Consider the following 144,179-nt stretch of genomic DNA (forward strand, 5'->3'; position numbering starts at 1 on the left):
GAGGTACATAGAGGAATATAAGTAATACATGGAGATATCAGAGCAACGCAACGAAGATGTGGATCTGAAGAGAAACCCAAATCATGATTAAGGAAAGGCTAAAGTTGGATCCCACATCCACATTTCACTAAGATGGATGGACGCTAATGCATGGTACCAATTGGCTACATTTCTCAATAGGTCATATATGGCTTCTTCCCATGTTTGAAGGATGAAACATGCCAAAGGGGATGGAATATAATGTATCTATGTAGGATGATATGAGGTACCTAAGGAGGTACCCAATGCAATAATGAATGTAATGGGCCATAATAATGAAATAATCCCACTTTGTGATTAAAAGAAAACAATATAATAATAAGGGGAATTTGGCATAAGACTCTTAAGAAGACTCATGATAAGGTATAAGTACACATGTATCATTGTATTAGAGGTGTGTTGAATTGCATTTGTAGCTATCATGGCTTGTGGAGTAATTCCTTCCACAAGGAGTATTTGATGGCATTACCCTACATTAAGGGTTCTTCTCTCTATATTCTTTGTGTATTTTATGGTGAATGTCTTTGGTATATTTGGTGTTCTGGGCTTATCTTTGAAATTTTCACGTTGGATCATCTTCTATTTTTTTATGTTTTACTACAAACATGTGACGGAAGCGCTTCCCAAATTCTCATTTGCAATAGCTAACCATTCACTAGAATCAATATCCTCTTTATCCCCATTAAATAATTTCATTCCCCTTATTTCTAGACCAAAAAATGAGGTCTTGTATGAAACCCTAACTTCCCACACGACTATATTTGCAAGAGATTACAAATTATCCCAAAATTTTCCCATATACATTTTCCATATTTCTTCTTTCAATTTCATTTTGAATCACCTAAATTAAGATCTTCCATCCAAATTTATGACCATTTTAACTTGACTTATTGTTTTAAGCCCTTTTATGAGATCGAATTTGCAAGTGGACTTTGTACATATTATATCTTTGATATTTTTTCTCTGAATTCATTGAAATTTCAACCTACAAATGTCTTCACTTGAATTCCATTGGTCTCACTCAATTTGGAGTTTCTAAGAGGAATTTATGCATAATTTATTAAGCCTTGTTGTTTTTATTTTTTCTCAAAAGAGAGTGAGATTGTATAGATAATGTCTCTATGATTTTTTCCATAAAAAATTCAAAGTTTGGACTTGTAATACCTTCAAACGTTTCTTTCAAATGTCATTGGGCATACTCAATTCCGACCTTGCAATCTTCATCCTATCAATTTTAGCAAGGTTTCAAGATTAGGTAGAAATGTTGATTGGATTTTACCTATTGGATTCTTTTGCTTTTGTTGTTGACATTTTGACCATAGATAGTTGAGGATGTCTTCTTTCCAATACTTCAAGTATTGCTAAATTTGGGCATCCCTAGAAAAAAGTTATATCTCTTATAGTGAGATATAGTGCTTGAAGGTGTTCAACCGAAGATCATCCACTTTAATATCACTTATAATTAACATAATACACAATAATGCATGATAAAATTGCATACACACAATGTAAGCCATATATTGACTTGGAATACAACTGCTAAAATGGATATTATTAGGAATTACACAATAAGTCCAACATATTAGAAGTAGAACTCTGAAATAATCCAAATACATTTAGTTGTATAATAATGACTTTATTAACTTCCGATATATGCTAACTTCACTCATTTTCCATGTAATCCCACTACCACATAGACCATTTTATTTACATATACATTTGACTACTTATCCCCTTATATACTTCCATTATGATCATTATATACATCATATTAGATATTGTTGAGGTCAATTGGAATTTGATAGTATCTTGACTTGAGGTCAATTTTGGCGAAATACTTGGTTTGTTGATGTTGGTTGATTGCGTTGTCAATTAGGGGAAGAGTGAATCTATTCTTCAAAGTAATTATGTTTAGGGTCCTCTAGTTAATACATAGGCACCATTAACCATCATCGTTTTTAGAGCAAGGTTATTGCATTGCCACATGGGTGATGAATTAGGCCAAATACAACCTTGTTTATTCAATTTCTGAATTTGGCATTGGAATTTGTTGTTATCCTAAATCAATTTTTAGTAGTGGATTGTTGGATAGAGTGGACCTTGAAATTAAATCAATGCTCTATCTCATCAAAATATGTGTTGGATGGCTCTATGATCTTGAAAGACTTTACTCGACTTCTGTAGAAGGTTGTCGAGGTGCTTCCATTAAGTATTCATGTCTAGTCTTTATTGCCCTTTAGGCAACTCCCATAGATACACCCTCAGTTGTTGATTTGTTTATGCTTGGACAAGATTTTCATATCAATCTAGACCTGTTATTCTCCACTCATCAGTTACATCCCTAGTGCTTATTGATCTTTCATAATGGTGTATCATTTCCCCATGCCCCTAATCTCAGATGTGCTAGTAGTTGGTATGGTTTCATTGCTTAAGGTTTCACCTTATTGTTACATAGATGTTGGCATTAGAAGGATTGTTTATCACTATTAACTTAGTAAGAATGTTACCATGTTACTACTTCTAACCATTCGGACATAATTACTTTTGGATACATGTGCTATTAAGCTACATTGCTAGGTACTACTAGGAAATCAAGTTTGGTAGCACGAACTTATCCTTTCCATACTTAAAACTTTCCATTACACACCTTTCATTTTCCATCCATCCAGAATTCCCCTAACATATGGTTAACTCACCAATGACCATCCAAGAGGGTTACAAAAAATAAGAGAGAGAAAAACAAGAAGAAGATAAAAAATAAATAAAAACAAGCTTGAAAAAAAGTTAAATCAAGCCAAATAAAGGGTTGAAGAGGTAAAGAGCAAACTTAACTCAAGAAAAGAAACTACTTGATCATGCCCCCCACTCGGCCCCTCAAAAGTCCTACGAGCAAAACACTTATCCAAAGAAAAGGGACTTAGAAAAAATCAAATGAAAATAAAATAAAATAAAACAAAACAAAAGGGGAAGGGTGTGTAGACCGAAGTAGCAAAAGTTGCCTCTCACAAGGCTTTGCAAATAAATGAGGTTCTTAGCCACAACTTAATGGACTAGTTGAACCAGAATTATACCCTCAACACATTTTATGACTTTGGAAGTTGATCCATATGTTAATTCCTTGTCCCCTTCACAAAAAATGGTGTCATCCACCTAGTTGAACTTAGAAGACTTGGGAAATACTATGTATTTTAGCTCAAAGACATATGTAACAAAGATAAGGTTGTCCACATGGTTAGTTTTTTGAGTAAATTGGTAACATTGACTAAGTTTCTTGTGATTAATTTATCTATGTTGGTGTCTAATCGCTGGTTGAAGTTGGACGTCTTATTAAAGGTGTGGGGCTAGGCATTGTCCATCTTATCAACTAATGTGAGAAACTACATGATGCTCCATAGTCTACATCGATGTATTTTGGAGCATTATTCCTAATGTGTAAAATTTTGCTAGCACACACATGGAAATTTTAACTATCCATTTGCAAATATTAAAAAAAAAAAGGTGAATAAAATTGTGGTGTAAAAGAATTAGTTGGTCAAATGAACACAATTAATTATATTCTTTTTAGAAGTTTCAAAAACACTTTAGCAACTTTATTATTTAAATTGATCTTCTCGAAAAGGGGGCAATATTTTATTATTATTTTATTTTGACCACATCGAAAGTTTAATTAACACTTGTATTCTCCATGGTATTTGATTTGCCCATGGAATTGTAATTAATGGGTTAGAGACCTCCTTACTCTAAAAGAAAGACACTCTATCTCACTCAGCGTCAGATTTTGGAGAATAAATAAAACTTTGCTAATTTTTTTAAAGCAATTGTTTCTTTGTCCTTTTATTTATTTTTTAGTTTATTTGTTAAGATACGACACGGCAACGAGTTTTTTTAAGTGGATTAGTCATTTTGAGCATTTATAGTTTATATATGTTTATTTTTACTGCATCAATTCAAATATTTAAAGGGAACAATTGTTAAAATTTCCCCTTATTTTTTGTTTTCACAATTAAATTCCTTTTAAAGATTTAACCCCATGAAAGGTAGTTGTTTTGTTGTATTTTGCAGGGATTGTGATTTTCTCCTATACTTTGAGCGAGAGAAATTTGCAACATTATTGTTTTGGGAAAAGTGCAAGGGAAGAAACCATTATCGTCGCAAACATTTTCATATCTCTTAGATCGAGTACCAAAATTTTCTCATATCATTTGTTTTATTTTAGATTTAACTTAGTTAGGATAAATCTGATTAGATTTAATTTTGTTTGATTTAGAGTTAGGATCTTTAACAAAAAAGAAAACTTTATTAGATTTATTTAGATTTATATATCATATGGTTTTAAGTTTTAATTTTTGGTTTTAGGTTAGATTATAACATTTTATTTTATTTTTCTGTAATAATTAAAAGTTATAATTATAATTAATCGATTTTACTTCTTTTTTTGGAATAGTTTTTTATTTTTATTATAAAAAAAAAAAAAAAAACAAAACTAAACTAAACTAAACTTTTTTGAATTAGGTTTTATAAAAAAAAAAAAAAAAAAAAAGAAATAGGGGACCTGTCAAGCCACCCTTTCCCCTGTGGCCAAGTAACCTCGTTGATCACCCTGCAACTTTACATAATTTCTCCTTATCCCCCCCCCCCCCCCCCACATGACCATCAAGCCTGCCAGGTCCATAGGTGATCTAAAACCTGTAGCCCACTCAGAGAACCAAGCTACAATTCAACACAGGGCTTTGTGATTCTCAACCCAATTTCCCCACATTCCAACTCTCTTCCTAAGTTGTTGAGCCAACCCAGTTTTTGTTTCTCTCTCACTCTATGATTACGACGCATCCCTTGGACGATTTGGCTTGATACACTCTCAAATATCCCTACATGGGAACACAATGGCTTTGTGGTGTGTATGTCAACCTATTATCTAGCTTCATAGCAAATCACATCAGACGACCCCTCTCGAGCTCCCCTTTGTGCATGACTACAGACATCGGGTCGCTTGTGACCAGCTGACTCTTTTTGACACAAATTGATTAACCCTAGCTCAGCCACCGTTAAACTTACTAGGATAATTTCAATTCCTCACTAGCAAGCTTGAATTCACTCTCATATTTCTTGAATTTGCGTATTGAAACAAATTTGATTCATTTTGCATTAAATTTTGGGATGATTTAAAAACTAGTGTATTAATACAAATTTACTTGACAACAAATTCAGTTGCATAGGTAATGTTTCATTCACTGAGAATGTGAACAAATATCACTCTAACGATTTGATGCATGAATTCATTTATGAGATATCTTTTTTTTAACACACCAGTTGAGTGATAAAACTTATCACGATAATCTGGGATTAAATCATAACTGGTCGAATCAAAGATAATAATGATTTCATGGTTATTGTAATGTTCAAGTTCAAGTTTATTTAGAGCATTGATCTGGTTATGAGTTATATGTGGAAATTTATATGAATGATCTTGCATTGAACAACATTTAAACAATCCTACAATACACACACAAAAAAAAAACAAAACAAAACAAAACAAAAAACAAAAACAAAAACCAAAACAAAAAAAACAAAACAAAACAAAAAACAAAAACAAAAAAATGTTTGATTGTTTTTAAGCAAAAAAAAACATATTTCACCTGCTAATTACATTTGATATAGTGCAAAATATTGGTGCATAAATCTTGATTCATGATGTTCAGTTGTAGAAATTTTATTGCATTTGAAAGATTTACTATGAGATATTCATTTTAACTCCACACAAATGCTACCATATCTTTTTCTCCACATGAGATTCATTCAAAGTTTCCATCATTGGCATCAACAATACATTTTTGAATAAAATTGAGAATTATACTCGTGACACAAGGTTATGAAATGCTTATTTGATTGTTATTGGTTTATTCTAATTGGTGGAATATCTCCTTTGGGTTGATCATCATAGCATGAAACTCTTTCATTGAATTATTCACATATCGTATGGTCAAACATTTAGTGTTCTATGATTGGTCATTTCTAATTCAAGGTGAAGTTTAAATAGAGATTTTAATACCTAGCAAAAAGTTCATAATTGAAATTAAACATAGGGAAACCCCCCTTAGGAAAGAAAACCTATACATCGTAAGCGTGGGAGTGAGGGGCAAAGTTGTAGGAGTGATAGTGGGTGGCTTTGCCTATTTGTGTCTATAGTTATTCCCCTTGGTGAGACTAGACTTTGCTCTAGGGAGAACTTATTGGATAACATTTTTGACATTGTTGTTGGGGATAAAGGCCATTCCCTAGGTATTCAACATTGGCTTCAATAAGGTTTAGTGAGTAAGATTTAAACGTTCTAATAAGTGAACTCACCTAGCCACTCCACTGTAGGTAAGAATCCATTTCCTAAATATGGCTCCTTGGGAATTTCATGAAATATATAAAGCCATTGCTTTCAAAGGTATTCTTAGGTATCCAAATTATTATTCCCCAAAATAGTTATATCAGCTTCTGAGATAGAATGGTGATCCTTCATTAGCTATTACTTATGTTGCAAAATTTATCACATATACTTAAAATATCAATGTAACACATGAGGATGTGTTGATGAGACTTTTCATCTCTTCTTTACAAGATGAATATGTTGGAAATACTGAGAGGGGGTGAATCAGTATTTCTTACTATTTATTTTTTAATATATATTTTTTAATTGTTCTAGTGATTGCCAACAACATATATAGATATGTGTATGTATACATAGAACACAGAAATCAACAGTTGAAATTAATGCTTTTATTAAAACTCAAAACAGTGCAATGAAATAAATACAATATAAGTATAAATCTGATTGTGAATAGTTGCCAAGCTCCAACTTGGACTTCAGTGAGGCTCCAACCTCCAGAGCACCAACTCTGTTTTGCAGTGGTTCTGCACTTAGGAGCACCTACCCCCAATGACTTCAGTCCAATTCAATTCTGAGGCTCCAACCCAACCTTGGTATAAACAGGTATGCTGCTGCACACTATTCAGCTGAGATTGTCTCACTCCTACTCTCCTGCCTCTGTTGCTTCTACTGCCTCTACAGCCTCTGCTGCTTCTACTACCTCACACTCTGGTTCTTCACCACACCAAAAGCAACAACAGTTCTCTATTTTTGCTATTTTATACATTCTCATGCCTTTGTCCATTCGTTTTCGCTTACTTAATGGTTCTTTGGTTTCCTCCTCGCTCGCTTGAGCTTCGGCTTCCTCAACACTCGCTCGACCTTCCGGCTTCCCTCCTCCATTCTCTTTATCTTCCTCATGATTACCTTCGATTGATGGTGTCACGAAAATATAATGTCGTCGCGGAGGTGTTTCAGCAACGCGGAAATATAATGTCGTCACGGAGGTGTTTCAGCAACGCCGAAACTGGTGTTTCAGCAACGCTGAAACTGGTGTATCGGCAAATTTTTCACAAGTGTCGGTGCTTCAGCAACTTTTCTCCAAGTGTTTCAACAATGTTCAACAGTTGCAACAGCCTTCACCAGTGTTCACCAGCAACTTCATACAACGCTTAACTACCTCTGCTCCTCTTGGCTCCTCTTGGCTCCTCTTGGCTCTGTGTGCTCCTCTTCTTTGGCTCTGTCTCCTTCCTTGAATATTGCCATATTGACATCAATGACAATCTGTGTCCAACAATCTCCCCCTTTGTTATTGATGGCAATATTCTTCTGCTCTCTCTCCCCCTTTGACATCAATGGCAAAGGAATGCATACAGACTCCCCCTGTCAACCTGCTCCCCCTGTCCTGCTACATCTTTATGAATGAACTTGAGTGATGATAAAGAAATAACCCCCATCTTTTGATGCAGATGTTTGAATGCTTCTCGAGGAAGAGGTTTTGTGAAAACATCAGCTATCTGCTCCTTAGTACTGATATATTCCAGGACAATGTTTTGTTCAGCTACTTGCTCACGGAGGAAATGATACTTGATTGGAATGTGTTTGGTTCTTGAGTGCATCACTGGATTTTTGTTGAGACTGATTGCACTTGTGTTGTCACAATAGACGGTAATTGGTTGATCTGTACATATGTCGAGATCTTTTAGAGATTCCTTCATCCATAGTATCTAAGTACAACAGTCTGTTGCAGCAATATACTCGGCTTCGGCTATGGATAATGATATGGATGATTGTTTTTTGCTGAGCCAGGATACCAAACAGTCTCCTAGGAAGAATGCATTTCCACTAGTACTTTTCTGATCATCTATACTTCCAGCCCAATCAACATCGGTGTATGCAGTTACAGTCAGTGTTGAGTTCTTTGGGTACCAAAGACCGAAATCAGAAGTTCCCTTCAGATATCTTAGAATTCTTTCTACAGATAATAAATGGGATTGTTTGGGAGCAGATTGAAATATTCCCACCATTCCTACTGCTTGCATTATGTCTAGTCGTGTAGCTGTTAAGTATAGAAGGGCTCCGATCATTGACCTGTAATGAGTTGCATCCACTAGAGGGGAGTCATCATCTTTGCTCAGTTTGCAGTTTGTGGTCATAGGTGTGCTCATGGGTGCACAGTCCTCCATTCCATATTTTTTGAGCATGTCTTTTAGATATTTGGTTTGAGATATACACAATCCTACTCTGATTTGAGATATTTGAAGTCCAAGGAAGTGGGACAACTCTCCTATCATTGACATCTCAAACTCTTTTGACATGTTTTGTGAAAATTCATGACTCATTTCATCATTATTACTAGCAAAAATCAGATCATCAGCATAAACAAGAGCAGCTAGTAACTTACCTTGATCTGTCTTTATGTATAGATTACTTCCAGCCACTCCCTTTTTGAAGCCTTGTTGTTGTAGGTAGTGATCCAATCTTGCATACCAAGCTCTAGGAGCTTGTTTCAATCCATACAAAGCCTTTTTCAACTTACAAACTAGGTCTTTTCTTGCTGTCAGATCAAAACCTTCTGGTTGCTCCATGTAGACTTCCTCTTTGAGTTCCCCATTTAGGAATGCTGATTTCACATCCATTTGATAGATTTTGAATCCTTTTGAGCAAGAAAATGCTAAGAGCATCCTGATAGCTTCCATACGGGCCACTAGTGCAAATGTCTCTTCAAAGTCAATTCCTTCAATTTGTGAATAGCCTTTGCAGACAAGTCTTGCCTTGTTTCTGATAACCTGTCCTTCCTCATTCATTTTATTTTTGAACACCCATTTGGTTCCTATTATGTTTTTGTCCTTTGGACGAGGTACCAGCTCCCATGTCTTGTTCTTCTCAATTTGGGACATTTCTTCTTCCATTGCTTTTACCCAATGAGGATCCTTACTTGCTTCTGCAAATGTTTCTGGTTCTATCATAGATAGGAGGGCAATGACTTTTCTCTTGGGTGAGGTTGTTATCCTTCTTCGGGTCTGCACACCTTCATCTCTGTCGCCAATGATCTGTTCTTCTAGATGGTATCTTTCGACATACTTCATCTTTGAAGGGGTATGAGGTCGTTCTCTTTTCTCTTCTTCTTCTTCATCATCTATCTCTTCTTCTTTAGGTTCTTCTTCTTCAAGGAGAAAGCCATCTTCATGTTCTTCAATTTCCTTTACTGGAAGTTCTTCATCAACCTTTACATCAATGCTTTCCACTATTTTCTTCAGTCCATAATTGTAGCACTTGAAAGCCTTGCTCTGTGTAGAGTATCCAAGAAATATCCCTTCATCAACCCGAGAATCAAACTTTCCTGGTGAACCATCATTTATTTTTATGAAGCACTTGCTTCCAAAGATCTTGAAGTACTTCACCGAAGCAGGTCTTCCTTTCCATAGCTCATAAGGAGTTTTATCACAATTTGGTCTTAATTGAGTTCGATTCAGTGTATAGATAGTTGTCCCTACTGCTTCTCTCCAGAATCTAGGTTGTAAGTCTGCTGCTAATAGCATGGTTCTTGCCATTTCTTGGACTGTTTGGTTTCGTCTTTCAACTACCCCATTTTGCTGAGTTGTTCTGGCAGCCGAGAATTCCCTTTTAATTCCATGAATATTACAGAACTCACTAAACTCGTTTGATGTGAATTCTCCTCCTCTGTCTGTTCTGAGGCACTTAATTTTTGAATCTTTTTCATTTTCTACAAGGGCTTTTAGATTCTTAAAACACTCAAAAGTTTCAGATTTATACTTTATGAAATGTATCCACATCATTCTAGTATAATCATCAAAAAATAACACAAAGTACTTTTCTCCTTGGAGTGCTTGATTTCTAGTTGGCCCACACACATCAGCATGGATGATCTCCAAGGGCTTCGATGTATAGTGTTCCTTTGTCTTGTGGTTGGTTCTGGTCTGCTTTCCATGTTGACATGGACCACATATTGCTTGATTTGGTTTGAACAGCCTTGGTATGTCTTGTACAACTTTGTTCTTGCTGATATTGATCAGATTTTCGAAGCTTGTATGTCCAAGTCGCTTGTGCCACAGCCAACTCTCATCTGTCTGACTCAAGTAGCATTTATTTTCCTCAATCTTGTTCAGAATGTAAATGTTGTCTAGTGTTCTCACCCGTTTTGCCACAAGTTTCCCTGAGGCGGAGTTCCTTATTTCACAGTCTTTGGTGTTGAAAACAACCTTATGTCCTTGATCACAGATTTAGCTGACACTCAGGTGGTTGTGTTTGAGTCCGTCAACCAGCAGAGCATCTTGATCTTTTCCTTTTCCATTTATCAAAGTAACTGTTCCTTTTCCTGCAATTCTGCCAGATCCGCTTCCAAAAGACACATTCCCTTCCTTTTTTCTTAGTGATACAAACTTCCCTCTGTCTCCTGTCATGTGTCTGGAGCACCCACTATCTACAAACCACTGGTTTCCATTATTTTGAGCATATAGAGCCAGGTGCATTTGTCCATGCTGTAATTCTTGCTACTCGTCTTTATTCCTTTGAGTGGGCAGTCTTGTTCATAGTGTCCATTGTTGTAGCAGAAAGAGCAAATCAGATCAAATTTGGTCAAGGGATCAAATGAATTGAAGGTTTTGATTTGTCCCTGCCTTTTGGGGGCATATGAGTTGATTATTCAGTCCTTTAGCTCTGTCTTTTCATTTCTGCGAGCCATACAATGTCTGGCTTGACGACCGAAGTTTTTACAGTGAAATCAATGTCCAAGAAAGATGGTTTTGTACTTGTTGAAGCAACCATGGTTTGAGTCGATTTCCTTACTTCTCCCTCATTCTTTGGATTTGTGATGGGCCCTTGGTGGAGTACAGGTTTGTATTTACTGTAGTGTCCATGATTCGACTCCACATTCTTCTTTGGAGTAATTCTCTCTTCATTCTTGGAATCTGGGATGCACTTTTGATAACATACTTTTTCATCTTTTGGATTGCAGGAAAGTGCATCGGCATAGCTTTTCACACTATTCTTAATGCTTGAGGATTCTCCTTTGAAACCTATTCTAGACTTGTCATGCTGAGGTTTTTAATTTTTCAAAATAGTCTCAAGTATTTGAGAGCTTTTACAGCCCTTTTTAATTTGCTCCAACTCCTTTCTCAGAGACACTATTTCGGCCTCGCGTTCTTCACAAGTCTCTTCTATTTCTTTAAGTTTTGCTTCCAAGAGATCTTCTCTCCTTCTTATTTCCTCGTTTTCCACTTTGAGAGAAATGATTTTGTTCCGTAGTTTCTCATTTTCTTCAATGGCGCTTATTAACAATTCATCTACATTTCCTTCCAGCCCTGAGTCATCATCATCTGCGACTGCCATGAATAATGCTTCTTGGCTTTCATCATGATCACTTTCCTCATCTGATTTCTTTTTTATGACCATAAACTCATCCTCATCAAACTCATCTTGCTTGGAGAAGAAGTTTTTCTTATTGAATCCTTTCTTTTTATGTGCCATTCTTTTAGAATTTCCTTCATCATCACTGTCATGTTTGTGAGGACATTTTGCTACATAATGACCTATTTTACCACATTTAAAATAGATAAGAGGATACTCGCCTTTAAGCTTAGATCCTCTCTTCAACTTTCGTACAAATTGAGCCAATTGGGATTCCACATCAGACTCATCACTACAGTCATTCCTTTCTTTCCCCTTCTTTGACTTTGAGGCCTTGAATGCTGCATCTTTGGAGCTTGGGCCACCTTTTCTCATTTCATAGGCAGTGAGAATTCCATGGAGTTCATCCATTTTGAGGGTATCTAGATCCTTTTCTTCTTCTATAGCGCTTATTTTGGAGTCAAATCTGTTTGGAAGAGACCTTAATACCTTTTGAACGATGGTACTTTCTTCAACTTTTTTGTCCAATCCTTTCAGGGAATTTACCATTTCAGTTACTCGGAGGAGGTATGCTGCAATGTCTTCTTCATCTTCCATCCTCAAACTTTCAAATTATCTTCGGTGAGTTTGAAGCTTTGCCTTTTTACTTTTGAGTCTCCATCGTACAAGCCAACTAGCTTCTCCCACATTTCTTTGGCAGATGTACAGTGCATGATTTTTGTAAACTCAGAATCAATGATTCCACTAGTGATGGAGTTCATGGCCTTTGCATTTGCGATGTAGGCTTTCCTCTCGTCTTGGTCCATTGGAAGAGTGGTAGTCGTTTTGTATTCATTTTGAACAAAATGCCAGACTTCGGGTCCAAGGGACATTAAGTAGTAGGTCATTCTTTTCTTTCGGAAACCAAAGTTAGTGCCATCGAACAGAGGAGGTCTTCCTGATGCTTCGTGATTTCTCATCATGGCTGCGGATCCTTCTTCAAGCTGTTAGGCTAGTATGAAGAAGCCTGCTCTGATACCAATTGTTGGAAATACTGAGAGGGGGGTGAATCAGTATTTCTTACTATTTATTTTTTTTATATATTTTTTAATTGTTCTAGTGATTGCCAACAACATATATAGATATGTGTATGTATACATAGAACACATAAATCAACACTTAAAATTAATTCTTTTATTAAAACTCAAAACAGTGCAATGAAATAAATACAATATAAGTATAAATCTGATTGTGAATAGTTGCCAAGCTCCAACTTGGACTTCAGTGAGGCTCCAACCTCCAGAGCACCAACTCTGTTTTGCAGTGGTTCTGCACTTAGGAGCACCTACCCCCAATGACTTCATTCTAGTTCAGTTCTGAGGCTCCAACCTCTTGGGCTCCAACCCAACCTTGGTATAAACAGGTATGTTGCTGCACACTATTCAGCTGAGATTGTCTCACTCCTGCTCTCCTGCCTCTACTGCTTCTACTGCCTCTATAGCCTCTGCTGCTTCTACTGCCTCTACAGCCTCTGCTGCTTCTACTACCTCACACTCTGGTTCTTCACCACACCAACAACAACAACATTTCTCTGTTTTTACTATTTTATACATTCTCGTGCCTTTGTCCATTCGTTTCCACTTACTCAATGGCTCTTTGGCTTCCTCCCCGCTCGCTTGAGCTTCGGCTTCCTCAACACTCGCTCGACCCTCCTCCATTCGCTTTATCTTCCTCATGATTACCTTCGATTGATGGTGTCACGAAAATATAATGTCGTTGCGGAGGTGTTTCAGCAACGCAGAAATATAATGTCGTCGCGGAGGTGTTTCAGCAACGCCGAAACTGGTGTTTCAGCAACGCTGAAATTGGTGTATCGGAAAATTTTTCACAAGTGTCGGTGTTTCAGCAACAGAGAAATTGGTGTTTCAGCAACTTTTCTCCAAGTGTTTCAACAGTGTTTAACAGCTGCAACAGCCTTCACCAATGTTCACCAGCAACTTCATACAACCTTAACTACCTCTGCTCCTCTTGGCTCCTCTTGGCTCTGTGTGCTCCTCTTCTTTGGCTCTGTCTCCTTCCTTGAATATTTCCATATTGACATCAATGACAATCTGTGTCCAAAAAAATAGGACAAGTGGGTTAGATCATGTTTGAGTCCAAAAAGAATCACCTCCATAGAGTTGTTCTTCAAATTATTCCTTAAACATTGGCCTCCTCCATCTCAAAATTCTAAATAAGTTTTATCAAGTATTGGATAACTTTTCCTAAGGAAGGTTGTGACATCTCTACAGAAGGTCAACCATGTGTAAGAAGTGTAGATGAATAGATTCTTTGTGGGCCCCTCAAGAACAAGCATTGCATGATCAACATAATGAAGGTCAATTTAATGAAGAAGATAATAAGGAACGAGAGTTGGCTCACAACCTTGATGAGAGTGAAGTAGAAAACCAACCATTTAGTGATGAGCGTATGGAAGAAGAATCAGTCAATAAAGAACTTGAAATTAAGAATGAGGAATTACTTGAAGGTCATTTTTTTATGAGCATGAGAAACAACCACCTCATATGGAAGCAAATGAGAAACCCTTTTGTGATCCCATTGATGAAAAACTTGAGAAGAACACTTATTTGATAATCTAATGAAGGACCAAGAATATGAAGAAGAATACCAACCATCAAGTGTGAACTTACAAGAACAATCATACAACCTTGATAATGACCACATGGGTTAAGTAAAATGTCAAATATCCATCAAGGGACAACTTTAAGATCAAGATTTGGATGAGAACTTAAAGTGTGAAAAGGACCAAAAGTTTTCCTATCTTCATGAAGACTATTCCCTTTATCAAAACCTTGGCTCACTTGACTTATCATTTGATACTTTTGAAACGGTGAAATTTAAAAAAGTGGTGGACTCCCCCTCATCCTATAGATCATATGTTGACTTTGTAAGTTTGATTTTGACCATTTTCACATAGGAAGAACTAAATGTGATACAAGTTGTGTCTACTTTGAAGGTGATCCCATATATGATACCGATTTTGAGGATGAAGATGTTATTCATACACTTGGATGTGTTGAGGAAGTTGACTTAGATACATTTTTTCCAAGTTTTGAAGAATATAAAGTAAGCCATTCTACTTTTCGTGAAATGGTTAAGTATGAAAATTATATCTTGGACTTTGAGCATTTCTTGCCTTCTGAAAATTTATGCTTGACTCTTGAATGTCCTCATCATGTTACCCCATCTTTGTCTCATGATTATGACCATAAGTTTCCATCACATTTGACATGTTTTCTTCTTTTGTTGTTGGTTCATTGTGACTTGAAATTGCAACAATTTTCATTTAAATCCCAGTTGGATCAGCCTTCACAACATTTGTTCACTAATAATTTTACACATAAAAACAATGGGTTGACTCATTCTTGTGATAATATTAGCCCTATTGGCATTTGGATGGAAGAAGTTTGTGGAGGAATAAATTAGTCTTAGTATAATTTGAGCCTTATACTTCATGAACATACTTTTTCCTTGATTCCAAATTCAAAATGACCACAATTCCCCTTCAAGTCCACCTAACCTTTAATATATCATTATTTTCATTAATAACCAAACACAAGGGAGGATCTTGCATCGTGGATGAATTTCTTTAGTGGTTGCATTGGCTTTTTGGTTTCACCTAACAATCATATCTTTCGATTAGTTTTTAAGAGTAGGAAATAACGAGCTCTCTGAGCAGGTAGCATAATCTTGCATATTTATTTACTGCTTTACTCAGATTAATATTACTTTCATTTCCAAGTTTAGATATCTTTACTTTTGTGCATTTACTTCATGTTATGTCCTTTCAACATGTTTTTTCTAGTAGTTGATAAGGGTGGTAGATTCCCTTTTTGGCTCTCATATTTCCCAAGTTAGATATTGTGTAGATTACAGGTCTAGTGACTCCATATCCCAATGGCTAAGGACTTTTGGTCTATGAAACTAGGAGAATTTGAAGTTCTCATACACTCTTGTGTGAGAGTGCAATTCCCCCAACTGGAGCTAGATGTTGCTCTTTAGGCAACTCCCATAGAGACACACTTATTTGTTGTGATTTGTTGTATAGACCTGCTATTCTCCACTCATCATTCATGGTGCTCATCTATCTTTCACAATGGTATATCATTTCCCATGCTCTTGATCTAGATGTGCTAGTGGTTGGTATGGTTTCATTTCTCAACTTTTTCATCTAAAAATGACACCAAGGTTTCATCTTGTTGTATAGATGTCGACATTAGAAGGATACTTTATAACATTTAACTTAGTAAGAATGTTACCATGTTATTAATTCTAACCATCGGGACATAATACTTTTGGATAAATGTGCCATTAATCTAGAACACTAGGTACTACCATGAAATCAAGTTTGGTAGCATGAAATTATTATTTATGTACCTAACTATTTTCATTAAACACCTTTCATTTTCCATCCATCCATAATTCCTCTATAATGTGGTTAACTCACCAAATACCATCCAAGAGTGTAATATTACGGCTTGTAATATTGAGGGTTTTCAATGATTTTTTCAGAGTGTTAACTTGGATTTAATTGAGGTATGTTTGTCAAATTGCTCAAAGGCAAAATGTTGTAGATGACATATAGTTTTTGATACCAAATACAAGTACAGTGTGAAGCATATGTGAATGGAACGAACTTAGGCCCACCACTAATATTTCATTTCATAACCCATAAATTTGTGACAACATTTACAACGTATTATTATCAGTTGAATTAAACACTACAAACCATCACTTAATGAAATTAATGCATAACAAGGTACAAGAGGAACCTGATAAAGATTGGTCTCCATAGAAGGAATAGTGTTGTCTCCTTGATAACTTCATCCTGCATGTGAAATAGAGATACACCGTCCACAATGTAGCCTCTAGTTCGAACTCCAAACTACTATTATGCGTCTAGACCAATAAATCAACAACTGATATGAGCCACTAAAATTGAGACTTTCGCATTCTTACTGCCAATGTAATTCCAAGGTCAATCTAACATGTACAATCAAGAAGATTGGGGTATGTGCAAGCTTAGGAAAGTCACCCATGAACAGATTTGAAATGGCAGTGGCTTCAAACTAAGGAATACGCCATCCAACAATGGTATTCTCGCCCTCACTCTTCATAAATTAATTCCCATCAACTTACACATGCTCAGTGATAATTTGGCAGTGGTTATGACTCCAAAGCAAGAACTCATCTGGGGAATATTAGTTTGATAGGCCCTCTCTTTATCAAGGGATTTGACCCAGAAATAAGAAAAACTCGGCCAGGTTTACTAGCAAAGAGAGTTGGGTCTCCACCTCAGATTGAGCCTACTACTGAACAACTGACGAATTCGATCCCTGGAACCAACTACTGAAAGGAATACAGTCCAACCTCTTTATCACCTATTCCTTTAGGAAATCAAACCCCCAAGACTAAGAAATTCAATGCATATGTTGGGTCTTCTCTAACCTGGAAAGTAAGATAGAAAATGTGAGTTTTTGTAGCATTGGATGGTGTTTTAGTCTCGATATTTTATGGAGAGGCTAAAACATAGTAGTTCTCCAAAATACAGAAATTCCACCTTGAGATAGCTTAATTAAATTAATTGAACATCATTTAAATTTTTTCTAAGTCCAGATTAGGAGAAACAGTTAATTAATAGTAATTAATTGAGAAAGGTGAGAATTCTCTAGAAACTCACACGGATCAACTTGGAGATGATCTCAGTCATCAATTAATTTTTAATCTTGGTCGTTGGAGTCCCATATGGAGATTATAAGCAGGGGTTGATGGGTAGAGGGAGAATACACCAATGCAGATACTTAGTATTCAAGATAGTTCAATTTCCCAATGGTAGGTCATTCAACAGTGAGATTGAGCCAATGATAGAGTAGCATGTGTCAGAGGGGCAAAGTAGTAGATTGCTGGAAGAGTTTCCAGTTTCGGAAGATTCAAGAGAGGAGGCCATATTATTTCTCGAGGAGGTTGCGCAGGGGTTGCACAGTGCCTCAAGCGGGTAAATCGATTTAGACAATCAGGAGGTTGATTCAGTTGCTGAGTGTTGGGAATTTCTTCCAGAGGGGCCAACAAATTTATCTCAGAGGCTAAGTCAGAATCAAACGCACAGAGGCAGTTTTAGGCAGTGTGAAATTCAACCTACAGAGAGGTTGATGCAGAGGTTGAATTGGAGTCGTTTGTGGGTTCAGAATGAGTAGGGATTTCTTGTGGAGGAGGTTGATTTCCCTCGGGTGATTTTTCCAGTATTTCTCTTAGACAGAAACGCCAATTTGGCATCTATTTTATTGTACTCATAAATTATGTCGTTGCATTAAAATAAAACCCTTAACTGCTTACATCAATTTTCCCACATTGGGATTTTCCAGGGACATTTGTCTAAAAATAACAATGTCATAATTTTTATGTGTGTGCTTGTATTTCTTAGTTCCTATTTTTTCTTCCACAGTATTTTATTTGGTAAAGAAATTGTAGTGTGATTATTTCGTTATTTTGTCGTAAACAAAATAAACTACATAATTAATTTATTAGTTAGAAGAAAATTTTCCAGTTGCTGCATTTTAAGGAATTTTCACATGGTATCAGAGCATATTTTAAAGATAGAAAGCTTAGGGGAAGAAGAGAGAAAATTTCATTGTTCAGAGGGAGCAACATGCTAAAATTTTTAGAGGTTGCATAGTGCCTAGCCAAGCAGTGTGAATTGTTGGGCAAGGGTTCAATTTTCCAGTTGCAGTGACAAGAATGTTTGATTTGTCTAGAGTAGTGATTCCAACAGGCAAAGGAAGAAACAGCTCAGTGTTTTCGCAGAGCATATTTCTTCTCTGGGCACAAAGGGTTTGTAGTAGTTTGCTAGAGAAAATTCAATGCCAGGTGGAGTAACACACACAAAGGAAGATTTCTCTCAGAGGGTTTCTAGTTCAAAAATCCTATATTTCCAGTTGCAGTAGACAATTGTTGCGAGTAGATTGTCTCACTCCGAGAGGGACTGCAAATAATAGAGCTAGCATTCGAGCAGAAGAAAGAGGTAGATTTCCATCCCAGTTCGAGTTTTTGCAATGATGGCCTCTGCAAGACTCCGAGATTAGGATAGATTAGAGGGTGCCTCGAACAATTGTATCTGGAAGGATAGGATGTCCTTCTTTCTGGATGAGTATGGGTTGAAGACATACGCAGAGAGAGTTATCACAGTACCTAGAGATGTGGACAAGCTAGTGAATTACAAGAAGGAGATGGCCAAGGCAAAGTGGTTGATTCTCGATGGAGTTCGTGATCATATTGTTTCACATGTGACAACCAATAATACGACCAAGGAAATGTGGGACACTATTGCCTCACTATATCAGAATCGTTTTTAGCAACGGAAGATGTTTTCGAAGGAGAAGTTGAGGAATGTTCATATGCAGAAGGGTGAAGGCATAAATCCCTTTCTTACCAGAATTCAAGATATCCAGGATGCGCTTGTAGTCGTAGGAGAAGCACCTCAACCTACAGAGCTTGTGTGTTTGGCCCTGAACAATGTCTTTGAGGAATGGGAAAACTTCTTCCAAGGTATTTTGGGACGAGATACACTACTAGGGTGGGACATGATGTGGTCAAACCTGCAACAAGAGGAGATGAGGCAATCTCTAGTAAAAATTTCCATCAATGGTAGTAACAGCAAGGGATCAAAAGGTGTGAAGTAGGACGACAATGTGGCCCTTGCATCAAAAGGGAAAGCAAAAGGTCACAGTCAAGGACAAGTCTCACAGGGAGAGGAGAAGAAGAAAAATGATATATCTGAGATCAAGCGCCTCAGGTGTGGCAAGTTTGGTCACTACAATAGTCAGTGTCCTATAGGGAAGAAGGACAAGTGTTGATTTTTGAGTAGCTTGGGAGGTACCCCAAGCCCTAGGATTCGGGGTTTGGAGGGAGAAGCACCACAAGGGTCACTTGTGGGATTACAACCCAAGGTTGGGGTTTTGCACCCATCAATGTTTGGGCCAAAACCATGGTGCATTTTCTGCATGTGATGGATGGAGATGACGGAGGATGGCAAGGAGAATCCAACATAACAATAATCATCGAAATCCGAGTTGTAGAAGATGAGGTATGAATTTTTGAAGTTGTCAATGAATTTTTTGGACAATAAAGTCATGTAGGCTTGAGGAGAATTTGTCCAAAAGACATGACTATTGGAAAATTCATGGAGACCTTGTATATGATATAAATACAAGGTGAGATGGTTTCATTTTAGACATCCAAGTGCAACATCTCATAAGAAATTTGGCCAGTGGTAGTCGTTTTCCAAGAAAGGAGAAGGACAAGTAGCTAAGTACAAGATTCAAGGGCTATTTTGTGGGCTAAAGGAGGCTGAGGTACTACAAAGGCATCACCGAGTTGTTTTGGGATATTTTGGTGCCGATTAGGGTAGGTTGCCTCATGATCTTGTAGGTCGCAAAACTCTGTGGTAATTACAGAAGTACGCAAGGTTGTTTGGGTTAGTTGTAGAGGACTATAAGGCATATTCCTACAAGAGACCTATGGTACATGTAGCATAGGACAACAACATTACACAGGAGGGGAGTCACATTCTTATTGAGGATTGTTGCAGTGATTAGAGGTGGTTGTTAGGGTATAAGTTGATGCCATAACCAAAATTGCAAGACTGCAACAATGCACCAACTCTCAAGGATAGGTAAGAGGATGCTTTGGAGTTGAGTTTGTTTCTAGAAGGATCACTTGTGTAGCAGCTTGTGGAAGCCATTTGGAGGGCTTATCTTAGTGGATGATAGCCTATCCTAAAAGCATATTTCACAGTGAAGTATTGGGTGCCATTGGATTGGTGGAGGGCAACGTGTTGGCTACCCAAATTAGCCCCTGACAAGTAATCATAAAGTGACATTCACAGTTGAAGGTTGAAGCCTAATGTGTAGCACTTTGATGGATAAAAGTGACTGCTAGATTGGGAAATTGGAGCTCAGGTATTGTCCAACCTAGAAGAGGAGATTGGATCATCCCGTGTTCATTGTAGTACAAGCGACTTGCAACAGTGATAGGTGGAAACCCTCATAGAGAATCTACGTGTTGTCCTTTGAAGGACTAAGGGGTAGCTAGAGAGAAGAACGAGAGCGAAGGACCAACAGGATGAGATATGACATAGAGACTGCAATGAGATTGTCATTGTATCTTGTATCCCTTGTAAGAGATCCCTAGATTGTTGTATTACTTAGTTTGTTTAATATAACGAAGATTGGGTTGTTGTACATATTTGTACAATATTTTGTAAAAAAGTTGTCTATAATTGTGCATGTGTGATTTATTGGTTTATAGTTTCTGTTGTGTAAAGTAGCTTTTGTTGAGATTCTTGGTTTGGTAGCATCAAAGATTCTAAGATTCTATCCTAGATCCAAGATTGTGGAGATTAAACAAGAAGGAGAAGCAGGATCGGGCGGTAACATCCGCAGAAATAGACAAGGTATCCTCCAGTAGGAGGAATAATTTTCCATGCATGTAGCTATACCTCCAGGAGAGAGGTGGGGTGATATGGAACTCTAGTTCCAGAGTTGCGCAGAGATTTGGGCAGGGTCCATTGAGGTGAGCATCAGATGACGTTTTCTCATGGATCATTACCTTGTTATAGGGGCCCACAATATTTAGTAGCAGGAGGATCAATTTCAGTTGGTACAGTCAGTTCCAAAGCGACATTTGCATACTAGTTGCAGTTAGATGTTGAGGATCACAAAGCAGTGTTCATAGTAGAGAAGGAGGCTCAGTAGCAGAATCAACAACAACGAAGATTTCTCAGTGGATAGTGCATAAGCTAGTAGCAGTTAGAGACTCAAGAAACATTTGCAGCATAAAGACAGTTGATTCATCATTTTGGATGCTTCTCGGTTGCAATAGTTGCATTAGCAGCAACAATAGTTGAGAGGGATTGTTAGTAGAGTTGTCGAGCAGATGAAAAGTTGGCAGTAGTAGAGGTTGTACAATGCAGTGTCAACAGAAACACAGATGTAGCATGGTTCAGCTATAGTCAATGGCAGATGAACAGAGTTATCACAGTTGTTGATGGATAGTGGCATGTAGCTATAGTTGTCAGACATTAACTGTGTGGTTGGAGGATGTTGCAGAGACAGGGTGTTGCAGTAGTTTGTACAACATTAGTGAGAGAACATCTTCCTCGCTAAGAGGGAGCGACAGCTTTTGTAGCACCTTCTAGTCTCTAGACTTTGTGGAGAGGCCAAAACACGAGAGTCCTTCAAAACCCATAAATTGTTTCTGGAAATTCCACCTAGAGATAACTCAGTTAAATTAATTTACCATCATTTGAATTTTCTCTAACTTAGGAGGAATGGTTAATTAATAGTATTTAATTGAGAAATGTGAAATTTCTCAAGAAACTCACATTGATCGACTTGGAGATCATCTTAGCCATTGGTTAAGTTTTAATCTTGGTCATTGGATTCCCAACTAGAGATTATAAGAAGAGGTCGATGGGTAGATGGAGAATACACGGTGCATATACTCAGTGATCAAGGTAGTTCGATTTCCCAATGGTAGGTGATTCAACAGTGAGATCGAGCCAGTGATAGAGTGGTAGATGTCAGAGGGGCAGAGTAGCATATTTCCGAAGGAGTTTCAATTCCATAAGTTTCAAGAAAGGAGGTTGTATTATTTCTCCAGGAGGTTGCGTAGGGGTTGCGCAGTGCCTCAAGAGGGAAAATCGATACAGCCAATCAGGAGGTCGATTCAGTTGTTGAGTGTTGGGAATTTCTTCCAAAGGGGTCAATGAATTTATCTTAGAGGCTGAGATAGCCAGGATCAAGCACATAGAGGAAGTTCTAGGCAGTGCGAAATTCAACTTACGCAAAGGTTGACATAGAGGTTGAATTAGAGTCGTTTGTGGGCATAGACTAAGTCGGTGTGCTTGTGGACGATAATTTTCCTCAGGTGATTTTGCCAATATTTCAAGTTGAAAGAAATGCCAGTTTGGTGTCTATTTTATTGTACTCATAACTTCTATTGCTACATAATAATAAAACCCTCAAATGTCACAAACTAGTTTTCCCACATTGGGTTTTTCTGGGGACATTTGTCCATAAATAACACTATCATAATATTTGTGTGTGTGCTAGTATTTCTTAGCTCCTATTTTTGCTTCCACGGTATTTTATTTGGTAAATAAATTGAAGTGTGAATATTTATTTATTTTTTCGTAAACAAAATAAACTGCATAATTAATTTATCAACTAGAATAAATATTTCCAGTTGCTGCATTTCAAGGATTTTTTGCAAAAAATACCTAATAAAAATTTAAAATCAACTAATAGAACCAGGGCACCTTAATATTCTTCGAAAATATTGTTCTCCATTGAATATCAACAGTGAAATCTGAGTGATTTCACTCTCAAATCCAAACTATGGTGTTTAGTTTCAACATCGAAATCTGTTACGGCGACTAGGGTTCCAAAACCTTAATCTTCTCCTTCAAACTCTCTCCAAGAGCTCTTTCTCCAAAATCTCAAAATGTGAGTCTCCTCGTTTTCCTTATTTTATGACGTTAGGGTCACCTTTTCACCTTCCTTTTATTAAATCAACTTTAATAATGTTGGTTTATGATATTTCACTTTATAAAGTTAAGGTGACTTTTCACTTGCCTAGGGAATATCACCCTTTCTCCTTTTTATATTTTATAATGTTTTTCCTTAGGAAATTTAAGTCCCCTTTATTAATTATTTCCTTGCTTTAGCATATGGGAACCACTTTAGCCTAGCGGACTTCGTCAAGCTTCATAAGTGGTCGGGGACATTACAAAGAGGGTTACAAAAAAAAGGAAAAAACATGCAAGCCTAAAAAAAGGTCAAATCAAGCCAAATAAAGGGCTAACGAGGTAAAGAGCAAAATCAAATCAAGAAAAAAACCACTTGCTCAACACACCCTCCCCCCACCCCGCCTTAAAAGTCCTAAGAGCAGAACGCTTATCTAGAGAAAAGGGACTTACAAAAAAAAAAAAAAAATCAGAATGGGAAGTTTGTGTAGCCTAAAGTAGCAAAAGCTCCTCTCACAAGAATTTGCAAAAAAATGAGGTTCCTAGCCATAATTTAATTGTCTAGTTGAACCATAATTATACCCTCAACACATGTTATGACTTTGGAAGTTGATCCATATGTTATCCATTGTCATCCTTAAAAAAAAGTGTCATCCACCTACCTGAACTTAGAAGACTTGGGAAATACTTGTGTTTTAGCCTAAAGACATATGTAACAGAGCTAAGGTTTGTCCCCTCAATTAGGTTCTTGAGTAAATTGGTAACATTGGCTAAGTTTCTTGTGATTAATTTATTTAAGTTGGTGTCTAACCATTGGCCTGACAACACATTGGTCGAATATAGATGTGTTGTTGAAGGTGTGGGGCTAGGAATTGTCCATCTTGTCAACTAATGTGAGCAACTACATGATGTTCCATGGTCTATATCGACATTTTTTGGAGCATTATTCCTAGTGTGTAATTTTTTTCTAGCACACACATGGAAATTTTAATTACCCATGTGCAAATAAATAAATAAAAAGACAAAACAAAAAAAAAAAGAGGGGGAAGAAAATATTGATGTAAAAGAATTAGTTGGTCAAATGAACAAAAGTATTTTTTTATTTTTTCTAGAAGTTTCAAAAGCACTTTAACCATTTTTTTATTTAAATTGAACTTGTAGAAAAGAGGGAATATTTTATTATTATTTCATTTTGACCATATCAAAAAGTTCAATTACTACTTGTATTCTCCCATGATATTTGATCTGTCCATCGAATTGTAATTCATGGGTTAGAGGCTTCCTTACTCTATAAAACAAAGACGCCCTCTCTCCATCAACATAAAATTTTGGAGAAGAAATAAAACTTTGCCAGTTTTTTTAAAGGAAATTTTCCCTTGTCCTTTTATTTATTTTTACACCAAAGGTGTCTCTCTGCGGGTTTGGGCTGGGCAAACACTGTTCATCCCAACCAACAAGATCCATCCATTTTCGTCTTACTCCATCAAACCATTTTTGACCACATGGCACTCTGAACAGATGCCTGGTTTTACAAGGATTTGATTGTCTCCGTTCCACTCACAATACGAGGAAGAACATGGACTGGGAGTTTCTCTTATCAAGTTACATGTTCAATTTGAAAATAAATTTTTGGGTTCAATCGAATCAGTTATCCATCATCAACAGAAACATAATCATCACACCAAGAAATCTAAACCATGGTATGATAGACGATTATGTAATCAATCTTATTTAATCCCTCCTGCTTCTATTCTTCTATATAAACAAACAATCTCCCTAGAATCGAAACCCATATTCGACTTGTGAACTGAAAATTTGCAGAGAAATTTTGAGGAATTTAGAGCAAGAAATAATGGGAAAGAATGAGAACCAAAGCTCCAATCTTGTGGGATACAACAACTTTGTTTGCCACAATCCCATGAGCGATCACATTCAAGAGAAGAAATTCCACCACGATGATTTTTGGTGTGGCGATGCCACCAATACCAACAAGCACTTTTCATGGGGCTTGGGTATGCAAGTGTTTGCCAAGTTTAATCAAAGCACTGAAAATCAGACATATTACAACTTCGTCATATGGTCCAATGATGTCACATCCGTCTTCATGCCACCATATTCTTGAAAATTAACTATTCCACCACCAGAATGCCCCTTGAATTTCAATTCTTATAGGGTGCAGAGATTCTTAGACAAGCATGAATTAGGGGTTCGAGCCATGGATATTCTCGTCGAAGATGCTAGAGACACTTTCCATAAGAGTGTAGATAACGATGTTGTGGCTGTGATGGAGTCACACGATCTATTGGACGAGGAAACAGGCGGGAAAAATTGAATGTCAAAGGTTAAGCTTTACGAAGACAATTTTATTCATTTTATTTGCAATCACTGTTTTGAGGGATCCTTTTTCCCCATTACGAACCCACTTAGTCAGTTCCGTTGTCCTACAAGCTCATTTGGGCCGACCATGTTGTGGGGAATGTGGAGAAATTGGAGGAATCCATCGACTATGTGGCCAAATTTATTGGGTTTCATTGTTTTGTTGAGTTCACGATAGAAGACGTCATGACTATAGAGAGTGGCATTAATTTTATGGTGTTGGCGAGCAATATTGAGATGGTTCTATTTCCCATGAATGAGTGCGTGTTTGAGATGAAAAGGAAGTCATAGATACAAACTTATCTGGATCACAATGAGGGCCTTATATTGCAGCATTTGGCTCTCATTTGTTTTGATATATTCTCTATGCAAAAGGAGATGCACATGCACATTGAGATTTGAGGGTTCGAGTTCATGCCCAAGCCTCCTCCCACATATTACAAGGATCTAAGAAGTAGAGCTGCAAATGTGTTCAGCAAGATGCAGATGGAGGAGTGTGAGGAGATTTTTGTGGATAGGTATGATCAAAGAGTGCTCCTACAGATTTTAATTATTTATTTTTAATTAAACAGTCCCTGCTCAACCCAACTTTCTAGATTTTTTTAATTATTTACTTTTAATTGAAAATACATTCAAAAATAAATGAATAATAATGAAGTGAAAATTTTAAAACAATAACTTCTAAATATTCAATTCCTTGAAGTAATAATGTGTTTATAATAAAATTATTGATGACATTAACATGGTATTGATTTTGGTGGATTTCCACAAATTATTCAATTGATTGGATTTAAATCAATTTTAAATTTAATTTGTTTCCCAAAATTTTGAAATACTTGTAGTAAAAATATGAACTTGTTGACTAACTATCTATGTCAATTTTTTTTGAACTGATTTTGGTTTGAGGATTACAACCATACCTCATTTAGAAAAAGCCAAATCCATTAATCAATTCTATTGCATAGTGTTGAGAAGTGTAGCTTGGGAGGTACTCCCACAACCCCAGGGGTATTGGGTTTGTGAGGAGTTGACCCGCGAGAAATGTGTTTCATGAGCATTGTACCCAAGAGGTGGGCTAAAGACCTAAAATAAATGTTAGTTTATTCTAATTGTTATGTGAGGGCACTTTGATGGAATTAAGAAGCCCTGAGCTAATGATTGGAGATTCTATAAATTTAGGAGACCTAAGAGGAGGTCTCACACATCCAGTATAATTTATCTTAGGTGAAGACAAACCTAAGAAAGGACACATAGCCTTAGGAGGAAGCCACAACCTTGGAGTAAGTATATGATCTAATTTTTGTGCTAAGGAAGGTTGAGTTTGCTTTGATTCTAGGGCTAAGACCATTAGTATTGTTGGAAAGTAAGCTCGTGAGGCTTGTGGTGTAGCAACAATGACAGTCGAACCTCCTCAAAGCATTTCGCAGGAGTTAAGGGCTAAGAAGGTGAGATATACACAGAAGCATTAAGGTCTAAAGTCTAGGCTAATTAGGGTCCAAATCAGAGGTATTGCAGAAGGGCGTTTAAAGGTTGAGTAACCTTAGGAATAGTGCCTTAGGGCATGTTACTACTCAAACTATAATGGGTCCTAAAGGGGGTCATAGAGGGACAATTGCTAGGTCAAGGGAAACAATTGAGCAATATCCCATTGCCACCTCAACTAAAGCTCCCTACCCTTTACGAACTTTCACTAATGGGAGGAGACCCAGTATGATAAGGATCACGAAGATGAATAGATCAAAGATAGGATGAAAGGTGGTCCTAGAAGACTATTCACAGAGAGGCTAGAGATTGTGGCTTGCTTGCTTTGGAAGGCAGGATAGAAGGCTCTCAAGGAAGCGCTTAAGGATAATTTCAAGGGTTAGTTTTTGAGTATGTGTCTTATAAAGGAGATCCCTAAGCCCTAAAATTCTTGTGGAAACTTGGGTTCCAAGTGATCTTTGAAGAATTAACCTTAATAGTGTATGGGACCATACGAGACCAAGTGGACCCGAGGTTAGTTCAATGGGATGGGATTTAGAAACCAATGATATACTTGACCTAATTAGGGAGGAGACGGGGATCAAAGAATGAATTTTCAATGCAAGGCAATGCAAGGGTTGCAATGAGGATACTAGCCTAAGGAAACCAAGGGCAATATTCAATCTCAAGGCTAGGGCTTGAGATATCTCAAAATCCCACTGTCATGATTTCCTCAAAATTGGAGGGCACCTACGAGACACACTAGCATAGTAGATACCAAGAGATCAACGTTTTTGAGTGGGTCGTTTGTGTAGAAGAAAATGTAACTAGGCTAGTTCTTCATAAAATGTAATTTTGATATTTGTATTTATTCAAGAAAAGAGAAATTATTTTTATATTATTTATTAATGAGTTTCTTTCTCATTGAAAATAAGTCAATCACATTTTAAAATGCTTCCATAGAGTCAAATTCAAAACGTAATTATGATGAGACCCTTTGAGGGCATGTTACATCATGTATGTCAATGTACAAAGGTCATGGAAACACCTCCAAGTCAAGTCAAATCCTCTCCTAGCTTCAACGAAGTCTCCAAGCAGCCAAATAATGAATAAAAGATTAATTATGATGAAACAGTCAAGTCGACCTAATGAATAGTCGAGTAGGCTTTAAAAGGAGGGAAAGACCTCTATTTATAGAGGTTGTCCACTCCTCATTTGAACATCAATCATATCTCTCTTTCAGCGCATAAAGGAGCCAGAAACTAGCCAAGAATAGAAGAGGTAGAAGTCGATAAAAGGGAGCCTTCTAAGGCAGCGAAGAAGGAAGGACAAGACAGTGAAGATAAGGGGACTGGTTTAGGGTTTCTATCCACACGTGCGAAGATTCATGTACTCTTTGAGGATTTGACAACAGTTGAAGGCAGCACATTTAGAAGCCTCATTCAGATGTGTAACTAGGTCTACAAGGTCTCTTAAGGAAAGTGAAGAAGGTTCTCTCTAAAGCAAAGTAAAGAAGCCCTAATTTTCTAGGGTTTCTCCTAAGAAGAAGAGAGTCTAACTTAGACAAGAAGCAGAAGAAGGATGAAGTGCTGAGGAGAGAAGTGTCGGAAGAAAGAGGTCCATGTGCCAGAAGTTATAGTGCAGAAAGAGGAAGGATTTGACTTATGCTTGGAGGATATCCTAGTCAAGGGTCTAGGGTTTGGTAGTTGTTCGAATAAGAAACTTAAATAAGAGAAAACTTACCAATGGTTTTCCTCTCAAGAGTGGAGAGGTTTTGTCCCTGGCAGAGAGCCAAACTTTGTATTCTTGTTATTTTGTTTTGGTAGTAGTTTGATGAAACACACACACTAATAAGAAGAAGAATATAAATGGTCAAAGTGCCTCACAAATTGTTATCAAGTGTGAAGAATATTAATAAACACCATTGCCCTCCATTCTTCAACATGGCATCAGAGCTAAGGTGACACATCAAGGAGAATGGAAACTCAAGAACATCTACAAGGTTGAAGTATCCAATCCACTCAAGGACGAGAAGGAACTACAAGAAGAACAGATCGAGGGATCTACACTACAAGGCAAGCCATCAATCACATCTACTTGAAGAAAGCTATTGAAAAAATTCAAGATCTAAGGAAGGCAAGTCATCAAGTCTTCAAGAAGAGAGCAAGTCCACCACATCTCATACTCTATCAAGTAAGCATATGTCTTATCATATAAGAATGTCTTTTTGCAAGGAGAACAATAAATTAGTTGGAACCACCAACTTCCTTGCATGGAAGAAGAGAACTGATCTACTTCTCAAAGAAAATGAATTATTAGAACATGTCAAAGGAATATCACTGTCCCTACTAAGGAAGAAACTCAAGCATTAGCCAAGTACAATAAGAATGAGACAAGAGCTCAAAGGGTTTTGATAGAATCAATCAAAGATTCTCTCATTTCCTATGTCTCCAAGTTTGAGACATCAAAAGAAATTTATGATAAGCTAGTAGAGCTATTCTCAGTATCCACAACCGAAGAAGTAATATCTCTAAGGAATGAATTATACAAGATGAAGATAACAAAGGAAGGAATAGCTCCCTATTTCATGAAAATCTCTTAAATGAGAGATCAACTTCAAGAGCTTGGGGAAGTCATGTCTGACATAGAAATGACAATTGTAGTACTCAATGCTCTACCAAAGGATGGGGAAATTTCACATCAATCATATATGCCAACAAGGAAGCAACCACTCTCAGTGAAATGTGGTCTCTATGTAGAACAGAGGAAACCAGACTTAAGGCAAAGGAAGATGTGGGATCAAAGGAGCAAGCATTTGCTACCATGGCCAAGAGAAAGGGTAAATTTGGCAAGTTTGGTCCACGGAGAACAAACAACAAAGACATGTCCAAAATCCAATGTTTTGGATGTCAAGAATATGGACACTACAAAAGGAGTTGTCCTAAGCTTAAGAAGGACAACAAAAACAAAAGAAAGAGGGAAGCAGCTCACATAACTCCAGAGGTGAAAGAAGAAGGAAAGAAGCAAAAGAAGGAAGATCCTCTGGATTTCTACTATGACTAAGTCAAACTATTTACTTCTAGTCTTCTTTCAAAGTTTGAGTAGTATAGGAGCATGTAGAAATAGATTAAATATTGCATGGCTAGAAACATCCTCTGGAATCTAGAAGCATGATGTGCATAGAGTTCTAGATACTCATGAAGATGTAGCATTTATGATAAGAACAAAAATGCATGAGTAGAAATATCTTCTAGAATATAGGAGCATGGTAGATATAACTCAAGATATTCATATAGAATGAGCATACCTAGTATAGGACCTCATCCATGATAAAAGAAGATTGATCATGATTAAGAATCTTAGAAGACCTCCATCATCAAAATAAAAGAAATATTTGCAAGGCAAGATACTTTAAGATCCTATGATGGAATCTTCAAAAGAAGGTTCATGGACAAAAGCAGATGTCTCATTGGGAATCTCATTAATGGGATTCAAGGAAAATGATGATATGTAGGCAAGCTAAGATGAAGCAAGAAGGGTCACACCAAGGACAACCAAATGAAGCTAAGATGATCAAAGGAGAATCAAGATGAGGTATGTATGCATCAAAGTTTAGTCATGTTATCATTTGTATATTATTGAGTCATGGAATAGTTTTGTAACATGATCAAGCATGAAATAATCTCTTTCACCAAGAACATGCTCGAAGGTTTGTACCACAATGCAATGAAAGTCAACAAAAGAATGTGCTGACATAAGGAGTATAAGATTGTTGACTACGAAGCAAGAAGAAATGTTGACTAGTCCAGGGAACAAGCAAGGAATCAATGCTCTCACAAGAAGCATAAGATTGTTGACCTATCTACCTAAGAAGGAGAAAATGAAGAAAGAGATCAAGGATGTGAGGAACACCATGATCACCAAGAATCACTATCTGATAAAATAATTTGAAGATAACTCCTGAAAGAAGGCAGGACAACTCTGACAAAGGAAGGAAGTACCTTTGACACCTATGAAGGCCTTGGAGATATAAAAGATGAAGATAATTGATTCTACTTTACCAAGATGTCGTGATGAAGAAGCCATCCAACAAAAGAAAAGAAAAGAAAAAAACAATGTTGAAGCAATATCAGGATGAAGTCATAATGGCTACTAGGTCAAAGCATGTAAACAAGAAAGTACTACAAAGCATCCATGAGAATAATATTCTGAAGCATGGACAAGATGACAAAGGAGTAGACAAGATGACAACAAAACCTTATGTATGAAATGAAAGCCACTTTCCACGAAGGAAGCAATGACGTGACAGTCCAAGAAGGGAAGTGATAGATGGATGGGGCCCTACCTAGAAGAAGTTCAGACAAAGACTTCATGAAATCAAAGAAAGGAAGGAGATCAAGCAGTTGAAGGACCCATGAAGAAGAAGTTGTTGATGAAAGAAAGAGTACCGAGTTAAGAGGGAGCTTTGAAAAGTCCCTAATCAAGAGGGAGTTTTGAATCGCCCCTAATTACAAAGGAGTGACAATTTTGTTTTCCATTTCATGGGTCATGCACTAGACCAGGACTAACAACCATAAGTCTAGATGAAGGTCATGGATGGAAATGTAGACACAAGATAGACACTACATTCTTGTCTTCAATTGGGAAGAAAGAATGGGAGGATTGGGTAATCATCTAGCATCCAATACTCTTTGAGGATGTGTAGGGCATCTAAGACAAGAGTCAGCAAGAGGATCGATATTCTTTGAGGGTTGGGAACCCAAGATAAGAATAGTCCTAGAAGGTCATACTCAATGAACACCTGGGTGGTATGTACCTTAAGAGACATAGATGAAGGTGTGTATAAATCATTGGTCTCACCAACATTGTAGCTCATGATGTCATGATGAGATGGAGTTGTTAGTGAAGGCCTTGCACTATGACAATGTTGATGGATATGATGTTATAACAAATGGATTGCAAATCAGGTTTCTCTTATGTGAATTCTTCAAGTTTGAAAATTTCCAAACATCTTGTAATGGTTTATGAATACCTCCCTAGTTAAGAGGGAGTATCAAAGAAAATGTAACTAAGCTAGTTCTTCATAAATGTAATTTTGATATTTGTATTTATTCAAGAAAAGAGAAATTATTTTTTTGGGGTCTGAGATCTCGCTCCAATGATGAACCCTAGCTGCATTGTCGCCGCCTCCCTTCCTTCGGCCGCTGTCTAGCTTCTGCTCGGCCCTGCTGATGATGGTGTTGGATGCGTCAGTCATGAATCGCTGGTATCCTCCTCCATTGTTGAACTACGCGTATTCCATTCACTGCTGAGAGCCCCCTTCACTCTGTCATGCCCCGCTCAGGACTTTGGGGCGGCTAGTTCACGGCCCCCGGAGGCTGCAACTCGCCCCGGCCGCCCCCTTCAGATTCCAAATGCAATGGCCAAGGGGGATTTCGCAGATTTTACTCCTGTTTCTCCTCAAGCGGAGGTCATTGGGTGGACATTTGTGGCTCTGGAAGAATGCTCTATTTTTAATCATCAGAACCCCTTCCGCTCCCTGAATCTGCCTGGGCGGAGTATTAGCCGCCCCCTTCAGATTCCAAACGCAATGGCCAAGGGGGAACACGCAGACTCTACTCCTGTTTCTCCTCAAGCGATAGTCATTGGGTGGACATTTGTTGCTCCGGAAGAATGCTCTGTTTTTAATCATCAGAACCCCTTCCGCTCCCTGAATCTGCCTGGGCAGAGTATATGGAAGCTCTATGAGGCGGATAGCATTAACAGACTCAATGACGCCAGGATTTTCCCATCATCTCCTCACAAGCCCCTGCGGCAAGTTCAGGAAGAGAAAGCCCTTCAAGGAATCAACCTCCTCTCGTCTCAGATCTGCAGAGGAAAGCAGAACTTTGACCTCTCTGGCTCATTTCAGATCCAAATCAGGCTCATCTCTGGCAAAACTCTACTTCAATGGGTGAGCTCATCGGATCTAGTGCAGAACCTCAAGCATGCTCTGGAACTCAAGCTGGGGATCCTCTTTGCAGCTCAATGACTTCTCCACGAAGGTAAACAACTTGAGAATCTTTACCCCCTTTCTCTCTACAGCATCAAGAGGAATGCTTCCATTGTTTTCACTTTTCGTCTGAGAGGGGGAGCTGTAGGACAATCTTCCTCAGCTAAAGCGTTTTCATATAAAGATGTTGTCCATGCTCGGATGCCTGAGAAAACAACTCCACCAGTTCAGGCTCCCAAACCTTTCTTGGTGGACAAACTGGAGGAAACCCCCTCCATTGAAATAATGCATCCATCGCTGGATGAGCAAACCCAAAAGTTTGCAGAGCATGCCATTATTTGCAGGTTCAATGGGCTATGGCCACGCACAGCAGACCTTTACCAATGGATTCACTCTAACTGGACCAACAATTGTAAGGTTCTTTTTTGCTCAAAGGGCTTCTTCATTGTAGTGTTTGCTTTCGGCGAGGACTACCAAAAAGCTTTAACTTTAGGCACATGGTTTTGAGGTTTAGCAGGTTTATTCCTCACCCCCTGGTTCCCAGATTTTGATCCATCTATAGAAATCATCACCAAGCTCCCAATCTGGGTCAGACTGCCTAATCTCCCGACGCATCTATGGCACTTTGTTGTATTTCAAGGGATCGACAACTCTCTAGGACACTTACTAGACACAGACATCTCTAGAGGGGAAAAGGAGCTATACACCTTCGCTAGAATCTGTGCAGAAATAGACATGAGCAAAGGTCTCCCTAACCCGATCAACCTCAAAATTGGAGACTTCCATTGGACTCAGACCTTGGACTACGAGAACACAGCCTTTTGCTGCAGAAACTGCCACAACACAGGGCACCTTCGAAGCTCCTGTCCCTCGATGCCGGCCCAAAAGAAGAAAGCCAATCCTAAGAAGAAATCCAAAAGCTGGAAGCCTCATGACCCTCCCCCCATGGAAGATTTTGATTTAAGCTTAGATGAAGACGAGGGGTCTGAGGAAGGGAGGGAAGCAAAGATGGCACAGGATTCGCCCTCGACTGGGCCTGAGGATTCATCTGTCCAGCCAATCTCTCGGAAAAGGATTCATGAATCCTCTACCTCGGATTCAGATAAGGAAACCTCTCACTTCGCCCAGCTCAATTTGCAAGTTATGCCAGCTCAGCAATGCCCTCCTAAATGGGTCAAAGTTGGTAAAAAGAAAGGGAAAAAATGTCGAATAGCTGATTCCTCCCATGTTGGGTAGAATCTTCTGTTATGATCTTTTTCTTCTGTTCTTCTTATTACTTCCTACTCAGCTTACTCTCTTCTCTTACTCTTCTGGGAGCCGAGGTGGATAGCCTATCCTTTCCGGCTGCCTATATTCCTGCTTTTCTTGATTGTAACTTCTTATTGTACTATTCATCCTCTTAATAGAATTATTTTTACTCAGCAAAAAAAAGAAAAGAGAAATTATTTTTATATTATTTGTCAATGAGTTTCTTGCTCATTGAAAATAGGTCAAGCACATTTTAAAGTGCTTCTAGAGAGTCAAAGTCAAAATGTAATTATGATGAGACCCTTTGAGGGCATGTTACATCATGTATGTCAATGTACAAGGTCATGGGAACACCTTCAAGTCAAGTCAAATCCTCTCCTAACTTCCACGAAGTCTCTAAGAAGCCAAATAATGAATAAAAGATGAATTGTGATGAAATAGTAAAGTCGGCCTAATGAAGAATCAAGCTAGCCTGAAAAGGAGGGATAAACCTCTATTTATAGAGGTTTTCCACTCCTCATTTGAACATCAATCATATCTCTCTTTCAACGCATAAAAGGAGCCAGAAACTAGCCGAGAATAGACGAGGCAGAAGTCGATAAAAAGGAGCCTTCTAAGGCAGCGAAGAAGGAAGTAAAAGACAATGAAGATAAGGGGATTGTTTTAGGGTTTCTGTCCACACATGTGAATATTTCAGCAGTGTGCTTTTTGTGGATTTAACAACAGTTGAAGGTAGCACATTTAGAAGCCTCATTCGGATGTGTAACTAGGTCTACAAGGTCTCCTAAGGAAAGCGAAGAAGGTTATCTCTAAAGTGAAGTAAAGAAGCCCTAATTTTCTAGGGTTCCTCCTAAGAAGAAGAGAGTCTAACTTAGACAAGAAGCAAAATAAGGATGAAGTGTTGAGGAGCAAAGTGCCGGAAGAAAGAGGTCCATGTGCCAAAAGTTATAATGTAGAAAGAGGAAGGATTTGAGTTATTCTTGAAGGATATCCTATTCAAGGGTCTAGGATTTGGCAGTTGTTCAAATAAGAAGCTTCAATAAGAGAAGAATTACCAAGGGTTTTCCTCTCAAGAGTGGAGAGGTTTTGTCCCTGGTAGAGAGCCAAACTTTGTGTTCTTTTTATTTTGTTTTGGTAGCAGTTTGATGAAACACACACACTAATAAGAAGAAGAAGATAAATTGTCAAAGTGCATCACAAATTGTTATCAAGTGTGAATAATATTAATAAACACCATTGCCTTCCATTCTTCAACAGTTTGCAAGTAAATTGATTCCCTAGGAGACCTAATGGGGATATACCTAGAAAAGAAAGGAGGTGAGAGAAAAATATGAACTTTATTGTGATCACCAGAGGAGGACCAATGCCTAGTCTTTTGGGAGAGATGGAGTCATGGAAGATTGGTTTGGATGGATTTCCACCCGTCAAGGAGGCCTAAAAGGCAACTTCGCTAGGTATTAGGGCTTAATGGAAGCAACTTCAAGGTCATTTATACTTTGTTAAGAAATATTTGGTGACTTATCAAGACAAATTCAACAAGAATGCCTCTAGGAACATTCATTCATTCAAACATGGCCATACATGATACCACACTATTTAGAGATCCAATTTCCACAATTTCGTTCTAAGAAAAGCAACAGACTAACCCTGCAATAGAGAAAATCTCAATATCATGAATGCAACAACAAGAATAGCATTGAAAATTACTTACATGTAAGAATAATATATCCAATCACCAACATATGCCAATCATAGAAGCTCCAAGACAAAGAAGAATAACCAAACATCGAAATTCATCCATTCATCCCAAAAATCTCATCCTCAAAAGATAGCGAAAATCTCACAAGTAGATATGATCCAATCTAAGTGATGATGAGAGAATGAATCAACTCATCATCTATTTATACAATTCCAAATGAATTCGATTTAGCTTATTTTGGCTTAATGTAGTCCCTAAAATAAAATAATGTGCATAATAACAACTCTTTGGTGACAAGCCCACCAAACTAGCTCAATAATAAAAGAGTAAAGCCTCTCAAGAGGGTCGAACAATCAATAACATGTGTCGTTGGGCCTTAGAGGAAGCCTAATGAAGTCCATAGGTGCCAGAATGTGAGATAGGACTCCCAAAAGTATTGGACGAGGGGTTGGTCCCTTGTTTTCCAAACAATAAACCTGTGGTGCTACCAAATGGATGTGGGGGCACACAAGTGTCCTCATGGGTCTCCAAACAAATCAAAGATGCATGTATACCATCTGCAAGGGTTAGGATGATGGTATAAGTGATGCCACATCGCCATATAGATCTTGGATCATCTTCCATGTGTATGGTGCAACTGTGGAGTTGACTAGGCATGGTGAACCAAGTGCATCTTCCTCGTCCAATAGGTGAGCCACGAGTAGTCTCTTAATGACTCTGGGGATCCATGGAATGTTGTCTGTTGTTATGGAGGCCCATGGCTCTCTACACACACCCTACATTTGCCAATGTAGCCCTCTGGAGGGTTAGGACCCCGTATAGGGAGATCAAACCCAAAATGGAGACCATCTACAATCCTGCATAAGATCCAACGCGTCCCTATGTCTTCCAACATACTAATTCATTAAAGAAATCAAGTAAAAGAGTTTACAAACCATGGAAAACAAGTGGGCACTTCATAACGGCATGCTCTTCCATAGTGGGCTTTGGCATCTGCTAACGTCTCCAAGCTCAAAGGGGGGTTAACCAAGCACCCTATTAGGTGGTTTTTGTTGCTAAAGGGGGTGGTATGTTCATGTACATCCTTCAAATGGTGGTGCCATGCGATACAATGATGGAACGGAGTAGGGGATGAAGGGGGACAACCTCGGTTACATGCCATGGTGCAAGGGTAGCTAATAAAAGGGAAGCCCACACTTGGGTAAATAATGTGTAGGAGGGAGCAATCATAGTACATGAGTTACCTTGACCTTGATTTTTCCACCCTTATTCATATGCCTTTTGACTTTTATGATTTTTATTTGGTTAATAGCTTGGGGCTCCAGGAATGAGAGCATGATGTGTAAAGTATAGTAGTGGATACCCCCTTTAAGGTGGGGCAGTTCATTGCCCACCAGAGGTTGGGACAATCAAGGGTTCTTGAATGACATAGGAGGCTCATCTAGGGCCTATAAGAGCTAGGGTGATGGCCATGGAATGGGTTAGAGCTCATGTAATGGATTTTTCCCATGTGTTAAATGTTTTTTCCCTGCCATCTTTAGCATTTTGTGGTACAATTTCCTGTTGAATGTGGCCAATTATGCTTTTTATTTTTCTTTTTAGCTGCATCAACCTTTGGGCATCATTCTAGCCCCGACCCAAAGTGTGGGCAAAGGGGAGGGGAAGATTGACCATATGTGAACCCAGTGGAGGAATGTGGACCCAAGTGGGAGGAATAATGAATGGGGTTATAATGAGTGGAAGGGGAGTGATATATATGGATGATGGAGCAGAACGTCACAACCAAAATTAGGGTTTCCCATGTAATATTGTCCCTAAAACCCAAAGGTCTGTAAAAGAGATCCCACGAGACTAGGGTCCAAGGTTGACATAAAAAAGAGACCTATGGGACAAGAGCACAGACCTCTCCCACTCTTTCCGTCAAAATCCCCCATTAATCTATGCCCAAGAGTTTCCATGATAAGTAAACTACAATACTCAATTACCAAATGACAAGGCATACCTTTACGTTTGGGAGGCCCACCTTCAAACATATGATCATGACAAATGGGTGAGGGACCACATGGTTGGCTCAGGTGGTAGAGAAATGGCATAATGAGCTAGTTGATGGCTGCAAGGGGTTGTTGGCTACTAGTTGAGGACCATCGTGGAGAAAAAATGTCTCCTAGGTATATCACCCTCAAAATGGTGGGTAACATCTAGCTCCAACTAGGACATGATATCTTGGAAAAGGGGGTAAAGTTGCTCGAACGAGAGGTTATGAGAACACCAACAATCTCTTGGTTACCATAAACTTGTTACCTACACATATCAAAGACTAAACCGACAAGGTTGCATGTTTCTATAGCGTCTTATGATCACCCATGCTTGGTGTTAGGCTGTAAAATGAACAGAAAAATAAAATATGAAAATTTTAATCTAAATGCATCTAATCTACCATGAGAAATATCATGTGACGTTAGTTCTAGTGTAAAAATCAGCATGCAATGATTCCTACTCTAACATGGATATGGTACAATGTCATGTGTCAAGGAAAGGGGTGATATGACAACTTTACAGGTTGTGGCCATAGTTCGTCATTGAGTCTAGCAATGTAATAATAGTCCTCCCCAACTTTCCCATGTATCTTGACATGCATTAGGTCTTTATCAACCAAAACCAAGTCCCCGACCTTATATTCTTTTTTAGGTTTCCACCTTTTGCTTGTTTTGTGATTCGTTCGTTTGAGAATGTGGACCTCTAATGAAGGGAGAATGGGGGAAGGATTTTTTATTTCATGTGTATCATAGTATGCGATTGGTCCTCACTTGATATCATGAGAAGGATAAGTAGGTTCTCTATAGAGGATGAAAGGGGTTCCACCAGATTATGGGATACTAGCATATGACAAGTCCATTTGGAGGTGACCTCCCACAATGGCTCCCAATTTCCTAGACAAGAGCATGCCCCATACATTAGTAATATCTATGACGACAACATCCATGAGAAGCAATATATCAGGATTCCTAGCCAAAGAAACCTTAAGATCCTTTATGAGACCTTCCACCTCCATGGCCTTAGAGTTAAAACCACATACATTCTTATATGGTCGAGTGATGCTAAGACCCAACTGCTTGGTGACTTTTAAAGGTATGATGTTTGCGTAAGCCCCTGCGTCTAACATACAATTATGTAACAAGAGGTCATTGATAGCCAAAGTGAGCATAAATGGCTCATGGCCAGGGTAATGATCAGGAATGCGATTTTTTTGCAAATCTTCGAGTAATTCCTCCTCCTCGAAACCTAAAGATTTCTTAATTTGTTGTTGTTTTTTAGGAAGTTTCACAATCTCTTTCAAAGGAATAGGTATAGTTATTTTCCTTATAGTAGTCTCTATGTCAATGTTGAGTCCAACTTATTTGCCCTTGTCTTTCTTCTTGAGGCTCTCTTTCCTTGGGGGGTCCTTTTTCTGATTGGCTTTAGTTTTGGGATCCTTTTTAGGAGGAATCTTAGGGAGAGTTTCTTTAGGAGGGGCTTGCTTGGGAAATGAGTCATCTTTGTTGGGTTCCTTAGAGGTTGTGGGGTCCTTATTGTTGTCTTTTCATGAATATCGAAGCCCTTTGAATATTCCAATACAATCAGTATTAAGAATGGGCTCCTCTTTTTCTTTTTTAATGGTGACCTCACTAATGGGAGGATGCATTTATGAACCTCCTAACAAAATGTTGAAGACATCAGATTCTACAAGGTTAGCTTGCCCATCTACTTCTTCATCATCACTTTTGTCCTCTTCACTTTGCTCTCCTTCGGAAGATGAACCACATTAGTCGAAGCCAAAGCATTTGGGAATTGAGATGAGTCTCGCTTATCTTCTTCACTTTGATTTTTCAGAAAGGGTTTTCCCTTTGGGATGTAGCTAGGTTTTTGGGCCGTCTCGAATGGAATGATTTTGTTCATGATGATTCTATCCCAAGAATTGACTTATTCAATAAGCCTTTCCATCTTTTTAAAGATGGCCATAAGGGTTTCTTCATGTTGATCTTTGGATTTTTCCTTCTTGACATCGACTTTGGCCCTAGGGTGGTCATTGGCATCCACTGTTGACATTCATAATTTTTCCTCAACTTCCATTGCTATCTCTTTAGCTTCTGCCAATGTGGAAGGTGTCTTGTCCCTTGATACATAATTCAGGTGGCCACCTACAACTTTTATGAATTTGTCAAGGGTGTTGGCATCGGGGGGTTTCAGATGATCAAGGATATCCATGACTACCCTATCAAATTTTCGAATGATTTCTCGGATGTCTTCCCTTCCCCTAGTTATTTGATAAAACTTTTCAATGTTAAAGGTTCCTTGGGCGTTGCATGACCATATCTTCATGAATAAGTCCTCGAAATCATCAAAATATTATATGCATGTTGGGGTAAGACTAAGGTGCCATTCTCTTCCTTGTCCCTCAAGTGATAAAGAAAAAGGAATCATGAACCTATCTTCATCAAAAATAATTCTAGGAGACATGTGCCAATAGAAATATTCAACAAATTCACGGGCACTCATGGTAGCATCGCCTTTGACTTTTGGTAACCATTGGTTTTATTTCTCAGGTAATTTTTAGGATCATCACTAAATGTCAAAGGGGCAAATACACCAACCAAATGTCTTTCACTCTTGGCCATCTTGGGACGCTCAATGGTGGAACTACTTGCCTTCTTTGGGGTGGGATCACTGACCTTCTCAAATTCAAGGAGAAGGGTAGTTCTAACGGGTGATGGAGTTCGTTCTCCCCTTTTTCCAGCGACCCTAATTAAAGGAGGAATATTGTCACCTTCAAGTAAACTAGGGGTTTGGACAATGAATGGAGTTGCCAGAGGAATGTTTAGAAAAGTCATAAATGAATCAATTCCTCAATGATTCACTAGGGAGGTAGACCCGCTCCCTCCCCAACAACGACACCAAAATGTTACTTCTCAAACTAGCAGGGGTCCTATAGGGACAATTGCTAGGTCAAGGGAAACAATGGAGCAATAACCCACTGTCACCTCTGCTAAAGCTCCCTACTTTTTTACGGACTTTCACCGCTGGGAGGAGACCCAGTATGATAAGGATCACGAAGATGAATAGATCAAAGATATGATGAAAGGTGATCCTAGAAGTCTATTCACAAGAGAGGCTCAAGATTACGGCTTGCTTGCTTTGGAAGGCAAGATGGAAGCCTCTCAAGGAAGGGCTTAAGGAGAATTTCAAGAGTTAGGTTTTGAGTATGTGTATTATAAAGGAGATCCCTAAGCCCTAAAATTCCTGTGGAAACTTGGGTTCCAAGTGATCTTTGAAGAATTAACCTTAATAGTGTATGGGACCACACGGGACCAAGTGGAGTTGAGGTTAGGTTAAGGGGATAAGATTTAGAAACCAATGATATACTTGACCTAATTAGGGAGGAGAAGGGTATCAAAGAATGAATTTTCAACGCAAGGTAATGCAAGGAACCCAATGAGGCTACTAGCCTAAGGAAACCAAGGGCTAGATTCAATCTTGAGGCTAGGGCTTGAGATATCTCAAAATCCCACCATCAGAATTCCTTCAAAATTGGAGGGCACCTAAGAGACACTCCATTGCCATAGATACCAAGAGATCAACATTTTTGAGTGGGTGGTTTGCAACTAAATTGATGCCCTATGAGACCTAATAGGGCTAGACCTAGAAAAGAAAGGAGGTGAGAGAAAAATATGAACTTTAATGTGATCACCAGAGGAGGACTAATGCCTAGTCCTTTGGGAGATATGGAGTCATGGAAGATTTAAGCTTTGGATTGATTTCCACCTGTGAAGGAGGCCTAAAAGACAACTTCGCTAGGCATTAGGTCTTAATGGAAGCAAATGCAAGGTCATTTATACTTTGTTGTGAAATATTTGGTGACTTATAAATACAAATTCAACAAGAATTCCTCTAGGAACATTCATTCATTCAAAGGTGGCCCATACATGATACAACGCTATTTAGAGATCTAATTTCTACAATTTCATTCTCATAAAAGCAACAAATTAACCCTAAAATAGCGAAAATCTCAATATCATGAATGCAACAACAAGAATAACATTGAAAAAATACATACATGTAAGAAGAATATATCCAATCACCAACATATTCTAATCATAGAAGCTCCAAGACAAAGAAGAATAACCAAACATCGAAATTCATCCATTCATCCCAAAAATATCATCCTCAAAAGATAGTGAAAACCTCACAAGTAGATATGATCCAATCCAAGTGATGATGAGAGAATTAATCATAACATCATCTATTTATACAATGCCTAATGAATTCTATTTAGCTAATTTTTTTCCTAATGTAGCCCCAAAAATAAAATAATGTACATAATAACAACTCTTTGGTGACAAGCCCACCAAACTAGCTCAATAGTAAAAGAGTAAAGCCTCTCAAGAGGGTTGAATGATCAATAACATGTGTCTTTGGGTGTTAGAGGAGGCCTAATGAAGTCTATAAGTTCTAGAATGTGAGATAGGACTCCCAAAAGTAGTGGATAGGGGATTGGCCCCTTGTTTTCCAAACAATAAACATGTGGTGCTCCCGAATGGATGTGGGGGCACACAAGTGTCCTCATGGGTCTCCAAACAAATAGAAGATGCATGTAGATCATCTGCAAGGGCTAGGATGATGGTATAAGTGATGCCACATCATCATATAGATCTTGGATCATCTGCCAAGTGTATGGTGCAACTATGGAGCCGGTTGGGCATGGTGAATCATGTGCATCTTCCTCGTCCAATAGGTGAACCACAAGCAATCTCTGAATGACTCTGGGAATCCATGGAATGTTGTCTGCTAATGTGGAGGCCCATGGCTCTCTACACACACCCTACATGTGCCAATGTAGCCCTCTTGAGGGTTAGGACCCTGTATAGGGAGATCAAACTCAAAATGGAGACCATCTACAATCCTGCATAAGATCCAATGCATCCCCATGCCTTCCAACCTACCAAGCCATTAAAGAAATAAAGTAAAAGATTTTACAAACCATGGAAAACAATTGGGCACTTCATAATGCCATGCCCTTCCACAGTGGGCTTTGGCATGTGCTTATGTCTCCAAGCTCAAAGGGAGTTTAACCAAGCACCCTATTAGGTAGTTTCTACTTCTAAAGGGGGTGGTATGTTCATGGTACAACATTCAAATGGTGGTGGCATGTGATACAATGATGGAATAGAGTAGGGGGTGAAGGGGGAGAACTTGGGTCACACGCCATGGTGCAAGGATAGCTAATAAAAGGAAAGCCCACACTTGGGTAAATACTGTGTAGGAGGGAGGAATCATGGTACATGAGTTACCCAAGCCTTGATTTTTCCACGCTTGTTCATATGCCTTTTGCCTTTTATGATTTTTATTTGGTTAATTGCTTAAGGCTCCAGGAATGAGAGCATGATGTGTAAAGTATAGTAGTGGATGCCCCCATTAAGGTGGGGTAATTCATTTCTCACCAAGGGTTGGGACAATCATGGGTTCCTGAATGACAGAGGAGGCTCATATATAGCCTGTAGGAACTGGGGTGATGGCCATGGAATGGGGTAGCACTTATGTAATGGATTTTGCCCACGTGCTAAATGTTTTTGTCCTGGCCATCTTTTTCATTTTCAGGTAGAATTTCTTGTTGAATGTAGCCAATTATGCTTTTTCTTTTTCTTTTTAGCTGCATCAACCTCACGACATCGTTCCATGCCCGACCCAAGGTGTGGGCAAAGGGGAGGTATAGGTTGACCTTATGTGGAACCAGATGGTAGGAATGATGTATGTGGTTATAATTAGTGGAACGGGAGTGATATATGTGGATGAAGGAGCGGGACCACGCAACCAAAATCATGGTTTCCCTTGTATTGTCCCTAAAACCCAAAGGCCAATAAAAGAGATCCCACAGGGCTAAGGTCCAAGGTTAACATCCAAAAGATACCTAAGGGACAAGAGCACAGACCTAGCCCACCCTTTCCACCAAATCCCCCCATTAATCCATGCCTAAGAGTTTCCATGATAAGTAAACTACAATACTCAATTACGAAATGACAAGGCATACCTCTAGGTTTGGGAGGCCCACCTTCTAACATACGATCATGACATATGGGTGAGGGACCACATGGTTGGCTTAGGTGGCGGAGAAATCACACAACGAGCTATTTGGTGGCTACAAATGGATGATGGTTGTCGGCTGAGGGCCATCATGGAGAAATTTTTTCTCCAAGGGATATCACCCACAAAGTAGTGGGTAACAGGACCAAGACTTTTCAGGACTGTTCAAAGTTCATGAAGAGGTATGTGGCATTGCTTCTACGTTGATGATTGCAGAGACTAAATGGTGTTAGTTTTTCTTGAATGAGGGATATGGCAGCATGTGGTAGAGACTAATATACATTGGTGTGAGAGAATTCATACATTATTGTAAGTCAAGGTTTTAGGACTGCATAAAAAAATGATCTAAGGAGTAGATTTGTTGGAAGTTGTAGACCTTGTTGTGGTGCCTGTGTATAGTGACATTTGAAGTAGCAATCCATTGTTAGAAGGCATATTTTTGGAGCCTAATGTACATTGCTTTTGATGTGGCAAATAATTGTGTGAAGGCACATGTGTTGGAGCTAAAGTGTGCAAGGGTTTTGAAGGTGAAAACTTCCTTGTGTGCAACTGAAGGCAAAGGTATTGGAGCAACATTATTCTCTTTGAGTATAGGTGACAAACGACTTGCCAGGTGTTCAAGACAAGTAGACTGAAAGGGCTGGTGTAAGTGCTTCTTCAACAAGTCAAGTTTGTTCTTGTTCTTGTGCAGATTGATAGTGAGGCGTTGTTGACATCAATCCCTTGTTTTTCTTGTATTAGGGCTAATTGTAAGGGCCATGATCCTTGGTATGAGAGACCTATGTTTGTTGTATTACTATTGTAATATAAACAAGTTTTGGGTGTGTACTTTGTTGATTCACTGTTGTTACCTTTCAATTGTGCAAAGTGCTTGGAGTTGTTGTATTTCAGTGTGTTTGTGATTGTGTTTTAGACATAGACCTAATTCTCAAGTGCTAGGGAAAAATCAACATAGTATCAAATATGCTTGGAAGGGACAACTGAATTAAACTATGCACAACGAACAAATCAAGAGGGAGTTAGTTGATTGTTGTTGAAGGACTAACAACAATGGTAAAGTAGGTTTTTAAGATTTGGGAAGAGTCTTGTTTGAGTGGGGGTTTGCAAGTTTAGCGGGAGAATTCACAACCCAAGAAGAGTGCATGGTCAATGGGGAGTAAGGAGACTTCTACAACTAGCAAGGAATCATGGAATGGGCTGAAGGCCTATCATGAGAGGAATAAGCGAGAAGCTTCTAGAAGCAGGGACACTACTAAGAATAGTGTGGTTCATTCTACAGGGTATGTTGCAGTGGTGAATGCGGACTAGTGTTACTAGCGAGTTACTTCCAAGTAATGGAAGTACCTCCGTGACTAAGAGGGAGTGTTGAGAAGTGTAGCTTGGGAGGTACTCCCACAACCTCTGGGGTACTAGGTTTGTGAAGAGTTGACCCACGAAAAATGTGTTTTGTGGGTAATGTACCCAAGAGGTGGGATTTGGTCACATGTTGGTGGGCTAAAGACCCAAAAGAAATGTTAGTTTATTCTAATTGTTATGTGAGGTCACTTTGATAGAATGAAGAAGCCCTAAGCTAATAGTGCAATTCATCTTATGTGAAGACAAGCCTAAGAAAGGATGCATAGCCTCAGGAGGAAGCCACAACCTTGGACTAAAGTGTTTGGTCTAATTTTTTGTGCTAATGAAGGTTAAGTTTGCTATGAGATTAGGGTCGAGTATCTGTGGAGGTTGAACGTGTTCTTTGGTGTGGTTCTGGGTATATGACCTGTGATATATCTCTACATATAAGGCCGAGTTGATTTATGGTGTATTAAGGAGGGTTGAGATCCTTAGAATTGTTGGATAGTAAGGTCGTGAGGCTTGTGGCATATTAGAAGTGGGGGTTGAGCCTCCTCAAAGCAATGTGCAAGAGTTAAGGGCTACGAAGGTGAGAAATATGCAGAAGTGTTGAGGTCTGAACTTAAGGACAATTAGGGTCCAAATGTTAGGTATTGTAGAAGGAAGTTTCAGGGTCCAGTGACCTCAGGAAGAGTGCCTTAGGACCGAGACTTTTCAGGATTGTGCAGAGTTCATGAAGAGGTGTGTGACATTGTTTATATGTTGATGGTTGCAGAGACTAAATGGCATTAGTTTTTCCTTGAATGAGGGATAGGACAGAGTGTGATAGAGGTTGATATATAATGGTGTGAGAGCAATCATACACTGTGAGAAGCCAAGGTTCTAGGGTTGCATAGAATAATGATCTAAGGAGAAGATTCGTTGGAAGTTGCAAACCTTGTTGTGGTGCCTATGTGTAGTGGTATCTAAAGTAGAAATCCAATGTTAGAAAGCAAATTTGTGGAGACTAGTGTTCAGTGCTTTTGATGTGGCAAATCATTGTGTGAAGGCAAATGTGTTGGAGTTGAATTGTGCAAGCGTTCCGAATGTGCAAACTTCCTTGTGAGCAGTTGAAGACAAAGGTATTGGAGTAGTAGTATTCTCTACAAGTATATGTGGCAAAGGATCTGCCAGGTGTTTAAGGCGACTGGACTAAAAGGGCTAGTGTAAACGCTTCTTCAACAAGTAAGTCAAGTTTGTTCTTGTTCTTGGGCATATTGATATTCAAGTGTTGTTGACATCAAGCCCTATTTTTCCTTGTATCAAGTCTAATTTAAGGGCCATGATCCCTAGTATGGGAGCCCTATGTTTGTTGTATTACTGTTGTAATATAAACAAGTTTCGGGTCAACATAAAATCTTGTGTACATTGTTGATTCGCTGCTGGTATATTTCTGTTCTGCAAAGTGCTTGGAGTTGTGATATATTAGTGTGTATGTGATCATGTTTTAGACACAGACCCAATTTTGAAGTGCTAAGGAAAAATCAACACATAGGTGGTGTAATTTTGTAGCTGGTAGGTCCACTCGAAACTTGCATGAAGAATCATATCAACTTTCCATTTCGTGTGGTTTCTTCTCCCAATATGAGTAGTATTTGGGTGAGAGAGAGAGAGACATGTAAAACACCATTTTTTTCTTTTATTTTGGTCACATCATGCAAAAGCCTTGGTTCTTTCTCCACTGGTGTGGGCACAATGTGAAACAATTTCTCATTAATTTTGGTCACGTCTTCAGATATTTGATTTTAATTCATCGACATATTTATAGTAAGATTAGGATAATTCCTCCTTGCAGGCGTATACACGAATCCAATTCATCCATTCAAAGTCTTTCAGTGGGGGGAAGGATTAGACAATGCAGGTCTCAGTGAGGAAGAGTACATGTGAAGTGATTCTAAACTTCATTTGATAATATGTTATGGGTGTGCTCTGCTTCTGCTAGTATGAATATTAAGATGGAAACAAAAGGAGGTGCCGAAAGATTCTGACACCAACATCAACAAAAAGAGGGGGATGGGGTGTCAAGGGAGGTCTGATATTATGTGGAAGGTGAGCGAGTGATGGCAATAGTGATGTGGTTTGGGTGGTGCAAGTGTCTGACTTGCATTTAAGTGTTTACCATTGAGAGCGATCAAAGGACTATAGGAAATTTGTAGCCCAAAGATGAAGCACATAGATAAACAATAGTGAGATAAGCAAACACACACAAGGATTGATGTCGGGGTTCTTGATTCTCGCCTTTGTGCATCATTGTGAAATGTGTTGTATGAAATGCTTGTAAGTGGTGCAACCATGAATTGGTATATATAATTCTTGTCATGGAGAACTATGAAATATATCATAAAATGTTTGTTCATCAGTGGCAGATCATAAAATACTTCGCCATCGGTGGTCCATCATCATAACAAAAAAGTATTCCATGGAATCCATTGCTATAAGTTAGTCACTACGCACATTGTCAATACACACACATGATGCTGTTTTGAAAGGGGATAATGGAAAGCCACATACACAATAATAAATACAACTTATTTTTACATTATTTGATCATGTCAAAGTAGGTATGGACATGTAGGGATAGGATATTCAACTAGCAATTATCGTTAAAGTTAGTGAAATTTGAAAACACAAAAAATAAATATCTTTGAAATTTTCAAAATAGAGATTTCTATTTTTTTTTTCGAATAATCTTTAGATAATATCTATTCTATTATAAATAAGTGTTTTTATATTTAGTGGTTTTGTTTTTCAAGATGATTTTACCAATTATTATATTCCTCCGATGTATCTTTGCACCTTTAGGGGTAATTTTTAGTTAGTTGTCAAGATACAACAGGGAAACACATTTTTAAAGTGGAGTAGCCATTTTGAGCATTTACAGGTGATATATATTTATTTTCGTTGTATTAATTCAAATATTTAAAGGGAATGATTGTTAAAATTTCCCCTTATTATTTGTTCTCAATACTTATTTTGATTTAAATTCATTTTAAATATTTAACCCCATGAAAAGTAGTTGTTTTGTTGTATTTTGCCAATATTGTGATTTTTCTCCTATATTTCTAGTGGTAGAAATTCACAACACCTTTGTTTTGGGTGAACAAAGTGCAAAGGAAGTGACCATTATCGCGGTAAACATTTTCATATCCCTTATATCGGGTACGCACAATTTTCTCCTATCATTTGTTTTATTTTAGATTTAGACCTAGTTAGGATAATCAAATTTTTTCCTATCATTTGTTTTATTTTAGATTTAGACTTAGTTAGGATAAATTTGATTAGATTTATTTTGTTTTATTTAGAGTTAGGATCTTTTAATTTATGTTTCATTTGGTTTTAAATTTTGATTTTTGTTTTTTTTTCGGCGATTTTGATTTTTGTTTTTGTTTTTTAAGAATTAAAATAATAATAATAATTAATTTTTTAAGGGATTATATTCTATTTAATTACATTGAAGGTGTTCCTATGATGAATTTGGCTGGACAGATTTGGCCAATAAAAACTTTCCATTTTCGTCTTCCTCCAACTAGTAACTTTTGGTATTTTACCAAGTAGCACTCTCCTTTTCAAATGGCAGCTTCGGTCTTTCAGTCCTGCAAAGCAGGCAACTGCTGCAGTCGTCTGCAAAAAGCATCCGGCGATGAGCCCAAGTTTAAAGATTTACCTTGCAATGAAGTTAATGATAAGGTATCCACCAACTCCCCCATACCAAGCAATGATAATTTCGGTGCAGTGTCATCAGTGTCATTTGTTTCCCATCACAACATGGAATCCGATAATAAAACCGATAATTCAAATTTGTGGTCAGGGTTTAGTGTCCCAGTGGGATTCAATTTAACTCCAACGTCGAGGTTTCGTAGTGTGTCAAGACATCTCTATTTCCATAATAGAAATAGAATTCAATAATGATTATAGAACTTTAAAGTCAGACTTTTGACATTCAACTTTTATTAAATGATGTATCAAAGATTTTCTACAAAGATTGAATTTTATGTATGAGGCATCTTTTATCTTATAATTTGAAATATGATTTTTTAATGAGTATGATTTTTTTTAAAATTATTATTATATGGTATAACACATTAGTTTTGCCTTTGACTCTGTACTAATTTGTCTTCGATCAAAAATTTATGATGCTTATCCATAGTTTAACATTAGGAATTCAATTTTGTTATTTTTTATTATTATTTAAATTTATTTATTTATAAAATGATTGGTTGAAGTTTTATTATGGATTGTTTAGTAACTTCCATTTATATTAATTACTAATTTATTTTTTGGTTTTATTTCTTTTTTATTTAACTTTTTTATTTATTTTTTCATTTTTCTATTATTTTCATTTTATGAATTATAATATTTTCACTATATTTTGAATTTAAGATAACTTATTATTATATTAAAAATATATTTTAATAAATTTAATTATAAACAATTATATATATTAATAAAAATAAAACACACACACACAAACATATATATATTAAAGTGTATATATGTTAATATAAACAATATTAATTAATCATATTTCTTAATTTTTGGTGATGACATTCAATAATACAATATTTTATTAGTTGTTTTATTTTTATGATGAAATTTTTGTCTTTGTTATTTTTTTTGTTTAATTAAACTATATTTAAGATAAGCGACACATAATAGCTACTATGTAGCCCTTGTTGTATTTTGTCATGTAAAATATGTTTTGAGTATGCTCCACAATATACATACATATATATATATATATATATATATATATAAGCATTCAATAATTAAGAGGTATTTAAAATGATTAGGCTATAACTTTTTTTTATACGTATTTAACCCTGTTGTAGCTTTTTCTATCTCCTGTCACAAAATTGTTTCAAAAGATGTAGAAGCCTCCTAGAGACAACCCCTGGGTTGAAGGAAAGGGTCAGTGCCTAGGGCATCCAAAAGGAGTGCATTTGAAGATTATCTCAGGGGTTTCTGTTGCACTCCATATGTCACATAAATTGAAAGAAGACAATTCAAGGATTGGTTCAATGGCCCTTCACCAAGGTATACTCAAGCAGACACACAGATCTAAATACACATGGGTAGATAAGGCTTATCTCAAAGAAGAATGTCTTGATCCTGGTGGAAGACATGTAACAATATGCAACTTAATATTGTTGTTGTAGTATAAATGAACAGGAGGAGACAAAGGAAGGAAAAAATTCAATGCAAAGGCTGGGATAAAACCCATAATCTTAGGCAACAAGTTCCAACAAAAGTATGGAAGAGTAAGGAGGTGAAAATGCAAAAAAAGTGGAGTGCAAATTAAGGTCTCAAGCTCTATGCCTCATGGACACATTTGTCACCAATTAGCATAAGTAAATTTGTGTTTACACAGGTACTGCGGGCTATAAAATAACACAAGTAAATATGTCATTGACATGTGTACTTTTCACTACTTAGAAACATACATACAACCATGAGTGAGAGTGAAACCAACAGCTTCATTACACAATTTCAGAGGAGGAAAGACATACATGAAATGATATACAAAGGGGAAAACATACTGTGCATTGCTCCGATTGGAATCAATAAAATTGTTTCATTAACCTTTGAAGACGGAGTCCAAATCACCATTCCATCACATTTAACAATTGTATAAGCCTGAGCACTTCAATAACAAGCAAACTGAACCAAAATGGAATTGTGTTCTTTGCAATCAGAACTAAGAATTTGCTAAATAGAATTCGGTCCCTTGAATGCAGAAATTGGGAACCTTTCTAAAGTGTTTTTATAAGGAGAGAGGGAGCTTGAAAAGCAGTTACAAAATATCTCAATCATGCTCCAACTGTCTAATAGACTAGTCGTCTCAACACGCGAAGGTTCTGCAACCCAAATCATTACAACAATTTTGATTCCTTTATTTAAAATATGAAAATTGCAGAAAAACAGAAATGGAAAAACTAAATTATGTTTAAGCAAAATAACCCCATGCCATTTCTGGTGATTGCCTCTGATCAAACCATGTCTCTGCCATGACTTTCCTCTTCAGTTACCCGGTCGGTATGCCTGTCGCTTTCCCCTTAACTGCTTTACTACCCCACTTTATGGAGCCGGAAATGATCAACAGTGGTGGCCTTAGTGGTGCTTTGTAACATAGCTGCCGACTAATCCATTTGTATGAACTTTGTGTTACACTATTAAAGCCCCATATGTCCTGTAACATTTCCACAATGCCACTTCGGAGCCGCAACTCATCGTAATTTCATTTAAAGTGGCATTACGAAAACACAACCTTCCGATGTCTTCCACCCTCTCGTGTTTTGCTCCTTATTTCTTCTCAACCATGGGACCATTGTCTGTGACCAAAGACTTTAAAGCATATGGGCTAAAATATTAGAGCCTCCTATCCTCGTAACTTAATTTGAAATGACCTTCCGAAATAGTAAATTTTCGATGCTACTAGGCTCCTTTTCCACTGGCCCTTTTATCACAATTTTGCCACGGAAGCGAGTGCCGCAACCGGAGGCTTATCCCTGAGGGGTTGCGATATTAGAGATTTTCTCTAGCGTAACTCTTTTAAAATGAACATTATGAAATTTGTAACCTTCTGATGCCTCCCAACTACTTTTTGTTTAGCTCCTTTCTATTTTTCCTACATGGGACTAGGTGCGGTGACCAGAGGCTTGGTGCTTGGGTGCTTAAGGCTTCAGGCTTCTGTCAGGGGCCTATCTCCCTTTATAATTCGTGCTTCACCCTCGGTTCCTTCTGATGTTCATGACCAAGTGCCTCCACATATCGAAGCCCCCTTCACCATCAGAACTTTTCAAAGAGGAATTAACATGGGAGTTATGATATTTTGCACTTTTGATATGGCCCATAGCTCTTGGTGCTCGGCCCCAGCTCTGCGCCCTTGGTTCTTTTAGGTCTTTGTGACCAACTGCCACCTGATTTCAGAGCTCCTTCCATCATAGGTTTTCCCAATAAGAATCAAATTAAAATTCTAATGGCCTTTTCCTTCGAAATTCCATCTTAGCCCTTAGGTGCTCCAGCAAACCTTGTGCCCTTGGTCCCTTTGGATTTCCATGACCAGGTGCTAGTGGATTTTAGAGCCCCTCTCATTGGAAGTTTTCAAATTTTGAATTAACTTTGGAGTTACAATGACTCCCACTTCTGATGGGCTCAAAGCTCTTGATGCTCGACCTCTAGTTCTACACCCTTGGTCCTTTGAAGCCTTTGCGACCAACTACCACCTGATTTTAGAGCTCCTTTCATCATAATATTTTGAAAAGGAACTAAAACAAAGTTATGATGGCCTCTTCCTCTGAAACGCAGACCACTGAAGTGACATCATGAGTGGTACCTAATGAGTGGTGGCATATGTCACCCATATTTGTCCCCTTAGGCCCCTAAAAATGCCAAAAATGCCTGCCATGTGTCCTTGTCTCGCCACGTCGTATTGGCATAATCTGCCTTGTCAGCTCATTGGGATCAATCACCAGCTGTCACATGCCTTCTTCAGAGGAGAGAGAAAAGGTCCCTGGGATCTTTGGATTTTCAAAGGTTTCCTAAGTATTTCCCTTTCCCCAATATTTCGACGCTTTTAAAAGAGGCATTTGTTCAGGAGTTACGAGACTCTAATGTTCTGATGGCAAATGTTCCTAGGTCCTGCCTTGTTCTGCGCCCTTTGGCCCTTTGGAACGTTTGTGACCAAGTGTCATCCGATATCAGAAGCCCCCTTTTCATTAGAACTTTTCAAAGTGATTTAATATGGGAGTTACGATAATCTCTGCTTCCGATGGGCTCTAAGCTCTCCATGCTCGACCCCTAGCCCCGCGCCCTTGGTCTTTTGAAGTCCTTGTGGCCAAGTGCCAACTTGCAATCAGAGCTCCTCCTCATCGAGACTTTTTGGGAAAGGATTAATACTGGAGTTACGAGGGTTTCAACCCTCTGAAGAACTCCCATCCGATATCTGGTTCAAATATGATTGACTCTCGAACTTCGACACTCCTCTGTAAAACTCAGCTTCCTCCTTGGCTTTGAAACTTAGGCTTTTTGGCTTGTGGTCTCCTCTTCAAACTTTCAACCTCTAAAATTTGTTCTCCTTTTGACCTTTTTGCACTCATTTGACATCATTTGGAAAAATTTGAACAAGGTGTAGTTGGTGACAACAAAGCCTTTAAATGATAAAACTAATTTAGAACTGAATACAAGTAATGTACGAGATTTTTTTTTTTTTAGACAAAGTTCGGGTGCTATATATTGATCTGAAAAAAAGAAGAGGCAGTTCGCCATACATATAGTGCTTCCTGAGCATTCTGGATCCAAGGAATTACAAAAAGGGTCTCTTCCTTGATCCTTGTTCTAGTATTCCTGCCTCTGAGGCTTCTTAAACTACTGTAAATCCGAACATACTGCAGACACCAAAATTTACAACTACATAACATAATTAATCTATCTCTATGTGACTGATCTTCCTTGCAGTGGACGCTTCTGGGTTAGGATCTGGCTCATTCTGTTTAGCACTAGAAGAGGAAGGAGCATCTTTGAACTTTTTGTCCATCATGAATTTGAGGACAGTTATCGATTCTTCAGCATGGCTACATCTATTGGCCAGGCTGCTAAACTGCTCATGTAAGGAGCTGACTCTGTGAAGGAATAGATTTATCTCAGCCCGATATTTCTCATTAAGAATTCTGTATTGGTCTTCCAGTCTTGCCTCCAGACTTCGAACTTGATCCTCCAGGGCCCGCTGTTGAGCTCGCAGTTCCTCAAATTCAGCCTGTAGATCTCTGCAGTGAAAGCAGTCTTCTGGGCGATCCATTGACGCTGGATAGTTCTTGCCTGTTCTGTTCACTTCTTTAACACAGGAACTCAGGTCTCTCTGCTTATTGCAAGCTACGTCCACAGCGCGCGCAGGGCTGCTGTGTTTTTGTTGGCTACCTCGGACTGCTTGAAGATAGGCGGGAGCGGATTTACTCTTCTGCTCGTGGGCACAGGCTTTCTCAATGTGTTGGAGGGTCATGTAACCCAGGCTATAAATAGAAACTGTCCGCAGACTAGAAGAGCGGGAAGGAGCCCAATTACATCTCCCAATGCTCCAGCTCATGGTCAAAGACTTATCTGGAATTGCACAAGTGATCTGTCTGCGAGGACGATTTTCTCCTGCGTTTCGCTTGATTCCCATACTCTGAGTAGATCTCCCAATCTTATTTCTGATCAAAATCTTGTCTACCATACCTGTTCTGCCAACTGAACTGATTGTTTGTCTGCTGTCATAGATTCTATTATCCACGGTACACCTGCTGTTGACTAGATGTGGAATATTCATGGTAACGGTTGTAAGGAGGAATTGTTGTTACAGCACAGAATACCTTTGGAGCGCTCGCATGCCCTGTTGGCGCACTTGTCAGCCTCCTTGTTCAGTCCACGGAGGATGTGATAAAAGATGACTTCTTCCATTGAGGCGCGAAGGATCTGGTTCCTATAGTTTATCTGCTGTAGAAGGATGTTCGGCGTGCTCTGCCTCTGCGCCATGAGTCTAATGATGATTGCTGAGTCCCCAAACACTATTACCTTCCTTATCCCTAACTTGATCAGCTGAGTGAGGCCCTGGTACAAAGCCAATCCCTCTGCCCTGTTGTTGGACATCTCCCCCAGTCCCCATTCAAACTGAAGTATTCTTTCTCCGTTAGCATTGCAGATGAGACCCCCTGCACCGGCTTGGCCCGGGTTTAATTTAGAAGTGCCATCAAAGAATAAGTAGAACTTATTACAGTTTCTCAACCAGCTCGCAAATTCCGCTTCCTTTAACCTCAACTTCCAAGCCCCGTTTGTTTCTTTCGTTTGTGTCTTTCCTTGGCTTATTTCCTGTGCGCTAGTTATGTTCTCTTGGACATAACTGATCAGGTTCCTCTCTTCCATGCTGTAGTTAGAAGTCTCAATCTTACCTTTGGTGTGGTTTGTGACTGTCTCCACCGCTAAGAACTTTGCCTTGTGACACATAACTCTGATGTTATAGCCTTTCTCCTGGAAAACCCTTCTATTTCGTGCCAACCAGATGCGCCATAGGAGGGTTAGAGGAATGGTATTCCATATCCTTTGCGTCAATTTACTTCTTTTCTCTTTCCATGGACAATTCTTTCTCCATTTGTGAATTGTTTCTGCAATAGTTGCCTGAGGCTCCCATGGAGCATCCCCAATTGAGGCCATCTTTCTCCAGCATTCATCAGCAACCGGGCAATCTATAAACAAGTGTTGTATTGTTTCCTCTGACCTACAGCAGTTCGGACATCTGGATGGTCCCATTATGCCTCTTTTCTTTAAGTTCTCTGCTGTTAGTATTTTCCCTTTCAGGAGCAACCAAATGAAAAATTTGACTTTGGGGGGTGCTTCTGCTCTCCAAACAAGTTTCCATTGGTTCCATATATCCTGTGGGAAGGTGCTGTCACATAGATGTTGGTGCCCCGCTTTGGCCGTGTATTGAGTTCCTGTTGGGTCCCAACGATAACCATCTTGCTTGCCTTTCTGAATCGGAGCTTTGCTGTGGAGGAGGTTCTTTAAGGCAGCAAGACTGGTCTCTAGCTCCCTGGGGTAATCCGGGAACTTCCAACCTATCCATGCTTGGGAGTGATTGTCCCATTGTGATATTTGAGCTAAATACCATATTCCTTTTCCATTGAGCCAGTTTATGGCAGGGGTTGCCTCCATTTTTGATTCAATTGGATGTTGTCCTAGGATTCTGTCTGTGGAGAAATTGATGCTACTCCCCCCTCCTGGGACTTTTGAGATATTTTGAGACATAAAGGGTATGACTTTCTTGCAGAGTTGCCAAATTTTTGTACTATCTCTGTTGGGAATATTGGTTTCCAGAAGTTGTTGCCTTGAGCTGTTCAAGTATTTTGCCTCTAGAACCTTCTTCCACCATGCTGTAGGTCCTGTGATCATTCTCCATATTATTTTAGCTCCAAGAGCTAAATTCAACAATTTTGGAGATCTTATTCCTAATCCTCCCTTTTCCTGAGACTGGATGACATTCTTCCAACTGACAAGGTTGAATTTTCTTTTTTCCGTTTTCCCTCCTTGCCAAAGAAAATGTCTGAGAGCTCTTTCCATTTTATGATGGAAAACAGCAGGAGCTTGACATAAAGAAAAACGATAAATGGGAAGAGAGGCCAAACCTGATTTGAGAAGTACAAGCCGTCCTGCTGGGTTCAGCCACATGGTGCCCCATTGTTGGATTTTTCTCTTTATTTTGTCAAGGATTTCGTTCCATGTGTCAGCTTTCAGCGGTCCCATACTTACTGGCATCCCTAGATAGGTGAAGTGGCTCCAGACTAGATTGTAGGAGACTCCTAATATACTTGCAATGCTATGGATGGTGTGAGTTGATGTGTTCCAACCATATATGCAACTTTTTTGCTGATTGATCTTCCCTCCTGAGTATTCCATGAATTGGTCTAAGATCTTTTTAAAGCGCCTTGCTATAGTGGTGGACGCTCCTCCAATTAGGAGGGTATCATCCGCAAATTGAGAGTGGTTGATGTTCTTTGTTCCTTGCTCAAATTTGATGCCCGTGATTAGACCTATTCTCCTATTGAAGTCCAGGGTTTGGCTAAGGGTCTCGGCCATGAGGATAAACAAGTAAGGAGACAAGGGACAGCCTTGTCTAAGGCCTCTAGAGGATTGAAAAGCAGCACACGGCCTCCCATTGATCAGAGGAGAGATCCAGGGTTCCGATATACAGGCTTTGATCATTGTGATGAAGGAGGAGTCAAAACCCATTTTGTGAAGGACAACAAATAGAAAGGAATGCCTTACCCTGTCAAAGGCATTGGCAAGATCCAGCTTTAGAACAAACCCTTTCTCCTTTCTGCTTATGCTTGAGTGGATAGCCTCTTGCACAAGAAGGATAGAGTCAGAAATGTGCCTATTGGGAAGGAAGCCTCCTTGGTTTTCTGAGATCAGAGAATGAAGATGGGGCTTGAGCCTAGTTGACAGAATTTTTGTGATTATTTTGTATGCTGAGTTACATAAAGATATTGGCCGAAATCTTGAAAAAGTGGAAGGTCTATTCTCTTTTGGGATTAAGGCTAGGTAGGTAGAGTTGGTAAATCCCCCCATTTTGCCTTTCTTTAAAACCCAGCGTATCATCTTGATGAGATCTTTTTTGATCATCTGCCAATGCTCTCTGTAAAAGCTGATTGGAAACCCATCAGGTCCTGGAGCTTTATCTGGGTGTAGACTCCAAATCGCTTTTTGGATTTCTTCTTCTTCTACTTCTTTCTTGAGGTTGCTGTTCATTTCTTGTGTGACTCCTTTGAACAGATGCTGTAACAAACTTGAGTAGTCCTCCTCACCTTTATCCTCAGTCAGAAGGTTTTTGAAGTGATTGGTGGCTGCTTCCTTTATGGAGTCCTGAGTATTGTAGCTGTACCCTTCACTATCCTTAATTGTGCTCACAGTGTTTCTGGCCTTTCGAACTGTAGCCTGCTTATGAAAGTAAGAGGTATTTTTGTCTCCCTCCTGAAGCCAGAGCTGTCTTGACTTCAATCTCCATTTTGTTTCTTCGTCCCTTATAGTTTGTCTCAGCTGAGAGTATAGTCTTGTTTCGTTCTCTTTGGTTTGCTGGGTCAGCCCAAAGGCTTCAATGTTTCGCTGCACTTCCTCCAGATCTTGCTTAATTTTCTTTTTGCTCAACTCAGGCTCTTGGTAATTGTTCTTTGCCCAATTTTTTAAAGCCTGTCTTACTCTCTTTAGTTTTGTCTCCCAGATATAAGTTGGGGAGCCTTCCACGTGTTGTATCCAAGCCTGCCGCACCACGTCGTTTGCTGCAGGGATACGATTCCAAATGGAACAGTATTTGAAGGGGAGAGGTCCTAGCTGACATTGACTATGCAGAGTGAGCGTTATTGGATAATGATCAGAGGCGGAGACATTGAGAATATTTGACTGACCAGTAGTGAAAGTGGACAGATAAGCTATGCTTATGAGGAACCTGTCAAGACGCTCCATGATATTGCCGACTCCTATTCTTCTGTTGCTCCAGGTGTATCTTCGATTCTTGGGCCTGATATCTACAAGGTCTTGCTCCTGCATAATGCTCTCAAGTCGATTTCTGAAAGGATCTGGGGTGAAATGTCCCCCTCTTTTCTCGTTTGCATGCAATACCAAATTTAGATCCCCTGCAATAATGAGATTGTTGTCCTGCTCTTCTTCTATACTAGCTTCCAAAGTGTTCCAGCATACTTCTTTCTCCCTATACTGATTCAGAGCATATATATTGTAGATTACTACCACTGCTCCATCTGTCTTACTTTCTAGATTAACACGGATCCAGTTCTGGTGTATTCTGGTGGAGTTACAGTTCCATTTATTACTGTCCCACATTGTTAGAATGCCGCCTGAGGCTCCTCTTGCTTCGCTTGCACATCCACTGTAACGCTTTTGCTGGTTGATGACTCTATTAATTTCTGATTGATCTTGCTTTGTTTCTTGGATAAGAACGATTTCAGGGTTTTCACTTTGAATTAGATCCTTGAGGGCTACTATCTTGGAGGGGTGCCCTAATCCCCTACTGTTCCAGGATAGTATTTTCATCATGATTTACTGGTTACGTGGAGAGGTGCTCGCCTCTCTTTGCCCTTGTTATTATTTTCTTTGTCCAAGTGCCCAAGAATAAAGGATTCTATAGGAGTCTGAGAGCCCATTGCAATGTCTTTCTGGGTACTTTCTTCTCTCTGTTGTTTGGCCGATTTTCTGCCAGGCCCATGTTTCTTTGGAACATCGCTGGGCGCTCCATGATCCTTTGATGAACTTCTGGTAATCCTGGTGGAGGGGGAGTCAGGGGAGGGGTGAGAAATGAGAGGGGGTGAGGGGTGGAGAGGAGGGTCAGAGGAGGGGAAATCAGGCACTGATTCTTCCTCAGAGAGGGATGCGAAGGGATTAGAGGATGGAGGGATGGGAGGATCGGGAATCCGAGGAGGAGAAGAAGGATGTTGAAGGGGGGGCTGCTGGGAGGAGGAAGAAGGATGCTGATGGGAAGAGGGTTGGAGGGGAGGGTGCTGATGGGAAGGACCAGGGGCTTCAGAGTCCAAAGATTTGGGGGGAAGGGATGATTTTTTCCTTTTAACAGTTTCCCATTGCCCATCTTGCTCTTCTGGTTCAACATTAACTATTTTAGGACATCTATTTGCAAAGTGACCATATTCATGGCATACCTTGCATTTGAAGGGTATTTGCTCGTAATCCAGCTGCTGAATATGGCACCAGTCATCTACTTTCAGTTTGATTGCTTCTGGCAGTCCTCGGCCCAGATCAACTTCAACGCAAATCCGCGCACAAGCCTGCATGTTATCTTTGGGTTCACTGCGGTCTATGTATTTTCCAACCGCGTTCCCTATTGCTTTCACAGAGTCATCCCCCCAGCAGTGGAGTGGGAGGTGGGGCAGTCTGACCCAGACTGGAACCGCACTTGGTATATCAAGTTCAGGATCGAAATCCGGGGTCCATTTATTGAGATAGAGGCCCCTGGAATCCATAAAGTAAGGCCCGTTTCTGAATATTAGATCTTTATCCTCTTTGGTTTCAAAATGAAAGGTAAAATATCCTCTACCACAGAATCTGATGGATATTTTGCCCTGGATCTTGTCCGACCAATTTCTTTCGACCCATCTTTGCACTGTCTTGGGTGATGGCCATAGTCCTGTAAATTGCCCGATTAACCCTTTCTCTGCTAAAGAAATGGCTGCCATGCGTGGAATGGTCGGAGGCAGAAGAACTTCCTGTAAAACATCCAGCTTCTTCACAAACTTTGTTGCTGTTGGTCTAGGTCTTTGCGGAGGGAGAGACTTTACCAGGTTTGAGAAAGCTCGTTGCAGCTCCGGATCCCCACTAGGCGGATCCGGAGGATCCATGATTCAGCTCGATCAGTCGGCTCCAGGCAGGCTCAGGCGCAGGCTTCAGGCGCGCGCGCAGCAGCAGTTTCATGGATTGTATGTTCAGAGATTTTTTTTTTTTTTTTTTTTTTTTTAATTAAAAAAAAATCTTTATAAATATAATCTAAATATAATATAGAATATAATGTATAATGAAAATGTTTTAAATTATAAATTTGGAATATGACTTTTAAATGTATCTAATATTTTAAAAGTTTACCTGAATTTTTTTATTTTTTTTTAAGTAAAGTAATATTAAAAATAATGGAATTTGATTAAAATAATTTATTTTAAATAATATTATACTAATAAATTAAAATTAAATATGTAAAGAAATTTATTTCACAATGAAGAATGTTTTGAAGATCATTCACATTTTAGCTTTAAGTAATCTAATTTTGTTGGAAAGATTGCAATAGATGTTGTCTTGCACAACATACGATATAAATAACCCAACAAGTTGGTAAACACCAAATTTAAGTAATCTATTCTAATTTTGTTGGAAAGATTGCAATCGGTGTTATCTTGCACAACAAACGATATAAATAACCCAACAAGTTGGTAAACACGACATTTATACTAGTGAGTTTAGATATTTACACTTAATGTTTTAAATTCACAAATTTAATATTTTTTTCAAATATATATATTTTTAATTTAAATTTGATATAAATTTGAATTATAACAAGTTGCATTGATATAAATTTTGAAAATACATATTCAATTTGAATGGTAAGAAATATATATAATATACACACTAGCCTAAATTTATTTTAACTTCATATTTACCAAACATTGAGAAAGATCAAATCTCTTGAGGTGAAAACCTCATTTGTACTTCAAAAGATCATAGTTAAGATATATCTAGGCTATGCCAAAGGGTCTAAGTAAATATGTCTTTCATATCTCAACAATTTTAATTCTTATATATATAGATTTTATTTAAAAATAAATTAATTATTTTTTAATTGATAGTGGTGGGCAAAAATGTGTTTGTCAAAAAATATGAGCTTTTCACATTGTATTTTAGACTTTTTTTCAATAGTTTTATCTTCCAAAACAAATTTTGAATAAAATTATAATTTGAGTATTATATCTCTAAGTTATCAAGAAAAAATAGTTCATTATGTTTTAGACTTTTTTGAAGAGTTTTATCTTCTAAAATAAATCTGGAATAAAATTTCAATTTTAGCTTTATCTATTTATGTTATTAAGAAAAAATAATATATTTCAAGTCTCGTATTTTGTATGGCCTTTACATAGCAATTTTTTTGTAAAAAATTATTATACTAATAAAATTAAATTAAAAAAGCAAAGAAATTTAATTTATAATGAAATATGTTTTGAAGGTTCTTACTCTTAAACATTTTACCTTTTAAGTAATTTAACTTTGTTAGTCTTTCTTCTTAAACATTTTACTTTTAAGTAATTATAACGAAGGTGTTCCTATGATGAGTTTGGTTAGGCAGATTCGGCCAATCAAATTCTTCCATTTTCGTCTTCTTCTAGCAAGTGATTTTTAACCACGAGGCACTCTCCTTTTCAGATCACAACTTTGGCTTTTCAGCTTGGCAGAGCGCTGGCCAATGTCGTCATCCGGAAAAAGCATGGTGACGATGAGCCCATGCTTTCGAGAGCGGATTTGCTGGGAAACAGAAGAGTTGCTTAAATATGTGCCGACACATGTAAAATGATGCACATTCACCTCTAATCGACTGTTACATAAGGCCAATTCCATAGTTGTTTTGCCAACACCTCCCATATGGTACACCCCAATAATGAACACCTCTCTCTATAGTAGAGTCATCTAATTTCAAATTTGTTTTCTAACCCCACTTCAAAACTAGGCTTCACTTACCCGTCATAACTGCAAGGAGCCTCATCAAAATCTCCATCAAACATATCATCTGCACCCATTTGTTCAAGAATCATGGCATTCTCACGAGGTTCTTTGTCGAGCTTGAACAAGTGTTTGAAGATTGTTTCATTCTTCTTTCTCTCATTCATTGGCTGAAAATCGTAAAAATGGCGAAAACTCTTCAGCTATGCTACATGATTTTTCACCTCAAGGAACATGTTGACATGCATGTGATATTGGAGGAACTCACAGATCTCCTTTTCCAGCGGGTGGAATTGAAAGACATATACGAGGTTATGAAAATGGTTGGTTTTCTCACACCATTTCATCAATTCATGAGCATGTTTAGGAAGTGTTTGTTGATAGTATTTTGTTCCTTTTGGGGCTTTTGTAAATCAATAAATAGATTTGGTGAAATATTAGAATAAGGTTCATGAGCAACACATGTAATCTACAACATGTTGCAATTAATCTCTCCATCCTATAAGGGTCAATAACAGGTATCTCAAAATCAAATTTTTGTAACTTTTCTCCTTTTGATATGTCTAGCAAGTTTCCGTGGATCAAAATTTTATCATGGTGCAATGCATTGGTTGAAGTTTAAGAGTGGAAATTTATAACTATCCATGGGTAATTGTGGTGAAAATGTGAGTCATGTGCGGTGCACCATACATTCAAGGCGATTTAATTATTAGTTATGTTACTTTGCATGCTCCTGCCTTAGTCTAACCGTTATTTGGAAACTTTTTGGGCATTTTGTTTTTCAAATTTTAATGTGTTATAAATTATAAATTTGATATTTAATTTTTTTACAATTAATTGAATTAATTTATATATTTACATACACATTTTGAAATTGAATTTTTTTCTATATTCAAAAATATATTTTAAATAACAATTTTTTTATTGCCAAGCTAAAAATATAAAATAATTCAACAAACAACCAACACCCATTTCTCTATGTATCATTTCTTTATGCAGTTACTTGATATTTACACCAAAGGTGTTCCTATGATGAGTTTGGCTGGGCAGATTCAATCAATCAGATCCTTCCATTTTCATCTGCCTCCAACAAGTGATTTTTTACCACCTCACACTCTCCTTTCAAAAGATTATGTTAGTTCATATTTCGTTTACTTTGGAATCAATTATAATTTATTTAAATATTTATTTGCAGGCTTTGGTGGCAATGTGTTCACATGAAAGATAAATTCTTCGGTTAATCGTATCTCTAAGTTTAAGAGTGGTTCCAACCTTTGGACAATTTTTTGTTTACTTCTTTGAAGTTTTCCTCTGGATTGTATTGGCATGATTCTCTTATACTCTTGTGAAGTATCTAAAAAAATGGCATGAGGCCTTCCAAATGTCATCGAAACTCCAAACCTCTAAGCAAATCCAATAGCCATGTTTGCTTTGAAGTCCCCCAGAGACTTCGATATTTGTTAAAGCCAACAAATGTGGCCATGACAACCTTAACACCATTGGCATGTGAATTTCTAACGAAATGAAAGTAATCCCAGACCTCCCATTCATTTCTAGGATACTACACAAGAACATCAAATTAGTGTCGACTAGACCAATGGAATCTTGTAAGAGGACCCATTGTGCAACCTAGGGAACAAGTCGTTGGGCTCTATGACCTCGACAAAGATCGCTCTTGCACCTTGGCAGAAATTTGGGCTTGACAACATCGTATGGCAGAGAAAAGACAGCTAATCGGACGTGACACACCTGGGGCAATGTATGTCAACACTTTGTGCTCATGCATAGGTTGTGAGCAATGGGGACGCCTCGTGGTGCTTGCATTGGAGAGTTTAATAGAGGATCTTCTCAAATCTTCTATTTCTTCTATTTACCTTTACACCTTTAGAGGAAATTGCTAGTTTTTAAATAGATGTAATTTTCAACAAGGGTTTCAACAACATCATACAACAGGGGTTCCCCACAGATTGGATAACTAGTCTGACAATACCTCTTTTCAAGAGTGGTGATGTCAATAATCCCTCCAATTATAGGACCATAATGAGAAACCCCTTGTTTGCAAAGTTATTTGAAAGCATGTTAGAAAATAAAATCAGTAAGTGGGTAGAAGAAAGAGATAAACATGCTAAAGGGCAAGCACGTTTTAGAACTAAACAATCCACAGTTGATCATGGTATAACTTTAAGGCACATCACTAAAAAAATTTGGGAGAAAAAGGAAGAAGCCTTTTGTTGCTTTGTTGATTTCAGAAAAGCCTTTGACATGGTTCCTAGGGATAAGCTTTGGCACAAAACGGAGGAACTCGGGGTTCCCAGGCATTTGAGAGCAGCGGTGCATAGGTTGTATGAAGAGGTGAAAGTCAAAATTAGAACTTTAGAAGACATTTATAAAAGTTTTAGAAGTGATATTGGGGTCAAGCAAGGTTGCCCATTGTCTCCTACCCTTTTTGGTTTATATATCGACAAACTTGAAGAGTGGCTAAATTCGCAAGGGGGTGACGATATCCATTTGAGCAAGTTCGTTATAAGGCTTCTTTTGTATGCAGATGACCTTATTCTGATTGCTAAATTTGCTCTTGGCTTGCAAGAACACTTACTTTCTCTTGAGCAATTTTGTAGAAGGGTGGGGATGCAAGTCAATATTAGGAAAACGAAAGTAGTGGTTTTCTCTAACAAAAGAAAACATAACCAACATAAGTTCTATTTTGAAGACAACATTATGGAAGAAGTTGTAGATTACAAATACCTCATAATTGACTTTAGCAGAAATCTACGCTGGGATGGCTGTAGAAAGAAAAGAACTTTGGGGGGTTGGAAATCATTTTATGCTTTTCAAAACAGATGTAGAGAGGTAGAGTTATAGCATTGGAAAACCACTCTAACTCTTTTTGGGCTTTTAATGATTTCGGTGATTCTATACGATTGTGAATTGTGGGCGAGTAGTACATCCGAGATGCAGTGGAAACAAATTGAGAAAAAATCCAGAAGCGTTTGATTACAAACAAATTCAAAATTAAAAGTGCAATTCCTTATGCCATCTTGTTAAGTGAAACAGGCGCTGCTCCTATTGAAGCAATTACTATGGTTTAAGTCATAGGTATTTAATTTTTTTTGCAAAAAGCGTATATAGGGGTCAATATTTCTTGGAGAGCCAAAATTCTTAGCAGTTGTCTATAACGCGACTCTTTGAAAGTCTTTTCGGCGGGTTTTTCCGGTCGAAATCCGGCAGGAATTTATTGGAATCGCAAGTTTGATAGCTAGTTTCTGCACAATGAAAGCGTCTCAGGGGTTTTCGAGGGTGCTGAATCCAAATATGCAGTTAAAAAACCATTTTAACTGCAACAAATCAAGATTTAATCTCAATTTCTTCCGCCGGATTCCGTCACCGGAATCTTCAAAAAGTCGCATTATAGACAACTCCAAATTCTTATTGCTCAATTAAGGACTAATTGTCATCAAATCCATTGTGAAAAAGGGCACTGGAAAAGCCAAAAGAAGTGTGGGAGGAAAGAGTAAGTATTTTTTGCTATTCTAGAAAAGTGGAAACAAAAAAACATTTCATCTTAGAATGCGAGGCCTTCAAACTTATGCAGATATTCAGGGAACTAGCTCTTGGTATAATCTATTCACCGAGGGGTTTGTCGAGAAATTGGGAGCGTTTATTGTGAGACTTCACAGGAAAAGCACTCAATACAAGAAACAGATGAAGAAGTAATCTGTGCCATATACTATTTTTAGTGTTGTGATCATTAAAATAATTTCATTTCATTGTTTTTTTTTTTCAAATTAAGTTTTATAAGAAAAATTAAAACAACGATAATATTAAAAATGGCCAAAGAAAAGCAAACAAGAAGAAGAAAAGAATCAGGGGCCATCGAGCCACTTTTCCCGGCGGCCGAGTAACCGCTCCATCGTTCTCCTTATTCCGGCCCCCTCCGCAGCCATCGAGCCTACCAGGTCCGTAGGCCTTCTAAACCCCGCGGCCCACACAGATAACCGAGCTACAATTCAGCGCAGGGCTTCGTGATTCTCAGCCCGATTTCCCCACGCAGCCAGACATTCCAGCTCTCTTCTTGAGCTGTCGAGCCACCCTTTTTTTGTTTCTCTCTCACTCCATGATTTCCACGCAGCCCCTGGATGATTCGGCTTGATACACTCTCAAAGATCCCTGCGTGGCATCACAGTGGCTCTGTGCTGTGTATGTCGGCCTATTCTCCAGCTTCATAGCTAATCACATCGGACGGCCCCTCTCGAGCTCCCCTTTGCGCACGGCTACAGGCATCGGGTCGCCCGTAAGCAGCTGACTCTTTTTGACACAGCTTGATTCAACCCTAGCTCAGCCACCTGTAAACTTACCAGGTAAATTTCGATTCCTCACTGGCAAGCTTAAATTCACTCTCATATTTCCTGAATTTGCGTATTTAAAAAACAAATTGATTCATTCTGCGTTAAATTTTGGGACGATTTAAAAACTGGTGTATTAATACAAATTTACTTGACAACAGATTGAGTTGCGTAGGTAATATTTCATTTACTGAGAATGTGAACAAATATCACCCTAACAACCTGATGCATGAATTCATTTAGGAGATAATTTTTTTTTAACACACCAGTTGATTGATAAGACTTGTCACGGTAATCTGGGGTTAAATCATAATTGGCCGAATCAAAGATAATAATGATTTCATGGTTATTTTAATGTTCAAGTTCGAGTTTATTTGGAACATTGATAATAGAAGAGCATTGCCCTTCGTAGCAGAATCTAGGGCACATTTCACGTTGTTTGCATGTTTTTGAAGCCTAGGGTTTTAGGGTAAAATTTTAATGAACATTTCTATTGTGGTGTGATTACCATCACTTTGATCCATGCAACAAGCTTAGATTACTAGTGCAGGGATCAACTGCATTATACTCTTCATTAGACATGGATGAGGAGCAAAATGGGGAAGGAAGTCAGTCCTAGATGCAAATCTTAAGTAGAAGACAAAGAAGCCATCCAAGCTTTCTGTCCCTGAAGATGGGTGAAGCGTTCACTGAAACGTCGAACACCGCATGGAATAACACAGTGTTCTAGAAACTCTCATCATCAAGAAACCATCTAGTCAAGTTGGTGTTGTGCAGAGGCAAGCGCAGAGGTGGAGGCCTGTCTTATACCTATAGGCTATCAATTCCCTCTTCTCTACTTATATTCCTATCAAGTGATCCAATATAAAAGTGGACGAAATCCATGATAGGCCATCTTTGATATCCCAACATGTACGTAAGATAAAAGTGAAAACTCTTGCTCATTTGAGTGATCTTTCTATTGAACGTGACAACGTGTTATTATTATTAATATTTGGTGTCGAAAACAGATGGATTGATATATCAATCAATGGAATCCATCTGTCAGCATTGTACAAGGTTTGAAGTTGGAACCATCAACCTCTATAGTATGAAGAGTTGGGACCAAGCCTTTGTAATTTGAGGTAAACTTACAATATTTACAATGTCTTTAGGAGGTATACTTCAACAAAAACTTTCCATATGATTTTTGTTCATATCGTACCAAATTCGATTACGAACTTGGGAACTATGCTTTGTGTTGAGAAATCTATAGGGCAAAAGTTAGGATGATTTCTCTTTACTTGATAACTGCTTGTGATATCTTTTTACTTTTTCTTACTTATTAGCTTCTTCTCTTTATATTATGTTTGTTCTTATCATCAAACAACTACCAAAACATGAAGAACAATAGTACACAAGAACACAGGATATAGGTTGCAAGCCAGGGCCAAAACCTCTCTAACTTGAGAGGAAAACCTGTAAATCTCTTCTCTTCTTATAGATTTTTCAATTGACGAATTCCAAGACCTCTAGACCAAGACTAATACCTTTCCAAGACCAAGTCCGACCTTTCCGACGACGTGTTTCGTTTGTCCAAGTCAAGCCCAGTCAAATATCTTCCAACAACACAACTTCGATTTCCAGCTACAGATTTTCGGTCTCTACTGCAGGTTTGAAATTTTCGGCCTTCCCAGCAGCAGCTGCTGCCACACGTGTGAGCTCGATCTAGCCTTCCAAGGGTTCTTCAGACCTTCGCTTAACTTTCTCTAGCTTCTAGGGCTTGAGGATGACCTAATGAGCCTTTCACTGACCTTCTTTCTGCACTTTCTTTAATTTCGATCTTGCAGCATAAAAACCCTAACCAACAACAAAAACCCTAGCCTTCCTTTGCACGTGTGAGAGAGAATGAGCCCAAAAACACTTCTTTTTCGTCCTTCTCCTTCTTCGCTAGCCTTCTTGTCCTTCGAGTAGATGATGAGAAGTGAGTGAGTGAACAAATGAGGTCGAGTTCCCTCCTTTATATAGGCTTCTAAGGTGGACATGGCTTCTTAGCTGTCAGGCCGACTTGGTCTTGGAAGGTATTTTGACACTTTTAATTACAAAAATAATTCTTTTTGCAAGTTACAATGTGTCCGAGGAGGTCTTCAATTTATGATGATGACTCTTTTGAATTCTTGACTTAGGACAAACCCTAGAAGCACTCAATGGGTGCTTGACCTATAAAATAAAAGACCTTGAGCATGAAACCCATGCTCCAAAAATAACTATAATAATAATTTTTCTTTCATTTTACAATATACAAAAATCAAAAGTACATTTCATATTTCTGAAGACCGAATCTAGTTACACATTTTTCAACACTCCCTCTTAACTAGGGAGGTATTCATAAATGGTAAATGGACATTCTCAATCTGAAGAGATCTCATTAGAAGAGTCGGATTGGTAACCCATCTGTTTAGCATCATAACAACAAACATTGTCACATAGCAAGGCCTTGACTAACAACTCTCTCTCCACAAGATCAGAGCACAATGCCGATGAGACCAATGATTTATAAACGCCATCATCATGGTCTCTCAAGGCACATACTCCACCCGTGTGTTCACAGAGCATGGCCTTCTTGGACTATTCTTATCTTGGATGCCCTACCTCATCCTCAAAGAGTATCAGATGCCAGATGTTTACCTTGTTAATTTCTTAGGGCTAAAGTTGTTCTTTGCTTTGATAATTGCATTACATATTTATTCACCCCATAACATTATCATATCAAATGCAATTATGTAGAAAGAACAATATCATCAATAATGCAATGGAAAGAACATCAGAAAAAAAGTAAGTACACATAGAGACACCAAGATTTGGTTGGAGACCAGGGCAAAACCCCACAAGGGGGAAAACCCATAATTCTTCTTCTTCCATTAGATTTCATCGAAAGTTCAACAGAGAGGATCAAAGTACAAATTTCGTAAGACTTGTTCACAACTTTGTTTGTGAACAAGTTACATGGATAATGCAACTGATATCAAAATTTCATCATACAGTTAATAGGGGTTTCACCATATAAATGCCACCACAACTACAATGTTGCCATATATATAATTGGGATACTAATGATGCCAATAATGCTGAACATACAACCCTATTGCTGAGTGATACCATACTAATCATACTGCAATCATGTATAATGGTGGACTGTGCCAAAGAATGACTGGAATCAACCATTCATATAACACAGAGATACCATTGCAAAACCATAGGGCCATATCATATGAGTTGCAGAGGAATTGAACCACACATGTTGGAGAGATATATTATACCGATCTCAGAGATCATAATTTCAACACCATTCATTGGATAGACTGCAGAGATTATATCCATCGCAGGGTTACCATTCAAGACTATTCATCGCATAGTTACTTAAATCACTGACAAGAATCATTACTGTATGCCAAAACCGAGAGGCAATTGTGAATCTTTCTGAGGTAGTGTCATCAATAAATATATATAGCAATGCAAAGACGATATTCTGTGCTAAGCAAAGTTCTGAAATAAAATGCCAAGCGAAGTTCTGTTCTGAGATGCCACGCGATGTGATGTATAGAGACTATATCACTGTGCCATCCATGTGATCCTATGAGATCATATTACTGTGCCATCGATGCGATATATAGAGACCATACCATGGTGCCATCCATGCGATGCAATAGAGAAGCTCGATCCACGCAAAGATAACGAGTGATAGATTTATTAAGTGTGAGCCATGAACAAACAAAACCAAGTTGAACTGTAGAGATATATTGAAATCGAATATGTATCGAACCTCCTGAGACAAATCTTCCGTTTGTAGAGATAAAAGCGAACCCAAATAAAAATAGTGATGCCCAAGTTAGTGCGATGTTAGGAGTGTGATATCCACAAAGATATATTCGAACCACACGATAAAGCAAACCACAAACTTTATCTAATTCACCGATCCATGTTCGGACCATGAGCTATGAAGCTCTATATATATATACAAATTGATGTAGATACTTCTAGATGGATTGAGCCGGAATCCGACTTGATCTTGGGGAGGGAATTTTAATTTTGATTTTAATTTCAAAATATTTCTCTTTTAATAATAGTATACCCAAGATTATTTTATTTTATTTTATTTATTTTTGGTTCTTTCTTTTAAATGGATTTCTCAAAAGAAATTCTTCCCGATGCCGCCTCATAATTTAACATACCCAATCCTCCATTCTATCTTCCCATGTGAGGACAAGTATGATGTGTCTATCTCTCCCTCTCAACTAGGAAGGATATATCAACCAGACCAAGCTTGTCTCTCAAATATACAAGCTTCTTATTAGGAAGAGATTTTGTCAATATGTCAACTACCTGCTCATCGGTGGAGATATATTGTAGCTGCAACACACCATCTTGCACTAGCTTCTGAATGTAGTGATACTTGTTGTTTATATGTTTTGTCTTTCCATGAAACACTGGGTCTTTAGACAATCTTATACAACTGGTGTTATTACAATGTATCATTGTAGGGTCCATTGGTCCTTCAAAGAAGTCGGACAACAACTTCTTCAACCAAAAAACTTCTTTGTTTACTTCACAAGCTACAATATATTAAGCCTCAACACTACTCAAGGCAACAAATTCTTTCTTTCTGCTCATCCATGAGACCATGGAGGATCCCAAGCTAAAACATCCTCCTGTAGTGCTCATTCCATCTTGCTCACTGCCTCCTTAGTCGAAATCTGTATATCTAATCACGTGGACATCATTCCTTCTATTTCAAGCAGTAGTGGATTGTATCTTGTAGATATCTCAGAATGTGCTTGGCTACTATCCAATGATCATGCTTCGACTCAACTTGGAATTGACTGAGAACATTTACTGCAAAACATATGTCTGGTTGAGTATTCACTAAGTACATCAGTGAGCCAATCAATTGTCTATACCTAGTTGGATCTACCGGGCTTGATTCAGAACTCCTTAATCTTTTCAAGTTTGTGATCATTGGGGTTGTCATTGGTTTGCAATTCATCATGTCAAACCTTTTCAACATCTTGATCACATACTTCCATTGACCTAGATAGATCTCATCAGGTCCTTGCCAGACTTCTAGTCCCAAATAGTAGTGCATCAACCCAAGATCCTTCATATCAAATTTTGCTGCTAGCTGCTTCTTGCATTCTTGGATTCGACCTTCCACACCTGTCAAGAGAAGATCATCCACATACAAAAGAATAATCACAGGCTCACTTTTTACAACCTTGATGTAAAGGTTCAGATCAACATAATTCTTTGTGAAGCCCAATCTTTGTAGGTATGCATCTATCCTAGCATACCATGCCATTGGTGCTTGCTTAAGGCCATATGGTGCCTTCTTCAACCTGCAAACATAAGTCTCTCTATCTTTGACTTCAAATCCCAAGGGTTGCTCTATATAGACTTACTCATCAATTGTGCCATTCAAGAATGCAGTCTTGACATCCATTTGATGTATATTCCATCCCATCGATGCTGCCAAAGAGACCAGTGATTGTATAGTTGTATACCTTGTTGTTGGAGCAAATGTTTCTTCATAATCTATGCCTTCTTGTTGAGAGGAGCCCCTAGCCACAAATCTTGCTTTATACTTGTCAATACTTCCATTTGCCGCATGTTTAATCTTGTAAAGCCACTTGGAAGTTACACCAGATTTGTCTTTAGGCCTTGGTAGGATCTCCCAACTCCATTTTTCATTATCGATTGATATTCTTCATTCATGACATCCTTCCATTCTTGATGTTTGATAGCCTCATCAAAGGTGGATGGCTCTGCTTCTATTAACTTCGTCATATATGCTGCATACCTTGAATATCTTTTGGGCTTCTTGTTTTCTCTAAATGTGCCTTTAGCTGCTTCATGACCTTCTACATCTAGTAGTGTAGATTTCAACCAGTTAGGTCTTTTTTTGGTTTCAGGGATTACCACAGGTTGTATAGGTTCACTGACCTTCATCTAAATGATTTGATTCTTCTTCTTCCCTAGTAACTTCCTCTTCAAATACATGAAGTTCTTCATCATCAAAATCCATAGGGAGATCTCTTGATTTCTTGAATGCAATGCTTTCATCAAATATCACATCTCTATTGACTTCTATTTGGTGTCCTTTTATGTAGATTTTATAGTCCTTAGAAGAATTACTATAGCCAACAAATGTTCCCTTCATGCTTGATGGATCCAACTTCTTTCTCTTGTCCTTTGGTATATGAATATAAGCAAGACAACCAAAGATTCAAAGATGATCCACGCTTGGTGTCTTCCTTTTATGAGTATAATTCATATAAAAATAATAAATGTAAATATAAATATAATAATAATAAATAATAATTAATTAACTAATAATTAGTTAGTTAGTAATGAAGAGGCATGTCTCCCGGATGCGGGTGATTAATTGCGCCGGTACTACGTAGCTCATCTGGGCTGGCAAGTGGCTTGATCACATGGCCACCCATGCGGCAACCAAGATGCTGACCGCCACAATTAATGGCGATTTAATGATGTTTGAAAACCAAAACAAAAAAAATTTAATGCTGGGTGAAAGCCGAGAATTTCTCACCCAGATCCATAATATGGAGAATTCAAATAGCCATCCCACCATTCTGCCTCCTCTGGCCTATAATTGCCTCCCCGAAGTGGCAGAGCCGAGCTCTAGAACGACTACGGGAAGAAGGTGCCAGCTCCTATGTTGCATTGAAATGATTGAAGGTGCCCATTACTCGCACAACCGGTTTTGCTGTTTTAGAGAGGCTGCTTCGGCCCTGAACTTTACTTCTGGTAACCGAATTCCCCACTCTCCTGCCTCTACGAGTTACTCCAAGCTTCCTACTGCTCCTCCAAGCCTTGTTTAAGGCACAAAATGAGAAGTAGGAGGGGTAGCAGCAGGGGCAGAACAACTTGCCCTCCCTCGCCGCCCCTCACTGACTCTACTGCGGCGGATTCCTCCTCGCCCACGACTGCTACTCACGGCACGGGTCGGTATCCCAACACCTGCAGTGGTAGGGGAAGTGCCCAGATGGCTGGCCAAAGGTGTGAGAAGGAAGCCCAACAACCTTTTGAAGCCTTTGTCCCGTTGATGCAGCCCGACCATACAACCCAGTTCTAGTTTCGGTGCACTTTGGAGCGACCGTGTATAATTGCTACCGTTTCGATTGCCTTCAGAGAAGAGTCACAGAGCACAACCGTCCCGACGAGCATCATTCAGGACAGGACTCGCAGAACTCAAGATGAAGCTCTGAACCGGACGGACACTGCTCAATTTCACAACACTCCTGGAGGCCATGCGAAGATGGAAGCCACGACGAACACTCCAGGCGGCAATGCGAAGATGGAAGCCATGACGAGTGGACAACAGCATGACAAAGAAGATTCGGATGCCTACAGGTGTCTCATCGTGGAGGAGCCACTGCCACATGCTGACACCTAGCGAGCGTTGGTCTTTTTCCAGGTTTTTAGTCACCTGATCACCATCTTAGGGGTACTTTTTTATGTTTTTTGCTATCTTTACAATCAATAGGGGTCAATTTTGTATGTTTTGTTCAAAAAACTCCAAAACAAGGTTTTTTCATGCTGGTTTCCCCTGCGTGGGCAGGTCCTACACTGAACTCTGGACTGGTTTCCCCTTGAGGGCAGTCTTCTTTTCAGTTACTGTATGTTAAATCATGGTAAAATCTGCTTCAGGTTTTGCAGAGGCCGGTGCCTCTGTGTAATTTTATTTTTGCACCATTTATAGATTTAGTATTATTTAGAAAAAAAAGTAATGAAGAGGCATGTCTTAGAGACATGACCATTCATGGAAGGGCACCTGCCTCGGTATATAAGCGGGCCCTCATTGTAATCATTACACAAATCTTTAATACAGTCAACAATTCTTATATACAATTACTACTTGTCCTACGATGGATACTTACATATTTCAATTCTTCTGAATTATTTCGCTGCGTATACGAACCTTGTTTGTTACATTGGTATTAGAGCGACGTTCTCTGATCCTGGCCATTGGCCTCATAAGTTTTCGTCAACCTTGTGTTGAAGAAAGTGTAACCAGGAAAGTCAAAGAGTCAATGCAATTGTTGAAGACCCTTGTGGGCATGTTACACTATGTAACCTATGTAATTATGTCGAAGATATGTGTCAAAAGTGATCCTCCAAAGCACAAGGACAAGTCTCCTCTTCAAGTCGGCTCAAAGAATGAATTTTGGTGCACTTGAAGTCAAGTTGGCCTCACTAGCTCAAGTCGGCCCAATAGGAGGGACAAACTCCTATATATAGGGCCATTCAACCTCATCGAAGAGGCAAGCAAGTGATCTCTGAAATCAGCGAAGGGAAAGTCGAGAAAAAGGTGCGAAAAAGGAGAAAAAGGGTGCTTCTAGGGCAGCGAAGAAGGAGAAGAAGAATCCGAGTTTTGGGGACTATTTTTAGGGCTCTTTTCTGTCACACATGCGAAGGTAAGAGAGGACATTCTGCTGCTGCAACAAGTCAGAAATTGCAGCTCTACAAGAAGTCTCGATTGGGTGGAAAAGAGGCTTCAAATAGGCCTCCATATCAAGCGAAGGAGGTCCCACACCTAGCGAAGGAAGGGAGCAAGTGAAAATATCTATCTAAAGCCCTAGATCAGCCACACGTGCGAAGGATTCTGATCTGTAGTAAGGTAAAAGAGGATCAACCTCTCAACTTCGAAGTATCTCTCAAGGAAGTTCTCATTCTCTAGCGTGAGCGTCAAGGAAAGGGAAGATTGCTAAGCGAAGTAGAGAAGGAAAGGAAGACTCCAAAGAAGAGGTCTCTAAGGAGACCTAGGGGTTTTGCAGTTGCTGGAAGAAGTATGAAGGAAGAGATTAAGGTGCAAAGTAGAAGAAGGCATTGATTGAAGGACAAAAGGAAGAGAGACTGTGTCTTGTGCTTGGAGGATAGGGTTTGGCATTTGTCAATTGAAGCTTCAATAAAAGAAATTTGCAGAAGGGTTTTCCTCTCTAGGAGAGAGAGGTTTTGCCTTGGCTGAGAGCCAACATCTTGTGTTCTTGTCTCTTTTGTTTTGGTAACTGTTTGATGAAGAAAGAGATCACACACTAATAATAATAAGAGAAGATTGTGTTAATAAGAAAAGGTAAAAAGTTCTTCACAAATAGTTATCATCGTCAGAAGAATCTCATACTAATCTAGATGCCCTAGATTCTTCAACACCTTGTTGTCGTGAAATTAAAGCATTTCGCTATATAGAGTTTGGAGCTTCTCCAAGTTGCACATCGTTATTCAGGCCTTTGGCCATAAATTAAAAAAAAAAGTTATATAGGAAATTAGAAAAAAAAATTTAAAAAATTAATTATAATTATATATATATATATATATAGAGTTTGGAGCTTCTCCAAGTTGCACATCGTTATTCAGGCCTTTGGCCATAAATAAAAAAAAAAGTTATATAGGAAATTAGAAATTAAAAAAAAAATTTAATTATATATATATACACATACATATATATATCTATATCTATATCTATATATATATATATATATAAACTATCCAAAAAAATAAAAAAAAACAAAAAATAAAAAGAAAAAATTAAAAATAATATCAAAAAATAAAAAAAGAGAATATTACTTGTAGCCGCATTCCCGACTTGCCATTGAAGCTGCTGCAACAAACCGTGTAATTACTACAACTCGGCGTCGTGCCACCTCCAACTGCATATCAACCAACACTGTGCCGCATACTCGTCAACATCGTGCCTCCACCAACTAAAAATCTGCAAACACCCAGTCGACTGGCTCACTGCGAACAATAGCTACCAAAGCGTAGCCCGAACAACCAGCCATGGGTTGGCCGCCATAGCCATCGTCGCCTGCGCAAGCCCAACGACATACCACCATTGTTTTCTGCCCTTTCCGATAGTCATTGCATCTTCCACCGCTGCCCTCCATTTTTGCGTACCAATTCTACAACCACCACCATGCTTGGCAACCATGACCACAATCGCTTCCGCCTTTCCAACAAGCTATTGTACCCATTGATGTAGCCGCATATTGAATATAAAACATCACAAAATCACAAATCGGGATTATGATATTAGGATATTGAATCAATCGAACACCAAGCTAAGCGTTGCAATTTTATGGTCGTGACTTTTGATCTTTAGCTGCCACCATAAAGTTAGAAAGTTGATTATTTACATAAAGGTTAGGAATATTTGAGGTAAAAATTGAGTTTAAGAATTTATATAAAAAGAGATTAAAGTTATTTGGGAGATAATTTATATAAAAAGAGAAAAAAAGAAGGTGATTTAAGAAAAATAAATGGTTATAAAAAGAATATTTCATTATTATATGAAAGGAGATGTAATTAAAGTGGTATAAATAAATTAATAAATAAAAATTATTTAGGAAAAAATTTAATTATACAAATTTAGAAAACCCAAAATAAATAAAATTTGAAAATGACTAAGGAAAAAAGGTTTTCCCATAACAAACTTTCTATTGCATATTGTAGATCACTTATATTAATATCGCTATCAACACAAGTGTCGAGGAAAATTACGTCAATGTTAATTTGACGAATCAACTATTAATTCCAAAGTCTTTTTTTTTTCTAGGTTAAGAGTCAAGACTAAACTAAGTACCCACGGGGAATTGAACCAGTGACCTATCGCAAGGAGTGCCTTAACAGCGCACCCATTCACCGTCAATCCAAAGCCCCGTGGGCAACTATTAATTCCAAAGTCAAGCATAAGAGAAAGAAAAAATATTTTTTGCGACAAAGAATATGAAATTAAGGATTTACAAGTAATAATTGACCATTATGAATACATCTCTCAATTCCGTGTCGTAACTATGTTTAACCCAAAAATTGACATCATTTTTGGTCAACCTTGGTTAAAGGAATTGGGTACGTTTATATTAAACTTAAAAAAAAATAATATTTTGATGTTTCCTTATAAGAAGATGATGATCACCTTCTAGGACATGACAATGAAGTCAGAACCAATAATGCCTTCATCAAAAGACATTAAAGATATTTTGGAATTAATGTTTCAAGACAATTAAAAAACTATATCAAAGAAGCAAAAGGAGTTTGAAGAAGTTTTGTGCCTTCGAGATCATAGTGAAAAATACTTGAACAAGTCAAGAAAGCTAAGGCCACAAAGAAGGAACTCAAGAAGCACTTATCAGAATAAGAAGAGGAAAATTTATGTTTAAAGAACCTTAATCAAACATTAGTAGAACAAATCAAAAGTTTAAAAGATGAGGAGGGTACTAAGAATAAAGTCAACAATCTAGAAAGCGAAGAGTTTTTACATCTAAGAAATCATAATTAAAACCTTTTTATGCAAATAAAGAAGCTTAAAAGTGACAAGTCACTAAATGACAAGTTAGAACAACTTCAAGAAGAAGTAATCAAGTCTCCAATCGTTTCAGTCCAAGTTGAAGGTAAAGGAACAAATACCGATCCAATCGATATGACAACTCAAGAAGAAGAGAAACCTACAGAAGTTAAAACCAATTTAGACATTGCAGTTCAAACAATGGAAATTTCAAGTGATGACTTAGTAACCAACTCAACAACAACAATACTTGAAGTAAATCGGGAAATAACTACAAATAGATTAGTGCAAAATCAATCTGCAAGAGCTCCTTATCGACATTCGAATCACAAGAGTAGACAACTAAGTCAGTCTACACATTTGAACTATTTAGAACATAAACAACATATTTATGTGCCAAAGAATACGGAAGTTTGTAAAATCCAATCATATGATAACAATTCACTACAAAATTCTAGTCACCAGAAAGTTCCACAAAAGATTAATCTAGGATGGTCAGATCCATTCTCAGTCCGACAATTTTGTTTATCACTCAGAGGATCATATCGCCTTGAATCAACAAAGATGAAAGTTCTGAGACGAGAAGATATTTGAAACGGGAAAAGAGATCTGACCCTTTCATCAGTAAACTTTGAGGACAAAGCTTTTTGAAGAGAGGGGCAATGTTATGAATATAATTCATATAAAAATAATAAATGTAAATATAAATATAATAATAATAAATAATAATTAATTAACTAATAGCTAGTTAGTTAGTATGGAAGAGGCATGCGTTAGAGACATGACCATTCATGAAAGGGCACCTACCTAGGTATATAAGCATGCCCTCATTGTAATCATTACACACATCTTTTATACAATCAACAATTCTTATATACAATTACTACTTGTCCTAGGATGGATACTTACATATTTAAGTTCTTCTGAATTATTCTGTTGCGTATATGAACCTTGTTCATTACATTGGTATTAGAGCAGTGAATACTTCTTTAGGAGTCATATTATCTAGTGACCTGTGCGTACTTTGATTTTGTATGATTATCACTGTCTTCGTAGCTTCTCCCCATAGAAATTTTGACAAATCTTGATCATGTAGCATAGCTTTTACACTTTCTTCAATGGACCGATTCTTTTGTTCTGCAACTCCTGGGATTATATGAGACAATCAACTCCCTCTTAATCCCAGATTCTTTACAGAAGGCTATAATTTCTTTGGATGTGTATTCTCCTCCATTATTAGACCATAATATCTTGATTCTCCTTTCTGTAAGGTTTTCTACTTCAACTTTGAATTCTTGAAATTTGATAAATATTTCATCCTTGGATTTCATTAAGTAAACCCAAGTTTTCCTTGAATGATCATCTATGAATGTGACATAATATAGATGACCTCCAAGTGACTTTGGAGTCATAGGCCACAAACATCAGAATGAATAAGATCCAAGTTTTCTTTTAACTTTGAAGCGCTGCTTCCAAATGGTCTCTTGGTGTTCTTACCCAATGCACATCCCTTATATACATCTTCATGATCTTCTTTTAGTTCGGGGATGCCATTCACTATTGAACTTAGGGTTGGTAGGATTTTGTAGTGAAGATGACCAAATCTTCTATGCCAAAGTTCACATGGGCTAACTTCAATGTGAACCAAAGCTTGAGCGAGGGGAGTTAACAATCTGTAAAGTCTTCCTTCACGGATCCCAATAATTCTTGCATCTTCTATGCTTGAGTTTTTACCCCATACTACAACCTTTCCATCAATGAAAGCAACTCTATCACCCTTGTCTTTTAGACTTGAAATGGAAAGTAGATTCTTGTGTAAACCTGGAACAAATAAGATATTGTTGAGGTGAATGTTTCCTCCATTCTCTAGCTCCAGTGAAGTTTATCCAATTCCTCTCACAGGGTAGCTTTTATTGTCACCATGTTCTACAGAGTAAGAGGGTTTTCCTTTTGAGAATGTCTTCAATTGCTTGTGATGACTAGTCATATGTCTTGATGCTTCACTGTCGATTACCCAAATACTTTCATCTTGGAATATGCTAGTGAGAGCTGAGAATAGTCCTTCATCCTTTGTAGATGTCTTGGTCACTTCCTTCCTAAAAGAAAATAGGAGATCCCATGCTTCTTTGATGCTCTTCTTGAGTTGACTTACCACCTTCGAACATTTCATTAGAAACTTCTTTAGTGCAGAAGAGATCTTCCTTATGCCCTTAGCCAACCTTAGCTCTGATACCATGCTTAGAAATATATAGGGCGAAAGTTACGATGATTTCTCTTTACTTAATGACTGCTTGTGATATCCTTTTACTTTTTCTTGCTTATAAGCTTCTTCTCTTTATATTATGTTTGTTCTTATCATCGAACAACTACCAAAACATGAAGAACAATAGTACACACAAACACATGATATAAGTTGCAAGCCAGGGCCAAAACCTCTCCAACTTGAGAGGAAAACCCATAAATCTCTTCTCTTCTTATAAAATTTTCAATTGACGAATTCCAAGACCTCTAGACCAAGATTAATACCTTTCCAAGACCAAGTCCGACCTTTCTGATGTTGTGCTTCCTTTGTCCAAGTCAAACCCAGTCAAATCTCTTCCAACAGCACAACTTTGACTTCCAGCTACAGATTTTCGGCCTCTACTGTAGGTCTGAAATTTCCGGCCTTCCCAGCAGTAGCTGCTACCACACGTGTGATCTCTATCTAGCCTTCCAAGGGTTCTTCATACCTTCGCTTGACTTTCTCCAACTTCTAGGGCTTGAGGATGACCTAATGAGCCTTTCACTGACTTTCCTTCTGCACTTTCTTCAATTTCGATCTTGCAGCATCAAAACCCTAACTAGCAGTAGAAACCCTAGCCTTCCTTCACACGTGTGAGAGAGAATGAGCCCAAAAACACTTCTTCTTTGTCCTTCTCCTTCTTCGCTAGCCTTCTTGTCCTTCTCCTTCAAGTAGATGATGAGAAGTGAGTGAGTGAACAAATGAGGTCGAGTTCCCTCCTTTATATAGGCTTCTAAGGTGGACGTGGCTCCTCAAATTAGGTCGACTTCTTAGCTGTCAGGCCGACTTGGTCTTGGAAGGTATTTTGACACTTTTAATTACAAAAATAATTCTTTTTACAAGTTACAATGTGTCCGAAGAGGTCTTCAACATATGATAATGACTCTTTTGACTTCTTGACCTAGGACAAACCCTAGAAGCTCTCAATGGGTGCTTGACCTATAAAATAAAAGACCTTGAGCATGACACCCATGCTCCAAAAGTAATAATAATAATAATTTTTCTTTCATTTTGCAATATTATACAAGAATCAAAAGTACATTTCATATTTATGATGACCAAACCTAACACATTTTTCAACACTTTGAAGGTTGGAATATGATGAGTTTTGCGGAATCTTTGGAGTTGTACTTTTCCTCATATTTAGTAGGTAGTTGGTATGGGTCACTATGGGTCTTGTTTGTGAGATATGATAGGACCCATTGCCTTAAAATCTAGTAGGCCTTGTGAGAGGGCTCACAAGGGAAGGGCTAGACCCTAATGCAACAATGAGGTGGTTGCCACTATCACCTTAGCACTCCACCTCTTGCTCTTTAGTGGAATTTCACCACATGGGAGGCTTCCTAGTATATATCACTAAAGGGTATTCTAAGTCAATAGGATCAAGGTGATGTAAAGGAGGCTTGATCAAGGTACTTCTCAGTTGGAACTTGGAACAAGGCACAATTCTTTGTGTGAAGGAGCAATGTACTTATGAAGAAGCTTAAGAAAGAGTACTTGAAGCCTAGGGTTTCAAGGTGTATGTCAACAACATTACATCTAGGCATACAAGCATAAGGAAAAGGTTTGCTTTGAAAGATATGATCAACAAACAGAATGACAATCCTTCAATGAGCCCTAAGTTGACGTGTTTTTGGTGAACTAGGGTTTCAAGAGACCTAAATTGCCTAGAGTTGATGATGTTAGCCCTACTTATGCAATTTCCACTAAGGGAAAGGCTATATTTTGAGTTAGCAAGGTCAAGTAAGGTGAAAACAAGCCATGTTAGCTACAACGTTGACTTGAGGCAAGTCCTAGTTGAATTCGGGCAGTGCCCTAGCCCTAGTGGCTTGCCTTGAAGGGCCGAAAAGATAAGCAACATAATAAACACACAGAAATAAAAACACAACACACAAATGGACACCATAGTTTTTCTTGGGAAACCCAACTGGGAAAACCCCTTTCTTTGCTGTAGTATTTATTGATAGAGTTTGAGCAATTAGATCTCTTACAAGGCAATCTGTTTCACTTTGAGAACACACTTGTTCTCATTGCTAACCTAGCTTGAAACACCCTGCATACACTTGATCCAACTCCTACTTGCTTGCAACTTGCCTGGCCCTATTTCCTTGCGCTGATCTCCTCCTATTTCCTAGCGCAATATGGCCCCTATTCTTTAGGACAAACCTCCTAAATCCTAGCGCAACAATTGCCACAAGAAAGGCTCTCTACAATCGGCGTATTGGCTCCTCCAAGATACGTTGCCACAACAAAGATCTCTCAAACAACGTTGTGCGCTCTCTCACAATCTCATGAGTTGTGTCTTGTCACAGTGCTTTGTGCACAAAACAACTATGAAACTTTGTGCCTTTGTCCTCCTTTTATTGATTCGATCCATGCTAAAATTGCAGGTCATAAATTTAGAACTCGTGGTTAACAAGTTAACGGAGTCGAACTAGTTCTTCTCTCTCCAATCATAACTTGGAGTTACAACTCGCATTTCCTTCAATCAAGGCTCCACTCATCCTCTTCTAAATTTATAACTGCCACTCAAACCTGTAGTTAATTGAGGAAGGCTCCATGTGATTGAAGCTCCATCACTACACATGAACTCTCCATCTCCATGAATCGCTCCATGGTCAAAGGAAGACAAATTATGGTCTTTCTGGCTAAGTCACACAATGCACACCAAAGAAGATACTCTCTCGTTACACTTTTCAACACTCCCTCTTGTGAGGAAGGTACTTTTGGAAGAACCTCTTCCACCCAGATCTGTCTCCAACACTACCACGTTCTTTGCTGCTGCAACTACTCCCTTTGAACTGGAAGACTTCCCTTCTTTCTTTTGCAGAATATGATTTGAAGACCTATTCTTTCCAACCATGATTTGTGAGTCTACTACCTTAGTCATAAGTGCCATGTACCTCGTGTATCTTTGTGGCTTACTCTAAATGAATGTGGTACTGGGAAATCCAACTCTCTTCTGATTCTTCCCAAACAAGTCTTCTGCCCACATGGATCGAACTCTCCCTATACTGGCAATCACTGACTAAGTGGTTGCCTCCACTCGCCCTGGGCTAAGCTCCTCATCATCCTGTTGATTGGCCCAACTGCCATCTAGCCAAGACTCAAACTGAGATATTGGCTGAGGTTCCATCTTGAGTAGCTTCTTCTTAGGTACTCTAATCTACTCTTGCTCTAAGGACTCCCTCAAAGCTCTGCTCTCCTCAACCATCACTTCTCTCCTCTGAAAACTTCCTGCCTTGTTGCTTAAGGCTGCTCCTGTCTCAACTTTTAGTAAGTACATATTCTTCTTCCTTACACCTATCTGCGTCTTACATCTAGAAGCTAAGTGTTGGAGATAAGCCTTACCTCTGCTGAAGATGACATCATAACCCTTGTTCTCAAGGGTAGATACTAAAACAAAATTCTTTTTAAGGCATGGAACATAGAGGACATCTCTGAGATGAAGAGCTTTACTTGACTCCCTCTGAAAATTGATAGTACCAACTCCTTTAGCTGCATACATACCATCATCTCCTAGCTCGATCTAAAACTGCATGCCCTTCTCATTCAGATGGCTGAAATACTTCCTGTTCCCTGTCATATAGAAGGGTTCTCCTGGATCAATATACCATATGATGTTGTCTGCTGAGCTTGCCATGCAAGCAATCAATGAGAAATCTTTCTCGCACTGAGAAGAAAACACATCTACCTCAGTTGACGCAACTACATGATCCTTACTGGAATTCTTCTTACAATTAGGACACTTAGTGGCATAGTGCCCAAACTCATGGCAATGGAAGCACTTGATCTTGCTCATATTCTCCTTGTTTTTGCCCTTCTGACTGGACTCAGCCTCTCTTTGGCCTTTCTTTCCGTTGGCTCTCCTACCTTTGCCTACCAGGGAAAAATTCTCCTCGTCCTCTGTCTTCATCGATCTACCATCTCTCGTCCCTCTCCAAATTTCCTCTTGAACGCAATCACTCCAAAACCTTTCCCAACTAGGAAAATTTTCTCTGCCACTCACTGCATCCTAGAAGCCATACCAAGACTTATGGAGTCCTAGAAGCGCAAGACTCACAAGGTTTTTTTTTTTTGGTTCTTTATTTATTTTGTTCTTCTGCTACTATCTTTCCCACACCACCTAGCTCATCCCAAACCTGAGTGAACTTCGAAAGATATGTGATGATGGGTTCATCTTTGCTCATCCAGCTACTTTTCAGCTTCTCTTTGAGAGCAAGCTTCTTGGCATCATTGGAACCCTGATACAGATCTAAGATGGCTTTAAACATCTCATATGTTGTCTTGTCATGGAGATGAGAAATAATATGGTGTCTGATCCCCTCTAGAATGATCCTCCTCACCTTGGTGTCATTCTTGTTGGGGATCTTGAGGTGGCACTTGAGCCTTTATCACAAACTCTATCACCCCATTATCTTCCGACACCACATATATCTGCTCCTTCCATGCTCTGATACCATGTTAATTTTCCACGAAATTTTGCAACTACTTAGATGATTTTATGAAAATTGAACTAGTTTACTTTTCACTAAGATACACAATTTCTTAACAAGGGATAAGAGTGGAATATACACAATTTCTTAACAAGGGATAAGTAGTGGAATATACACACATGGATAAAAACACAACACACAAATCGACACAATAATTTTTCTTGTGAAACCCAACTAGGAAAACCCCTTTCTTTGTTGTAGTATTTATTGATAGAGTTTGAGCAATTGGATCTCTTATAAGGCAATTTGTTTCACTTTGAGAAAAACACTTGTTCTCACTGCTAACCTAGCTTGAAACACCTTGCATACACTTGATCCAACTCCTACTTGCTTGTGGCCCGCCTGATCCTCTTTCCATGCGCTGATCTCCTCCTATTTCCTATCGCAATGTCGCCCCTATTGACCACTACGTGTCAACGACCCATAGAAATACACCCCATTTTTTAGTAAAAGGGATAGTGCCTGATCGACGTGTTCGTTACGTCCAGCTATCATCATCAACTTGATTATCTTATAATGTAAACCCATTCTGCATGTGTATAATGTAAATAATCTCAGCAGATCCGTGTCGTGTATGTAATTACCTAGGTAAACCTACTTTTCTGGTGATGATCTATATTTTGGGAGGTTTTTTGTCTCACCGATCCATTCTCGGATGGTCGACAGAGTTTTCCTTCAGCTTTACCCCAAAGCCGGAATGGATTTTGTCACTGGGATCTTAGGGAAGTCCTAGTGTTCTAGATCGAGTCTATGTAAAAGTGATTTGGGAATAATCCTAACTATTTGGTTAGGTTATTTTATTACAAATTGCTTGGTCTGCTAGATTATATTTGTGTCACAGAATTGGGTAGTCTGTGAAGGTTTTTTGCAAATGGGTTTGCCCCCTTGAGATGTAAAAAATGTAAAAATCATGATGTAAAGTGTCTTGAGGGTTGGAAAAATAATTTATCCTTTCATAGGTTAATAATTAATTAATTAATTTTTTTGGATAAAATTAATTAAAATCCTAAGCCAGAAATTTAATTAATTCTAGGTCCTAGGTAAATTTAAATTCTCCGAAGGTAAAATTCGTTGGTCCTTAAAAATAAATTTTAAGAGGTCTAAAGACTAAGGTAAATTAATTATTTTGCTAAATTTTAAGCCTTTGGTCCCTAGGGTTAAGTCAAAGTCAAAATTTTGAGGAAATTAATTCAAAAATTTTATTTTTGAATTGATTAAAATGCATTTAATTGAAAAATTCGAATTTCCTCAAGAATTTAAAATTTCGACGGATGAGATGAAAAATTTTTTGATCCTCATCAACGGTCGAGATTGCTTTGACGAGGATCACTCGAACTAGCCGTTGGAGGATTTATCTTTAAATAGGAGGTCATTTGTCAGTCAATTAATTTAATCTCTGAATCGTGTACTAAGCTATCAAACTCTCTTGTATACTTTTTTGAATTAATGCAAAAGTCTGGTGTTTCAATGTGCTGTAGTGTTCCTCTTCATGAATTTGTGGTAACATTGTTTTAATTTCTGCTTAATATTATGTGAAAACTATTAATCAATAGTTCTCTTAGAATAATATGAATACATGTATCTTATTCAGTTTGTTGGATCTAGGGTAATATTTTTAATTTTGATTGAAGTAGCAGGTATCTCTATTTCTTCAAAATTTTATTGTTGTTCTATTTCTCTACTTGATTTGATGGTTGATCTAGTGTTTGCAGAAGATCTCTCAAGTTCTCATTGAGCGTTTGAGGATAGTTCTCGGTTGGACCAACCAACTCTCAACACATATTTTCTGAAGTGCTTACTTCATATAAGCCTCAGGATTTATCTAATGATAATCTTTTTTCTGCAAGGTGTTTTTGAGCTAGTATCTCTCTAAAATTTCAAAATATTTTAAATATTTTTGTGGAAATTTTGATAAATCTGGCTATTAAGAGCCTTAGATTATCAAATTTGGGAGCGGAGTTGGACTCATACTCCTCAGATCTGATAGATCTATAAATTATTTGTATAGATCTGTGATTTACTTGTGTAGATTTGAAATTTTGTAACATAATTTTGAATTTTAACACTTGGGTTTTTGGGATTTTCTCTATTTTTGTACATATTGGGTATTGGCTTTTTTTCTTTTCACTTGTGCGGGAATAGATCTAAGAAATCAGCGAAGTAAATCTTCAGATCTGAGCTAGATCTAAACCCTAGAGAGTAAGATCTGGGCTGAAAGATTGTTTGTAGGAATAGATTTGAGAAATCAACCAAGTAAATCTTCAGATTTAAGATTTTTCAAGCAGATCTGGGGGTTTTGAGACAGATCTAGGCCCTGGAGGGCAATATCTTATCCCAAATCTTTTTACAAGGCCAACCATTAAAGATTTTGCAATAAATCTGAAGATCTGAAGCAAAATAATTTTTTTCAGAGCAAGGGTTTCAAGATTTGGGGCTCCTAAGCTCAGATCTGCCTTCTCCTAGCGCAACGCTAGTTTTATTGGGCCTAGTGCTAGCTCTCATTGGCCCTAGATTCCCTTGTTCCATTTCTGATTTGAATATTTGATTTTCTAAAGCTAATCATTGGTGGGTTTTGGCAGAAAATTTGGTAAAAATTTGTGCTTCAGATATTGAATTTTTTTTGGCAACTTGGGCAAGTGATCTTCAAGGCCTAGGGCCCAAGGGTTTGATCTCTAAACCTTCTTTTTCCTCACTGTTTGCTACAACAGTCATATACCCTTTTAATAGTGGTGAAAAACACATCTAAGTGGTTTGAAATTAACTAAAAAATTGCTAAATACATTAATAAGCCATTTATTTTTGATGTGTATCAAGAATTTGGCCTAGATTTACATTTTGGGTCACTGTTATCTCTGAATAATTCTGTTTTTGAAGTCTGATATATAACAGTGGAAAAATTTCATGTGGGTTAGCCTAAAATCAGTTCCTATGTTGTCTAATACATTAAGAAATTAATTTCTTGAGTTGGACATTCATCATTAGGCTTATTTCATATTTTAATTGCTGGCTGTAATAAGTATATCAGATCTGATATAATTCCTGAAATCACATCACAACAGGCTAAATTTTTTTGATAATTCATGTGGGCAAGTTTGGAAAAATTTCGGTAAATTTTTGGCATAAAGTTATCATTGATAGCTTATTGTTTTCATTTTTATATTGCTGCTGTCATAAAGTTTATTTTCCTGTTGTCCTAAAAATTAATTTTTGAAAATTAAGTACTCTGTCATGGAATTGTGATAAAATGCATATCCTTAGTTTCATAAATTGAGTATTTTTTTGAGCATCTCTTGACATTGATATCGAATTGCAAAGTTGTTTTTGTTCTCTTTGAGCTAAATTGTATCAAGAAGATTTGAAATAAGCTGGTGTTTTAACTATAGTATCTTTAAGAGTTTATTTTCTAAGTTTTCATCTAAAAAAAATGCAAGCATTTCGTTTGGGTAATTGAGGGCTTTTGCGGCATAAGTGTTTTCCCATTCTCGAGTCTAGCTTCATCTCATTTTCCTGTGCATTTGCATATAAGTTAACTTTGAGTGGATAAAATTTACTTCTAAGCATAAGTTTAAAACAGTGACCTTGCAGTCGTCAGAGCCACAGTGTTCTGCAGCGCTGGAGGCACGGGCATGTTAGAATTTCAAGAGAGGTATCGTTAATCACACCCTAGTGTGCTTCTCCTAATCTTCTCTCTGCCAATTATTACGAAATCAGGCTCAACACAGAAAGGATTGAAGGGTTCACATTTAAATAGGCATTTAACTAAAATTAACCAAGATTCTTGCATCTCACATTAGTTTTAGGATCTGCATTTCATATAAAATAGTCATTCATCTAAGCAGCAGTTGTTAATCGATTACTTGGTCTTAATTTCCCTAGCAAGATCGTTGACTCCATAAGGCACTAGTATCAATCGTTTAAAATCTAATCAAATCCTATAAGTCTTGCTAAATCTTAATCAAGTACTTGATCGCTTCATTGTGTCTCCCGAACTGGTTGGTTCCCAACTAGTTCTTCTTCATTCCACTTTTCCATAGGGTCTACCCCCCTTAGCCTGCTGTAGGGAGACAACTTAAATGGAGAGATTGGGGATCAAGGTGACAACCCTCGATCTAAGCCGTTGTCGCGGTGCCTAGACATTCTGTGCGATAACAACCCCTATTCTTCAGGACAAACCTCCTAAATGCTAGCGCAACAATTGTGTTGAGGTTGGCAACTAGGGCCAAATTCCACTTTGTACAACTCATTTGATGGAGATAATTACTGCATTAAATTCCTTTTTTCGAGAGGACCAAAATCAACCTAAAGATCACTAAATTTGGACAAGGAGAAATATGTTTTTGAAGTGAAGTCCACACATGTGCAATTTGTCAAGGTCGACCACACCATCATGTAGGCTCATGAAGCCCAAGAGACATGTATTTTGACCCACATCGACTCATATAAATTAGAGTGACCTCCAATCTCATTTGGCACCTCATCAACTCACCACATTCCTCTTTCCTCATTCCATTGGTTCGTACAACTCAATAATTGCAGGCTTCTCTCACACGTGCGAAGCAAAAGGAGGGAAAAAATCGTAGGGCTGAAAATTTGAAGTTGTCTGCAACTTTGACTAGCATTGACTTTGACTTTTTGGGTCGAATTTTTAGATCGATCTTTTGGGCATCTTTCTGTTTGGGTAGGCCGCACTATTTGGCACAAAAATCGAGGAAATATGGGCACATTGACCAGCATTGACTTCAAGGCTGACCGCAGGTTTGATTGTAGCAAGAAGTGTAGACTTTGACCAAGTTTGACTGACTGTTTTGGACGGATTTTGACCAGCAAGGAAGGTTGAGTTTGACTGCCTTTGACCGAGCTCAAGAAGAGGTGCTTTGACCGTTGATTGTTGTCTGGTTAGGGCAATTTGACTGTTGTTGATTGAAGGCTGAATTGCAGATTTGACAAGGTTGTTTTGGACAGTGATTTGACAAGTCAATTTTTACTTTGACTTTGTATTATTGTACTTTCTCTTTGCTGAACCTTTGATATTTATAATAAGAAGAATTGATCAAGGGTTTCCCCCATCTTGGGGTTTTTCCCTGGCTTGAGCCAAATTCTTGTGTTCTCTTGTCTTCTGCATTTTATTGTTTATGTTCTATCTACAATTACTGTCAATGTGATTAATGGTTTATGTGATTGCTATTGGAAATTATCATTGTGCTAATAAAAGGACAGTGAAGTAATTGTTGCAAGCATAGAACATACCATTGTTATCTAAAATTAACATGGTATTAGAGCCTAGGTGAGGACAAAGCCCAAGCAAGAGAAAGAAAAACAATCACTAAGAGATCTGTTGGACAAAGATTATTGGACAGGTCTCCATGGCCTCTACATCTTACTTCAAGACCGAGGACAAGCTCAATAATATATCTAACTGTCATGCATGGAAGATGACTTTGGACCTAACTTTGGAGGAGCATGAAGTATTGGACTATGTGTAGGGAAAAGTGGTGGAGCCTCCTTCAAATGCACCTGCTGCTGTGAAAACGAAGTATAGAAAAGGTGAGGTCAAAGCTAAGAAAATTTTGATTGACTCCATTCAAAAGCATTTGGTTGCCTATATTTCTGATTTGGGAACTTCTAAGGAAATATATGATAAGTTGGTTGGGATGTTCAAAGTGAACAATGCAAATCAAATCCTCTTTCTCAAGAACAAGTTGAAGGATATCAAGATGGATAAAGGGGAGTCTATCCAATCCTACTTCATGAGAATAACTCAAATCAAGAATGACTTGCTATCTATTGGAGAAGTTACTACTGATAGGGAACTCACTCTCATTGCTCTTGGAGGTCTTTCAAGACCATGGGATGTATTTGTCACCACCATTCTCAACAATGACAAGATACCTAGTTTCAATGAGTTATTGGCTAGATGCACTCAAGAGGAGACAAGAATGATGGAAAAAGATAAATCATACAATGGAAATGAACCTACTGCTTTCTTTGCACATGCAAAGTGGAAGAATGATGCTGGTCCAAGGAAATAGGGTCAAGGATCTAAGAAGGGATTCAAAGGAAGAAAAGGAAGATGCTATGATTGTAACAGTTTCAGCCACTATGCTAGAGAGTGCCCTCATAAGAAGAATCCTCCAAGGGATGATGACAACAACAACAACAACTACAAAAGCAATGGTAATCAAAGGAACAACAGGTTCAATAACAAGGGAAAGATGAATGCTCCTGTTGCTAGAAATGAGAATGGTTGACCTCCCAAAAGAACAAGAAATGCCAGGAATGATGAAAGTAATGTTGTCGAAAAACAAGATGAGATTTATCTTATTTCTGCTCTATCCACTGCCTCTCCTCCAGATACTTTAGATCATTGGTTGATTGATAGTTGTTGAGAAGTGCAACAAGAAAGTCTCAATTTGACTTTGCCTTGGTCAAATTGAGAAAATTTGAATTTCCACATCAACAAACAACTTGGATGCAGTTAACTTGTGTGACATGGCTCTTGTCACTCAGTTAGCTTAGTAAATTTGAGTTAGAGGGCTTGGAGTTTAGTTAAGCATGTGTGATTGCTAAATTTTAGTAATCCAGTTCAGTTATATCCAATTGTGTTCAGTTAAACTAGTTCTAACAGTTGGAGGAACTAGTGGAAGGTTAGTTGTGTAGTGGGACAACAGTCTAACTCAGTGATCATCCAATTAACTGATCAATCAACCTAAAATAACTAGTGCATGCAGAGAATTCGAGTTCCCAGTTGTGGTGGAGATTCCAAAGCAGTGTAACAAGCAGTTGGAAACTAGTTTGAGTGTACAGGTGTTGCAAGCAGTCAGATGATCAAGCCTTGGGAATTGGGAAATCACTTGGAGGAAAATTCTGTTGGACATTGGATGAACCAATGCTCCCTGTGTGTTTTATGACATGGATTAATCGCCTCTCGTGAATCCTTATCTCTGGCGATGCGATTGTTGACTAACACCTGTGGGTTTTGGTCTAACGACAATCGTGATCCCCAAGAAGTGGCATCAGAGCGTAGGTCACGAGTTTGTTACACATCCGACTTGTGTTGGGGCGGAGGTTGTTGGACATTGGATAAACCAACGCTCCTCGTGTGTTTTGTGACATGGACTAATTGCCTTTCGTGGATCCTTATTGCTGGCGATGCGTTCGTTGACTAACACTTGCGGGTTTTGGTCTAACGACAATCGTGATTCCCAACAAATTCCTAAAAATTAGGGGCTAATTCTCTAGGAATTGCGCACGGAAATAAGGGGTCAAGTAGAGGCAAAAATTGACTAAATCTGAATCAAAGCTTCTCATTGAGCAAAGAGATAGGTTATTCACTTGCAGGTTGTGTTAAGTGCGGGCAAGCAATTGTAATACATCTTTATTCATTTGATCAATGCAAAGAGGCTTGAGGGGTTTTCCCAGTTGGGTTCCCTTAAAAAAAATATCGTGCATGTGTGTTATTTCTTATTGTATGTTTGAGATTGTTGTTCTAAATTATGAATTGAATTCCGCAGATCAATAGAGTAGAATTGTGTCTCTTGATTTAGATTAAAATTTCTTGAGTAGGTTCAATTCTATCACCATATTTTCTACATGGTATCAGAGCAAGATTCACATTAGAACAAGAATTTCGAAGTTGTTCCTTAGGATGTTCGAATTTGCAGCTTCAATGTAGCAAGATTTCTTCAGGATCGGGAAAATGACCTTCAATGGGTTGAGATTAGAGTATGCCTTGGGAAGGCAGTTTGAATTTCATTGCATGGAAGGATTGCATGGAGGCAGTGCTTGATGACAATGGACTGCTGGATTATGTCAAGATAGACATTCCAAAACGAAGATCAGCTGATGCCCAAAAACTAGCCTAATGGAAAAAAGAAGTGGCCAAAGCGAGGAGAATAATCTTGGAGGGAGTGCGAGACCACATTGTCTCAAATCTCCATGGAAAAGAAACTCCTTTCACAATGTGGCAGGCACTGACAAAGCTATCCTAGAATAGAAACGACCATAGAAAACTGGCCCTCAAAGACAAACTTCGAAATATTAAGATGCAAAAGAATGATACTATTCCACAATATCTCAGTAGATTTACACAAGTTCGTGATGAGCTTGGAGGGGTTGGTGTGAATGTTGCAAAAAATGCCCTGGTGAGCCTAGCTCTTTTAGGCCTTCCAAAAAACTGGCATAGCTATCAAGACTTGGTGAATGGGAGGGAGAAATTACTAAATTGGGAATGCTTGTGGTTCGATTTGGTACAAGAAGAGTTCAGGAGAAATTACCGGGATGGAACTTCATCCAAAGCAGAGGATGATTTTTTTTTTTTGCATTGGTTGGAAAGGGAAAGAAGGGCAAAGGGAAGAAATCTCAAACCAAACTAGAATCTAGCCAAGGGGGCAAGAAGAAAGACTTGTCCAAAATAAAATGCTTCAATTGTCATGAATTTGGGCATTATGCTACAAAGTGTCCACACAAAAAGTCTAGCAAGAAGAACTCAGGAGGAGCAGTAGGTGAGGCATTGGCTTCATAGTTTGAGTTAGACTTCACCCTTATCGCATGCATGGCCAACACTGTGATGGGGAGTGTGTGGTACTTGGATTTCGGTGCCTCGTTCCACATGATAGGGTGTAGAGAGTTTTTTAGTGACCTGGAGGAGAAAGATCTCCATATGCATATTGAGCTTGGGGACGACGAAAGGTACAGTGCTACCAGGATTGGTACAATAACCTTTAAGAGGGAGTCAGGATCCCCTCTTCGCCTCAAAGATGTCATGTGTTCTAGGCCTTAAGAAGAATCTCATCTCTCTAGCAGTGTTGGAAGACTGTGGTTATGATGTGATCTTCAGTAAAGGGAAAGCATTCCTGAGACACATAGCCATTGGATAGGTGAAGCAGATCGGGGTTCAAGTGAAGAACCAAGTTGGATGTGGAATATTGCACTGCATTAAGCAGTAAGGCAAAGAAAACGCAGAGCCGCGATGTCGGTGAACTTTGGCACAGGAAATTGGGCCATTTCCATCATGGCGCCTTGAAAATTATGCAGCAAATAATCACTAGCCTCCCTAAAGGATCACTTGAGCACCAGGATGTCTGCAAAGGTTGTACCTTGGGGAAGTATGCGAAATCCACATTCCATGATCGAGACAACAAATCACATGCAGTCTTGGAAAGAGTCCACTCTGATGTTTGTGGACCTTTCTCGATAGTGTCCACTGCCAGACATAAGTATTTTGTTATTTTTATTGATGATTTCTCAAAGAAGTGCTGGATCTTCTTCATGCGGAAGAAGGATGAGGCATTCTCAAAGTTTGTAGAATTCAAGGCTCTAGTTGAGAAAGAGACTGACAAGAAGGTGAAGGCTCTCAGGAGCGACAATGGAGGTGAGTATGTTTCAAATGACTTTAAGGAGTTTTGTGCAAAAGAAAGCATTCTAAGACAACTGACAACACCCCACAACCAACAACAAAATGGGCTAGCTGAGAGGAAGAACTCGAGCATTGTGGGAGCTGCGAGAGGGCAGAGGCATGTAACGCAACAATTTACTTGCAGAACCAGTGTCCTCATCGGATTCTTGGTATGATTACACTAGAGGAGGCTCTGTTGTAGCACTGATGTGTCTCACTTCAGAATTTTTGGAGCCTCTGTTTACTGCCATGTCCCCAAAGATTTGAGGAAGAAGCTTGAGCTGACAACAAAATTGGGAGTTTTTGTGAGTTACACCGAAACTCCAGAGTCCACACAATTACCGTGTGTTCTTACCTTCCCTCAAAATGACAGTTGCGCGAAGGGATGTAAAGTTTGATGAGAAGAAAGCGACGCAGTGCTCTCTTGAGAGGGAGCTTCATATCCCACCAAAAGAGTAGCATTTAGCTCCAAAGGAGTCATCTTAGGAAGTTGTGGAGCAACCACAACTAGAAGATCAAAGAGTGGAGACATCCACTCAAGTAGAACCATCCAGAGAAGGTAGGAAAAGAACCAGTGAAGTCGATAGACTTGTGCAGGATGCGAGGGAGAATGTGGGAGCTCCTTCAAATTTGCATAGGCAAAGGAGTCACCTGAGAGGTACACTGACTACATGACTCTAATGACTGAGCTAGTAGAGACTGAGCCATCCTCCTTTGAGGAAGTAGTTGAGCAACTAGTTTGGGTTGATGCAATGTTGGAAAAATTGAATCCATCATGTTGAATAGTGTTTGGGAAGTGGTCCCAAGACCGGCAGATAAATCAGTTGTGGGTTCGAGATGGATCTTCAAGGTCAAGCATGCAGCAAACGAAAGCATAGAGAAGTATAAGGCCATATTTGTGGCCAAATGATTCTCTCAAGATGAGGGAATTGACTATGAGGAAACCTTTGCTCCCGTAGTAAGGTATTCATCCATTAGATCAATTCTTGCACTGGTTGCGCAGATGGGGTGGAAGATCCACCAAATAGATGTAAAATCAACATTCCTCAATGGTGTTATTGAGGAGGAGGTGTACATAGAGCAACCAGAGAGTTTTGAGACATTTGATCAGGAGTCTCATATATGCTAACTCAAGCGAGCATTGTATGGTCTCAAATGGGCACCCCGTGCTTGGTACACCATGATCGACAGTGATCTCACTGGTTTGGGCTTCACCAAAAGTAAAGCGAATGCAAACCTCTATCATATTTTGATAGAAGGTAAATTGCTTATCATTGTTTTATATGTTGATGATTTAATATTAACAGGTGGTGTGTAGATGATCAACTCTTGCAAGGAGGATCTTGCAAGGGAATTTGAAATGAAGGACATGGGTCTCATGCAATACTTCCTCGAGCTGGAAGTATGGCAAGGGGATTTGGAATTATTTGCGTCTCAAGGCAAGTATGCCAACAAGATATTGCAGAGATTTCGCTTGGAGAGTTGTAAGCCCATGGAGACACCTCTAGCGACCAACTAGAAGAAGGAGATTGCCACTTCAGGTGAAGAGGTGGATGCTACCATTTACTGGCAGCTAGTGGGTTCACTGATGTATCTTGTGAACACGCGACCAGATATGTGCTATGTAATCAACCAGGTGAGGCAAGCTATGGTTAGGCCAACTCAATTGTATTGGGAGGCAGTTAGTGGGTTTGCTGATGTATCTTGTGAACATGTGACCAGATATGTGCTATACTGTCAACCAAGTGAGCCAAGTTATGGTTAGGCCAACCAAATTGTATTGGAAGGCAACTAAGCATGTTTTACGGTACCTTAGAGGCACTACCCAGTATGGATTATGATACAGAAGGACAGAGGGAGTGAAGCTGTGTGGCTTCACAGATGCAGATTGGGTAGGGAGTCCATCTGATCGAAAGAGTACATCAGGTGGAATTTTCAGTGTTGAGTCTGCAACGGTTTCCTGGTACAACAGGAAGCAAAGATTTGTGTTGCTCAGCTCGACAAAAGTAGAATAAATGGTTGTGCTATTTTTCCACGATCTTGGGTCTATGATAGAATTTTAGAATCTTTGATGCTACCTGTTGACCACTGGAGTGGCACCTGATGATTATATGAAGACTCCACGCCCAAGGATGATCCAGAAGATAGTTGTACCATCATATATCATCAGTCAACAAAGTTTTTTAACTCTACTTCTATCTTCTCATCATCTTTCTTGTACCCAGATTCCACACCTTGCGGGGAATTGTAATAAGTGATACTAGTAATGATGAGTTTTTGAGTCTGTAACAGGCTTAGGATGTTGGGACTCGATCAACAAATGAGTACAACTTGGAGTGTTTTTTTTATTTGGTTAATTATCTCTTCTTTTTCAAAGGCGGATAATTTTTTGGGTTTTTTCACTCACTTTTTACCCCAAAGCCGGGGTGACGGTTTGAAGGTTGAGCCCCTAACACATCTTAGTGTCTAGAGTTGATGTATATTACCATACTAGATCACACAAAAAATTTCGTGGAATTTGGTTAGGTCTAGGTAGTCATTTTTTAATTTTTTAGATTTTCCGCAAGTCAAAAATTGCAAATAAAATTGTATTTAAATTGTAATAAGTGTAGTCTAGAGAAGTTGTATGGGGTATGAGTAATCAAAATTACACCTCTCACCCTCAACTTTCTACTATGACACACTTTGAGGGGTTAATAATGCGTTTGGACCCTCAAAACCCACATTTCCTAAGTTTAAGTGGAGATTGTGGCATTTAATTAGGCTAGAATTAAATAAAATAGAGAGAAGTAAATTATTCCATGTGATATAATGACGTGGAACTGACTTAGAAATTATCCCAAATCAAAGAGTTGAGTCAATGGACATGTGAAAGATGACTGAGCACACTGCATCATAAATACACCATTATTTCATAAAATCGAATTTCTCAGAGATAAAGCAGTAGTTGCACATGTGGAAAATCGAATTTATTAGAGGAGCTCATGCACTGAAGGAATATTCCATGGTATATTTGGACTGAAGATTAGGTGGGACCTCATCTCACAATTATCTCAGGTTCTTCTACTCTTAGCACTCCACTCTTGAGGATTACTCCACTTGGCCAGACTACGAGTTGCACATGGAGGAATCACGTAGTTCATGGAGGAACCATGTAGTGCTACCTTAGGATCATCTACATATGTGGCATCACTTAGTTCGAGTTTGCATTTTTTTACTGGAGTTATCACGATACTTGGATTCACTCGTGGATGAGTTTACTATGCCATATATGGAATTCGATTTTGCTCTGATGTCTCTATCTTCTCCACATCTAACTCGACTGATCTTTCTTTGGGATTTGTATCATATTGTATCATGTAATACGAGCTATTGTGGTTGAGGAGATTCTGCGGGATTGTATTCACTACTTGCAATATGATACAACAGTCTTTGGGGTAAAGCGTGATGGTGTTCTTCTCCTTGCATGTGTGGCAAATTCTTGACTTCTTGTTATTTTTCTATTTATTTCCTCATGTCATTGTTTCTTTCATGCTTGTTTCAAGTTATGTTAGTATGCAATTATCTCATATTAGCATGAGAATTAATTATTTTCTTTAGGAAAAGAAATCTTCTAGTGGATAATAGATGTATCTCTAGGAATTCTTTCCACTACACTTATTTAATTTCATGTCGATTTAATGTTTTGTGGTGAAGTTTTGTAGATGAATCATTATTTGGTCAAGCTTTTCAAACGTGAGGAGAAATTTTCGAAGGAATCAACCCATTCTTGAAAAATATTCAAATAGAACCCGTATGTTTTGAATTCCAAAGTCTCATCTATATCTTATGTGTCTTGCAGGGATTCTTTCAAGTTTCTTAAAGCTTTTATTTCTTGCATCAAAATATCAAACTTGGAAAAAATTATTTTTTTACGTATTGTACGTCATTTATCAATCTCTGGCTATTTCAAAGAGCTAAGTCATGGTTAGTCAAATATGAGAGCTTGCTCATACTTTTTGGCGTAGCCTTTTGTAGATTATTTTTGTAACATACTTTGTAGTTATCTTGAGCTAACATTTGCTGTAGATTTTTTTTTAACCTATTCTCTTGCGGCTATTTGTGGGATTCATCATCGGAAAATTACTTACAAGTTTGCATGTAGGACCTTGGGGCCCAGATTTAGTGATTACTTCCACCTTTATGCTAGATTCATCTTGGATAAGGCCGTGTTCATTTTGGTGATCTCTTGCTTTGTCTTGGCCGTGGCCATAGAGGAGGCTTATCTTCTCTTCTTCTTCTTCGGAAAATTTGCATTTTGTTGAGCCTTTGTGGGCCTCAAATTGCAGAATTCTTCAGCGAGGAAAAGTCTATGGTTTGATTCCAATTTGTTAAGACTTTCCTTGGATTTAAGAGAAGACTTCATTGTCTTTTTCTTCTTGTAATAACGAATATAATTTTTGATTTTGGGAGCGTGGGTTTTACCCATTGGTATTTCTATCTCTCCACCTCTGGGAAAGGCTTGACGGTTTGACTTTGTTGGTTTATTTCATTTTGCATGCATATCAACTAATTGAGAAATTAACACAACATGCATCACACTCATTTTGCATGCACTTTCTTTTAACTTACTACATGTTTTAAATCCATAACAAGTTCAGATTTTTTTTGCATGCAAGCATTTTTTACTTGATCTTATTTGGCTTGAACATAGTTCCAAGTTTACTTATGTTTCACCATTAAGCACATTTTACATGCATCAAGTATTTGGACAAATTTTCTCCATAATGTAACATTATATTTCATATCAAGCAAGTACATTTCAAGTAGAAATAAATTCTCATTGTTTAGTTAATTTATTTACATATCCCAAGCATCACTAAAACTTACCTCCAACTTAAGTTGGTTGAATAGACTTTTAGGGACCCTCTACTTCTATTGACTCCTCATTGTGAGATCCAAATATTTGGGTGAGGATGAGGTCCAAGGACTAGAGTTCAATTGTAACTTTGTTTTAGTACTAATTAATAAAATAAACCAAAAACAACATTCCATCACATTTGCTTTGTTTGCAAAGTTCTTAAATTTCTTGTTATCTTGATGGTTTAAAGTCTCACATGCAAATCTTATTTCAAGAGGCACTTTGGATGCAAACATTGTAATCTCTTTTAATTTTGCAACAAGTTTAATTTTCTTGTACTTGGAAATTGGCTCATATTTTGGTTTAATTGCATATTTTCATGAATGGTTGATTTCACTTTCAAGTACTATTATTTTGGGTTGCAAACTTAATTGCATCTTGGTCTAACATTTGAGTTCTTTTTATCATTTCATTCTCACAAGTAGATTTCTAATTGTATCTTTTTGAGCAAGATAGTTTCCATGCTTTGATTTGTAGATTTATTCATCTTAAAAGAATTTATAATATCTTGTGCTAACAATTTATTGTTTCAATTTTCAAGATTACTTTGGCTTTCCATTTGAAAGCATTTCACTTCATTTTAAACAAATACAATTTCATTTCTTAAAGAGCAAATACTTTGAAGGCACTGGTTGTTTATATATTTCATGCTTATCTTATGATGGTTATTGCTCATATCACGTTTTGCTTATAAATCTTAAAGATATAATCTGTTTAAACAATTTTCTTAGAAACTCACATCTTTTTAACTTAACTTTTCATTAGGAACCACCCCCTTAGCTAACCTATGAGATAGCTCAAACGAAGATAGTCAGGAATAGTTTGACAGCCCCTTCTCTAAGTTCCTTGCCATCAACCACACCTTGTGGGTTTGAAGACTTTTCTCACTGACTTGTAGGTAGGTTTAGGTAGTAGGGTCAACACTACCAAACCAAGAATCACAACGATACTACTTTGCACAACGAAATATAAACATTAAATCTACTAGTTTACAAAATATGGACAACTTTTTACAATTTTCAACCCAACTTTGTTATATTAATTAACATATAATACAATAGTCTAGGGCTCCCATACTAGGGATAATGGCCCTCATACATCCATTGATACAAGACACGAAATTAGGGCTTGGTGTCAGTCCATTGAAAACCAATTTGTGCATTCAAGTTACATTGACCATCTCGCTGATGTAGCGCGCTCTCTCAGCTCCTCTCGGTCGTACCTTGTACCTGCCCGGTCCTTTGACTCCTAATCTGCAACTCCTGCTATTGAAAAGTGTAACTAGGTTCGGTCTTCATAATGACATGTAATTGTGATTTTATGTAAGAGATGTAAAGAAGAAAAATAAAATTATTGTAATGCTTGCATCATGGGTTTCATGAGCAAGAGATTTTATTTTTAGTAAAGGCTCCCATTGAGAGCCCTTAGGGATATTGTCATCTAGTCATAAAAGTCTAAAGAGTCATTGTCATGTAATGAAGGCATGTTACACATTGTAAAGAGTCATATTTGTCTTTGTAAGTAACCCTCCAAGACCTTGTCACTAGCCCTCACTCAAGTCGGCCTACAACGAAGGGATAAATCTAGAAGATGAAGTCGACCTTCTCCAAGGGATCATGTTGGCCTAAACAGTTATAACCAATGACTATATATATTATATACAAGCGCTCAACTTCATTTGGAGGAAATCAATTTGGTGAAGCAAGTCTCTCATCACAAGTGTGCAATTCATCTTAGAAAGAGCCCTAAATCCAGCGAGGAATAGTGAAGGAGTATACCCTCACAGTGCGAAGATTGCAGGTCTGAAGTTGACAAGGAGATCAAAGATTGCATCATCTAATAGTGATTTTGTTTGGGTGGAAAAACTTGGCTCAAGGAAGCCGAGTAAGAAAGGGAAAACGGTCTTCCTCTTGAGGAGACTATTCAAGGAGCAAAAGTCATCTAGGGTTTCTATTGTTAATGAAAGGTGTTGCAGACCTACAAGAAGAGGCCGAAATTCTGAGGGAAGCCGATAAGAAGAAGAGAAAGGGCAACGTTGATCTAAGGGTGGAGAGGAGGCTTGTGACTTGGTCTTGGAAGGGCTTTAGTGTGAAGGGTCGTCTTTGTCATGGTCTTGATATTCGTCAATTGAAGATTCTATAAGAAGAATTTGTTTTGGTTTTCCTCTCAAAGAGTGAGAGGTTTTGGCCCTGGCTGACAAGCCTATACACTGTGTCTTTTGTCTCTTTATAGTGCATGAATTGGTAATTGTCTTGATGAAAAGAACATAATAATAACTCAAGAGGAAAAGATCGTAATCAAAAAGTAAAAAGATTATCACAAGGAATTATCATAAGCAGAGAAATCACCTATCTATTGATGCCCTAGATTGTCAACATGGTATCAGATCTAAGGAGCTAAAGTCAAGTAGGGGGATCTAATCAAGGAGACACACAAGGATCGAGTTTGAAGAAAGGGATCAAAGCGAGACAAAGAATACCAAAGCGAAAATTCAAGATCTACATTTAGATCGAAGAAATCTACTTCAGCAAAGACTAAGGAAGGCCAAATCAAAGAACATTCTCGTCATCTTCAAGAGGGTTTATAGAGTAAGCTCTTTCTCATTAAAGCAAAAGTTTACCCTTTGAAGAACTCTGTCAAAGTGATCTCTCTCTCGAAAAGATCAAGGATTACTCTTGTAGAAAAGTATCTATCAAGAAGTAGTCCTCTACTATCTATATCATTATCAAGACTAAGGAGGAAGCAAGTGGAGAAAGCAACATCTACTCAAGTAAGTATGTAACTTCATCTGAATCTATCAAAATGTCTTTTTGCAAGGAAAGCAACAAATTAGTTGGGGCTTCAAATTTTCTTGCATGGAAGAAAAGAAAAGACCTAAACTTTATTGAGAATGAAGTCATGGATCACATCAAGGGGTCAATAACTCAACCTCCCAAAGAAGATACTCGAGCATTTGCTAAATACATGAAAGGGGAAGTGAGGGCCCAGAGGATTCTCATAGAATCCATCAAGGACTCTCTCATCCCATATGTATCAAAATTAAACACTTCAAAAGATATATATGACAAATTGGTAAAGTTGTTTTCCGTAAGTACTGCACGAGAAGTTATCTCTCTAAGGCAAGAACTCTACAAATTGAAGATCTCAAAGGAAGAGGGAATAACCTCATATTTCATGAGGATTTCAGAAATAAGAGATCAACTTCAAAATTTGGGTGAAGTAATATTTGGCAGAGAAATAACCACTATAGTATTAAGTGCACTACCAAAGGAATGGGGCAACTTCACTTCAAGTATTTATGGGAAGAAAGAAGTCACTCCTTTCCAGGATTTATGGTCATTGTGCAAGATCGAAGAAACTAGACTGAAGGCAAAAACTGATGTAGGATCAAATGAGCAAAATCAAGCATATGCTGCTATGACAAAAAGAAAAGCAAAGTTTGGTAAATTTTGTCCTTAGAAGAAAAAGAAAAACATGGCTAAGGTTCAGTGCTATGGATGTCAAGAATATGGGCACTATAGAAGAGATTGTCCTAAACTTAAAAGGGACAATAAAAAGAGAAATAAGGAAGAAGCCCATATTACCGAAGAAGTGGAAGAACTTGAGACAAAGAAGCCTAAGGAGGAAGTGAGAGATCTCTACTATGATTAAGATAATTTCCTTCACTAAAAGGTACTCTTCTGTTGTGTAAATTGTAGATAGGAAGCATTGTAAATAAGATAGGATGCATCATATTAGAAATTTGTTAAAATTGGCAACTAGGGCCAAACTCCATGTGGGTCATATTATTTATGGCAGCTGATATTCTTATTGGATCCCTCTCATTGAGAGGTGTAGGATTGATCTAAAGATCATCCGATTCTGATAAGTATTTATGAAGTTATGAATTTATTTATGTTATGGACAAATTGTTAAGTCGGCGAACAACTTATGTAGGCTCAGAAGCCCAACAGTCATGTCTATTCAACCTCCACATTTTAGTATAAATAGAAGAGGAATTCAAGTCATTTCTACACACACTTGGATCTCTTCCTCTCTGTTTTAGTAGGAGGAGAGATCCTAAGGAAAAGCCGGAAAAGCCGGAAACGCCAGAAAAGATGGAACTTCCGGAAAAGCCGAAAAAGCCGAAAACGCTGGAAAAGCCGGAAAAGCCGGAAACGCCGGAAAAGCCAGAAATCAGTTGAAGCAATATGTCTTCAATTGATCTCATGCCGATATCAAAAGTTAAAGTGATTGACTTCTATTGTAAATGTACTATCTCTCTCACTTTCTCTGCTGAACTTTGAAGAACATAAAAGAAGAATTGATCAAGGGTTTCCCCACATTGGGGTTTGTCCCTGGCTAGCGCCACATCTTGTGTCCTCTTGTCTTGGCTTGTCTTCTACGATTTATATTTATGTTCTATCTGCAATTTACTTTATGCTGATGTGATTGCTAGTGTGGAAAAGAAATTGAAATAAATTGCTCTAGCATATAACATACCTAAAATTAACTTCACTTCAACTTCACTTAAAGTATTTATGGGAAGAAAGAAGCCACTCCTTTCTAGGATCTATGGTCATTGTGCAAGATCGAAGAAACTAGACTAAAGGCAAAAACTGATGTAGGATCAAATGAGCAAAATCAAGCATATGCTGCTATGACAAAAAGAAAAGCAAAGTTTGGTAAATTTTGTCTTTAGAAGAAAAAGAAAACATGGCTAAGGTTCAGTGCTATGGATGTCAAGAATATGGGCACTATAGAAGAGATTGTCCTAAACTTAAAAAGGGACAATAACAAGAGAAATAAGGAAGAAGCCCATATTACCGAAGAAGTGGAAGAACTTGAGACAAAGAAGCCTAAGGAGGAAGTGAGAGATCTCTACTATGATTGAGATAATTTCCTTCACTAAAAGGTACTCTTCTGTTGTGTAAATTGTAGATAGGAAGCATTGTAAATAAGATAGGATGCATCATATTAGAAATTGGCATCATGATAGAAGCATTAGAAGAGCTTGTGACATAGGCAACATGAAGAATGTCTAGAACAAAATCTATGGCAGTCAACTATGTAGGATATAGCTCTTGGAAACCTCATTAAAAGCTCAAGTGATACTTATGAAAAAAGGAAGAAGTCATCTAGTACACGGCTCATCATACATCAGTCAAAAGGTAACATTTGCAGGATAGGCAAGATCCTCAATATTCTTTGATGAAATCTTCATTATAAGGTTCACCGATCATGAGGGGAAGCAAACGTTTCATCAATAATTTCAAATTTGTGGAATTCATGGGACAATGGTATGACGACATAACAGTGAAGCAGATCATGGGAATGAAGCTCCTTCATTCAAAGCAAGCTGTTGCAAGTCTGGATGACCCAAAGGAAAGATGGGGTATGTATGATATTATGGAAGTCATGTCATATGGTTGTTAATGCTCTATCTTGAGAAACATGATCAAAGAAAGGATATCCTCCATCAAAGGGATGCATGAATGCTTGGATCAGAATATTTACTAGATGAAATCGACATAATATGTCCTCATATGAAGTATGAGGTGGTTGACTACAATTAAGGAACTCTGATTGAAAGCTCCTGGGAATGAAATGTGTGAAGAGATTGTGGAATATGCAACAATGGTAAAGACAGTCAACATCCGAAAAACCAAGAAGATTTGAGTATGATATCTCCCTGAAAGATATGAAGACTCTGATGGAAGTTTGGAAAAGATGGAGACCCTTGACAATACATATGTTTAGGAGATGTGTCAACATGTATGCAGGATGTTGATGCCTATAGGAAGATGTCATGATAAAAGACGTTCACAAAGGTAATTATGATTTAAGTGTTCATGTCTTATTTTTGAACAAATATCTGGATGGGCTTATGTAGGATTGCCAAAGTGAAGAACTGTGGATGTCTTCCAAAAGGACCATGTAGAAGGATGTAAGATCCTTTCGAAGAAGATAACATGATGAAGGCAGTATGACATGAAGCAAGGCTAGATCTAGATTGATGGATCGCTTTCTGATGAAAGGAAAGATGACATGATTGACTCATGGATGAAAGTGATGGATGGTTTGTGCCCTATGAAGAAAGTCCCAAAAGATGAAGACTCCTTGACAAAGAAATTCATGACATCGAAGGAAGGAGTTCTTCAAGCAGTTGTTTGTCCCATCATCTCCACCTAAAGAGCTGCTGTAGGTCCCCAATTAAGAGGGAGCTTAGAAACAAGTTTCTTACTTGGAAGAGACTTGAAGATTCATAAGCGAAGAGGGAGCTTAGGTAAATTCCTTTTGTAAGAATGAGTACATTCTTTTATTGGAATAGATATGTCCTCCCTAATTGAGAGGGAGAGATAGACACATCATTCTAGTCTTCACTTGGGAAGACAGAATGGAGGATTGGGTAATTATTTGACATCTGATGCTCTTTGAGGATGAGATAGGGCATCCAAGATAAAAGTAATCATAGAGGAGCGATATTCTTTGAGGACTGGGAATCCAAGATAAAAATAGTCTTGATGGAACACACCCTGAGAACCCGGGTGGGGTATCGTCCAAGAGAGACAATGATGAGAGTGTCTATAAATCATTGGTCTCGCCAACATTGAGCTCAAATCTTGTGGAGAGATAGAGCGGTTAGTCAAGGCCTTGCTATGTGACAATGTCGATTGATATGATGCTATACAGGTGGGTTACCAATCTGATTCTTCTTATGAGAAATTCTTCAAATTGAGAATGACCAAGTACCATTATGAATACTTCCCTAGTTAAGAGGGAGTGTTGAAAAATGTAACTAGGTCCGGTCTTCATAATGACATGTAATTGTGATTTTATGTAATAGATGTAAAGAAGAAAAATAAAATTATTTCAATGCTTGCATTATGGGTTTCATGAGCAAGAGATTTAATTTTTAGTAAAGGCTCTCATTGAGAGCCCTTAGGGATATTGTCATGTAGTCATAAAAGTATGAAGAGTCATTGTCATGTAATGAAGACATGTTACACATTGTAAAGAGTCATATTTGTCTTTGTAAGTAACCCTCCAAGACCTTGTCACTAGCCCTCACTCAAGTCGGCCTACAACGAAGGGATAAATCTAGAAGATGAAGTCGGCCTTCTCCAAGGGATCATGTCGGCCTAACAATCATAACCAACGACTATATATACAAGTGCTTGACCTCATTTGGAGGCAATCAATTCGGTGAAGCAAGTCCCTCATCACAAGTGCACAATTCATCTTAGAAAGAGCCCTAAAGCCAATGAGGAACGAAGGAAGGATAACGAAGGAGAGTGGCATCATTGAGGACTCTTTTGGGCCAAGTATACCCTCACACGTGTGAAGGTTGTATGTCCGAAGTTGACAAGAAGGAGATCGAAGATTGCAGTCATCTAATAGTGATCTTGTTTGGGTGGAAAAACTTGGCTCAAGGAAGCCGAGTAAGAAAGGGAAAAGGGTCTTCCTCTCGAGGAGAATATTCAAGGAACAAAAGTCATCGAGGGTTTTTGTTGTCAATGAAAGGTATTGCAGACCTACAAGAAGAGGTCGAAATTCTGAGGGAAGCCAATAAGAAGAAGATAAGGGGCTGATAACACTTTGCTCCAACTCCTTATTCTTCCTCCAAAACCTCTTCTACAACTACGTCCCACCTTTCTCTTGTCTTTGCTCCTAAACATTGCTTCCTAGGAGAGTTACCAACCCTTTCTAGGCCTTGCGGTACTCTCCTAGGCAGAGATATAGGGTTTGACCCTCCTTCCAAGCACTGTACAGGACTACGGCTCCCTTTTGAGCTGCCCACACATCCCTGCGGTCTCCTGTACATAATGAGAACCCTGCAACCTTCAAGATAGAGGCTGTACACACCATAATATGCCCTAAAACAGACCTAAAAATATCCTTAAGACATGTGGCCTCCCACAACTACAACTTGGACTTGCAATGGAGGCTAAACATACCTCAAATAGTGCTCTGCTCCCACGCCTTTGTCCTCTCTTTGCTGTAGCTGTCACAGAGTTGAATTTCTATACCTTTGATGCACTTTGGATCTCTATTCAGCCCTCCAAAACAAATTTTTTTGGACCTGCACTCACTGAGATATGCGGCCCTGTTTAGGGCTTACCATTCCTACATCAAAACGCCTCCATAAACCCTCTTCACTTGCGTCCTTGCCACAAAAAGATGTAGCCTCTTCTAGGCTGCATCCTAGAGTATTTGACAAACCAAACAACCATATCTTTCACTTGCAATCAACACAAGAATTCTGGGTCTAAACACAAAGATTACCTTCAGATTTGATGCCTAGAATGACCCTTACAGACCTCGGCCTTCCTCCTCCTTGTTGCGCTGGATGAACCTGCCCAAACTCGGATCAAAGTAGTCATGAGAGTGCCCTACTCTCTCTTTCACTTGATCACGTAACGCTGCGGCCTAGAACAGAGAATTCTCCTCCTCAAACGAGCTCCCTTCTTTGCTCTACAAGGTATGATATAACCTAACACAACACCTCTTTTTATATGCATCTCAAGGGCTCAACGAATTTGCCATTGTGGGTTTACTTTAACACAAGCTGACCTGACTTTTCATGAGCAAACCCAACTTCTACACATAAAAATTTATATCTCTATTTCTACATGTTGGATTTCGATGATTTTCATTGCGTTGGATTCGTCTCAATGTCCTCTATCATCTCCAACAATCACATGTCCAATCTCATCATGGTTTTGGCCCAAGCATCGATCAGTGCAAAATCCCAAGCTTGGGTTTCAAGCCCACAAGGCCACTTGTGGGGCTTCTTCCTCCAAATCCTTGATCCTCAAGGCTTGGAGTTCCTCCCAAGGTACAAAAATCAACAGGTTGCAAGTCAAGCAACATGTGAGGCGATTTGGATGAGAAAGATACTTGTGGGCTATTTGGTCAGATGATGGATCCAACTATGATCTATTGTGATAATCAGAGTTGCGTTAAGCTCTTTGAGAATCCAGTGTTTCACGATCAATCCAAGCATATAGATATCCTGTATAATCATTTAAGCATGTGTGGTTGCTAAAACTTAGTAATCCAGTTCAGTTATATCCAGTTGTGTTTAGTTAAACTAGTTCTAACAGTTGGAGGAACTAGTGGAAGGTCAGTTGTGTAGTGGGACAACAGTCTAACTCAGTGATCATCCAGTTAACTGATAAATTAGCCTAAAATAACTAGTGCATGCAGAGAATTAGAGTTCTTAGTTGTGTTGGAGATTCCAAGGCAATGTAACAAGCAATTGTAAACTAGTTTGAATGTAGAGGTGTTGCATGCAGTCAAATGATCAAGCCTTGGGAATTGCGCAATCAATTGGAGGAAAATTCCTAAAACATAGGGGCTAATTCTCTAGGAATTGCGCAAGGAAATAGGGGCTCAAGCAAAGGCAGAGATTGACTAAGTTTGGGCTAGAGCTTCTCATTGAATAGAGAGAGAGGTTATTCACTTGCAGGTTGTGCTCAGTGCAGGCAAGCAATTGTAATACATCTCTATTCATCTAATTAATGCAAAGAGGCTTGAGGTTTTTTCCCAGTTGGGTTCCCCAGAAAAAACACTGTGCATGTGTGTTATTTCTTCTTGTATGTTTGAGATTGTTGTTCTAAATTGTGAATTGAATTCCACAGATCAATAGAGTAGAATTGTGTCTCTTGATTTAGATTAAAATTTCTTGAGCAGTTGCAATTCTATCACCATATTTTCTACAATAGTGGAGCCTCAAGACAATTAATTGGATACAAGGAAACCCTCTCAAATTTGGTTGAGAAGAAGACTAATCTAAAGATTATACTTTGAGATAATGCCACCTACCCCATAAAAGGGATAGGAATTGTCACTTTTCACTTGAATCATGGTCAAACCATTCATCTACAAAAAGTATTGTATGTGCTTGATTTGAAGAAGAACCTGGTGTCTATTTCTGCGATGGAAGACAAAGGCTTTAAGGTAGCATTCATTGATGGAAATGTATGCATTTGGCATAGAAACCCTAAAGATGCATTTACTCTTGCATTTAGGGTTGATGGTCTCTATCACGTTTGTGGAAGTCCTTTGGGAGCTAAGCAAGTAATATTTCTCTTCAATGTGAGCTATGGCACCGAAGATTTGCCCACTTACATTACAAAGCCTTAGTTGGGGTAAGGAAGATAGTCACAGGGATGCTCAAATTTAATATGAACCATGAAGGAGCCTGTCAAGGATGTGCAACTGGGAAACATACAAACGGACCATTCCCTTTAAGTGAAAGCAAGCAAATGATATTCTTCAATTGATCCATTCTGACTTGTCTGGTGCCTTGCCCATAACCTCATTGGGAGGATACACATATTATGTAATCTTTGTGGATGACTTCTCACGCAAACCATGGATTTATTTCTTAAAAAGGAAGGATGAAGTGTTCAAATGGTTTCATTCTTTCAAAGCATTGGTGGAGAATCAAATAGGGAAGAAGATCAAGACATTGACGACTGACAATGGAACCGAATATGAATCAAATGAATTCAATGACTTATGCAAAGAGGTTGGCATTAAGAGGGAGACAACTGTTCCATACACTTCTGAGCAAAATGGTGTTGCTGAAAGGAAGAATCGAACAATCATGGAAGCCACTTGTGCCATGATCTATGATCAAGGTCTACTGAAATTCTTATGGGGAGAAGTTGCCAACACTGCTGTATATGTTTGAAATAGGAGCCTGCATCAAGCTTTGGATTTCAGACCCTCGAGGAGGTCTTCATTGGTATGAAACCTGATGTTTCTCATTTTAGAATCTTTGGTTGTCTGACTTACTTTCATGTGCCTAAAGAGAAAAGGAATAAATTGGAAGCTTCTGGAAAGAAAGGTATATTCGTTAGCTACATTGAAAATTCAAAGGCATATAGAATCTATGTGCCTGGTCAAAGAGATGTGGAAGTAAGCCGAGATGTTACCTTTGTTAAAGATACTGCCCTCGGGAAAGCCAAAGATCTCCCCATCTCAAGGAAGGATGATGATGATACTGCTAAATCAGAAGAATCTCCTCCGATGAATGAGCCTATGCCTGATGTTGATGGCCTGATGGATCTTATTGATCCACCTCCTGGTGATCCCTCTATCTCAAGGAAAAGACCACTATGGCTCAAAGATACTCTCCAGGATGTTAAAAGACATACTGCTCCTAGAGGGACATTTTGCGAAAGTAAGAAACCTAACAGATATCAAGGGTACTTAGCTGCCATGACTTTTATTGTTCAAGTTGAACCTTGCACGTTCGAAGAAGCTATAAAGCATCAAGTATGGAAAGATGCGATGAATAAGGAATATGAATCGATCACGAAAAATGATGTCTGGGATGTGGTGCCTAGACCCAAGGACAAGTCTGTGGTCACTTCTAAATGGATCTACAAGATAAAACATGGAGCTGATAGAAGTGTAGAAAAATATAAGGCCAGGTTCATAGCTCGTGGCTTCTCTCAAAAGGAAGGAGTGGACTATGATGAAATATTTGCACCGGTTGCTCAATACACCACTATCTGATCTATTATTGCTCTTGCTGCCAATCAAGGATGGAGCTTACATCAAATGAACGTCAAGATTGCTTTCTTGCATGGCTCTCTTAAGGAGGAAGTCTACTTGGAACAACCTTTAGGGGTTCAAAGTCCAAGATAGAAGGACACGTGTTTTTTGATTGAAGAAAGCCCTCTATGGGTTGAGGCAAGCCCCTAGGGCTTGGTATGAGAGGATTGACAATTATCTCGTGAAGTTGGGATTTACTCAAAGCTATGCTGATCCAAACCTATATTTCAAGGTTGAGAAGGACATGCCTCTTATTTTGGTCTTTATGTTTATGATCTCTTTCTAACAAGTGCAAAGCCTCATTTATCAATGCAAGAAGGAGTTGACTTTCGAATTTGAGATGAAGGACCTAGGACTTATGCATTACTTCCTAGGCCTGGAGGTCTGGCAAAAGCCAGGCGAGATTTTCCTTTCTCAAGGAAAATACATTGTGAAGCTGTTAGAAAGATGTGGGATGGTGGAATGCAAGTTTGTGTCTACTCCAATGGAACTCAACTTCAAGAAGCTATGTGGAAGTGTTGTTGGTCCCGAATTGGAAAATCCTTTTGAATATAGACAACTTGTGGGGGCCCTGATGTTCTTGGTAAACTCCCGATTGGACATATGCTTCGCTGTAAATACTTTGAGTCAATATATGGTTGAGCCTCATCACGTACATTGGGTTGCTGCAAAGAATCTCTTAAGATATCTTCGTGGCACTATCAACTATGGACTAAGATACATTGTTGGGAATTTGAGGCTACATGGATATTTTGATGCTGACTGGGCTGGCAGTGTGGTGGATAAAAAGAGCATGTCAGGATGTTGCTTCTCTTTGGGATCTGCTTCAATTTATTGGATGAGCAGTAAGGAGAAATCGGTTGTTCTAAGCACCATCGAGGCCGAATATATTGCAGCTAGTATGGCCTGTTGTGAAGCTATATGGTTGAGGAAGCTCTTCAGTGAGCTATTTGAGCACGTGCTGGATACCACCGTTATCTATTGCGACAATCAGAGTGGGATTCACCTTTTAGAGAATCCTGTGTTCCACGACCTCTCAAAGCATATTGACATCAGTCACCACTTTATCCGGCATATGGTACAATGGGAGCAATAAGGCTCCAACACATCAAGACGGATGAACAGGTTGCTGACATTGTCACGAAGCCTCTTGGTAAGGTCAAGTTCATTTAGAGAAGGGACACCCAACCTTTTTTGATGGGGGATGCCCATAAGCACCCCTTTTGGAGAAATACGCCCCCCACATTGGGGAAACATTTCCCTATGTGTTTCCTTGAATTTCCCAAAAGGAGGGCGTGGAGAAACATTCCCCGTGCTTCCCTTTGTTGGAAATACTGAGAGGGGGGTGAATCAATATTTCTTTTCAATTGATATTTTTACTAGTTAGATCACTTATATTTAGAACACAAAAAGAACAATGATAGAATAAATACTTTTAGTAATTTCTTCTTTACAATAAATCAAGTACAATATATGTGTAGGGCTCCAACCCTAGATGAAGACACCAATCTTCAATCTCCCAGGCTCCAACCTGTATTATGCCAAGCACCAACTTGGACTTCCCAAGGCTCCAACCTTGTCAATTTGAGGCACCAACCTCTAGGGCTCCAACCCTATTTCTGGTTCAGGCTCTGACCTGGTTTCTTGAGGACTTCTATCTTGTAGGGCTCCAACCCTGTCTTACAAGGCACCAACCTTGTCTCTACAAAGCTCCAACCTCTTGGGCTCCGACCCTTAGCTTTACTTTGTTAAGATGTGTTTGGTTATACTTCATGGCTCCCAATGTCTTCTTCAACGAGACCTGTCAATCTTCAGCTATGCCTTTACTTAGTCTCCACGTTGCTTCATCAATGACAACCTTGTCTTCTTAGAAGGTGTCATCACTGCTCTTCATCATACCCAAACAATTTCTCCAAGTCACCTCATGACTTCTCACCAAAATGTCTTCAATCTGGGATCTTCTTCAAGGTCACTCCACAAAGGCTTCAATCAAATTCTCCAAGAATGTCTTCTAGCTATCCTTTTAAAAAGTGTCTTCAATACTCTCCACTGACTCCTTAATAGGTGCTCCAAAACCCTTCACTGATTTCAATGTATGTTGATACAAAAAATGAGTGATATAGTTACTTGTCTTCCTTAAATAAGATTCTTCACTGTACATGTTCATTTAGCTTAAAACACTGTGCTTGACTGTCCAATATAGGTCTCCACCATTAGTCTTCAATGTACCTATATCTTCACTGTAGGTATAGGAGTATTAATGCTGCAAACATAATTCAACTCTGAATCTGGAATAGTGTAAAACTGGTCTTGACCCTTCCTTGACTTTGTTGACTGTTCACTTCAGTTCTCTGAGGCTAATCTCACAGGAAGTCTACACATAGAAGCTTCATGTCTCTGTCTACTGTACCCAAGCTCTTCTTCAACGTCCTGATGTTATCTGATCCGAAGTGTGTAGACCTAACCTTCACTGTTCAAGGATCCGAATGATTACAGTCAAGAATAGTCCGAGCACTGTAATGAAGGCACAGTTAAGAATGTAATCCGAGCACTGTGATGAAGGCATAGTCCGAGCTACAGTTCACACCAATCCGAGGTATCTGAAGTCATTGTTATCCAAGGCACAGTTAAGAACTTCCGAATTCCTGTGATATACCACAGTCCGAGCCTCAAAAGGTGAGTATGAGCCACTGTGGTGTATCTTCACTGTCCGAGTTGCTGTGTGAGCACAGTCCGAGCTGTCTAGAATCTGATTACTGTAATCATGCACAGCCACTGTAATCTTCAAGAATCCGAGCCAAAATATCACTGAGAAACCTTTATCAAAGGTGCCCTTGTCTCTTCCTTCTTTTGTTCACGAGTTGTGAACAGTTCTTCCTCTTTTCTGTGTTGTTGACTGAGTTGAGTGATAGAGAAATGAGTTCCGGACTGTATATATTTAGGCTTCTTTGCAATGACGAACAAAGAGACACGTCTAAAAAAGGAGGCCGACTTAGGTGTCAAGGTATAAATCAGCTAGCAAATAGGTATATTTAATATTTATCTTAATTTAAAAATTCAATATCTCATCAACCACTGGGAATTTCAAGGCAAGTGATAGCCCTTTAGAAAGAGGAAAAAGTCCTCTTTAAGATGGTCTAGGATTCATGTTGAAAGGATGCCTCCAAGGTGCCCAATTTTATTTTTCTTTGTGACTGCTCTTGAATTTTTAGTGCAAAAGGTGATAAGGACAGCAAGGGCTTCTTCTTTGTCACCAAGTGTTTTTAAGTGAGGTCTCCACTTGTTATGTCTTTAATCATCATGTCATCAAGTGATCTCCAATTCCTTCATTGTCCATGTCATCAAATGTAATGTCACCATATATGTCATCATGATAGTGGAGTGATATGTCATTAACCATATGTGGCATTCATCAATTTGTTAGAGCAAGGGCTAGATCATCACAAGGAGAGCTTCTTCATCGAGAGTCACTATGAGCATCAATAAGGACTTCTTCATCAGAGTAAGGACATCATCATGATTTCTAGGGCTTTTTCATCAAGAGAAAGGATACGAGAGGTTATAGTGTCTTTATGGTTAGTTCAAGGACATCTAGGACATTATGAAGAATAGGCATCTAGGACAAGACTTCTTCATAGTGGCTTGACATCATAATGGCATCATTAATAGTTTGACATCTTCATTAATGGCATCCTTATCAAACAAGAAGGACTTGTCATCATGAGCAAGGAGTATTAATATGCATGAGGTTATGATATCACAAGAATATTTGCCATCCCAATAGTACCATATTGACATCAATGACAACCTTGATTAACACCCTTGTGGAACTGTTATGTAAAAAAATTAGTTAATTTTAGGTTATTATTTAATTTTAATTTTAATTAGACGAAAGGGCACGATCATAAAATCATGCCCTTTCCCAAAGGGTGCCCATGGCGGTATATAAGCCAGGCAACCCATTGTAAACGATCATCATCTGTAATTCATCTTTTTAATAAAATATTTCTATATATATTTCTGTCTATCCAGAGGTTTTATGCTTCATTGGTATCAGAGCGGGTTAGTTATCCCCCACTTCTGCTGTGCTCATAGTCTATCTCTGCAGCTCACGCCAATTTTTCTTCCGCCATACAATTCTCCCCAGCAACCCGTCCACCACAACGCTGTCCGTACCCACGTCCCTGTCTTCATTCCTATTCAAATTTTCAAATTTCCGTTGTTTGTCATTCTTTTTGTACACGGTCTCAGTTTCGCGGCTCACACTTGGTTTCCGGGTGACCAAAACCTCATACAAACCAGCCGCGGTGGTTCCGTGTGGGTGACCTGTGGCTGCGTGGAGTAACCTCTGCGGGAGCTCTGCCACCACGATTCTATTAATTTGGTCTGCTGTAAGTATCATTTGCTGCCGGAGGTGACCCCACCAGCGAACGTGACGGTCAACAAAGACTTAAATATAACGTGACATATAAAGTGAAAAATACGTAACGTTATATAAAACTACTTTATATATAATATATATAACTCATATATAACGTGACATATATATATATATATATATATATATATATATATATATATATATATATATATATATATATATATATATATATATAACGTGACATATGATATATATAACTAACATATATATATAATTATATTATATATAATACATATGATTTAATTAATTAAATTTATTTTAATTAATTAAAAATTATATATATATATCTAAGTTGCACGAAACGGGGAAACGGGGAAGTGAAACGAAACGCGGAAGCGAAACGAAACGCGACCTCCCCAAATTTTGGAAACGGGGAAACACGAATATATATAATAATATATATATATATATATATATATATATATATATATATATATATATTAAAAACATTTAAAAATTATTAATATATATATGTGCAATCATAAAGCATTAATGATACATTTACTTAAACATTTTAACATTAAGATTAAGATTAAATGGTTTCTAGAACAGCTTAGAAACCCTAAAAAAATTTACAAACTAATTAGAAAAAAAAATAAAAATTAAAAAACAAGTGATTTTTTGGAGGAAACGGGGCCCGTACGGCCTGGAAACGCGTTTCCGGCCGTACGGGCACGTTTCCATTTCGGGAAACGTGCCCGTACGGCCGGAAACGCGTTTCCAGGCCGTACGGTACGCGGAAACGCGTTTCCGTTTCGTTTCCGTACGGAAACGGACCCTACCCCTGCGTTTCCTGCAACTTAGATATATATATATATATATATATATATAAAAGTTAATTTAATTAATTAAAAGTTATATATATAAGTTAGTTAATTAATTAAATATATTTTAATTAATTAACAGTTATATATATAAAATTTATTTTTGCTAAAAAAAAAAGGAGAGGAAAAACATTTTAGCTGGCAAACAAATACACGCCGCCGCAAACCCGCTCAATGTCGACAATGACAATGGCGGATTTCCAAAAAAAAATTGTTGGATGCGGAGCATAAGATAAATAGCAACCACGACGAGGTCAGTAAAAGATTAAATGAATTCCAGATCAAGCTTGGGGAGCAAGCTGATGAAATCAAAAATCTTCACGATACGACAAATCGAATAGAAATAAAGATGGAAAATTACCATGTTCAGACAGAAGTAGGCATCAGAGAGGTCTTAACAATGCTGAAAACTCTATGTAAAAGGTCGAATTGTACACCCGAACAACTACTAAAAGAAGGTGAAGAGAATCAAGAACACATCTCGTCAGATTCAACAAAGTCAACAGACTCTCATGAAAAAGTTGAATCCCCCAAAAAATCAACGACACCCCACCAAGAAGCGAGTAACACAACCTTTACAAACAAGCAACTCTGGGATAAATTTACCAATCAACACCCTTTTTTCGCTCAACCATTAGCAACATACCAACAAAGGGCAAAAGTCGAGATGCTTAAATTCGATGGAAACGAAAAAAACAATGTTGCATGGATAAATAAAGCAGAGGAATACTTTGAAATATATGACATCAATGACGATGATGAAAAGCTCCGGCATGCATCCATGAAAATGGAAGGAGAAGCATATAACTGGTATATGTGGTGGAAAAAAACAACACACGTCATTAGCTGGAGAAAATTTAAAGATGCATTCTTTAAAAGATTCCAAGGTGTAAGAGAAGAAGAGTTCTTTTTAAAACTCATCAAATTACGACAAAAAGGAAGTGTGGACGAATACACTCAAGAATGGGAGACCTTAGTAACACGAGTACCTGGGTTATCAGAATCTCGTCTAATTCAGTCATACATCTCGGGACTCAAAACCCATTTACAAGCAGAACTTGAGATGCATGATATTACATCTATAGAAGTAGCAAGACGAAAAGCAAAAACAGCCGAAAAGAAATCCGAACCAATATTTTGGTCAAAAGCGGAAAAAACTTATGCAAGACGAAGGATACCCCAGTATATGGACTCCAATAATACAAGATATGTTCCACCACATCGTCGTGAAGATGAAAAATCTAATGTGGAAATGCAAAGGATAAAAGAGGGTAAAAGTAAGCGCTGTGGTGAGAAGTGGGACCCCAAACATAGATGTGCTAAAGGAAAATAACCAAAGAACCTATATAATTGTGAAGCAACCAATGATTCAAACAGTGAAGATTATGACATAGAAGACACAGAAGACACCCCAGAATTCTCACCAGAATTAGATGACGGAAGTATTCCGCAAGTGTCATTATCAGCTATGACAGGTATATCACAATCTCAGACTTTAAAGTTAAAAGGACACATAAAGAAGAACAACGTAGTGGTTCTCATCGACTCAGGTAGCACACAATTTTTTAGATGCAACCGTGGAAAGGAGACTCAATATTTTTTCATTTCCCTTACCAAACATGAAAGTGATGGTAGCTAATGGTAAGAAGATTGAAAAGGTAGGGAAATGCCATAAGGTCAATTTGCAGATTCAAGACTTTAATCTAGAGTCTCCATTCTTCACGGTACCGTTAGGAGGAGTAGATGTAGTCCTAGGTATCCAATGGCTACGAACCTTAGGCACTTATGCCGCCAACCATCAAGTACAATTTATAAAATTCAAATGGGGAGGTCAGAAGTACAAACTACACGGATTCCAAACACCAGAAAATCAAGTTGTATCATCATCTCAGATGATGAAGCTGAGTCGAAGAAGAGCACCTGCTTATGCAATACAATGTCACCAATTAGAAATGTTATATGCAAATATGACTAGAGAAGAGTCACCAGGGATACAAGATTTGATTCGGAAGCATGAAAAAGTAATTCAAGACCTACCTATGAAGAGGCCGCCTAATAGGGAAATTGAGCATACAATAGAAGTCAAGGCAGGGTCAGACCCTGTCAACATCAAGCCATACCGATATCCACATCACCAAAAAACGGAACTTGAGAGATTAATCCAAGACCTTTTAAAGTGTGCGACCTTGATCATCTTGGAATATCTGATCAAGTGGAAGGACTTACCCGAAGAAGACGCTTTCCGGGAGAATGAATCATTCTTCAACAACATCCGTTGTTACTTATGCTTTGAGGACAAAGCATTCTTTCGAGAGGAAGGCAATGTTATGTAAAAAAATTAGTTAATTTTAGGTTATTATTTAATTTTAATTTTAATTAGACGAAAGGGCACGATCATAAGATCATGCCCTTTCCCAAAGGGTGCCCATGGCGATATATAAGCCAGGCAACCCATTGTAAACAATCATCATCTGTAATTCATCTTTTTAATAAAATATTTCTATATATATTTCTGTCTATCCAGAGGTTTTATGCTTCAGGAACACTGCTGTTTTGTGCAAAATAAAGTCAAAGGCCTTGAAGTTTAGGCCAAGGCACATGTTATAGGTTTGGTCAATGGAATTGTGCGGGATGCATTTCTATACTGGTTATTGGATTTTCTTAGAAGCTTCTGTTTATGGCTACAGCACATTTCCATATCTTGAAGTCATTTGTTGCCTCATCTGTTGGCTTTATATGTGCCGTTTATTCCATAAAAAATGCTAATTTGAGTCATCTAGGTACGCTATTGGATCTTGGTAATGCTCCAAGGCTAAATTATATTTGTACAGAACCTATAAATACTTCTACAGTTATTAATGATGCCAGATTGCATAACTCCTCTTGTGTAGCCACAAGTTCATCCCTGCAGTGGGCTTGGCACATCCCTGTTTTGTAGGCCCTAATTACTAAATATACAATTTCTTTGAATGTATGCAAGTCCATTTTCAACTTTTATTCTGTAAATACGTTTTTATCTTTGATCTGTTCTTTGCTTTTCTTTAAAAAATGTGAATTCGAGTCATCTAGTTACGCTATTGGATCTCGGTAATGCTCCAATCCTAAATTATATTTCTACAGAACCTATAAATACTTCTACAGTTTTTAATGATGCCAGATTGCATAATTCCTCGTGTAGCCACAAGTTCATCCCTGCAGTGGGCTTGGCACGTACCTGTTTTGTAGGCCCTAAATTCTAAATATACAATTTCTTTGAATGTATGCAAGGCCATTTTCAGCTTTTATTCTGTAAATTACTAAATACGTTTTATCTTTGATTTGTTCTTTGCTTTTCTTTAGATATTGGTGTTGTTCTGCTGTCAGAATGCAGCAGTGGAAGAATGGTAGAAATGTAGAAAAATGAGCTTTCTCTTTTCTGTGCAATTACACAAATTAACATATGTCATATATAAGGGTCAGCATTGTTTGACTCAATATAAGTTAGTGTCATTATTGTCATTTTTGTATTTTTCAGTCTTAAACACTGATTTCTATGTTGACAGTACAAAGCTCAAAGACTTGGGTTTTTAAGGGGTGATTCTAATCAATTTCTACTTTGATGTTTGCTACAGCTAACATGGGAAGGTTAATGGAATAATTTCCAGCGTAAACCTCAGAAATTCTGTTTAGCTGTAAATTAATATTGATAAAGGTCATTTTATAACATTAACTTCATGGAGTCGAAATTTTTCCGCTTTCTGAAAATCGTTGGAGTTGGTTTCAAAGCACGCACAGAGGAAGAAGGACGTGTTTTGTTTCTAAAATTAGGATTCAGTCACGAGGTTGAACTCCAAGTGCCACCTGCCGTTCGTGCCTTTTGCTTCAAGCCCAACATAATTTGCTGCACAGGATTAGATTTGCATCAAGTAACTCAATTTACTGCAACTGTAAGAGCTTGTAAACCTCCAGAAGTGTACAAGGGAAAGGGAATACTGTATCTTGATGAAGTCATCAAGAAAAAACAAGGAAAGAAGACAAAGTGATATTTTCAAAAGCATATCTTATTGTGCTTGAATAAGTGCAGTGTCATGTTTGAACCCCTAGTCTGATGACCAGCTCTAAGACAAAAATCAGTTTCTTGAAATGGAACATTTTTGGAAAATTTTGTAAAGTTCTTTTGGAAATAATGGCTTATTGCAATCTTGCTTGATGATTCATGCATATATTTGGTATGTTTATGGATTATTTTGAAGATGATTTGGAACTACAGATATCTATTCGATTGAAAAGGCTAAAGTTTGTGTTCCAAAGATGTATTTGGTAGTTCTGTAAATGACTTGCAGACTAGATGATTAGATACCTGTTTTAACTTTTTTATTTTCTTTGATTCTAATTTAGATCTGTATGTTGCTTGTAGATGGTTGACATCTTACTAATCATTTAACCTGGTTTATTTCTAATTTGGAATTCGAATATGTGAAGTCATATGACAAATTACGTAGTTCATTTAGATGTTAGCGTTTTTTAGTTATTAGATGTTAGCTGTTTTTAGTTATAGACTATTGGGCAAATGACGGACATCTATGATTGCTTCAATTGAACTGCATTAGATATCCATTTTTTGAACTGGCTTTCCCTTAGTGAGGCCAATGCATCTGTATATTGCATTACCACGGAATCATTAGCACCATTGAATTTGGTCACCTTGGGCTTAAGTGGTAGCAAGCGGGGGACACTTATTGCACCAAAGTTGCCTAGGATTTATGACTGGTCGCCGCAGCTGTTGGTGTGCTGGTGCCCATCTCCAAGTGCTAGCATATCACTTGGTGAGACAAACCCTGATGGGGGCTATATTAGTTAATGTGCTTTCACCAGTCCAGCAAGCCATCGTTATTTCAGTTGATATTTGATTGGTTCAAGTTTCATCTTTGATATTGTATGAGTATTTTGTAAGCAACCAATTTACATACAAAAACTTAATCACAAGTGTTTGCTGAGTAAAATAGGAAATGTAACACCAAAGAGAGATGGCAGAACTGATGGGTGAACAACCGTTCATGCATAATAGTTCAGAAATATTCTTTTTTATAGATACAGGTAAACAATTTACAGAAATGGAGGGACAGATATTAAAAGTCTATCAAACATGCTGGCAATCTACATAAGCAACAGGTTGCTTTGACATTTACAATATAATGCTGAATGCAATTTTCTCGGTACACTATTATTGAAAGACGATGAAACATACACCAGTATCTTCATTGGTCATTCATAGATCCTCATTAGCAGGAGCTTTATGACGAGTTTTCATAATGCTGTATGCAATCTTCTCCATACAATATTATTGTAAGATGATTACTAAAGTTTAAAGGATAAACACCAATATCTTCAGTGGTCATTCATAGATCCTCATTAGCAGGAGCTTTTTGACGAGTTTTCAGGTATAATAAACTAAGCAATTGGTTGGCAAGATTTTGCACTTGATTAAAAAGAGGGCTCACATTGTTACTATTTATTTTTATTTTTATTTTTATGTAGAGTCCATGTTATAGCTTAGTGCCATCTTAGGAAAAGTGAACGGAGTTAAAGGAGCTTGTTAATTATCAGAAAATGTTGATTCTGGTAATAAATTTGTCCTGATATAAACCTTCTAAGAGGCCATCTTGAGTTGGGTAGGCACAATTTCATCATGAATCCACAGGCAGCTGTTGTTATATGGCTATTAATCAAAAGACAATGGTAATCAATGGCTTAATAATTGATTAGCATTTTTCTGAGATCTTGCATTTAGGCTCAAAATTCAAAATATATAGGGGGATAAAGTCGCTTGTATTTTGGAACTTTATGTTTGTTGCTGGGGATTGAAGCTTACTATTCCTTCCCTCATATTTGCTCTTCAAATGATCTCCTCTTACAATGCACTGTACCCTTGTACTATTTGTCTAATGATGGGTGTAGAGTTGTTGAGTGGAAAATTAAGGTTGGATATGTAAATAATATGACAAAAAGAGCCAGATTATTAAATAAGTAAAGCATGGATAAAGCCAACTAACATAACTAAGCTCAAAGGAAGACGCTTGCAATAACACAATATGATATTATTAATGAATAACTTATGCATTTATTACAATGAAGTTTACATCCTTATATATCATTGTTCACTAAGTCAGTTCCACTTGAAGTCAATTAGAATCATTGGCCAGAAATAGTCAGAATCAAACATTCTTCATAATTTTCTTCCTTAAAAGTAGTAATTGGACAGGGTAGAGCTCCATCAAGTTGCCCCGTAACCTTCACCTTCGTAAATGTGTGTCTCCCAAGTTGAATTCTGAAATTCATAGATTCTACCTTTTTGAATTCTCGACTTTTTCAAATTAAATTATTGGACCACATTACACATGCATAGATTGTAACCTTATTAATTAGATAACAATCCGCACACATGTCCACCCTAATGAGGGATAGATCCTAACATCCACAAACTTCTGAACCATCTAGGCAACCATTGTTGTTGTGTTGTATCTACTCTAAATCCCTTCTTGATTTCCATGTGTGGGCTTCTTAAAACGTTTTAAATGCATTTTTTAGTAAGATAATCATCATTATCAATATCCGGTTGATCTTCAATAATGACTACATTTATTAATGTGTTTTGTCTTTGTTCTTTCCCTTAAGAACATCATTAACTTGAAATCTATAGTTCATGGCCGTTTAAGCCATTTTCTTGCAATAATGACATTCCATCTCCCCTTTGTCTTAAACTACTTTGCTACAATTGTATTTTGACTATAATGTAGTCTCAACTTGAGTATCACCTTTATATCACTTGGAATAGTTATCTTTTCTTCAGTTAAGAGAGTTTGAAACCATGTCTTCTGGGTTTCAGAAGACACATTGCAACCCCTTTATTCATCTTTAGTGATAGGAGTTCACACTCACATAGACTCTGCGGCTCACAGACTATTAAAGTTGTGAGATTGGAAACTGTCTTTCAAAAGCCCAAGATTCTTGATACTACTTTAGATTCCTAGCCCATTCTAATACCATATTATAAAATAAGCCAGATCATCAAATAAGGTTGAGTCACATAACTAAGCTCACATGAAAGTACTTACATTGACAGAATATGATATTATCAATGAATAACTTGTGTATTTTTTTAAATGAAGTTTACCTCATATATCATTCCTCACTAAGGAAGTCATTCTACTTATGGTGGGATAGATTACCAAAATAATTGGTATTAACAAATCCTAAAGTCATAAATCATTGTATTCTAATGTGTATTCTTAGATGATCTTAGAAGCCTTGGAAATAAAGTTTATTAGATGACTTTGGGGATGCGAAAGTCAAAATTTTATGATTGGAATGATTTAATCATTAAAGGTTAAAGGTTTCTACACTACTTAGAAGAAGTTGATTTTTAGTTTCGCTGTTTAGTAAATTTAAAAATTTATAATCAAAATGAGATATGATTATATAATCAATTGAGTAAATGGTTTTGAGGGTGTATAATATATGCCCATGATCTCTCTTTGAAGCACAAAGATGACACTAAGGTTTAGGTAATTGATTTCCTTGTTTAATACTAGCTGTTTCTTGATTCTTTTAATTGATTAAGTAGATTTTACAAATTGTTAAAGTAAATATAGGAGTGGTTATTTACTTTCAATTTGCAATTTTTTTTTCTATATAATACTACCTAAGCACCCACAGGGATTTGAACCGGTGACCTATCGCAAGGAGTGCCTTAACAGTACACCCATTCACCGTCAATCCAAAGCCCCGTGGGCTTTCAATTTGCAATTAACAAAATAATATTTTTAGAATTTAGTCAAAGTCGGATATTTATTTTATTATAATTTATAGCTGCTCCAAGTTGAGCAATGTTTCATTATATATACATATTTTGATGGTTGAGAATTTAATTTGCAACATCGTTTTTGTTGCCTTTCATTGTGGGGTTATATTTGCTTTGTTTATTTTATAGGTGGATAAAACCAACCTTTTAGTTTACTTTTTCATTCACTGGTTTTGTGCCTATTTATACAAGTGTTGGGAGCTATGAAGAATATGTCATTATTCTTTTCAAATTACGTCATTAAAGTACTTTTCTCAATTAAAGGTGTACCCAAACATAACGTGAATGTATGAACCTATTTTATAATTGCAAATTATAAACATGTGCAATTGAAGAGTAATGGAATGGTTTATCGCTGTGTCGCTGCCACACATCAGTTTACCTTTGACACACCAAAAAATAGAGACTCAATCCAAAGCTTTGGAGTTGGCAATGAAGTTAGAAGCTTCGCCGATACGTGATACAAATGTGGGTATGCAGTAGATATAGAGTGAGCTAGCGAATTTGACTCTGCAGTTACAAGATATGAAGAAGAGTAAATAAGTTCATGAAGAGGTCTGGTGTACAAAATGCAAATCAAAAGGTCACTCTAAAGAGAAATGTCCTATTTCCAAAAATTACATAGCGAGTAGAGCACCTAATCCTTTGAATGTTGGATCTAGTTTAAGGTGCAAAATATGCAGAAATAGAGGAAAACACCACTTTGAAGATTTTTATTTGCTACAAAAATATTTGCAGATTGCGAAGAACTTATTTTTCATGTTTTGTAAATTGGTGGGGCATGATGAAAATAACTGTCGAGCCTATGAATTGATGATGGATCAAGGTGATGATACATATAGAGTGCAAGTTGAAGAACAAGGACAAGAAGGAAGTGGACAACATGGTGGCCAAGGTGGCTATGTATGACGAGGTTGAGGTGGTGGAGCTGGTCGAGGTCGAGGTCAAATTATTTGTTATAATTGCGGCTAGGCAGGTCACTTCGCAAGAGACTGTCAGAATCTGACTACGACCTGTAAGTATTGTAAAGCATTTGATCATGTCATTGAAGAGTGTCCGGTACTTATAGTGAAAATGCAAGAAAAGAAGAATCCACAGCTGACCCAGAACATTCAGATGATGACTGCGGAACCGAGGACAGATGAACCTCGCATCAATATTGTAACAAGGAGTGGAGCTGCGACAGGAAATGACAAAGTAGATGGGAAGAAGGTAGTTGAAGATACATGGGTTAGAAAGACTACAGAGAAAGCATCGATGTTTGATATTCACAAGGAAAAATAAGTCTTTATGGAAGTGAAGTGAAGCTTTATGGACACAGGAACTTCGACATCAAGTGTGCAGCGGAAGGAGAAGAATAACAATGACATAATAACAGTTGTGACACATGATATGGCTCTAGGTATTTTAAAATGTATCCTACAAACTTGAACGAATTTGTTACAAAACCATAAAGTTGTAGAAGGACTTCAGGAATTGATAGATTCCTGCGCACCTAAGGAAGTATCACGGAGTGAAATGCATTAAGTAAATAATTTATATAGACAAAAGAGCTGGAAAGGAAATGAGGCTTAATGCACGAATAGGAGAATATTATAAGGACCAAGTTATTTTAGATCTGGGATCTGAAGCTAATTGTAGGAATTTACAGGGTAAGTTCCTCAGAAAGAACACCAAAAAGACACCGCTCACAACCAGATCACAGATCAATACACCAGTATTTTGACGCGGTTAAAACTCTCAAAGAGGGAAACAGTCCACGGCCTGTGCCAACGTGGCTACTACAGGCAATTTATTAATCAAAGAATGAAAATTTACATAAGCTTCTCTCATGCACGGATTGCACGAACAATGACCCTCCATGCGCTTTAAATAGAACTCATGGACCAATCGGGTGTCAAGCCACGAATCAAGTGTCGGTAATACCGAGGAGAGAGTGAACCGTCGGATCACTACATATCGTGACCGTCAGATTGTAAGTTACAAAGTGTACAACGGTAAAGAAACACACTTTACCTAACTCTATACTAGACCAAGTTGAACTTAACTATTTCCTATGTGTCGGAATATCCTAACATCCCCCCTTAAGAACAACTTGGGATAGGATTGAAGGATTTACAAATATGACACAATAGGAGAAGGAAGGAGGCACTAGAGCCTATCCCCCCTTAGTGACAACTTCCTGAACTCCAAGCATATATCGAAGTTTAGTGAACTTCGCCTCTGTGAGAGCCTTTGTGAAGATGTTTGCAACCTGATCATCTGTTGAACAATATTGCACTTCAAGAACATGGTCATGAATGAGCTTTCTGATGAAGTGCATGTGTAGTTCAATGTGTTTGCTGCGCTGATGCTGGACTGGATCTTTGCATAGCTGAATGGCACTTTGATTGTCACACCAAAGTGTGGTTGGATGCTGCTGCTCAAAGCCAAACTCTGATAGGATTTGACGAAGCCACAAGGCTTCCTTACTAGCTTCCACGACACCACGATACTCTGCTTCTGCTGACGAAAGAGAAATGGCAGCCCGTTTCTTACAAGCCCATGTAATAGGTCCTGAACCAAGAGTGAAGACATAACCGGCAGTAGACTTCCGATCATCAGGGTCACCAGCCCAATCAGAATCAGTGAAACCAACTAATAGAGGAGCTGCTTTGGCACTGTAATGAATCCCAAACTGTACTGTACCTCGAACATAACGAAGTATTCTTTTGGCTGCTTTCCAATGACTTTCACGGGGGTTTTGCATAAAACGAGCAACAAGGCCAACAACAAAGGAAAGGTCAGGACGAGTATGGGTTAAATACAAGAGTTTTCCTACAAGTTGACGGTATAAGGTAGCATCAACTTCAGGAGAAGTACAAGAGACTGAAAGTTTGACTCCAGACTGAAAGGGAGAAGGGGCTGGCTTACAGTCTTCCATGTGAAAATGACGAAGAATATCACAAGCATACTTGGACTGGGAAAGGGAAATACCCTCCTTGGATTGCAAGACTTGAAGACCGAGAAAATAGTGTAAGTGTCCTAAGTCTGTCATTTCAAATTTCTTTTTAAGGCTGGACTTCACATGGTTTATAAGGTTGGGATCACTACCAGTAAGAATAAGATCATCAACATAAAGAACAAGGATGATAAGAGAGTTGCCCACTTTCTTGGTGTAGACAGTATTGTCAGAATAACACCTAGAAAAGCCAGATTCTAAAAGAAAGCTATCCATTTTGGCATACCAAGCCCGAGGAGCTTGCTTGAGACCATAAAGAGATTTCTTAAGTCGACATACAAGGCTGGAGTCTGTTTGCATGAAGCCAATGGGTTGTTCCATATAGATTTCTTCATGCAAGTCCCCATGCAAGAAGGCAAATTTAACATCCATCTGATGGACTTCCCATTTTAAAGAGGCAGCAAGGGAAAGAACAAGGCGGATAGAGTTCATTTTGGCAACAGGGGAGAAGGTTTCAGTGTAGTCAATGCCTTCAACCTGTGAAAATCCCTTAGCAACAAGACGAGCTTTATGTTTATCAACTTTCCCATCTGGTCCATACTTGGTTCTGTAAACCCATTTACATCTAACAAGTTTGCGTCCCTTTGGTAGAGGAACAAGATCCCATGTATCATTTGCCAACAATGAATGATATTCTTCATTCATAGCTGCTTCCCAATGTGGATGGCCTGAAGCTTCTGCAAAAGTGTCAGGATCATGATTTACTGGAGCTTGAGCCAGTAAAGAAGAGGCTCTTTCAAACTGAGAACGTGTACGTCGCTAATCTGTAGGATCACCGGCAAGATCACCTGCTGCATCCCGAGTAGCACGGACCCATCTTGGAAGTTGAGGATCCTGAGAAGGTGGGGGAGGATTGTCATCCTCACTTTCATCATCTGAAGAAGAAATGTTTTCAAAAGTAGAAGAGATAGGAAGAGGTGGCACATCCGCCGGACTAGGCTCGCAGGCCGATTTATTTTCATCAAATTTTACATCTCTTCTAATGATAACATTTTTGGACTTAAATGGAATAAGTCTATAACCTTTTACATCTTCAGAATATCCAACAAAAGTACATTTCTCACTCTTAGGTTCTAAAGCTTTATGCTTTTCATCTGGAATATGGGCCCATGCTTCACTTCCAAAAACACGAAAGTGACTTACATCTGGTTTAATGGAACTCCAAGCTTCTTCTGGAGTGATATTCTTTAGAACCTTAGTAGGAGTGCGATTGATTATATAATTTTCACAATTAATTGCTTCGGTCCAAAAACTGAGTCCTTTAGATTGCAGCATACAATTAGCCATTTCCTTTAAGGTGCGATTTTTCCTTTCAGCTACACCATTTTGTTGTGGAGTGTATGGAACAATATGTTGCATTTGAATTCCATTTTCGGTGCAAAAGTTGATGAATGTGTTTTTAACATACTCTCCACCATTATCAGTTCTTAGCTTAAGAATTTGATGTCCAGATTGTTTTTCAACAAAGGCTTTGAAGGCCAAAAATGTGTTAAATACTTCGCTCTTGAGTTTTAAGAAGTATACCCAAGTACGTCTGGAGAAATCATCAATGAAAGTTAAGAAATACTTGCAGCCAGAGAATGAAGCAACATGAAGTGGACCACATAAATCACTGTGCACAAGCTGTAAAGGGGCTGAGGCGTGCCAAGAGGCACGTTTTTCAAAACTGTCCCGATGATGTTTTCCGAGTACACATCCGGAACAAACACCATCTCTGCAAGATACCATAGGAAGACCTGTCACCATATTTTCTTTACATAGATGCTGAAGGGAGCGATAGTTTAAGTGACCAAATCGCTCATGCCAAAGTTTGCTCACTTCATCATTATGAGCAACAAATACTGAGGGAAGATTTGATGACCCAAAGTTGTGAAACTTATACAACCTTGTGGAATCATCAGCAATACCAGTAGCTAGAATCTGTTTAGGATCTCTCAGATCCTTGATTACAACATCATGATGTGAAAATTCAACAATTTTGCCTTCACCTGAATGAGTTATCTGATATACAGATAGAAGGTTGCAGGATAAGGTTGGAACACATAATACATCATTAAACTGACCATTGTCTAGATGAACAGTTCCAGTCCCTACAACATTAAGAGATCTATCATCACCAACATATATATTTTTGGTGTTACAATCATTTAAAGAAGAAAACATGGCTTGGTTTTTGGCCATGTGATAAGAGGCTCCAGAATCAATGAGCCACTCATGAGAATGAGAAGAAGAAGATACATTTAATGCATAACCAGACTGAGATGATTGACAACGACATGCAGAAAGTGCCATTCCTGAAGATGAAGTTGAAGTTGAAGTTGAAGAATGCTCCACATAGATGTTATGTTTCTTCATTGTGGCTTCCAAGGCTTCCATCTTCTTAAAGCATTTAGATTCTAAGTGGCCATCTCGATTACAAAAGTTACAATGTCTATCAGTCTTCTTCCATTTGTTTTTATTGGTCTTATCATTTTGCTGAAATGATCTTTCATTTTGAGGCTGAGTTTGCTTAGGACCCTTGTTTGGTTTAGGACCATTTTTTTTAGGATATGACTTCTTAGGATTATTTGAATTTGGTTGCTGCTGGGCGGCTAACGCTTTCTTGGAAGAGTTTCCAAGATTAAGAAGACCAAGGTGTAAGAGTTTTTCTTGTTCTCTTATTAAAGAATCACAAAAAGAGTCAAAGGAAGGGGCCTTGTAGTCTTTTCCTTGACAAATGAAAGCTTCCCTTGTAGAATGGAAGGTGGAAACAAATACAGAGTAGGCTGGTCCCAACTTAGTAAGGATGGAATAAATAAGGTTACTATCTTCTTTCTTAACCTTAACACCTTCCAAGAGATATCTAAGGGTCTTGAATTTGGACAAGAAATCTTCAATGCAAGAAAAATTATTAGGATCCAATGTAAGCAACTCATTTTCAAGTTGATGGGCTCTAATTTCATTTTTAATCCCAAAAACTTTAGTGATTTGTTCCAATGCTTCATGAGGAGTTTCAAATTCTGCAATATGGAATCTAAGATCAGGAGAAATAGACATCCCTATCAAACCACGTGCTTGATCTTGTCTATTTTCCCATTTTGTAGCCTTGTCTTCATCTTTTGGTTTCTTCTCTTGGCCTGTGGCTATTCTGTAGAGACCTTTATTTCTAAGTAAATCTTCCATGTAGGATATCCATTGGAAGTAGTTAGTGCTGTCAAGAATGACTTGGCATGGACTTTCCATTTAAAAAAAAACTGAAGCTGAATATGCTGAAAGTAAGTGTTCCAATGGATAGATCTCGAAAAATTAGGCTGTTTTAAAAAAAACGGCTCTGAAAAAAGCTTCTGGATGAAGAAGTTATGGCTTTTTGAAAAAAAATTGTTGAAGTTGCCGGCAAAGTGTGCGAATGTGCGGGAATGAAATAATCCGCCCCCACAAAATGGAGACTTGAACCCAAGACCTCTACTCTCTTAAAATAGCTTTGAACCAATTGATCTATACAAAAAATTTGAGAGAGAGAGAGAGAGAGAGAGAGAGAGAGAGAGAGAGAGGGGGGGCTTGGTTTGCGTGCTTGCCTTGAGAAAGCTCTTTTTCCCTACAAAACACAAAACACAAAACCCAACACGGACATGCAAAGAAAACAAACCTTATGGCTCGAAGTTAGCTTTAGTCAAAAAACTAGATATTTTCAAAAATGAACCTTGCGGCTCAAAGTTAGCTTTAGCCGAAAAACTAAATATTTTTCTCAATGTTTCTGATTTTCCGAGATCACACTAAGGTGCAGGGAAAAGAGCATACGCATGAGAAAAATCCTTCCTTTCTGTTTCTGATTTGCCCAGATCGCACAGAGTCGCAGGGCAAAGAGCATACGCAGAAATGAAAGGTATAGATCCGGTTAAAAAAAAAGCTAAATAAACCGAAACCGAAATAAACAGAGAGAAAATAACAGTAAACTGCAAATAAAGACTGTATACCTCCAGATCTTAAAAATGACGCAACTAGGGCTACCGGAAACCTTTTCGCGTGAAACGAAAGGGGTTCCTCACTGGAACAGATGCTCCGAACACAACAGAGCAGTCCTCTCGGCCCGAAAGCAGTCAGAAACAACAGATCTAGGAAACGACAGTCGGATGCAGATCTACCGGCTTCAGATTTGGATCACCAACGGACGCGGCCCTCAAATAGCTCCGATACCATGTAGGAATTTACAGGGTAAGTTCCTTAGAAAGAACACCAAAATGACACCGCTCACAACCAGATCACAGATCAATACACCAGTATTTTGATGTGGTTAAAACCCTCAAAGAGGGAAACAGTCCACGGCCTGCGCCAACGTGGCTACTACAGGCAATTTATTAATCAAAGAATGAAAATTTACATAAGCTTCTCTCATGCACGGATTACACGAACAATGACCCTCCATGCGCTTTAAATAGAACTCATGGACCAATCGGGTGTCAAGCCACGGATCAAGTGTCGGTAATACCGATGAGAGAGTGAACCGTCGAATCACTACATATCGTGACTGTCGGATTGTAAGTTACAAAGTGTACAACGGTAAAGAAACACACTTTACCTAACTCTATACCTAACTCTATACTAGACCAAGTTGAACTTAACTATTTCCTATGTGTCAGAATATCCTAACACTAATGTCCTGATGAAGCAAACATGGGAGCTAATGGGTAAATCGAAGTTGCAATGGTCACCTATTCAACTGAGAATGGCGAACCAATAGAAGATTGTTCATCTAGGAATATTATCAAGCATTATAGTGGACATTGAAGGGGTGCGCACTGCTACAGATTTTGAGGTAATAGAAATTGTGCATGACAGTAACCCTATCCTGCATTACTTGGATTGGATTGGGCATTTGCTAACATGGCTATAATCAACTTGAAGAAAAGGAAAATGATATTTGAAAGCAACAATATGAGAGTCATTGTTCGCGTTAGATCCATCAGAAGGAGCGAGGTATACTGAACCTATTAAAGAAGAGTACAACACAACTGATATAGATAACATCTATCAAGTGATGGCCAAAGAAGAAGAATGGATTAACCCTACTGTAGATGGAAAGTTTAGTTGGGAGCATAAAAACTCCTGTGCTTCAGATTCAGAAGAAGAATTACAAAATTGGAAAAACAGTTTACATGAAGTATCTACAAGATGATGTGCAAGAATGACTAAATCACTTCGCTGTATAACCTTTGAGGTATGTAATTTACCTTACTATGATGGTTTGGGTGATATAAATAATTTTCTTGAAGAATATGAAGAACATGTACCAGAATGTCAAAGATTATTAGCCCTGGATATAACCCTAAGAGCTACTCCTACTAGATGGTGGGGTACACATAAGAAGAATATAGGAACTTGGCAAGAATGTCAAAGGTTGATAATGGTAAGGTTTGGTTAGGTAGACGTAGAATTGATAGATAAATATTGTGGTCAAACTGATCCTAGAGAGCACATCCAACTTTGCATGATAGCATGGAAGGAAATTCCACAAGAAGAATGGGTGCATGGGTTCATCCATACATTGGAGACAATTCCTCAAAACTGGTATTTGGAAACAGAACTTCGACATGGTACTGCGAGCTGGAAAAAGATGGTTGATGGGTTTATATTGACATTTATCTTTGAAGATGACTGTCCATATATAGATTCAACCCTTCAGATGGTTAAAAAGAATATTTTTGAGAATGAAATTCCACTCACTTGGCAGCCTAAATGGGTTGCATAGCTACAAATTGTACTAGAATGCTACAACATCACTGCAGAAGAAGATGAAGACCCTCACAATATTGACATAGTAGAATCTGAAGGTTACTGCAAAGTGAATGTACCTAAGTTAGAAATTCCTGATATAACAAAGCCATTAAAGACAAAAAGGGTGAATATAGGGTCAGAAGATGAGCCGAAGTTTGCAACCATAGGATATTATTGGGATGAAGACATAGTCAGTAAGGTAACAGATCTTCTGCATGAATACTAGGATCTATTCCCCATTAAGTTATCATATATGAAAGGCATAGTAGGAAACTTGGGAGTTACGAAGATTCCTCTAAAGCCTGGTATGAAGCCAGTTAAGCAAAGCGCTTATAGACTGAATTTAAAATACAAAGAAAAAGTGAAGAAAGAACTTGAGAAAATGATAGCAGCTGGAATCATTGAACCTATGGAAGAATTAGAGTGGGTAAGTCCTATGGTAGTACAAGAAAAGAAAACACAGGGTGAAATCAGAATTTGTGTTGATTTAAGGAAGTTAAATGATGCATGTCTACATGATCCATTCCCTACTCCTTTCACTGATGAAGTATTGGACAATGTAGGAGGTCAGGAAGCCTATTCATTTACAAATAGATTTTCAGGATACTATCAGATTAGAATTGCACTAGAGGATCGACATAAGACCACCTTCTCTATATAATGGGGTTCATATCAGTATACAATGATGCCTTTTGGGTTGAAGAATTCCCCTATCATATTTTCAAGAGTAGTGGTCACAACTTTCAAAGAGTATATTCACAAGTTTTTGGAAGTATACTTTGATGATTGGACAATGTTTGGGTTATTGAAGAAACATGTTGCAAGCTTAAGACTAATGATCGACACATGCATACAGTATCAATTTTTTTTTTTCTGAATACCAAGAAGTGTATATTCTGTGTACCTTTTGGTATATTGCTAGGACACATTGTTTACAAGCAAGGATTGATGGTGGATCCTGCGAAGATTGCTATCATTGTGAATTTACCTCCACTGAGGATAGTTATGCAACTTTGCACCACACTGGGACATACAGGATATTACAGAAAATATATCAAAGGATATGCACAGATCATTGCACTGATGGAAAAATTGTTGAAGAAAGACGTAACGTTTTTATGGAATGAAGAGTGTCAAAAGAGCCTCGACACACTAAAATAAAAGATGGTAACTGTGCCTATTTTGGTTTTACCATAATGCAATAAGGAATTTCATGTTCATGTGGATGCTTCATGAATAGCTTTAGGAGTGGTATTGGCACAACATGGTGCAGGAGAAATAGATCACCCCATAGATTTTGCAAGTAGGAAACTGTCTAAAGTAGAAAAGAACTATACAACTATAGAAAGGGAAGGTCTAGCTATGGTATATGCATTATAGAAGTTCAAACATTAATTGTTGGCAAGAAATTTAAATATGTTCACATATCACTCTGTAGTAAAATATCTGGTAAAGAAACCCATTTTAGGAGGAAAAATTTGCAGGTGGCTATTACTATTTCAAGAGTATGACTTTGAAGTTATTGTTAAGCCAGGAAGACTAAATGTTGGACCTGATCATTTGTCGAGGATAGAAATAGGAGAAGAACCAACAAATATAGAGGATAATATTCTTGATGCGCAACTATTTTCGATCAGAGTAATAGATAAGCACTTCAATGATATTATTCAATTCTTAACCACAAGAATGGCCCCTTCAGAATACACTACGTAGTAGAAGAAAGAATTGGTGGTTAAGGTAACAGATTTTTCACTAATAGCAGGGCATTTGTATAAATTGGGACTAGATGAAATACTGCGCAGGTATGTTCCTAAGCATGAAAAATAGATAATTTTAACAGAAGCTCATAGTGGCACAGTTGGTGGAAATTATGCAGGGAAAGTCATTGCGCAGAAAATTTTAAGAGCGGGACTATGGTGGCCTACATTACACAAAGATGAAAAGTAATATTGTCGATCTTGTCACATCTGCCAAAGAATAGGAAAACCATCAAGAAAAGATGAAATGCCAATAGTACCACAAGTAACATTGTAGGATTTTGAAAAATGGGCTATTGATTTTGTGGGACTGATCAATCCACTAGGGAAAAAGACTGGTGCGAGGTATATAATCATTGCGACTGATTATCTGACTAGGTGGGCCAAAGCATAGCCTGTGAAGGATTGTAGCACAAAAACTGTTGCGAAGCTCATATTTGAGTATATTTTGTCTAGATTTTGGTGTCTAAAGATATTGATGAGTAATCAAGGGTCAAATTTCTTGAATCAAACCATTGAAGCATTAACTGAGGAATTTCAAGTTTACCACCAGAAGAGTACTCCTTATCATCTCAGGCAAATGGAACTGTGGAAGCATTCAATAAGATTATGGAGAATGAACTCATAAAAGTGTGTAATGTGAATATGAATGACTGGGATATAAGGATTCCAGTAGTGTTGTGGGCATATAGGACAACATGAAAGAAACTAACAGGACATACACCTTTTAGGTTGGTATATGGAAACGAAGCAATCATGCCTATGGAGTACATTGTGCCAAGTTTAATAATTGTAGCCTTCACAAACATCGCAGACTCCGATATAATGGAAGAAAGGATGGTACAATTACTTTCTCTAGAAGAAGACAAGTTTATAGCAGGTTTTCATCAACAAGTACAAAAAGCAAGGGAGAAATCCTGGCATGATAGGCAAATCAAGCAAAAGACATTCTGGGAAGGAGATCTTGTACTTTTATATGATAGAAAATTTGCAAAGTTCCCAAGAAAATTTAAAACACATTGGTTAGGACTGTATATCACCAAGCATATCTCTGGTGGTGGTGCAATTCATCTTGCGAAGTTAAATGGTTAGCTGATTCTAATACAAGTGAATGGTATCAGATTGAAGGTATACAGGGATGATTTTGTCCCTGGACCTTCACACTAAATGACGAAAAGAGAAGAGACTTAGTGCCACCTGTAGTTGAAAGTGGGCACTGGACTATAAACTACTTTGCAGAAGGGAACTTCGCAAAAGGAAGATTATTGCGCAATATTTAGGAATATGTCGAAGTCTGAAAGAACCGTGATGAAGGAAGGATTGTTGCACCACAAGGGAAGGTTCGTCGAAGTTGGTTGGAAATATGACCGTTGGAAGTAAAACTTTCCATTAAAATAAATTTATTATTAAAATGCACAGGGGAAATTCATTTATGAATCACATCTAGTCGGATATAGAGCCATATCTGCATTGAAAGGGCAAGATCTAAGTTATTCATGGGGTTTAAAATTTAAATTCGCTATAAAAGTCATGTCCCGCTCCACATTTTATACTTTTCTGTCTGGAGCATTCAGTTTGAATTTGCGACCAAGTGTGAGATAAGTTGTTGGCTTAGGGGGTCTTGACCCACGTTCAGAGTTAGTTGTGCCAAACAAATCCCTACACTACTGGCCCTTTCGGCATCAATCCGCGGTGAGCGAACTAAAGTCTCACCTGAAGTAGTATGGGGGGATGCTGGAACCAAGTTTCTGCACCCAGATATCAGTGTGATGTCCTTATGTGACCTAGATCTGCGTTCGTGTAGATATATAAGCCCTTATGGATTATCGCTGTAACTTCCTTTAATCAGCCTCTAGACCTCCGCGAAGGTAAACGAATGGCTTTTGCAGACCCTGAATAGGCCAATTAGCTATTTACGCACACCCTAGATTACCCTTGGATCAATATTTACTCAGATCTACCTAAATGTTTAATAACTTTAACAAGAAGTGTTAAGATCTTCGCGTAATCACTTAACATTAATTGTGTTCAGATAGTAACATAGATCAAGTAAAATCACGCATCATTGCATCATTATTTCATAAAGATATCATTCATCACAACATATATTGCAATCATACATAACAGAAGTAAAGAGATAAAACACAAGAATTTCTATAAAAATCTTCTTTATTGATCGTTAGTATAAGTTTACAGACTAAATACTTCCTACGCACTCAGCTGCAGGGGTCCACGCACTCAACTGCGTACACTACTCTAGGCCTCTGCGCATTTAGCTGCAGAGCCTTTTCCTCCTCTAAGACTTCTATCTCTGCGCTAGAATTCTTCGCCCGTACCCATAAATTTAGACTACTGCCTTAGACTCTCTAAGACACACTTATTTATACAATCCCATGGTCCGTAGACCATGGGTAGATCTTCAAAAATTGACTCAAGATTACATAAAGGAGGGTAAAACCCTTTTTGATTCTTAACTAGCTACACGCTCCGCCACCACAATTTGCAGAGACTTTTCATCTTTTTACATCAAAACTTGGTCTTTTGCCCCAAAACTTGGGATTTTTCCCCAAAACTGACCCAAGGGGACCCCATACCAACAGGCCCCCAACACAAAGGTCGTGACTCACCCTCGAGTCACTCGGCTGGCACGGTGATCTTACTGCGAAGATTCCTCAGCCCCACCTGTACAACTTCTACTTCAGCTGCGCTCTATGTGGCTGCCTTCTTCACTTGTTCCACTAATTGCTTTGTGGCTGGTCCTTCGTTGGCTCGCTTGATCTTTTGTTGTGTAAGCTGCAAGTGCGCCAACTTTTCTTGTATGTTGGCTGAGACTAGGTAGGCTTTATCAAACCAAGGGCCCAACCTGGCCTTAAGGTTTGCTTCCTTTTTCTACGCTGCTTCCATTTGTACAAGGAGATGCTTTGCCTCCTATAACTTGGTGAGGCATTGCGCTATAGCAATGGTGTGCGCCGTCGCCCTAACCTCATCGTACTACTGCTGGAGTTTGTGGATCTCTGTATTCAAAATCTGCGCGGTGGGATCTTCCTGTAGGGCCGTCACCACTTCCATGGTCTGTTCGAATAAAGTCGTGCATTTAATGACCGCATCATCCATAGTAGTGATTCCTTCTTTGAAGGCAGCTTCGCATTGTTCCCTGACTTCAGGCGGAGTTGAAGGCTGTGACTTGAGTTCCAGCTCTGTGATTTTCATGTTGAGTTCAAACTGAACTCTCACTACCTCTGCCTTAGCATCGTGGACACCCACAATGAGTTTCCGGATCTTGGCCTCTAGTTGCGCTTCCTCAGGGATGTGCAACTACGACATTGTTCGACATGCCTCTGCAACTGTTGTCACCAACTGGGTGTTTTTCTCCTTGAGCCGTTATCTTCTTGGTGAACATTTTTTCATTGTTCACCCTGTACTCGTTGATTAAACTGAGAGCACGCTGCTCCCGTGCTCTCAATTCCACTGTCACACCTTTCTGTAGCACGTGAAGATATTCGTTGGGGAGCACTGCAATGTTGAGGCCAATGTTCTTAAGAGTACTCACGATGACCTTGTCATCGACCAATTCCGCGTTGAGGGATCCTTTGGGTAGCACGATTGTCACGAGATCCATTGTCATGACCAACTATGCAGCCTGATTGGTCCTTGGTGCCAGGCTCGTTTGCGCAGTGCTACCTTGTCCTGTGCCCACTTGAATTTGGTTGGTATGGATCTGCAGTTCGTGTATATCCTTCTGACTATTGCCTAAGGATTGCAAGTGTTGTTGCTCAAACTGCTGCAACAGTTTGACGGTGGTGTCGCGCACCTTGTCCCCAATATCGTCGAGATCGCCCTCGGTTAGCATAATGGGATCCAGCGGTGGCTTAGTTTCCTTTGACTTCTTCGGGGTCCCTCCTTCTCTAGTGCTCTACTCCTCATTGCCACCACTGCCCTGTGCTGACTTCTCTTCCTAGTCGGTCTGGGGTGAAGGGGATTTACCACTTTGCTCAGAGTTGCACTGCTCTTGTTCAGCCTACTGCTTTGCAGCATGCTCCTTTTCTAGTTGGGCCTTCTCCTCGACCTCCTTTCTTCGCTGTGCGGCCAACTTCTGTACTGCCTGTTTCGCTGCCTCCTTCCTCTTTTTCTCTACTGAGCTCCCCATGCCTTTGCTTATACCCGTGGCCGAGTTAGATGAAGTATGTCAATCTGCTGGTGACCACATGATTACCTCATGAATCGCATCCTCCGTGGCAAGATATGGCAGATCAAACCACTTCTTCTCTGGGTCCTTTTGCGCCCTGATATAGACGCGATGGAAGTCTGCCTTGAACTTTTCATACTCTGATAACTGCTCATACATGGTTGGGGACAACTGTGGCCACTGGTTGATGGCCATGCGAATGATCACCTCCATAAAAAACCAGAAGATTTTTGTTTCCGTGACCCACACAGGGTCATTCGTGGCCTAAAGGGAGGCAAACTGTGCAGCTTCTGGCAAACTTACCTCCAATGGGGGGAACTGACTGTCCTTCGGTAGCTCCCAAGCAACCAACACAATAGAGAGCAGCAACCACATGTAGTGGAAGGTCTTGCTCTCATCTTGAGCCTCATGACAATTCGCAAGGAACTCGCTACATAGATAGCGCAACCAGTTAAATTGCATGCCCTCTGCGCATTGTGCAGCTAACGAGATCACGGGTGCCGAAACCTCATCCACATGACACTTCCTCATGACCTTACCAGCTAGTATCTGCGTGGAAATTTTCACCACGGGGTCGATGATGGATGTTATGGAGTACCCGTGTGGCTTCTTGATAAGTTCAAATTTCTTCTTCATCTTTTCTACCAAGTCGCACTCGCTTGTCTTTCCGCCAAACTCCTTGGATGAATTCAAGCCTTCATGCGGTAGGAGCGTGATTCTATGGACGAGCATGTCTGTGATGGGGATAGGCATGCCAAGCCATAAACACCCATCATGCACCAGAGTTAGCAATTGCCTTATATAGGTGGTATTGATATTGGAGTGGTGGTAGTGGGGCACCCACAGCAGGTTCAACAACCCCGATTTATTTACTCCGCGGATCCACTCAACTGGATCCAATGTCGTGACACCAGAGTCTTTGTAATACACCCGTTTCATGTAATTCTCCATCACAAGGTGGGGGAACCTCTCATGGTCATCCAAGTCCCAATCCTCCATCTTTAAAATGGGAACCTGCGCTAGGAACGGACCTTCAAAGGTGATGTTTTTTGGCAGCAGGGGTGTATGAATGAGGAATTTCTCCACGTCTGGGTCCTTGGTGACCTTCACCTTTCCTTTACATGGAGGTATATACTCCAGCAACTTGAAGATGGGCTCCATGCCCTCAACGTCTATATCTTCAATGCCCTCTTTGGTCTCCAAATATACAACCTTCTTCGATTGCTTGTCTTTCATTATGCCTGGGTAGCAGAGTGCTTTCTAGGCAACTTGCGCAATGGAACGGACCTTTTTGCTTGTCCTTATTCAACTTATGGCTCTCACTCACTGGTGTAGGATTCGGCCTAGGCGACCTTCGCGCCATAGGCATAGGAGCAGGAGCCTCCATGCTCACAAATTCTGGAGCCACTCCTTCAGAGGAAATAGTTCCTCTGGTGCTTGCAGTCTCTCATAGTCCTGACATAGTGTTGCGAATAAATTGTTGGGTTTCCTTGGGTAGATTATCAAACATAGATCTTGTGACCAAATCCTCAAAAAACTTGCGATTCATAAGCGACAGACAACACAACACAAAAATTCTAAGGATGCAAAGTGTTCTTTGCTGGACGGCCACGCGTAATTTATAGGATATTTTGAATTCAAATTTGACCATTCCCCCCAAAATCCATCCATTAATGATCAATTAGTGGCATATCTCCAAATATTTTAGCCTTAAATGCCACCCCCCGCTCCTCTTAACCGCCTCCTAGCTGTCCAATCGTGAATAGTGACCCTAAGGATCATTTTCTGGTTATGCTGCGTGATATCTCCCTCCATAGCACAACTCCCTTTGCGCCACTTTTGGTACTATGACATCACCCTTTTTCACGTAGCCCCCCTGTTGCCTAGCTTCGAAAATCGGGCAGTGTAGTTTATAGTCCTGCACTCCCTTGCAACTAGTTGGAGCACTAATATTGTGCTACCGTCATGTAGTCATTGAGCTAGATCTCCTGCATAGGGATTCAACCGATTTCCATTCACTTTTCTAGGGAAAGGTTCTCTGTTCAGCTTTGCGAGCTGAACCGCGCCCCCATATGTGATTTATTTGATGACATATGGCCCCAACTAGTGCATCTGAAACTTTCCTGGATATTTAGCAAACTTACTGTCATATAATAAAGCCAAGTCGTTTACCTAGAATGTGCGTAGCTTGATGTGTGAATCGTTCCATGCCTTTTCATGTTCCTTTTGTACTTGCTGATGAAATCCAACCAAGAATTTGTCCTCTTTTAGCTCCATCAACTGCGCGGACCGTTCTTCCAAGGCTCCGTGGTCCACCATCCCTGTGAAGGCTACTATGCATATACTAGGCACGATATATTCCATAGGAATCACAACTTCTACGCCATAGACCAGCCAGAAAGGTGTCTGGCCTATTAGTTTTTTGCAAGTAGTCTTGTACGCCCATAATACCGTCGGTACACGCATGTCCCAATCATTCTGTTGCATGTTGAAAACCTTTGTCAGCGCGTTCTCCAATATCTCATTGAAGGCCTCCACTATTCCATTAGCCTGGGGGTGATATGCACTTTTCTGATGATACACATGGAACTCTTTTGTCAGTGCCCTAATTGTTTCATTGAGGAAGTGCATACCGCGATCTCCATCAATACCTTTAGGCAACTGAACCTAGTTAACACATATTCAAACAAGAACTTGGCTATTGTTGCCCCTGTACAATCCTTCATAGGCTGTGCCTCCACCCCATCTGGGCAAATACTCTATCACGGTGATGATATAACGTGCACCTGTTTTCTTGCCTGGGGGTTGAATCAATCACACAAATTCGATTGCCCATTTCTCAAATGGCTGCAAGGACACTTAAGGATTTAATGGCAGCTCATCCCTTCGCAATGGCCTACCCATTCTCTGACATGCATCGCATGCCCTACAATAGGCTTTAGAATCTTTATGCAACATAGGCCACCACAACCCAACGCGCAAAACCTTTTGCATTGTTGTTCTTACTGCATAATGTCCTTCCGTAGCTCCTCCATGAGTTTCATCGAGGATGCTATTTCATTCAAAATCGAGCACATATTGTCGGAGTATCTCGTCCGATCCCATCTTATAAAAATGTCCGACAATTACTGAGAAATCAGCCGCGCGTACTACCAATTCTTTCTTCTGCTGGCTGGTATAGCCTTATGGAGCTGTCCCTATGGTAAAAAACTGGATGATATATGCAAAGTGGTTGTCTACTATGCACATCGTGAAGAGCTGCGCGTCAGGCAACCCTTCCTCCAAATTAGTAGGTTTCTCCCCCATTTTAATTCGCGACAAATGGTCAAGTCCATCATTCAACCTTCCTGGCTTGAAAATTACGTCAAAGTTGTATTATTGAAACAACAACAGCCATCAGCATATCTTCCTCCCCAACACAGGCTTATTGACTAGGTACTTCAAAGCGGAGTGGTCGGTGTACATCTTGAAATGTCCGCCCAACAGATAGTGCCTGAAATTTTGGAGCGCGTACACCATAGCCAATCCCTCGCGCTCTATCATTTAGTAGTTCTTCTCAGCCTTTGACAACTTTTTGCTTGCAAATGCTATAGGGTCCTCCATCTCTCCTTCACCAGCCTATGTCAGCACTTCTCCCAATGTAATACACGAGGCATCAACATGCACATGGAATTCGTTCTTCCAATCCAGGAAGACCAAGATCGGCGCGGTGACCATATTTTCCTTAAATAGATCCAGACTGTGCTGAAATTCTTCATCCCAATAGAATGTGGCGTCCTTCTTCAACAACTTCTCCATGGGCGTGGTAATCTAGGTATAAGCTTTAATAAACTTTTGATAATATCCAGTATGGTCTAGCGTTGTGCGCAACTCTTTGACACTCCTCAGGGCTTCCAAATTTATTATTATGCGATGTTGGCAGGGTCCATCATTAGTCCTTTCTTGCATACCACATGACCCAAAAAAATTCCAAAGGGGACACAAAATAAGCACTTCTTCAGGTTCAACGCGATCTGATACCTTCAACACATCTCCAACAATAAGCGCAGACTGACTACATGGAGCTTTACTAGCCTAAACATTGTCCAGTCATCAAAATATACCTCCAAGAATTTATGAATAAACTCTTTGAACGTCGCGATGACTACGCAAGAGAATATCGTTGGCGCATTCTTGAGTCCAAAGGGCATCACCGTGTACTGAAACACCCTCATTCTATCGTGAAGGTTGTTTTACTCTTGTCTTCTGGCGTGATCTTGATCTGATGGTATCCAGAGAACCCATCAGTAAATGAGTAGGCCTCCTGCCCTCCAACATTGTCCAGTACCTCATTAGTAAATGGTGTCGAGAAAGGATCATGGACATAGGCATCGTTAAGCTTTCTTAGATCTACACAAATCCTTATCTCTCCCTTTTGCTTCTTTTCCTAAACTACCATTGGGCTCACCCAATCAGATTCCTCCACTGGTTCAATAATACCTGCCTCAAGCATCTTGTCCAATTCCAAGCAGACCTTTTCCTTGTATTTGGGATTAAGGCGATATGGCCTCTGCTTAATGGGCTTCACGTCTAGTTTCAAAGTTATTTTCATCACTCCCAAATCGCTTATGATGCCTTTCAAGTTCGAAAATTTCATAGAAAAAAGATCCTGGTACTCGAGGAGTAACTCAACAAGTTTATCCACTGTGGCATCATCCCAATAATAATCTTTGATCTTCACGAATTTAGGCTCTGCTTCAGTACCAATGTTTATTTTCCTAGACTTCAGCGGCGTGGTGATATCCGGGTTCTATATCTGTGAACTTTTGACCTCGCGACGACCTTCTGTTTTTGTGACATTGATATTCCATGGATCCTCATCCTCCCCTTCAGTAGTCATGTTATAGAATTCCAGCGCATGGTGCAACTAGGTGCTCCAATCCAGTTGAACCAATTTCAAAGGATCTTGTGGAATTTGAAAGATCGTTGCCTTAACCTCCTGCATCACCTCATCAATGCTTTCGAATCCATCTTCAAAATTGAAGGTCATCAAAAAGCCTTCCCTTCAGATATCCCACTCTGTGGTGTCATGGCATAACTTTGTTTCCAAATACCAATTCATAGGGATTATATCCAGAGTGTGACAGAATAAATGCACCAATTCTGGCTACGGCTCTGTTCCATACACTTTAGTCCATTTTTCCAAATGATCACGTGGATCATTCCTCCCATCATATTTATCAGTTATCTGTACTTTAGGATGACCAAATCGCATCCTCATCATCCTCCTATAATCGCGCCACTCATCAAAGTTTCCTTTGTGCGTACCCCACCATCGAGGAGGCGTAGTGCACAGTGCCAAATCCAGCGCTTGAAAGCGGTGAGCCTCCGGGACTTCTATTTCAAACGCATCCAAAAACTTATCTACGTTAGTTAAACCATCATAATAAGGTAAGTTTCTTACCTCCGATGACACACAACGCAACGATTTGTTCATCATGTTGCAATGCAGTGTGGATACTTCGTGCAACCTGTTTTGCCAATGTTCCAACTCTTCATTTGAATCCGAGGTACATGAGCTTTTGCGGTCCCATGCAATCTGTCCAACAGTTGTTGGATTAACATAGTCTTGGTCTCGCACTATTATTTTATAGATCTGATCCAAATCATCATCACTTTCCTCATAGTCGAGAATTGGTTCGGTATAGCGCGACTCTTCTGCAGGGTCCAATGGTACTACAACGTGGAGTGATTTTCTTTCAAATG

General features: G+C 38.6%; 2 protein-coding genes and 1 pseudogene across 2 annotated transcripts; 2 read left to right on the forward strand and 1 right to left on the reverse strand.

The window, feature by feature from the left end:
* The first annotated feature begins 25,176 nt into the window (after nucleotides 1-25,176).
* LOC149202224 (4-hydroxyphenylpyruvate dioxygenase pseudogene) lies at nucleotides 25,177-26,264 on the forward strand (annotated as a pseudogene).
* A 31,111-nt stretch (nucleotides 26,265-57,375) lies between these two features.
* LOC149202225 (uncharacterized) lies at nucleotides 57,376-58,948 on the reverse strand. Its single transcript, XM_089401523.1, has 2 exons — nucleotides 57,688-58,948; nucleotides 57,376-57,380 (listed from the first exon to the last, which is right to left on the reverse strand). Exons 1-2 carry the CDS (start codon nucleotides 58,946-58,948, stop codon nucleotides 57,376-57,378), a joined length of 1,266 nt encoding a protein of 421 aa, XP_089257649.1.
* Nucleotides 58,949-66,174: 7,226 nt separating this feature from the next.
* LOC149202226 (ribosomal protein L6 family protein) lies at nucleotides 66,175-120,101 on the forward strand. The gene is made up of 2 exons (XM_089403136.1): nucleotides 66,175-66,693; nucleotides 119,511-120,101. The coding sequence occupies exon 2, from the start codon at nucleotides 119,613-119,615 to the stop codon at nucleotides 119,919-119,921; it is 309 nt and encodes a 102-aa protein (XP_089259262.1). The 5' UTR covers nucleotides 66,175-66,693; nucleotides 119,511-119,612; the 3' UTR covers nucleotides 119,922-120,101.
* Nucleotides 120,102-144,179: the final 24,078 nt, after the last annotated feature.

The sequence above is a fragment of the Pinus tabuliformis genome, chromosome 2_1 (assembly GCF_031772625.1).
Source record: "Pinus tabuliformis cultivar Carrire ecotype Pingquan chromosome 2_1, CPIR1, whole genome shotgun sequence".
In the NCBI taxonomy this organism is placed as follows: Eukaryota; Viridiplantae; Streptophyta; class Pinopsida; order Pinales; family Pinaceae; genus Pinus; species Pinus tabuliformis.

Bases quoted from the DNA above. Each gene is read 5' to 3' on its own strand.
- LOC149202225 (XM_089401523.1), bottom strand. From the start codon at position 58,948: ATGTGGGACAGTAATAAATGGAACTGTAACTCCACCAGAATACACCAG.
- LOC149202226 (XM_089403136.1), top strand. From the start codon at position 119,613: ATGGAGTCGAAATTTTTCCGCTTTCTGAAAATCGTTGGAGTTGGTTTC.